Below are 137,387 nucleotides of genomic sequence, written 5' to 3' on the forward strand. Positions count from 1 at the left end.
CTAGTGCTGGATGCTGAGTGGGCTTACCTCCAGCTTCCTAATTATCGAGGCACTGCTGCTGGTATTTTACTGCAGATGAGGAAATGAGGACATATGGCTTGTGTGATAAGAGATTTATGTGAGCTGTCTGTACAGCGGTGCTGCAACTTTCTATACGAGTCCCTTTTATAAAACAAAACATGTGTAAACAGTCGGGTTTTGATTGTTTCTGTGATTTCTTCCCCCTCGTGACAGATGTAAAGGAAAAAACTGTAAGTTTCCACTTGATGCATGCGGATAAGTTTATGGCTAATGGGATGGATCCCAACTGCAGTAAATCAGTCTCCACTTCCTCTGATCTCTGTCAGCTACAATCCAGCTCCGTGTGGGTAGATGGGAAGAAATACAAAGGAATTTGGGGCTCGATGGCTGCTCATACTTTATTCACCAGTACGCCTGAAGGGTTCTTGCTGGAGCTTCTTTTGTCAAGAATACAAAATACTGTTTGAATTGGCAGCTAGAATCCCATTATTATAATAGGTGGCTTTGAGTACGCCCCTGTAGATGGGTTGGTTACCTTTAAAATCAGGAGAGAGGCTAAAGAAATAAGAAACTTTCTGGGAAGTTGAGATGGAAAATGCAGGATGTCCCCTGTGATTTTTTGGCTTTCCTTCAGTTTGAACCACAAATGCCACATGAATGATATTTCTTGTGCTCCTTTCCATAGTCTTCAGGCACCAGACAAGCATGTATTCTGGGATAGTTCTGACCTTACCTGAGAAAGTCTAAATTGTGTCTGTCTGCAGACAGGCAGTATAAACTCACCAAGGCTTTCAGCCCCACATCTCTCAGCAGCAGCATCACCTTGCAAATACAGGTTGGAGGACACAAGTTTCAAGGTCCATACATACATTAAAAAGCATCACTGATAAATGCTTGCCTAATAACTGAAAAGCAGATCCTCTTCACTTTCACTTTGTAATTTTTGGAGATGTTTATCCCTTTGTTTGGGGCAGGGTAGGTGAGTCATGGAACAAAAACAGCATGGAATTCATGTCATTCAGCCGTGAAAGCACATGCAAAAACTACTAGGAAAAAAAAAATCATCCATACAACTTAATCTCGCTGCAGTCACACCCAGTTGGATGAATGAAGCATTAAAAACCTGTGCCTTCTGGTTGATTTTTCATTGCTGGCCACTGCATGCTGCTGTCACACTCAGCCTTCAGGGTTTGGTTTTCTTAACATCGTGTTTCTTATCATAATTCAGGGCTAGGCTGGCTGGGGGCCCCGGACAACCTGATCTAGTGGAAGGAGTCCCTGCCCACAGCAGGGGTTGGAACTGGATGGGCTTTGTATGATTTGTAAACTCTCTTCTTTTGGGTAGATAGACAAATGCAGCGCTGAAGCTTATGATCACAGTGAGGGCTGGGGGCTTTCCTTGTATCTGACCCCCATCCTAGTGCAATTCTCTCTCCTCCCCAAGATGAGATGTTTGCAGTATTTCCCATATGGTTAACAGGTACATGAAGTGTGCCGAAGAGTGCCAAAGCTCTGCTCTTGTGTCTTAACACTCAGCCCTGTCCTCTAGTACGAGGCCTGTGGATTTTATCTTCAAGTGCAAAACTCACCTTTTTCTCCTGAAGTACAGCTGCTGCTGCTACCACCTACCTTCTACACTGGGATGGAAGCTGGGAACATCCGTGCACCAAGTCTGTAAAGGAGCCCAAGATCTGCTCTATAACCTGAAGGGATATAAACCCAAACTTGTGGGAGTGCTTGGACAGGGGGTGAAATTTATGGTGTGGGCAGGAGACGTCAGCTCCACTTTGTTGGAAACACTCTTGAGCTAGGGCAGAGAAACATGTCAAAACCCATTGAGCCACAGAGATTTCTTGTTGCGAGGGCTTTCCTATTGCAGATCCCAACACCTGCCCTGCAGAGTGGATGGTTCTACCAGTCAGGGGGGATTTCATATAACAGGAGAGGTAAAAGAGAATGAGGAGGAGCTACTATGGGATGCTGCAGCCTTGCAGCTTGCATCTGTGTGCTGAAATTGCATGCAGGTCCATGAGCGGCTCCAGCATCCTGCTGTGAAGCAGTACCCATTTTCTGAGCAAAATACTTTCTTTACACTGAGACGGCATCACTCCTTTACAGTTTGCAAACTAAGTATAGGAATGATTTCATCCACCTTCAATACACAGCCATCACTATGGGAGAGAAAGCTTGACAGATGTCTCACAGCACTCACCAGCCTTATATTACAGTTTAGGGCAGGAAGCAAGAAAGGATATTAAATCAAACAGAAAGCATGGGAGAACTTCAGGTTAGACAGAGCTTACTTAGTCACACAAGAATTGGGTCAGCACTGGGGGATATGCGTTCACATCCTGCAGCAACCTTAGCACAGCCCAAAATAGCAGCAGTTAGGTAAAAGCCAAGTCTCTTCCCCTTTTTTCTCCCCACTGCAGACACTAATGCTTACATCATGAAAATAGGAACATAAATTGAACAGCCCTGGGCAATGATTTGCAAACTTGTTGTTCTGCAGATGAACTTTCTGTATATCTCATTAGTACCCACTGGTGGCATTGAGCTTTTCTCTGAACATATTTTTGGGATAATATAGTTCTTCATATCCTTCATATCACCCCACTATTTTTTACCAGCAACGAAGAATCAGAGCACACATTCATACATCTTCTGTGTGGCGTGGCTTTCATCTCACCAACTGCTATGGCTTGGGATAGCGTGCACCAAAAATTGTTTCCTAATGGCATTCGGGACACAGCTGTTCTGGAAGTAAAGGGAGAATTTGGCTGTACGGATATGAGGAACACCACGCCTGCTGTCTTTAGGGACACAACATAGCTTCATGTCTTTTTTGTCTCTGCATACAGAGCCACTACAACTGTCTGCAACACATTCATTGGTGCTCTCCATTGTGCACTCTTTACCTTATATACTTCAACCTCATGTCCTGGAGCCGTGTGCCTGGTTCCCAAGGTAAACGTTTCTGCTCCTCTCCACAAACATGCTGAGGGTTGCTAGACTGCATTTGCACCAGAACACATGGAAGTGCATGCAGAGCCACACACCTCCATTCGTTCTCCTGCCAGGCTTCATAAGTGCTTGCAGGAGCAACAAGAGGAGGCAGAATATAGGAGCAGGTCCTCAGCACACCCATCAGCAGAGAGCTTTTCCACGGAAAAAGGCTTTGCACACATGATGGTTGTTACATTGTTTGGGAACACCCTAGAATTGAAATCACTGTAGCCGGATTCCTGGAGCATCAAACAAATTCAGAAGAGAGAAGCTGCTTGGGAGGAGTTTTCAAAAGTAACTGGCACTTGCCTAACTGATTCCTGTTAAAACCAGGAGATATTAAAGGAGCTGCTTGTTCCTGAGTACCTTATATACTTCAACCTCATGTCCTGGAGCCGTGTGCCTGGTTCCCAAGGTAAACACACGTGATTTATTTCAGAAACACATCTGCAGCGCAAGAATTCATTGCACACATCCCTGAAGGGCAGGAGCCAAAACATTTCCAATGTGCCAAGTTACCGGATTGTTATTAAGCTGTCAGAGTTACAGGGAAGGTGCAGGGAAAGGCAACCTCCTTCCCCAGGCCAGGTGGCTTAGCATAGACTTAGGCTGCTTCCCAAAGTAATGAGGCAAGCGGGAGTCAGAGGTTCCTTCCAGCAACAGCTCGGTCCCCCTGGATGCCTCCCCATAAGCTGCACAAATATTCTGCGGAGGGAGAGGGAAAAGAGTGAAACCTATTCAGTTACATCAAGCTCACGACTGGCCTAGTAAAATCATTTATGGAGTGAGGGAACCCGGAGCGCTTTGGGCTGGAGCCATCTGCTGTTATTTGGTACACAGAATCGGTTTCTATGGATTTTATTAATAGGTCACGCGATTGTGTGCGAGGATGTGAGATGTGAATCTCTCCAGAGGGGTCCCTGCCTGGGGCTCCTATTGCCTTCACAGGCAGCAGCTCCAGCTTTCTGGCAGCCCTGAAAGCCTCAAGGGAAATGGCTCTGCTGCTAGGATTCTGCCTGCATTTTTGCTTGCACGTCTCTCTCGCCACCAAAATTTCAAGCTGACTTTCTTCCTGTTCTTCTCTGCAGCACGTTTACTCAATGTGGAAATAGGGAAATAATCAGAGAAGTGCTCCTGCTTCCTTTCTCCGCTGTCTGCAAAATTCTTTCTTTCTACCCAGTGGGATTCCTAGTGCAGACCTCAGGCCCCACTTGCACTGGCTTTGGAGTCCGCGTTGTGTGCTGGCCCTTACGGTGTGAATTTTGTTTTTAAGCCACTTTGGCCTCCCCTCAGATGGATCCAAAGGGATGCGCTGCACCAAGGATGCTCAAGGCAGGCACTTGTGGGTCACCGCATCCCAGAAGCTGCTCCACCTCCCACAGGGGCTACCAAGGAAGCTCTGAGCTGCTCTGTGACAACAGGTGACATCCCAGAAACAACCGAGAGCCACCCCAAAACCCCACGCCGCAATAGGGCCCGGCCCTCCCTCATCCGCTAACGCGATCCCCAGCCACCACACAAGCCCTCAGCGGGGCCACGCGTTATGGCGCCCCCCGGCGGGCTGGCGCTGCTCTCGGCGCCGCTCCTCACCGCTTCCCCATTGGCGGCGGCGGCTCCGCGCGTCATCGCTTCCTCCCGCTTTTGTGCACCGCCCCGCGTCCCGCTGCCGCCGCCGCTCCGGATCCCGCCGTGCCGCGTCCAGTCGAGCCTTGCCGAGCCGAGTCCCCGCGCATGGCCCCCCGCGGGTAGCCGCTCTCCGGACGGGTAAGGCTCTCCGGGCGCCTTTCCGCGGGCAGTGGGTGCGTGCAGCCGGGCTGCGGGCTCGGTTTTCTTTGGCTCTTTCATTTTTATATTATTTTTTCCCCTCGGTGCCGATTTGGAGTTTCGCTTGTCTTCGTTGTTCTTTCCCCATCCGCTTTCCCCGAAGGTCAGCCCGCTTCTGAAGGTCGCTGGCGGGTTGCGGGGTTCCGCTCCGCGGCTCGGGCTCCGTGCGGGGCCGATCGCTGCGGGACGGCCGCGTTACGGGCGCTCGTGTCGTCGGGATGCTCCCGACTCGTGCCGGACCCAGCGCTGGGTCTCTACCGTCCGTCTTGGCACCGCAAGCCGCAGTACCGGAGAACCGTGCATACGATCGTTTTCTCGCCTGACGTGGCCGAATGCCGCTTGGGAAGTGGATTCCCCCTCTCCGGCTGCTTTTTGCCTCCTCCCCAATTCCCGTTGGCTTCTCTTAGCCTCTCGCACACCGACCCGCTGCGGGTTTGGCTGCACACAGAGAGCCCAAACCCTGAGCTCCATCCTTTGTGGCTGTGCTGGGGATGCTGAGGGTAGCCGGCTCGGATGGGGCCCTGGGCAACTTGATCTGCTGGGTGGCGACCAGCCTACAGCAGGGGCTCGGAGCTGTGGGGTCTTTGAGGTCCCTTTCCACCCAAACCGTTCTGTGATTCAATGACTCTTTGTAGGTTGGGGTTTGTGCAGAGTTTGGGGGTTTCGGGAGTCAAACGGCAGTTCTGTGCTAGCTGAGGGTCTGCTGCCCATCCATTACAATGGAAGGGCTTTGAGGTTTCTCCTGCTCTTTAGTGCTTTCCTCCCCAGCTCTGTGCCTCAGGAGGGTTTCCCGGCCCATGGAAGCTCCTCTGTTGCAAGCCAGGGCTGGATGGGCTGCCAGCCTGCTGGTGTGTGAGCATAGGGGCTCTTTTGCATCTTCCCTCCCTGAATGGTTTCTGGTGCTGCAGTTTTATCCATCAGTCTCATTGCAAAGAGATGCAGTCTGGCTTTTCATACAGAACAGAACCTGCAAGCTGATGGACAGAGCAGCATGGAAACTCTTCTCTTCCCTCCATCCCTTCCCAGACATTGCTGTGGACTGGCGATGCAACCTGGTGTGAGCATGCAGCTTGGACTTGCTTTGTTTTCTGAGTTCTGCTGTTGGTAAGGGCCCAATGGGGATGGCAAGGATTGCAATGGTGCTGGCAGAGCTTGGTGCTGCGCGTCTGTCCCTCCTGTTGCAGAGCTGCTGCTGGAGGGAAGTGAATCAGGGAGGTGAGAGGGTCATTAGCTGCAGTGGGAAAGGAATTAAAGACTTTCAATGACAGCTCATCTGCTCCGAGGAAATATGTTTTTTTTCTCTACAAATCTCTGCATTTCTGTGTATCTCCAGGTCCAGCTCAGGAAGGGGCTGCGTGTCCCTGGAGGCAGCAGAGCCCTCAGCTTCTGCAGTGGGCCGTGGGCTGCTGTCTGCCAGCTGCAGGCAATGTGTTCTGGGTTCGGTCCTTCCCACTCCCCTCTGCACATATCCCGGCCAAGTGCAGCGTGCGCAGCAATGTGCAGAATGTCAGCTGTGCACCGGGGAGATGGAAAATGCATTATAGAGCCATAAGAAGGGGAATATGGAATTTTATTCTTTTTTCCCACTTGGAGCCCTCAGGCGCTCCTCAGTCTTTGCAGAAGAGTTCTAAATGGCCCACTGATCCCTAATCTGGCGGAATACCCTGAATCCCCAGACTGTATTTATTTTCCCATTTAAGCTCTGTGAGGCAAAGTGGGCGATGGGACGTTTTTCCAGGAACCCTTCCAGGAAAGCATCCGTGGCTCCGGCCAGGCTCTCTCTGTTCTCCCTCTGCTGCCTCCTTGGCTCTCTGCACATTCCTTCCAGGTGCCTTTTCTGCCTTTGTCAGGTGGGATGCAGGGATGCTCCACGTCATCTCGCTTGTGCCTGACCGTGCTGCCTTTGTGTGATGCGTGGGCATCGGGTTGGCATCTGCCATGCTGCTTTTCCGCAGGAGAGATGAGTTCCATCTGTGAAGGGATGTGTGAGCACATATGCACGTGGTTGTGTTGGCATTTTGGTTTGTTTTCAGTCTGTCCTCACACTTTTGATCCAGTCTGGCCAAGTAGTCTTCTTCTTAGTCACTGAAATGGCAACCGATGGCCAACCCGATCACTGTCCCATCTCATCTTTAATAACAGAAGAATAAAAAATAGAATCATAAAATCACTAAGGTTGGAAAAGATCTCAAAGTCCAGCCATCAGCCCACCCCTGCCATGCCCATTGACCACGTCCGTCAGTGCCACATGGTTCTGGAGCACCTCTGGGGGCGGTGACCCCACCACCTCTCTGGGCAGCTGTGCCACTGCATCACCACTCTTTCTGAGAAGAAATTATTCCTTATATCCAGCCTGAAATTGCTGCCTTCTGCTCCAGAGCCACTGGGGAATGATTCCCTGCTGAAGATGGATTGCTCAGGAAAGCAGAATGAGAGTGTTGAGCCTTCCCTGTGACGCTGTGCCAGGAGCTGTGGTGTCCCATATTGGTGACATAGGAAGGAATTTGGTCCCTCAGTGCTGCAGCAGCTGGGGGGAAAGCATTTGGCCAGGCGGGCTGCAAGGGCTCGGGGTCGAGCCTTGTGTCTTTGTGGTTGGGGCAGGGTGTGCTGCTGGTGTTGGCTCCAGGTGTTCCCAGAGCACCAGGAGTGCCCTGGAAGGCTGAGAATTGGATCTAGACTTGCTGAGGCTTGTAGGAGAGGTGGCAGGTGCATGTACCACCAAAAGAGGAGGATTCAGCTCCAAAATGCATTCCCCAAACACTTTTTCCATGGAAGATCCTTATATCTGTATTAGTGGAGACCAAGTGGCTCTGGGTCTCTCATAGAACCTGTCCTCTCCCAAGTTAAAACTCACTCTGGCTACTATTTAATCAGCAATTTTGGCAAAAACGGCCCTGGTTTTATGCTCCTCACTCTGCAAAACGATCTGGGCAGATGAGCCAGCGCCGTACTGAAACCCAGGGAGGAGCTGAGCTGGAGCTTGGCCTGGTGCCGGAGGAGCAGCACAGGACAAAGTCCGGGCAGCGACGTGCATGGGCCAGGTCCTGGAAGGAGCTGCCTGCTGCGTGAGATGCTGTGCAAACAGTGTGTGCTGGCCAGGCCCTTGGGTGACCTGAACTCTCAGGTAGTGATTAAACACCACTCCTGCACTACTAGGGCTGTCCTGGAGTGTTGGTGTTAATCTGGTCTGTTTAAAGGCTTTCTGTGATTCTGGAGCCTTGCGAGTGCCTGAAGATCCCTAAAGGACTTTGGAAGTTTTGTACATAACGAGGCTTGGCTGGGGAAAACAGCTTAGGGACAAGGTGCAGGGTGAAGTCTTGTAGCTGGTGGTCGAGGTAAATGGATTGGAATATGTGTGTGGACAGGAACTCTATTTTAAGTGCTTTTTCCTTATTGGCCTCTAGCCTGAGAGTGCCCTCAGGGGGACTGTCCCTTTTCTGCATGCTGGGTCATTGCAAAGGCCAACTGATAATGTTATCTGTGGGTGATGCTGGTGTGTTGACAGCTCAACTTGATGTCTGAAGAGATGATGCAGTCAGTGTGGAAATGGGTGGCTGGAAGGAGGTGTGGGCTGGGACCGTGCAGCAAAGCAGTCTAGCAGCTCTGTGAGTGATGATTGTGTGGTACTTGGAGGTGGGAGGTTTGGGGTTGCTTCTGCTGATGTGGATCAATCACAGAGTGGTTTGGGTTGGAGACCCAAAGACCATCCAGTTCCATCCATGGGCAGGAATCCACCAGACCAGGTTGCCTAATGTGCATCCCTCCATACAGGCACCAGGCTGGGTTGAGCTCCTGGAAGGCTTTCCTTGCTAGTACTGGGTGCTCTCACTGAAGCCTCAATGCCTTCTGTTTGCCTTTCAGCATGGAAACACAGTCCAATCCTGATTGTAGTCCTCCTGGCTCCCAGCTTGGCGAGCAGCTTTTGGGAAACCTGAGCACCCAGTTAATAAACTGATGGAATGCTTTTGCTGCTCCTTGGTCTTAATCCTTCCTTGCTGGTGTAACAGAGTAGCCAGAGTCATTAGAGAAACATGCAAAATATTTCAGTTATTTCTATTTGGATGTTGCTGGTGGCAAATAAGAGATAAATGGAGTCTGTATTGAGCTGTGCTTAGTTTGTTGCATCATTGGTTTTATTGGAGGGTTCAAGGTCCAGCTCTGAATTGCTGCTGTCTGGGTTCAGCCCAGCTTCAGGGTGCATTGGAGCTGCGTTGTGCCTAATGAAGGGGTGGGCAGATGGAGAAGCGAGGGGAAGGGCTGCATGTGTGTGCTTCTTTAAAATGCTGGGTTCTCATTCTCCATCACTGCCTTCCCCAATCTCCTGAGTGGCCGTGGTTGGATGGGTTTGCTTTAGTGTCTGTCCCATGAGCTGACTTGCAGTGCCTCAGAAGCTTCCCCACTAGCCATGGGCAGATGCCCGTATGTGACACCAGTACTTCTGGATGTGCTCCTGGATGCTGCCTTGAGTCCTGACTGGCTCTGATGGAAGGGCAGCTTTGTTGTTTGTCTGCATACCGTAAGGGTGGCCTCTGTGTGCAGACCAGCTTGGCTTCATCTCTCTTGGCTGAAATGACCTCGTAGGCATGAAGGGTTTGAGGAATAGTGCCTGCCCTTCCCTATGTTTGCTTGTGTTGGGGATGGAGATGAAATGCTTTGCTTGCTGGGGCTCTCCCCAAAGTGCTGAGATATTGAAGATAAAGACAATATGTGTGTCATTCACTATGCTACCTGGCTGATGACTCAAGAGAAAGGGAAAATACTTAAATCATCACAATATATCAGCGTGTTCACATACAGCATTACCAGTATGACTAATAACATGGTGCAAGCCTGCTTGGCTTCTGGATGGGACAGGCTGGGGAGAGGGTGTCTTACACTTGTGAGTTGTGTCACAGAAGACAAGCTCAAACAATCAGCTTTGGTACTGGTGTAGAATGTGCTGTAACTGTCTTCATCTGGGATGAAATCTGGGGATCAGCTCGTTGCAGTGTTGGTCTGCGTCCAGGAGCATCGCTGAAGGCTTTGAATGGTGCCCTTACAGCATCGTGCCTTAACCAGGGAGTACAGTGGGGGAAATTGTGTATATAACTATTTAAAAGACAGCTATTCCCTTTGCAGAGCTTGGAAAAAATTGCCTGTACATCTATTGCATGAGTCTTGAGGTGTTAGCAGACGCAGCTGTGTTCCGCTTAACTGCATGCTGGCATCGTTTTGGCTGTTCTTGCAGTTCTTGAGAAATGAGAAGAGGAAACCATTTGGTTAGAGACCGAGGAAAGCTGAAGGATGTCTTCAATGCATCTGTGTGCACTGAGTTGTACAGATGTATGTGCTGTGTAGTCCCTAGTTGTAAGGGGTCTGTGGGGGGGGACGAAGCTCTGTTGGCGGGGACGAAGCAACCTGTGCACCTTACAAGCCTGCAGTGTTGGCTTTTGGGCTGGTGGGCAGCTGGTTGGCTGTATGCTCTGGCTTGTGAGAGGGCACTATCCCCTCCATTTGTAGTTTGTGATGAGGACCACAGAACGTGTCTGCACATCCTATAAAACAAGGCAGCCGTGCTGCAAGGCTCTGTTTGGGGCCGTTTCTGACATAATCCATCAAGAAGCAGTCTGTTCTCTGACTTACTGCTGGAAGTGTGTGGTTGTGGATGGATGAGCAACTGCTTACCTAGCATTACCAAAGCAACGAGTTGTTGCTTTCCATGACTCATGAAAATGCACTGTAGGTTCTCTTAAGAATGGCTGAGATCATTTTTTGGCCAGGGCTGAGGATCTGGTTTCCTTAGCAAATAGCAGTGGAGGTGGAGGGATGGGGATTTCCAAACTCATTTCTTTGTATGGGTGAGTTGGATTTTTGAGCTTGCTTAATGAGGTACTTATTTCATTTGAAAAGAAGGGGAAAAAGAAAAAGACCTGTAAGTTCCACATCTGTTTGGCTTTCGTGGCATGTCCCGTTTTGTTGTGTTTTGCCTTACAGAGGGGAAAGGTACCAATAACACTGCAGGGCTGCATGCTGTATTTTTCCGCTTTAACAGGCATAGAAACAGGGGTGGCATTTTTCTTCTAATGCAAATCGTAGAGTGGTTGGAGTTGGAAGGGACTCTGAAAGGTCATCCAGTCCAACTGCCCTGCAGTGTACAGGGATACTCACAGCTCCATCAGGTGCTCAGAGTCCCATCCAGCCTGACCTTGGCTGTTAGCAAGTTGTGTTTTAGTGTTTGGTCAACCTTCTGTCTTTTTATTTTATTTTTATTAAATAATTATTTGCATCACTTTCTGGTTTGGGCTGTTCGCTCTGTAAGGAGCAACACTCGCATCCTTGAGAACCAAGTGGTGCGAGAGGAGCATCAGGTGGAGGGGAATGGGAGCTGTAGGATAATGGGAGGTCCCCAAGTGCTTGGTGACCACTGCACCCAGCTTGCAGCATCCTCTGCACACCTGTCAGGGGGAGCAGCTGTACCTTAGCACCTTGGAGCACGCAGAGAGGGTATTGGCCCCCTGGGGCTGCACAGGGGCAGCACATCTGTCCTGGGAACAGCAGGAATGCAGCAGTGTAATTGCAGCAGCGTAACTGCCTGGCTGAAAGCCAAGGCTGAATGGGAACAATGTGACTGAACAGGTTTGTGCTCGCTTCCTCTAATCTCAAAGGTGAGGTAAAGCAGAAACTCAGAGGAGTTTGCTCTCCTCCTGCTTCCCACTGCTGTGCATCTTGTTTAACTCGCTAGCTTTGGGCATCAAGGGCAAAGACCACTGGTTTTATCAGAAGCATCGCCTTACCTCCCTTTTCACAGCACACCGTACGTGGAAGCCTTCTGGATCGTAATGATTTATTTCTATGCAGAAAAGGAAATAACTGTGATCTGCAGTCTTCTGTTCTCAGGGTTTGCGGATATGTGGATGTAGGGACAAAGTTCATGACTTCATGCCATGATTAGCTGCAGCCTACATGCCTGTAACATGGCAGCACTGAGCCCAGCACGGCTGCAGCAGGCTCTGTAGGATCTAAAGAAGGCTTTACCAGCAGGACTAGTCCTCAAGATGGGAAGTTTAGGTTAGATATTAGGAGGAAGTTTTTCACATGGAGGGTGGTGAAGCACTGGCACAGGTTGCCCAAGGAGGCTGTGGATGCCCCATCCCTGCAGGCATTCAAGGCCAGGCTGGATGTGGCTCTGGGCAGCCTGGGCTACTGGTTGGCAACACTGCACATAGCAGGGGGCTGAAACTAGATGAGGATTGTGGTCCTTTTCAACCCAGGCCATTCTATGACTCTGTGATTTCCAGGTGGGTTATTGCTACGCAGGGCCAAGACCCAGCAGCAGTTGTAGAGCTGGCAGTTCTGGGGAGTGGAGGATGCCAGCAATGAGCTGGTGCTGCTGGGCTTCCAGGGCTTTGCACTGCTGTATGCTGGAGAAAAGAGGTGGAAGCAAGATTTGGCAAGCTGTTCTGCTGCGTTTTTTGAACAGTCGTGCCTTCAGATTGCCGCCAATGCATGGGGTTCTTTTGAGTGGAGAGGTACGTCAGAGGGCTTTAGTGGTTTCTGGGAAAGTGTTGCTCTGAAAGCTGTGCTTTCTCATCTGTAAATTACAGGTGGGGGTGTTGAAGCCCACCCAGGTTAAGTCATTCCCTCCAGTGTAAGATTTCCAGAGTATAACAGAGGGGAAAGAGTCCTAAATCCCGTTCCTTCCTCCAAAAAAGAAATAATAAAGTTTAAAAGAGTGAACTTGTGATTTTTTTTCCTTTTAGTTTAAACATTCCAGTCTTCATGACTTACCTTTCTTTCTTCAGCTTTGACATCTGCAAGTACCTCTTTTTAACTGAAAATAAGGAAGCGTGGATTCTGATGTAATCATGTGATTCCAGGAAACTGGCTACTAATGAAAAACACCAAATCGTGTGAGAATTTGCAATGCTCGGGGTCAGCCCATGGCCCAGCATCTGAACTAGAAACCGAAGCAGAACCTTCTATTTTCAGCATTCTTTTCAGTGTTGTGACCAGCAAGCATTGCTTCATCATCCATTGACGCCCATCCAGTTGCAAGAGGAGATGTAGGGTTCCCCAAACCCTTTGGTTCCTTATATTGTTCTCTTCTCTGTGCTGGACAGGATTGTGCTTGAGTGCTCAGAGACGCACAGGTTCTCCAGTAATACTAAAATGAGGTTCTTGCACTGCTTGTGGCTGCTGAGAGAGAAATTAATGGACTGACTTGGGTGCCTTGGAGCTCATTGAAGCTGAAAGACCACGTGCGAGTCCTCCTTGGCTTAATTCACAGAATCACAGAATCACAGAATTGTAGGGGTTGGAAGGGACCTCCAGAGATCATCGAGTCCAACCCCCATTTCTCCTTGGGCAAGTCTTGTGAGCATGAAGGAAATAACAGCAGGAAGGGAGATGTCTTCAAAGGGCAGTGCTCTCCCACTGTGAGCAGGCGAGCAAAGCCAGCACGTTTCTTCACACCACGGGAGATATTTATTCTGTGACTAAGCATAAAAGTTAAGAGATGGAAAAGGTCCTATGAGATCATATCATCCACCTCCCTGCTGGCGCGCGGTTTCCTCCCTGGGGTGTATTTTTGAATGGGCTGTCAAGCAGATGGGACTCATTTACTGGAGGTACCATGGGGCAGCCCGTGCAGGTGTGGGATTCCATGCACATGTGACTCCACTTGCATGTGCACGAGTTGCTTGCAGCAAGAGGATTTGATAGTAAATCAGACTCAGCATTCTTTGCATTCTCGAGCCTTCCCGTTGACTTGCTGCAGCTCAGTTTCTGCAGGCGTCAGCCTGTCTATTTTGGAATGTTCTAGGGATAAGCTAATTTTGCTTGATGTTTATGATGGAGTAGGTGGTTTGAAAACTAATAATAATAAGAAAAAAAAAATAGAATCTTTTTGGTAAGGAGAGGTCAGCCAGCTAGACATCTGCACAGCTGGCCCAGGCTCTACTTGCTGTGGTCTGTGATGGCGTCGAGTGAAGACTCCCGGAGGAGACATCAGAAAGGTGCAGGTGGAAATGCTATTGCTATGACAAACAGATCCGTGCTGGAGTTTCAGACCGGAGCTTTGGGACCATCAGCTCTGCTTCGTTTATTGCTCCTCAGAACGTGTAACCATAGCACAGCCTCATGCATACGTACTTCTGCTGTTTTTTTATTTCACACACCCCAGTTTCATTTGTGGCTGAGAACACTTAGCAACTCACAGAGTGCACACACTGAGTGTTGGGTAGAAAGGGACGGATTCTGTCCTTACCTAATTCAGGGAAGATTTGGAGCATATGTAGAATGTAGGTGGGGGCTTGGAGCAGAAATTTCTTATCAAGGCATGTGCTGCCTTGCTGTGTTGGGATTGTGTTGGCTTTTGCATCCAGGATACTTTGCTGCTTTCAAGAGCGCCTCCTGGTCAACAGGGATGTGAGATCAACATTTGGGATTGGAAACCAGGACTGCTGTATGATACAGGTGAGCAGCCAAGCTCGCTTCACCACTGATGAGAAGTTTTTGCTGGAGGTGGCCCCATGTTGGGCCCCTGGGGCTGTGTGTTGGCCTTGTGGTCGGTATCCCAACACCATGCTGCATTTTGTGTAGTTTTCTGTAGGTGTTGTGGGACATCCCTTGGTGCACCACTCTCTCTGCTGAATCAGGAGAAGTTTTCCCCTAAATCCAAGGAGGGCAGGGGCTGGGTGTTTCATGGCACACACCATGTCCCTGGCACCGATGGTCTTTTTCTTGGCATGTTGCATGGAAGTGACAGTATCGCAGATGACGTTTTCTAGGAAAGTTTCCAACACTTGTAAATGAGCCCTGAGATGTGCTTCACCTCCCTTCCTCCAGCAGACGTCTTCTGAGGAGGGGGAACTTACTGTAGGGCACAGCACATGCAGAGAGAAAGTCTGCCTTATTATTACTTGATTTGGAGAAATCTTGGTCTAAAGATTTAAAAAGCAACTGCACGTAATGCCTGGACACCACCTCTCATCATCAATTAACAGCATTAAATACTCAGCAGAGAGTTAATGAGAAAACTGAAGTCTTTCCATCAGGATAGCCTTCTGGTTTCCATTGAAATACAGCTGAAGAACTGGAAAGGCTCCTGTATTTTGTTTTGATATGCAGGCATATGTTCCTTTCCATCCTGGAAATTAATTCTGTCTGTCTGAAACTGGGCCGTGGGAATCATTATTGAGTTGCTCAATGTTTCTCAGAGCTCTCTTGGAAGAGGAGCTGACTGTTTCCCTGCTGTGTCTAATAAATGACCTGGTTTTGGAGCAGCTGAGCAACTGCTGCTCTGACAGTCTTTGCATTTGAAGGTGTTGCTTGGCTGCCCTGGCAGTCCAGGATTGGTCGGTGGTCTCTTGAAGCTGATGGGCTCCTCTCTTCTGAAGGTCTTCAGGTCATATTTCCTCCAAGGTGCCTTCTGCTGCTCCTGATTTTCCTTTGCACCACACCAGGCTGGAAGCCATAGGAGAGGCACTGGCACAGGAGAAGCTGTGGGTGCCCCATCCCAATGAGTGTTCAAGGCCAAGTTGGATGGGGCTGTAGGCAGCCTGGTCTGCTGGGAGGTGTCTCTGCCTGTGGTGCAGGGTTGGAAGCAGATTTCTTTAAGGTCCTTTCCAACCCAAGTCTCTTCTGATGTCAGTGGGCTGTGATGCCCAGCTTCAAGCAGCACAATGCCCTCAACTAAATTTAGCTGCATGACCTGCCTTCTCAGTTTTCCTATCTTTTTTACCCCTACTTATGTTTGGGGAATGAAGGGGAGCCAGCACAGAAATCACAATAATAAAGTCACAGAATAGTTTGGGTTACAAGGGACCAATGTATATGCTCTATATACATATCATATGTATATGTCTCTATATACAATATTATGCTGCTCAAACATAAGGCCATGTGCTACCTGCTCTGGTTCCTGCACTGTTGATGGCTCATGTTGTATCATGTGTAGACAGTCACACACACAAACACAAGCACATTTGAGTTCATGTGATGCTGTAGGTCAGGAGGACAAGGAGAATAAAACTTATGTGAAAACTGACCCACGTGTTCCTGTTTCATAATCTCCTCACCATCCCATCAGTGTGTGCACAAACTGGAGACGGCAGTGTCCTGGGGCTATGCAGGAATGCATTCCTTTCACCCAGAAACACAGCATGCATTTTAATCTTCCCTTGCCACTAAGTGCTTGTTGAGCTTGGCTTTCCCTGCTCTCATCTAGATTCAGAATTACGCAACAGAAGTGGCGTGAGCAAGAAAATAATCAGAGAATAATAGAACATTGGGAGTTGGAAGGAGCCCACAAGGATCATCAAGTCCAACACCTGGCTTTTGCACAGGACCACCCAAAAATCAGACTGTGTATCTGAGAGATATGTCCAAACCTTTCTGGAGCTTGGAAAGGATCTTGAGGTGACTCTATGGGCTGATCCTCTGGTCCTGGTCTCCCCATGTGCCATGGGTTTTCTTGCTGATAGGAACCACAGAATCATAGAATGGCCTGGGTTGAAAAGGACTATGATGCTCATCTAGTTTCAACCCCCTGCTGTGTGCAGGGTCACCAACCAGCAGACCAGGCTGCCCAGAGCCACATCCAGCCTGGCCTTCAATGCCTGCAGGGATGGGGCATCCACAGCCTCCTTGGGCAACCTGTTCCAGTGCATCACCACCCTCTGAGTGAAAAACTTCCTCCTAATATCTAACCTAAACCTCCCCCGTCTCAGATTAAGACCATTCCCCCTTGTCCTATCACCATCTACTCTCATAGTCACAGGCAGGCTACAATGACCAGGTAGCTGCTGAGAGAGCAGAAAGTAGTCAGTAATTCTGAGCCCTCAGCTTCTCTGTGAATCAGAAAGTTGTGTTTTGATCAATCAAATGCAGATGGGCTGCAGGGGTGAGGCTGCAGCTTGTTAGGGCAGACAGCTGGGAGGCTATCGATCGCAGCCAGTAGAGGCTAATGGTGGCATATGAGGGCTGGTAGGGCAGACTGTAGGAGAGTTGAGGTGTCAGTGGGAAGCTGGGAATGAGGGAAAGTGGGTCTGTTAGCAAGTAGGTTGCCTTGGGGGATGGCAGAGCAGCTTCCATGCTTAAATCAGGATAGGCTGTGAGGTCTGGCAGCCTATCTGAGAGATAGCTGGGCCTCCTCCTGCCTGCTCCAGAGCCTGTTGTGGAGATAGGGTTGGTTCTAAGCTGCTGTTATCCTCAGGGAGAACTGGGCATCCCAGGCAATGGACTCTCAGGTCAGGTTCTCCATTGTGTGACATTGGCTTGGCAGCTCTTTGGAGCAAGGTTTCATGTGTCTGAGGATGTGATTTGACCCTGGATAAGGGGAAATGGTACATGACAGTGTTCTTCTGAATGCAAACAAACCATCGTCATTAGCAGAGGGGGCTGTCTGTCAGGATGATACATTCATCCTGACTTGATGTTCTCTGCTTTTTTGGTTTTTGTTGTTGTTGTTGTTGGGTTTTTTTGCTGATGGAGGAGTACTTTTCAATACTTGTGATTGCTTCCTAGTTTTATGGTTTTCTGGCAGCTGGTGATTTCTGTGCAAAATCAACACTTTTTTTTTTTTTTTTTTTTTTTTTTTTTAATGTACCAGTGTAAATTACTGATTATTCCACTGAATTTGGTAAAGGGATTATTACTAGATAGCAGAAAAATGAAACCGACTGAGAAAAGCTTACTGGAACGCGTTGGATGGGTTATTGCATTTACAGACTCACTTGCAGGAAGAGGAGGAGTTGATAAGGGAAGGAATCTTAAAATCTTAGTGACTCTTAAAAGGCTGTGGGGGAAGTTAACAGCTATCTGCCATGCAGGTTTTAAAGCTCATGTTCTACACCTGATGGAACCAACAGAATGGCTTAGGAGAGACTTCTTGAGCACAGCTGCACTGGTTTTGTCACTTATGATGAAAGGTATGCTCCGTTTTGCACGATGGCTCTTAAGAATCTATGGAGTATCTCTTCTTCTAGCAGCGTATTGCTGTGCAAGAGATTCTTAAGCAGTTTTAAGTTGCTGTGTTCCAAAATGGGGAGAAAAATCCTTGGCTGATACGTGTTCGTATCAAATTCCTTGTTGGCTTTTGTGCAGTGTCTTCCAGAGCGCTGGGCTCCTCATGTGAGCTGTGGGCATGCACGCGTGTCACTCCTTGCTTTGCAGCTTGATGAGTGCATGCTCAGGAAAGGTTTTTTTTCCTCCTCTTGGCTCATGCAGTCTGTCCATTAAGGTCATTTGCGAGATAAACATGCAAACCTGGGCCCTGGTTACACACATTTGCAGAAAGCCTGTCCCTGTTGCATGCTTGTAAAGATAGGATTGTAAGCTTGAATGGCTTCTTTTTGACCACGCCTGTGTGTTGCGTGGTTCAGATGAGCAGAAGATGCCATATGAATTGGGAATGTCTCAATTGTCCCCAAAATCTAACAATTCTAGTGCCTGATTTAGTGGTTGCCAGCCCTGTATGCAGCAAGGGATTGGAGCTACGTGATCTTTGGGATCCCTTCCAACACAAGCCATTCTATGACTATGATAATCCAAGGAAATCTTTGATATTTTAACCACTCATTGAGTTTGAATCTCTCTTGGCCAAGCCTGCAGGCTGTTTGACCAAGCTATCCGCGTGCCTACGCTTGTATTCTCCCAGCTAAAACAATCTCATTTGCTTTGCTGTTGTTTTTAATGCTACCCCAGCCCTGGCCTCTAAGCTTTTTGAAAATAACATTTACAATAATATTTTTAACAGTTCCGTAGTATACAAAACTCCAGCGCCCTGGCAGGACTCCCGGAAACTTGCTGAAAGTTAATGTGGTCAACTCTTAAAAAGGAGAGATTTTTTCCGCTTGACTCTTGCTTGTTAAACGCTGTGAGCCCAACATGTTGTTCCCTGCTGCTTGAAAAAAACAAGGAAAGTCCCAATTTTAGCAATGCTAGTTTGAGTAGCTTTCCAGCTGAGCCGCATTTCAGGGGCAACTGTGGCTTGTTATTATTGTTTTACAGTGATGTGTCCATACACCTTCAAACCAACACATGATGTGGTGCTTGGGCTGGGAGTAGGTACTGCTTTCTCATTTTGGTCTCATTTGGGTACTCATACCCTGTGCCCATGTAGCTGCAGTGATGTTGAGCCACTTGAGCTGTAGAAACGAATTCAGCTCAATCAAATCAAAGTTGCTTTTATTCCAGGTCACAGAATTGCAGGGGTTGTAAGGGATCTCAAGAGACCATTGAATCCATTGCCCCACCAAAGCAAGTCCCCTGCAATAGGTTACACAGGTAGGCATTCAGCTGGGTCTTGAATATCCCTATAGAAGGAGATTCCACAGCCTCTAGGTGAGAGCATCTGTTTGGAGGTTTCCCCTGGCAGTTTCCCAAGCAGATTGGAGCAGCCCGAGTCTCTTGCATGCACAGCTCATACCTGGAATGTGAGCACTGCATTGCCTCAGCATCCCTGGGAGCTGATTGCAAAACACAGAATCATAGAATGGCTTGGGTATGAAGGGACCTTGATAGTGTTGGGTTGGAAGGGACCATCTAGTTTCACCTCCTGCTGTGAGCTGGTTGCCCCCCACCAGATCAGGCTGCCCAGGGCCCCTCCGATCCGGCTTTCAGCACATGGAGGTCAGAGATCTTGGTGGGAGGAGAGATGGGATGCTGCTTCAAAGTGCTTCCGAGCAGAAAAAGGATTTTTCCTTTCCTCTCGCTTCCCTGTTTTCGAAAGGAGATCGTAAAAAGGCAGAATTTATACTAGAAACAGGAATGTGTCCTTCTGTAACAGGAAGCTGCTGGTATGTATTTTTGCAAAGCCACGGAAATCAACAGTGTTTGCAGCCCAATGTGAAGGCTGGCTGTCCTCAGGATTTAGGAGATCTGAGACAACAGAAAACATTTTTATCTCATGTATCTGTGAGATTTCCTGCGCTGAGTGAGCTGTGTGCTCAGTGGGGTCTCTGGCGCCCGCTGGGGCAGCGATGATGAAGAAGAGCACACAGCTCAGCCCATGGGAAATTCACCTGTCTTTCCAGTGTTTGTTTGCCTGGTTTCTGTAGGTGTGTGCTTTTGTGATAGAATCAGATTGCAAAGGTCTGAAAGTTCTCCAAAAAGCCATTAGAAAAATCTGACCATGCTGCTGATGGCGGAGTTAAGCTGGGCTGGCTCGGAATGTAGGGTTAAATCCAGGCTATCTGCACATGGCCCCAGAGCAAACCCTGAGTGCAGCTCAATTGCTGGAAGTGTTGCATCAATTTTGGAAGCAAAAGCAGTGAGGATTTGAGCTGTTTCCTGTTCTTGTTACAATCAGCCAGAGTTTTTACATTGATTTTTGGTGCACTTCTGTTCTCTCAGTCCACTTTGGCGTGAACTATCCTCCTCAAGATAAGACTTTAAACCCATCTGAGCCCGTTTTCTTCCTTGCCTCATCCTTGTCTTGGAAATAGGCAGAGTAGAGCTCAGTGTGAGCGGTGCTGTCTCAGAGGAAGCTGCAGCAGCAAAAGGAGCAATGTTCTCTGTGACGTTCACTTCTCTGCCTTCACCACTGTCTTATCGCTTTCCCTTCCTGCTTGTCTCTCTCAAAATAGGTTGGATAAATATCCTCCTGCTTGCCAGCACTGAGGCACCGTGGTTGCAGAAGACCCTTTCAATCCCTGCTTGCAGCCATTCCTTCAGAGTGAACTTCTCACATTTGTCGTTTGCATGTTGTGCCTTCATTCAGACTGAAGTGAGTTTTTCCACTGGTGTCCTCTTACACAAGGAGACTCGTAGCAGAAGTTTAAGCTCGTTACTCCAAGATTAATTATGTATATGTATATATTTTGGAAAGGGTAGCAGGTTTGTAGTGTACTCAGTGCATAACCTTTGGGCTGTGCAGAGGAGGATGGGCTCCGGCTCTCAATTCCTTGCCCCTTCTTCCTCCAGCCCAGAGGATGATGGGGAGGTGCTCTGTGAAGAATGGCTGTGTTCAGTCTCTGTCCTGTTTGCCGTGCCAAAATCCATCTATAAATTCTGTGTATGTTTGTTGTTACAGGGTGGATGCTTGAAAGTGGAGGATAAGGTACAAGTGCCTGGGACCGGTGGAATGGAGGCCTGATGTAGATGGAAAGATGGGTAAGAACTGGATTCCCCTGAAGCACTTAATTCTCTGCAGCCTATTAATTTTGGGTCTACTCTTGACAGTAGAGCGGGAGACATTGCCAAGATGGCCTACTTAAATATCACAGAATGTTTTCTTTACTTTTTTTTTTTTCTGCTTTCCAGTGGTGCTGAAATGGGATAAATTCTCTTCTTACCACCAGTGTAGTCAGTGGGTTGTGTTCTAGGTGGAGCCTCTTGCCAAGTCTGCCTTGTATTCTAGGCACAGCACCTTCACTCTGTATTTCTTCACCCAAGGAAGCTTCATTCAAATAGTGGTGGTAGGTGGATGGTTGGACTGTGTATCTTGGAGGTCTTTTCTGACCTTGATAATTCTGAGATTTGCTTTCAAGTGGAGCCTGGTGATATTTGCACCTTCCTGTGATGCTGAGGGAGAGTTATTTCTTCATTTAGATGAAGAGTATTTGTAACTCTGGAGAAACACAGTGATTCAAATCTTATTGCAGTTGCCAAAGACTGTTTTAACAGACATAGGGAAGTGCTGAACTGTTCCTGTTTTAGCATGTGAGTAATTGGATGGGAGGTATTGACCCATACTAGCAGGTGATACCTTACCTGGTGTAGGGAACCTGCTTTGGCAGGGGGGTTGGACTTGATGATCTCTGGAGGTCCTTTCCAACCCCTATGATCCTGTGATAAGTGGCAAGGGCCCCAGCTTCTTCAGCTTTTATGCTGTTGGCCATCCAGCTTCACCATGTTACTCTTACTCTTCCCAATCCTAGGAGTTAATTGCTGCTCAGATGGCTTTGTTGGTGACACATGCCTTACTGAGAGCTGTATGCTTCTAGTTTTGGGATTCAGCTGGAATCTTATGCATTTTTGAGTGTGACACTGCTCTCTGCAGAATAAATATTGACCTCAAAACTACTTCCAAAGTGGTCTGTACACCATTTTGCCAGCAAGTGGTAGTCCTAGCAATTGTAGGGATTTCTGCTTAATTTCTTTAGTTTTGAAAGGAGGATGGTGGCTGAAGGATAACAGCAGGTTCTGCCTCACGTAGCTCTTAGAATGTAATTAAAACATGGAGCTTGGATGGCTTCCTGACCTGTTGGCCCTCAAGGAAGGAGAAAGCAAAGATCTCAGAGGAATCTTTATGTTGGTTGGCACTTCACTTTTACGTTTGCATAATTTACAGGCATTCGTCCAAAATGTTTGAGGGCGTATTGAAATAGTGGGGGGGAAGAGAAAAGAAAGGGGGGGGGGGGGGGGGGGGGGCAATCCCAGTGAATTTAGCTCTCTAGAGCTGGTGGGAGAATGATATGCAGTTTGGTAGTGATTTCAATTTACAAACTGGAAAACGTGAAGCCACAGCTAAGCTGTTTGTCCTCCTAATGGAGAAAGGAGGACAGGAGGTTTTCCCTCATCCTGCCCTCACCTTCCTGTGTTCAGTTGTTTGTTTGTTTTCTTGTTTTAACTCTCTATTAACTGGAAGAGAGATTTGGGGGTAAAAGAACTCATCTAAAGTCAAGTAAAGAAGGGAGAAAAAAAAAAAAAGATAGGGAAGAGAAAGTCCAGACCTGGTTCTGGGTATAAAGAATGACAAATTTCACTTTAAAATCCCTGATGAAAAACCCCAGAACTTTCTAGGAGAAATTTTCATTTTGAAGATGAAAACCACTTCAATTCAATGCAATTTTATTTCAAAAAGAAGGAAAGCTAAGCCTTGTTCCCAGGACAGCCAGAGTTGCTTTACTGAGGTCAGTATGAGTTTTGTGTAGACTTGCAATTCTGCTTATTCAGATAACAGCAGTAGGTAACAGCAGGGCAAGGGGAAATGGTTTTAAGTTGAGGGAGAGAAGATTTAGGTTGGATGTCAGGGGAAGTTCTTTACAGAGAGAGTGGTGAGGTGCTGGAACAGCTGCCCAGAGAGGTTGTGGATGCCCTGTCCATCCCTGGAGGTGTTCAAGGCCAGGTTGGATGGGGCTCTGGACAGCCTGGTCTGGTATTGAATGTGGAGGTTGGTGGCCCTGCCTGTGGCAGGGGGTTGGAGATTCCTGATCCTTCAGGTCCCTTCCAACCCTGGCCATTCTGTGATTATTCCTGTGCATGGACAGAAGGTGCTGTGCCTGTCCCCTCCCAAATGTCATTGCTTGGAGCTCATCACCACTGACACCCCACCCCATGTACATGTGCTTGTTTCCCCCATGTATTGAGATGTGGAAACGTTTGCAAGGGACAAGCAGAGAATTTGCAGTCATTTCATTGATTCCCTTCTGGTGAACCACAGAGAGGGTGTGTTGGACAAACTGATCTCTAGAGGTCCCTTCCAGATCTGCCTTTCTTCCCAGGATCCTATTTATAGCGTGCCCAATGTCTCAGAGTTCAGTGTGGCACCGTTCCTGGATGCGTTGTAGGGAAGCTGTGTGATCTTGCACAGAGACCACAAGATGGGAAGCGGGGACTTGTGGCACCTCTGTGGGCAGCACCTCTGACATAGCAGCCAGCACCAGAGCTCAGTGCTGCACACAAGTTGCTTTGCTCTTGCAGGACCAACACAGCATGCCTGCATGTGCCAGCTTAGGGCTAGCCCAGGGGTCCTTGGAACTGTGGGCTCTGTTGTGCAGATATGGCCATAACCACATCTCTGAGCACCTATACCTGTTCCCTTCTGTCTGTGAAGGACCTGGAGGTCTTTGTGTAGGATAGGACACAGGGCTCATGTTCTGAGGGAAGAGGAATTGAATGCAGCCTAAGAGCTTGGGGCAGAATTATTTTCATTTTTCTTCATGCTTTGGTGTTGGAACAATCGCTTGGGCTCCTGTTCAGTATTGCCCCAGGACAAATATGTAACTGTTGTATTTATACTGAAGCATTCGACTTTTTCTTTCTACAAAAAAATGGGGCGGTGAGAACTTCAGGGTAGTTTGTAGCTGGAAATGGCTTTTGAAGGAGAAAGTGATTTGTATGGGGAGATACATGGTCACAGTATAGGTGTGGAGAAGCTGCATGTGTGCTTCCCAAGTGCATCACATCTTAGGTCTAGAGATGCAGTACTTTGAAAAGACTGAGCGTAGATCCAGGAGAGACTCCTTTGTGGAGATGACGCCCTCACTGGATGCTGATCTTCCAAAATTGTGCAGTATCCTGCATTTGGATACTGCAATTCCTGCTGGTTGGAGGAATAATGAAGTTGTTTTTAATGTGATTGTTGGGTTGCCACATGCCTCTTATTTTGATTTCCTGAACCTCATTAATGGGAGAAAATTGGAGTGGAGAACACGCGTCCCAGTGTCTCACCTCTCACTCCTGGCACAGAGCTCACGCTCCATTTCCATCTGTCACCCCTCCACGTGGGTTCATGGCCTCTTCATCATTTGATCAAAATTGTGCTGGGAGCCAACGAGTGAATATGACACTTCCAGAAATATCCACGCTATGCAGTGCAGTGAGAGGAGCATAGCCAATGGCAGTTACGAAATGCTGTGCTGAAACATGGCAGCGTGGTAAATTGCAGAAATTCACAGAATTGTAGAATGGCCTGGGTTACAAAGGACCACAATGCTCATCCAGTTCCAACCCCCTGCTGTGTGCAGGTCACCAACCAGCAGACCAGGCTGCCCAGAGCCACATCCAGCCTGGCCTTCAATGCCTGCAGGGATGGGGCATCCACAGCCTCCTTGGGCAACCTGTTCCAGTGCATCACCACCCTCTGGGGGAAAAACTTCCTCCTAATATCTAACCTAAACCTCCCCTCTTTCAACTTAAAACCATTCCCCCTTGTCCTATCACTATCCACCCTCATAAACAGCCATTTCCCCTCGTTTATATGCTCCGTTTGAGTACTGGAAGGCCACAAGGAGGTCTCCCCAGGGTCTTCTCCAAGCTAAAAAAGTCCAGTTGCCTCAACCTTGCTTCATAGGACTGCTCCAGCCCTCTGGTCATTTTAGTGGCCCTTTTCTGGACCTGTTACAAGAGCTCTGTATTTTTCTTTTGCTTATTACCCAACATTTTTCTTTTTGAAAATCGGGTTGAATTGCAGCAGTTTGGGTGCATTATTTTCTAGAGATGTCCAAGTTCAGATCCTTCTCCCTTTCCTAGTGATGTTGTGCCCTGGAGCTGCTTCAGATCATGCCAGTCTCTTTGGGATCCTGGGGAGTAGAGGTTCAGCCCCCACGTTGCTGTAATTGAGATGCTGCAGCCATTGCTGCAGCAGCAACAGATGAGGAGTTCACAGGTTCAGGGCTGTGACTCTGAGCACTGGAAGTAGCTGAGCTGGGACAGAGAAAGAGGTCTTTATGAGCCTGCAAATAACCTGCACAAGTATCAGAGGCCGTCAGGGGAAATAACTTGCCAACCATGTTTCTTACTGGATAAATGTTTTCTTCCTTTCAAGTGCGCTCAAGAGATGTACAGGTTGTGGGGAGAGGTGATATCTTTTATTAGACCAAACTGATAGAGGTGGAAAAAAACAGGCTGGCTTTTAGGTACATAAGCCCTTCTTCAGAAGCGGCAGAATTTAAGCGAAGCTGGAAAAATGGCTGGAAAAACTGCTCTAGGTTCAGTTTAATTATGTTAATCCATGACAGGAAAAGGTAAGTAGTGTCTTTGGAGCCAAGGGAGTGGGTTAGCAAAAAAAGCTGTGAAAGGCAGTTGTGGATGGAGGGAGAGAAAGCAGGACCTTTGAAGTGGTGAGGAGTTCTGCAGGCAGATGCTAAAGGAGAAAATGCATCATACCATAAAACCAGACAGCTCCCGAATTTTCTTTTTTCCTCTCAGTGGAACTGTGGGCTTAAAAGAATTTCTGAAAATGTGGTTATTTTGGTTTTGTAACTGTTGAGTCCTTGCTTGCATGTCTCCTAGAGGCCTCGTGAGAGTAATCTGCGATAACAAATGAGGGTCAGTCGGTTTGTCCAAGAGGCAGAGATTTAGCGTGGTTTATCTCAAAGCAGCTCTGTGCCTTTACAGGAAAGCCCTAAATCTTGCTGCTGCATTCCTGTCCCTTCCTCCAGTCTTCCTGAGGGCTGCAACTGGGAGCTGCCCAGTGCAGGAGCCAGTTCATGGCTAGGAAGCATTCGGCAGCTGGAGTGGTCAAGGTTGGGTTAAGTTTCACTTTAGTGGGATAAATGCTTGCTCTTTGCTAACAGCAATAGGCTTATTTAATCTTTGCCGTGCTTTCGATTGCTTTATGGGCTTTGATAACAAGCTGTTCAATAGTCGAGCGCTACGTGAGGGCTTTGGTCATTCTGGCTGCACTACCTGTGTGTGTCAAGTTGCTTAACGTGGAAGGTTTGCGTTATGGCCCTGTTCCAGGGAGAAGTAGGGAGGCACTTAGAGGTAAATGTAGCAGGGGGCAATTAGCTTAGGAAGGTGATGGGGTAGGGATTGGGTGATGGTAGAGAGTGGGTGGTGATGGCACCATGGGGTCCTCTCCAGTCCTCCATGGCTGAGGGATGTGTCCAAGCCTAAGTGGTCCCTGCAGCCCAGGGTAGCCATGGTGGCTGTGCCTCCGATTGCTTGGTGTTTAGGAGCATCACTCTCACCTCTCCTAGACTGAAGTGAATTCCCTGTAGCATCACTACAGTTCTTTGCTTCCCCTGAGGAAATTCAGAGGGTGGTTGAGTTCTTCGTTACCTCACAGTGTACCTAAAATACATGGTGATGTCCATGTTCATCAGCTGATTCTTTCCCTTTTGCTGTTTTTTGATGGCTCTTGTCAGTATGCTGAACACATCGACAAGACACTAAACACTGCATTAGAGGGGTTTGCTTATTTGCGCTGATGAGTATTTTGGGAGCTGGTTGGATTCTGTCTTTGTGGTCATTAGAATCAGTGATATATGTGATAGACAGTTGTATTAATGACCTCTTAAAATAATTACTAATGTAGCTTTTTAAAACAGATTCCTGTCTTTCCTCTGAGCCCATTCCTGGCTAAGCTAATGTAGAATCATAGAATTGACTTGAAAGTGGCCCCTGAAGGCCATCTGGTTCAACTCCACTGCAGTGAACAGAGGCACCTACAGCTCCATCAGGTGCCCAAAGCCCCAACCAGTCTGACCTTGAGTGGCTACAACAGCTGTCCACTTTTGCAAGGGAATGTAAAAAGAAGAAGTTTTGATCCAAATAAGTTCTGTGACCTGTTGCCTATGCGATATAGGTCACCTGAGGGATAGCTTATGAGGGAAAATAGGATGCAGGAACTCTCAAAATGGATTTTACCCCTGAGAAGAGCATCTGTGAGATAGCACGGAGGTGCCGTAAACCTACGGATGTTTTATTGTGCGTTTTATGCCAATTATGTCTTGTGTGAAGAACAAGTGTTTGTCAGGTAGAATGTTAATAACAGTCAGTACAGATCAGATTATGTAGCTTATCCTAACTGAGGAATGATGGTGCTAAAAGTGTTTTCAAGAAAGCCCTCACAGTGTTAATCTGAGTGAGTGTGTCCCGAGCTTAAGACGTCAGCAAGCAAACTCCTGCCAAGAAATCCTGCGTATCAGAAGGGTCTTTCCTCATTTCCTCCTGTATAATTGCTCTGTTTGACCTGCTGAGCTGTGCCCTGCCCTGGAGGAGAACACGGGGTGACTTTGCCGTCCCTTGGGTGGGGTTGCAGGAGAGTGAACGACAGCAGGATCCAGCTGCTGGCCAGAGTGTGCTGACTTGCAAAAGGAAGGTGCTCCACTGGTGTCTGTTACCATGTACAGCAATCTGGGCTGGGAGAGGGTAACTGGATAGTTTTTCTCTACATCAGATGCCAAATGCTGCACCAGACAGTAGCAGAATGGTTTGTGCATGCAGGTTAAGTTTAAATAGAAGATAATCTGCATCTCTGTCACTGGGTGATGCTCACAGCAGGCTGTTTTGCTGCAGGTCATTTACAGAGATCCCATTCATGGAGGATGAGCTGCAACATAGTATTTGTAGCCACCTGTGTGTGTCTGGTCCTGTACTTCCTTGCTTAGGGGCTTTAGTTGTGCTTCAAGTCATGGCACTGAGCTTGTGCTTCTGGATCAGATCACTGATAGACTTCCTAGTTTTGACTGGAGCAGTCACTGTAATGATGTTTTCTTACTAATTGATCCCTCCTGCTCTTTGCTGTCTTGATTCCTCAGTAGCTTGTATTTTCTGCATGACCTGAATCCTGGTGGCAGGACATATCCGTTGATGGTGTTTGTAGGCACTGAAGAAAGCTGATGATCTGAGTCCTTTGCAAGCTAGAAAGCTTAGCAAGTTTCATATCAAGCTCAGTTTCCCTGCTGGCTTTTGGAGGAAAGGCTGCATTTGTCTTCAAGAAGGTTCTCTGATACCTGCTTCGTATAGGTTTGTGCTGTTTCCTTGTTAAGATAGGAGTGATGCAGCCTTCACCTTTTCAAGAAAAGGGCAGATGTGCACTGATGTATGTGTTCAGTGGGCATGGTGGTCGTGTGTTGATGTTTGCACTCGATGATCCTAGAGGTCTTTTCCAACCTTAATGATTCTATGGTTCTCTGACCTTCTGATAAAGGCGATGGGCAGCCCCACTTGCTGTTGGTCCAGTAGGTGTGAACTTCTGCTGTGGTGCATGGGCTGCCATGGAAGTGTGGTTTTACCACTGAATGTGTGTCCTACTCTTGTGTTTGCTGAGATTTGTTATGTTCTTGAAATTTGGAAGGTTTTGGAATTACCAAAATACTCTTTGAACTGAGACTTTCTGGAGAGCTTCCTGGAAAAGACTGTTCTGTTTAATTCCAGGTCAGGACCTGATGAGTAGACTGCTAAGTGAATTTCTGGGGTCTTTGTATACATCAAGGAAGGCCAGATCGAGTTAAGTGCTAACCAAATTTAAGCTTCTATTAATGTATTTAGCTCTGTCTGCAGACTTGTGCAGTCTTGGAAAGGCTTTTGTCTCTCACAGAGTCCTGTCCATAAAACGAGGCATAGACAGCAGCTCCTATCTCTTCCCATCTTGACATTTCAGCTGGACATCCGTTCAGGCAAGAGCTGCACTGAATGATGCTGAGGTGCTGAGTTTTGGCTTTCAGCTGAAGGTTCTCTTTGGTAATTGGGAAATGTCATTATTCCCCCCTTCCAAAAAAAAAAAAAAAAAAAATGTTTTCTAAAAACATGAGAAAATGAAGAGAAAACTGAAGGCTGATGTCCTTTGCAGACCAAAGTGAAGACTACTCATGGTATAGTCATGCAGATTGGTATTTCTTTTCACTATATTCTATGGCACTTCAGTATTTTTCCACAATGTGTTCAAAGCCTGTGTTTTGACAGGGCTGCCTCTGAAGGTGTGACAGTGCTTCTGTGAGGCTTCCCATTCTCTGTTCGACCCCCGTAACCCTTCACAGCACTGTTCTCTCTGCCTGGGGATATCCCCCGTGGTTGCATCACCGTACTGAGAGATGGCTTCGAGCAATGGCTGGAATTTACACGGGCACGATGGCTGGGCTGGGCTGGGCCATCACCACCACAGCTGTGTAAAGCACAGTGGGATCTTTAGTGACCACAAATGGTCACAGCTGTGGTTTTACACTGGATCCATGCAGAAGTGTGCATGGCTGTGTGCAGCCCCAGAGCCACCGCTCCAGCCTTGCTCAGGAGTGACTCAAAGCACTTCTGTTCCCCTTCTGCAACACCCAGGATTTTTCCCCAACTTTTCCCAGGCTCAAGCCTGGCGTGCGAGAGGCCGATATCAGAACTTGTGCTGTTCCACAAGGCTCTGCCTTCTTTCTGCAGGCTGTTCTCTGTGCTTCATACAGCTGGTGCTTTTTTTTTTTTTTCTTTTCACTGTTGATGGAAGGAGCTTCATGGAACTACCGTAAGCTGCCTCTTAGTAATGACCTATTAGCAAAGCCAACAATAACAGCACTGTCTAGACCATCTGAATGCAGCTAAATTATTCCTTTGTCCCTTCTTCATTTGCTTTCTCTCCTGACGGCTGAATTGTTTTGGGTGGTCCCTGTTGACCTTCAGGCTCACTCTTTCTCCTTTGCTTATTTTTGTTGTTATTCACCAGTAAAGCTGCAGTACTAAGACTGAAACTCCAGGTTCCTCTCTGCTGCACGCACAGCAGAACTGAGGCGCTGTAGCAGCACCAGGAACTCGTCTCTGCAGGAGATGTGTCATGTTGTGGCTTTCTGATTTTACTTTGTAGCAGATTTTGCAAGTGCTGAGTACTCTAGATTCGCATCGGTAGTGCCTGGGACCTGTGAGTCTTAGCGTCTTACAGAGCTGATTAGAGAAAGAAGTACTCCAGTTTAATGTAAGAACCTGCCAAAATGGATCAGCACTGTGACCCTATGGCTTTTATTAAAGTCTAAAGTCAACCTCCCCGTGTCCATCACAGCTCTGTAGTCACTGCTTCCTGAGCGTGCTCCTGTCTGACCTCTTCTTACCTCTCCTAAGCTCTTGGTGCTTCCCTGCAGGCCAAAGCTTTGGGAAATCATTGAGACCTTTTGGCTGTGGTCCTTGATCGGGTGGACGTGATTGATTGAGCTTCATCACAGGAAGCTGATTAAGAAGCACAAAATTGGGGTGTAAATGGGGAAGCAGAGAGCAAAGCAATGAATTCACTCTAAGGGAGATGGCTGAAAGTCGATGAGGAACCAAGGGTGAAAGAAGAGAGACTGTTATTCCTGTTTACATGTGGTGCTGGGTAGAGTGAAGGATTTGTTTTACAAGGGTTTCATCTCATCAGCCTGCAGCACCGCTCAGTGAGTTTATACAGAATGGTGCCAACTGGGCTGGGATGTTGTTCAGGATGAAGGCTCGTGCTGTGCAAGTTCAGAGGGTGGCTTGAGTCCCCAAGTCCATCTGGGCCCTGCAGAATGCTTCACTGGTGTTGTGCAACTTGCCGTTGTTTTGCTCTGGAGCAGCGGCAAAGCCTGGGAAGATGCCTGCTGTGTAGCCTCCAAGGTGCCTTCTCATGAGGCCAGGTGCTAGATCAGGAGAAGCTGATCTTTTGTGTCCCTCAGTGTGGGATTCCCTTTGTTTCCCTGGTATTTTTCCTTGGGGAAAGCCATCCATCCTGCACCCTCTGCTTGCTTGAACCAAACCAGGCTGTCAGCAAGCAGCCTGTGACGCTCCTTTTGCTGTAGAGGCTTGGGAGTGGCATTTGGATTTAATTATCCAGTGAGCTTCAGTGCTGGTTTGAATTTTGACTGAACTGGCTGAGCTGGCTGCTCGTTTCCACGGAACAGAGTTCTCCACCCTTCCAGGGAGTCAACTGGGAGACCCCAGGAGCAGTAACAAGGATGGGCAAGAGGCTCTGTCTGGAAAGCATCAGTCCCTGTGCAAAGCTGACATCAAGAGGACTGGGAAGCATTGGTTTTGCAACTGATTATGCAAATGGTGTCCTGCTCCGAGCATGCTGTGGGGTTTTTTCCACTTTGTTTTGGGCACTTGAGCCCTCAGCCATAATCCCTCTGATTGTGCTGAAGCCGTGTGCTCTGATAGGCAGATGTTTCATGATTTGGTGGTGGAAAACAGCCTTTCCTGTTTCAGCCCCATGTGATGGGATAAGCAGTGAGAGCATGGACGTTTTCAATACATCTCCAGAGAGATGTTTTTGTGGTTTTTTTTAGGCTCAATCCATTTGCATTTTGCAGAGTGATGGGGTTCACCTCTGCTTAAGGATCCCATTGTTGCGATGGATTAATTGGTGCCACGGGTTCATCCTGGACATCCCCTCTAAAATGTAATTCATGCTGTCACTCTCTTCTGCGCTCTTAATCCCCAGCGGTTGGAACTCTTTAGGACATGGTCTGTGGGCTAGCAGGGTTTGGGGCAGCTCCTGGGGCTGCCAGGTCCTTTGCTGGGTGTCTGGGAGGCGGGCAGCTGGGACACTCACTTGGAAGTTCTTATGTCCTCACGTTTTAGAGTACTGTTATTATTATCAACACTATTATAGATATTATGGTCGTCTCCAGCAAATCCTGCTGTGTTTCCTCTTTAGGACGGGCACTGCTGACTTGAGTAAGTCCTAAAACATCTCTGCAGGGCACTGATGGATTAACCAGAGGTGCATCTTCTTGCAGAGGTGAGCAGTGTGGTTGTGCCAGCAGAAGCCTGGCTCTGCCACTGCCTGCTTTAGCTCTGTTGCCCCGTGGCATTGGAGGCTGCATTCAGTTTCAGCAAGTTCAGGAAACTTTTGTTGTCATTCTGATTGGAAAAAAGAAAGAGGCGAGGAGCGTTGCAGAGATACAGTTTAGGTGGAAAATTCCTACAGGGTGGTATATGTGGGGGGTTGTGTGTATTTGTTTTATTTTTTTATTTTTGCTTTTTTTTTTTTTTTTTTTTTTTTTTTTTTTTTTTAACTTGTCCCTCCCTCTTTCCTTTCCCCTTCCACAAAAAAAGAGGCTTTTTTTTTTGTGTGTGTGTGTGTGTTGGTTTTTTTCCTACTACAAAATCCGTGTGGAAAATCAGGCTTGTCCCCAGAGGTCCCTCTTACAGCCCCCCTCCCCCCAAAAAATAAAAGTAAATATGGGAAAATTGCAGCATTATTATTGCAGCAGTTCAGGTTGTGCTTCCTACCACCTCCCTTATTCTCAGGGGTCAGGGAGGTAGGGAAGGGGGGGGGGGAAATTTATATATAAGCATTAAACCTATAATTAATAGAACAATAAATAATATTAAGCTTATCATATACTGTGTATTGTTGACAAAAGAAAAAGTTTTTCTGTACTTTAAAAGAAAAGCTGGTTTTTAGACATCTTTCCTTTCTTTTTTCCCCTTATTTCTTAACCCAGCGATGGCCCTGGGGTACACAGCGCACATGACAAGTCTTCAACCCTTTTTGTCACAGCTTCACTCTTTAATAGCTGCCCCTTTTGACCAAGTTCTCACTGCCTCCTAGCAGACATGCCCTGCCCTAGCTCCTGGTACATCTTTCTGTGCCCATGCTGGGTACCTTGCATGCAGAGCTTGATAGCTGATTTCAGAGTCCACGTGCACCAAAGGAGAAGTGTTGAAAAGGGAGGAGATTGGTTTCGTATCCAGTGGGTCTGTCAAGTCTCTTTGGTTATCATAGAATCATAGAATGGCCTGGGTTGAAAAGGACCACAATGCTCATCTGGTTTCAGCCCCCTGCTGTGTGCAGGGTCACCAACCAGCAGAGCAGGCTGCCCAGAGCCACATCCAGCCTGGCTTTGAATGCCTGCAGGGATGGGGCATCTGCAGCCTTCTTGGGCAACCTGTTCCGGTGCACATCACTGGAACACTGGTTACTGCACTGGTTACTGCAGAAATCTGAAATATCACGTGCCCTTCCAGCCTTTCTTCTATCCTGGATGGTTGAATTTGTTGCTTGTTCTGGTGAGTTTCTTGTCTTGTCCTGTGATTGCTCACTGGCTCTGGCTTTGAAAGTCAGTTGTGTCTCTTGAGCATCTTTAATGAAGAGGAGGGAAGGAGGGCACGAAGAGCTGGGTTATGCTCCATCACTTGCTGCAAGAGCTTTTTGGGTTCTGAAAGATTTGCTGCACAAAGCACCGTCTTCAACCTAACAAACTGATCCAGCCCTCTGAACACTGCATCTAGCCTATAGGCCCCACCTTAAATGACCTCTGAAGGGCATAGGCAGAAAACTTGGCTCTTCAGAGGATCTTTGTCTCTACTGATGAAGAGACTTTCATATACACAGTGGGCTGGGAGGGACTGTGGTGTGCAGTCTTGCAATGCCTCTCTTAATGGCAAAGCTGGATATCATGACTTTCAACACATTTGGGTTGAATGATTACATATGTGATGCTGTATTTTTTGCTTTGCACTGCCAGGGGTGAGGTTAACTTCTGTGCTTCAGTTGTCTGTCCTTCTTTTGCAGATGAAGAAGAAGCTCTGAACTCTATTATGAAGGATTTGGCAGCATTGGGCAAATGTGGGGGATTGCTGGACAACAACAGGAATAAAAACTGTGTCTACTCCAGCAAACAGGTAAGGCATTGTTTGAAATGCCAAACTCCAGTAGGCTGAAGAGGCAGGTAGGAATGGTGCTCACCAGGCTGTGAAAGCAGAGTTTAAATCATGGAACTGTGAAGTATCACAAGTTGGAAAGGACATACAAATATCATGTAGTCCAACTTCTGTTAGATGTTAAGTGTTAGAGTAGATGTTAGTTGAGTGTTAAAGACCCACTCAACAAGTGTTGTGTGGGCTCATAACATAGGAACAAATGTTATCAACGTACAAGCTTTAGAACTTCTTTTTGAAGAGCTGCAAAGAAATTGCAGTGATCCCCGTATCACAGAGGGGCAATGGAGGAGCAGGGGTTAAAAATGATACCCCAAATAATTCCTAAAGGTAATAAAAGAGCCTGAAACTGTTGTATAGCTCAAATCCCACCATAAGGCACTTCTTTCTTTTAGCACTGAATCTAGTTGAACTTGCTACAAGCTCTACAGCTTTAAGGCTTGGATTAGTCAAGTGTTTTCTACTGACAGTGTTGATGAAATATAATATTTATCGTGTGCACATTCTACTTCAGATATGTGAAAGATGGATTGCCAACTTTGAGCCGTAGACACCCAGGCTCTTTTGGGAGGAATAATGTCATTCTTATATAAAGCATTTAAACACTAATTACTATTGTTTATCTTTATGCTCCCAAAACCAAACGTTTTGGCTGTGTTGAACATTCAGAGTTGCTTTGGTGAGCAAAAAAGTTGTCCCTTGAGCAATATTAGGAGTTACTTGCTGACACTGATATAATAGCTAAAGTGAATTTAATAGCTTAGTTGAGTATGGAATGAATACGTTACTGAACTAAATGGGTGAAGAAAAGATTCACTTGTCAAAATACCAAGGGGAGAAAACAAAAAATGGAGGGGGGGGAGGGGGGGATAATTAGGAGTACCAGGAAACTTCTGAAGAAGCATGCAAGAAGCATTCCAATACTTGGAATATTATTTCTAGTGCTGTGACTTAGAATAAGCTTGCACTCAATGTCATAATTACTGATTGCCTAGCAAGGAAGGAACCGCATTGTCATTTAAAATTGTCATGTGTGTTTTAATGGCATTTGTGCTACTAACAAACGTGGGATGAGAGGCAAAAAGTCCTCTTCCCAAATCATAGATTCCCTCCAGGCTTCCTCGACACGTGCAGACGAAAGCACATGCGCACGTAGCGTGTCTGTTTCAGAGTGTGCCCTGGTGGTAGCAGCTGTCCAAGTTGAATCACTGGAGTTGTGTTCAGCTCACGCTGAAAGAAATCCAAGATGTTTGCAGAACTGACCGGAGAAAGTCGGAGCTGGCTCTGTGCAGCTGCAGGCGAAGCAGACACAATCCAGCACAGCCCTGGCTGGCTCCAAGGGTAGCATGTTCTGCAAGTTGGTGGGTGGGGACCATCCCGAGCCATTTCAGGATGCTTTCGGGGCAGCAAAACTTCTTAAACTTCTCTTAAATGACATTTTTGTTTCCTCACAGCGGGAGAAAATTCCCGCTGTCATTCTTGAAAACTAGCTCTAGACACTGCAGTGATGCAGCTAACCAGCTATTGAGTCAAAATAAGAAGAACAGTTTTCATTGGCTGAATCATTAACCGCAGGAGTTTTATAGAATTGAACTTTTTATTCACAGCCCAGCCTCTCTATACCTTCACTTACAAATTGCCGGTGGGGTCCTGTTGTGCTTTGCAATCAGTTTTAGAATTGTTAGCTGCCTCCTGCATTTTGTTTTACTGTGTTAGGAACAGTCCTTCCAAATTACAACACTGATGCTTAGGGAAGCCTTCCTTCCTTTCTGGTTTTTCTTTTTGTCCACGAGCGGACCGGCTGTACCTACGCACTCAGAGTTACTCAGAGCTCTGTGATGGAGGAGGCACAAGTAGTCAGCATCCCGTTTCACTTGTGCATCCGGGGCTGAGGACTCAGACCAACAGGCCCCACGGGATGAAGGGCGTTGGAGCATGTTGAGTTGTTGCTTCATTTAATCTGACTAGCTGGAAGAATTCTCGCTTGCGGGACGATGGGAGTCTAGTCTGCGAGGAGGGGAGTGGCCATAGTAAGTGGAATTAGTGGGGATTTGGTTCATGTTTGAATCTCAGAAGCGTTAATCAACTTGTTTGGGTCTCTTTTAGGCTATTTTTTCTTTCTAAGCAGAGAAATTGTGGCGGGGGCAGGGGAAACATTGCTTTAGAAATGCTGTTGTCATGCCTGTGAGCTGTTGTTCCTTTGGTACTTGGTGTTCCTGTTATTTTTCTGTGATGAGGTTGGCTGGTTGGGCTGAAGGATGTCCTTTCTTGGAGAGGGAGTGTGAGGCATGGGGCACTTGGATGCTCAGTTCTCCTCTTGGAAGTGCAGGTGTCTCCCATGAGGCCCTGCAACAGTATGCTCACATTGTAATGCTTGGGTTTGAACGTTCAGTTCTTAGATTTAAAAAAAAAAAATAAAAAAAATTAAAAAAAAAGGCAGTATTTTGCTACGGAAAAAATGCTTCACTGAAGCATGGGAATCCTTCAGTCAGCATTCCAAATTTCTGCTGAAAAACATTTTAGACAAGAATGTGTTGCCCAACCATCCTGTTCCTTTGTGACTTGGCTGCAGTCTTTTGGTCCGCACAGAAACGCAACCAAAATGCTGCCTCATCCCCGGCTCCTGGTGGGTTCTGAAGTGCTCTCTTGACAGAAGATGAAATCTGAAATCTGGAGCATGCCAGACAGTGCTGCTAGTAGGACTGGGCCACACAAGAGCCTGGTCTGTGATGCTATGGGCTATGCAGTATTTCTTTCCAAAGATATCGGTGGTTTTGTTTCAGATTGTTTTATAGAACAAACTTTTCCTTAGGCAAATGGCATGAAAATCTTTCTTTTTTTTTTAATTTGCTTTCCTTACAAACGAGTTTCAGACTAAGGCTGAGATTCTGAATGTCTAATGCTACATAGCAGAAAACAGGAGAAATGAGAGCTGTAATACCTGGTACGTGATGTGGATGAGTTTTGTGGCATAGGTTGCCCATGAAGTTGGCAGCAGATGAGATGGCTGAGCTTGAGCCTCCCAAGACCTGGTCAGGTCTGTGGGTCACCATGTTACGCTGCCTTTTTGGCTTGTGGGAGAGTGATGGATGCCTTTTTCTTTCTGCATATGAGCCGCAGTCTTTAAAAGGGAGTTGCTTTCTGGGAACACGGAGCACCTTGACATTATTCTTAGTTCATCCTCTGCTTTATTATTCCTCCATTATTTTCTTTTGTCATTTCTTTACTCCCATTGTTTTCTTTGGTATGGCTGGAAAGAGTCCTTCCAGGCAGGCTCCTCTGTTCTCCAGTCACCAGAGAAAGGGGAAGGAGGAAACAGCAAAACAAAGATATGCGTTATGGTCACTAATGAGATAGATGAGTGGGATAAGAACGGAAACCACAAAGAATTAGAGATCCCAAACAAAAGCGTGGAGGAGAAAGAAGCAATTATATTAACTTACTTTGCATCTGTCTGTTTATATGCACATCCATTTAACTCTATAAATAGCACTTGGCTGCTAGCAGAATGAGGATAGTTGTCAGTGCTGTGTTCAGTCTAATGACAAGGTATTGGCATGGGCCTCTGTCACAGCTGGTGACAGCTAGCAATTCCTCTGCCATGTTAATTTTGATTGCAAGTTCTCTTATGGCAATAAAGTCCAATATTTGTGAAGAATGTTTTCCTCTGTGCAGCAAATGTCAGACTGACCTAAAAGTTGTTCTTTTAGTAAATTACTCGGTACTCTCTTTTCTTTGGCAAGCTGGGAGCGGGGCACGGCTTGCTCATTATGAGAATAAAACACAGCTCGTGTTCTAGGGCTCTCTGTAGGTCTTCGTGCAGCCTAAAAAAGTAATTTGGCTTTAACACCTCTGTTTTACCACTGGGAAGTGTGAGGAACTGTAAATACTGCCTTGAAGAAGGGAGTTGCTGTGAGGAGAGCTGCAGGATTTTCCTCACTTTGGGAGCAGAAGCAAGAGATCAAGAGGGGAGAGAAAGGCTTGGCTGGGGCTGGCAACAGCTGCAGAGTCCCAAGGATTGGGGATGGGGGGGAAGTTTCACCTTGCCTGTTTTGGCACTGACTTGCATGCCACAAGGTAACACCCGGTGGAAATCCAACTGGGGAAAAGCTGTGTGCGCCAGGTAGGTGGTTTGAGATGAACGTCCTGAAGTCCTTGATCTGTGGCATTGAGGGATGTGGTTGGTGGGCATGGTAGTAATGGGTTGATGGTTGGACTAGATGATCTTAGAGATCTTTTCCAACCTTTTCTGTGATTTTATGATTTTTTTTTTGCTGCTGTGTAAAGCAAAAATGTCTGTAACTGAGAGCTGTGAGCCCTCTAGACATCATCTATCTTCCCACTGGCCACTGAGCTGCTCACTTATGGCGCTTTCTTCTTCAGATGAAAAGAGCTTGTAAGGATCCGGGGGGACCGGGGTATCTCGTCACTCCCACCCACCAGGAGGACAATCCCAGACAGAACTCCTTCTGTTGGATTATTCTGAATAACCCAAAGCGCGTGGGGGTTCTGTGTGGATAATTCCTAATGACGTGAATTAGTCATCTCCTATTGTGGTTTAGGGACACGGTCCAGATGTCTGGCTTGTAACGAACGTCCCGTTGCTAAAAGCGAGGTTAAGCACAGGACTAATCCAAACAACATGCATGTCGGGGAGGTGGAGAAGGGCCCCTTGGCCTAGCCCTGTGGTGCTGATTTCTCTCGACCAAAGCCAGAAATTGAGAAAACCCACCATTTTGTGGCTTTACTGAAAAGTAAGTGGGGCTCTGATGCTCGAATGCCACAGTGCTCTGTGGGGTTTTCTCATTGTTTCCTAAGCCAGCAAGTAGAAAATGAAATAGGTGGAAAATAACCACTCTTCCAACCCTCCAGCATGCAGGAATGAGTCTTTTTTTATTGTCCTTATTTTACCCAGAAGGGACCCTGAGGCAAAGTAGGTGCCCCAAGGTGTCACGGGAAAGAGCAAAACTAGAATGACTCTCTTGTTTCATTGTTGGGTCAGAGCAGAGCAGCATTTCTAATGGCAGCCATATGGCCCTGCATGATGGATGCCCTCATCCACCAGCATGGCATTGGACGCCATCCCAGCTCGGACTCATGTTCCCTATGTGGTCTCCTGTCTGGGTGGGAAGGGGCTGAGGGTGCTCAGCACAGCCTGCTCCTCCAAAACCATTTCCATTTTAGGCTTCTGTGCGTGTTTTGCCGCGCTATGCGTGCTTTTATTACAAACAGCAGTCAGCTCTTCGGGGATCTCTGCAGCGGATCATGATTCACTTCGTTTGGAAGCACTTTTTCCATTTTTCCTACATCTCATTTCATCCCGTCCAGCTCACTCCGGTTTTCCGGAGGGTTCTGCGGCCGCTCTCATCTCATGTCTCCCACTGGACCCCTTCATGAAGGCCGTGCACAGGAGGCTTTCCCTTGCTGCCATGATGCCTCCCATCGCCACGGGCCCAGCGTGCGGCTGCAGCCCCCTTAGTGCTTCTCAGGGGCCGTGAGCTTTTTCTCTTTGTGAAATTGAAAGTTTTAAGGAAAGAGCTAAAAAATACTTTCTGGAAAGCCTGGGAAGATGGTGATGTGTTTGCTGCCGCTGCAGTGGCTTTGCTTTTCCTTTCCTTTCCTAGGCAGATGACAAGAAAGAGTGAAAGGCCAGCAGCCATTTGTTAGCCAGGCTGGAGGAAATGCCAGCACAAGGGTGTCGGGGAAGAAATTATTCTAGAAACGAAAGGAATGGCTGTGGTATTTCCTCTCAGGGTCATCCCTGGTGTTGTTTGTCACAGCAGGGCCTCGAGGTGCCTTTTGAGTGCTCCCCTGGGCCACGTGTCGCACGGAAACATGGCACCCACAGGAGAGCAAAGCTTTACATGTTGGGTCTGGCACTGCTGTGCTTCACCATGGTGTCCCCTGGTGCTCCTTTATCTCTCTGAGCTTTCCAAGTTCTCCCTGAAGCCATAGCTGGCACCTTCTGTCGTGGCTTGGTGTTGAGGGCCACTGCCTTACATTACAAGCTTACCTTTACCACTGTCAATAACCCAGGTTCTTCTCAGACATCTCTGCCTGCACTGCTCCAACTGATGGCCTCGATCTCAGGTGGATGGAGGCCACCATTAACCACTATGTGGCCATCTGGAGGCCATCATTTGACACTGGGTGGCAGAGAGGCCTAGGCTGGGCCAGCAGCGTGGCTTGAGTTCTGCAAGTTGCTGTTGTCCCAATTCCTTATGAAATTGCAAAAATACTTGTGTGCTGTGTTGAGATCCTTATGGAAAGATGCTACTTCTGCCTTCTTCTTCATCCCCCATTTGATGTGCATGCAGTTTTGCCCCAGCACTTGGCACTGCTCCACGCTCCCTGCGAGATCTAAAATGAGTTGCTCCGAACCAGATTTCCATGGGTGTGAAAAATCACAGCCTGCTCCAGCGTTTAGGAAGTGCTTTGCATCCTCTTGGGACTCTGTAGCTCTTTGGGCACTGCCCTCTTTTTTTATTATTATTTTTTAAAGGAAAAAAGTACTTGGTGGTGGTGGTGATGAATTCAGATTTAGCAATGAGTCAGAAACATGAGCAAGCCGTGGAAAGACTGCAAAATAAAACTGTAACCAACTTCTCAGAATATATATATTTGCACATATATATTAATTTATGCTCTGTGTAATGTCTTTGTCCCTCCCCTATCCACATTTACATGCCTAAGATCTGGGTTTCTTGGAGGGAGGTGAGAGGTTAATGGTTTTTATATTAGCCCAAAGAATTGTAATCCTATTAACAAATGCAGTGTTTTTCATTCCCTTGGTGCAGCCTGTGTGTTTGCTGCAGGGCTCAGACCCAGAGCAGAGCAACGTGGGGCAGCTGGCTTACTTTGTTGGCTTTGAGCCACAACACATCAGCCCTGTTGTTGATGTAGAAGAATAGGATGCAGCAGGGTCGTGGCTCTTTATTTTCCCCCTTTTTCTTCTCTCTCTGGAGCTTTAAACAAGTGTTTTGATATTTTCCAGCCACAAGCTGTTTTTAAAAAACTTATTTGTCTGCAAAATTTGTTTTGCTCAGCATAAGCACACAGTGTGCACTACCTCGATGTTCGGCGCAGCTTTCAGGTCTGTGCTGAAAGTGAAACCTGTGTTTGCAAGGGTTTCCTGCAGCGAGGCTGGAGCTGCGTGAGCTTTTCCCCTTGCACATCCTGCTCTTTTGTAAGGAGAAACCTCGAAAGTTCCTCGCCCTGATTTCTCTCTTCGTTTAGAGAAGGACTCTGCAGAACTGCATGCTGTGAATCCATGCTGGCTGATTGCTTTCCAGCATCCAGGAGAGCTGAATTAGCCAAGTCCTTCAGATAAAATATATGAATGTTTTATTATTAAATAAAAAATGGCATATCCCTCATGGCCTATCTCTTTTTCTTTCCCTCTTCCTAAGAGATAATCAAAATTGGAATCCCACCCATGTTTGGCTGTCTCTACAGCCGAAGATCCGAGTCTGTAGTGACTTGGATCTTCAGCAGTGGTCTGTTATGATCTTCTCTTCTTTTGAATTTTGGATTCTTTTAGACTTGCTGTGGTATTTTTTATGGTTTGGGCCCGGTGGTTGTAGAAGAAAACCTGGAGTTTGTCCAAATATTGTGGGTCTGGGGAGCTGGCTGCAAGTGCTGAAGTGCTGTAAGTGCATATAGCACTGCTGAAACGTCCCATTTCGTGACATGGGTTCTTAAAGCTCTGCATGGGAACGCAGCAAAGGCCACAAGCGGTGCTCTAAAGGATGTGTTTCAAGTGATGCAATGGGCTACCCTGCATCTGCCAGGGTTTTTAAGCTTTATTGACTGAGTTGCCTCTAGGCTCAACTTCCTGAACTTCAGTGGTTGTTTAAAAATAAACCTAAGAACACCCAGCCAGCTCATTTTCTTCATAAGAGACAAAGCTGTTTCGCTGCAGCTCTGCTTTCCCTCTGAGAAGATGGAAAGTGTGCCTTCATGCACTGGAAATCCAGGGCTGGAGATAAGGCCCTTTCTCAGGAAGGGCTGTCACCCACCCAGACAGGGATTATCCGTGGCACTGAGGGACCCAGTCCTCCTTGGGGTCACTCCTCTGAAGGAGATGGCGAGTGCTTTTTTCTCCATGGGAGGAAAGCCACGGTTTGAGGCGGCTCGTGTGGGTTAGTGGGGCAGAGACCTGGGTAACTGAGGTGACTAAATGTGGTCTAGAATGTAAAGGGGCTTTTTATCTGCTTTGGATGCCATTGGAAAGTCACGGCACGAGCCAGAGGATCCTAAGGTATGCTTGGCCCAGGCTCAGTCTGAGAAGCTGAAGGAAAGAAAAAGCTCCTTGTGGTCTTAGAATAGCTGCTAAATACACACGGAGAAGATGGGAGAAGTGGCTTTTGCTAGTGACTGCATGGTTGCGTTCCCAGTCTGCCCACAGATCTTTGGAATTTCTTTGGATGAATCTAATGGTTTCTTTAGGGGTGAGCAGTAGGTCAGTTCAGGGTGCACGCTCACTTTGTAGGAAGCAGTGATGCCTGATACACTTTGCATTTTGCATGACCTAACAAAATAAGAATAGCAGCCATCAGCCCCAGCGCTGCTGGGTTTTAAAAGCCAAGGCTGTCTCTCTACTGCCATCAAAAGTTGCTTGCTTTTACTTTGTTCTCATTTCTTTGTCCTAAGTGTTGATGTGTTCTGTAAGATATCACCTGAGCTTTGCCTTTTGGATTTTCAACAGAAAGCACTGGGCTAAACAAAGCCTCAGGGAGCACCAGTGTGGGACAGACTGTCATATCAGACACTTATCTTGTTTATCCCTTGGATAATAGTGCCTCATTCTCAAATGAGCTCACAGCATTTGAAATTTCCCCGTTGTATTACTGTAGTTTATTAAAGTTACACAGATGAGAAAGTGTCATTTTCTTTTTAGAAGACCTTTTTGGGCAAGTTCACCTATTAGCAAAGCAATAGTTTTCCTATATATACAAGGCACCTAGCAGAGTTAGGGGAACTTCCCTGAGAATTACTGTGAGCTTTAGATGTGTCTGGGACCTGACTGTTTCCTGTTTTTTCTTTCAGCAGCGAAATGTCAGGATCAAGTTTGAATATGAAGGAGAGAAAAGGTATGTACCCAGCCCTGTCCCCATCTGTGTACAGGGACAAATTGCCCTTTTTACCCAGCATCATCCTACTGATTTCTGCCAGCTGCAGATGAGCTCACAGCAGGATTAAGTCCTGAAATCGATTACAAGTTTATATGCAAGAGCCTTGCCTCGTCACCCTGCTCACCAGAAGGACCTCTGGGGTTTGCATGCACTGAAAGTGGTTCCAAGTTTGAAGTCATTAAATGCCCCTTACCAAGGACACAGGGTGCATGGTTGAATCCTTTTCTCTTTTCAGTTCTTGAGCCCTACTGAACCAGAGCTGAGCTGCAAGCCTACAGAATTGTGTCCTTTTAGTAGCAGCCTGTGACACTTACTTACGATAACCAGATTTTGGGCATGGGTCCCATAAAAATAGAGCTGGGAGTTAAAGCTTGCACACCCTTCCCTGCTTGACATTTTCATGGAATCACCTCTGCTTGATGCTTAGTGACCGTGGCAGGGCAGGATACAGAGCTGGGAACTCATAGGCTGATGGTCAAGGTTGTATTTGAAATAAAATAAATAGTGTTAGTGTAGGGCTAAACTATACCTGCTGATATGTACCTGTGATGGTACAGGAGAGGCAGATTCACAGGATGCCAAATTGCATCGCTGTCTTTTCCATTCCCGTTCCCTCTTCAGGATCACTTGCTGAAAGTGGAGGTGATAAATCACCCACTAGTGCATGGCCCAGGGGATTCTTCAGTGAAAAGCTGCTGGGCTTTCTTCTTTTCAACATGCAAACACAACAGGGGGAGAAACAGAGGAGTTACACTAGAATTTTTGATAGAGTTCTTCGGCATAACAGATGAACAGCATTTGTGTGAATGTAAAAGCAAGGAGCAAGTTCTGTGCTTCATGGTAGAAGAGTACTAGTCCTTATTTCTGAATTGTCTGTGCAGTGCTGAATCCCACTGTGGTTTTACTAAACTGAAACTACTGTTCTGTTTATCTGCAAATGCAGGATCATCCAGTTTCCAAGACCAGTCAAATTCAAAGAAGTGGTGCAGAAAGTCACGGATGCTTTTGGACAGACGATGGACTTAGTCTGCATGAGCAATGAGGTATTCTTCCCTTTATGGTTACAGGAGCATTTTAGGGTACCTGGCAGAGCTGAACAGTAATTCTTCTTAAGGCCATGATTTAGTGTTTCACAAGTACGTGATGAAAAGCAATCTTACTTTGTGGCTTCCAACTACTAGGCGAACAAGAGCTGTTGCCCAGACGTAGCTCAGTTGTATTCTCTGACTCCAAACCAGGCTTTTGCTTTCTTAAAATGATTTCAGTCAAGGCTTATTAAATGATGACCTACATACATTGTCCTTTCCTCCAGAAAAAAAAAACAAAACCAACCTCAAAACAGGGAGGAACGAAATAACTGAGATGATGGAGACATTGTCAATTCAGCTGCACAGCTGGAGATGTTTCTCCACGAACAGTTTGGGCAGTGAGACCAACTTTCAGAGCACTTCTGGCTGGTGAGAGCGCACATGGGGCAGAGAAGAGAGCAGCTGAGACCAGATGACTTTCATGAGAGCCACACAGAGCGATTCTAGACCATGTTGTTTGGGTTGGATGTGAAGCCTCCTCATCCTGGGAGCAGTTTAAGGAGCATGCTGAAGTCTGGAGTGTGAGGGACAGCACTACTAAACCAGCATACTTTCATCCAGCACTGATTTTATTTCACCTAGAAAAGGCAGAACTATCTGCAGTTTGTTTCTGTGGTTAGGTCAGCGGTGAAATCACTGCTGGTTTCTCTAGCAGGTTCTGTCACTGCATACTAGTGGCCAAGAAACCTTCCTTCTGCAATCTGCTTTAAAACTTTAAAACTGCTTTAAGTTGAAGGAGGGAAGGTGTAGGTTGGATGTCAGGGGGAAATTCTTTACAGAGAGAGTGGTGAAGAGCTGGAACAGCTGCCCAGAGAGGCTGTGTATTCCCCATCCATCCCTGGAGGTGTTCAGGGCCAGGTTGGATGGGGCCCTGGGCAGCCTGGTCTGGTATTAAATGTGGAGGTTGGTGGCCCTGCGTGTGGCAGAGGGTTGGAGATTCCTGATCCTTGAGGTTCCTTCCAACCTGAGCCATTCTATGATTCATATGACAGATAGGCACCATTCCTTCTGGATCTGTCTCGATAGCTCACTTCTTGAAGAATTAATTGCAAATGCATAAGAACCTTTCATTGAAATACAAGGGAGGCTGTGAAGAGAGCTTTTTCTTTCCTTTTCTTTTTCCTTTTTTTTTTTCTTTTTTTTTTTTCTGGGAGATTAGAGCCAGTGAAAGTTCCTATTCTGTATTAATAGATACCTCACGATACCAAAGCGTCCTTTGGGCTTTAGCTTTGAATGTAGTCTGGTTTCTAATCGTGGGCATTCTCTGCCAGCCCTCCTGGGAAAAGCCTGCCATTGAATTCTTCAGGAATGACTCACTTCATTCCAGGTTTCTTTCCATTGGAAGAGGAATTTTTTTCCAACAATAGCAAATAGAAGCTGAAATAATGCATTTTATTCCACGTCAGAGACTATTCTTGGGTTTGTGGTGAGCACATAACAGGACCATGAGCTTGGGGTACTCCTTCATAGGGATGAGGAAGAACTTTAGTGTTGTTGTTTTATATACATAAGAATTCCTCTTTTTGAGGACCTACACCTTTGGGAGCAGTAGCAATTTAGGGTTGTTGTACAAACTACCAACAGACAAAAATGACCTTTGGGGAGATGAGCTGTATGTCCACATGGTGCCCCCCAGGATCTGGCTCACAACATGCTCTGGGCCATGATTTTAATTGCATGACTGCAAGTCTGTGAGGTAGCTCGATCACAGACATATTTCAGTGACATTTCACTCTTTTCTCAGCAACTCTTCATTGCCATTTAATGTTTCTCCTGCCACAGAACCTTGCAGAGTGTAATTACACTGAAGGCAGCACTCCCCTTCAGAAGCCCAGTAAGTGGCAGTCGGTGTCCTAGGGAAGCCAAGATTGGTGAGATGAGCATGCCAGAAGGGTGGAGCAGGGGCACACATGAATCACATCCTGGTGGGACCACGGAATCAACGAGTTTGGGCTGGCAGAGATAAGAGCAGGGCCTGGCTGTGGGTGTACTGCATCGGGCATGTCTGCATGTTAGCGGTAGGCTGGGCTTGTCTTTCTGATGGGCAGGACAGCAAAGTCTTGCCTGTGGGCAGCATGGTGCAGTGAAAGCTGGCTGTGTTGTAGCTTGAAGGAGTGTCTTCTACAGCAAATTCTGTCTGAATTTCATCTGCATGCACTGCTGTCCAGTTGCTCCAAGTGTAACTAAGTCATCTGCCCCACGTCCATCACTAGCTTGGGAAGTGGCCTTGGGCACTGAACCTTGGTGAGTCACCAGTTTCCCCCTGACCTCCCTTTGCGTGTCACTTCTGAGGCAGAGGCAATTTCACATCATCATTTCAGGAGGTTAAGGAGAGTTAAAGCCTAGGGAAATGGTAGAAGCTCTGTTATGGGGAAGGAGGATTGTTTTAAAGTGTATTTAACAAACATTTGTCAAGAATTGTTGATGCCAGTTGGTCTGGCACTGGGCAGGAAGATGAACTAATTGACCTCTCAGATTTTTTCCCAGCCCCATTTCCTACTATTCTTTGGCTCTCTGCAGTGTCTTAGCAGTGAGTTCTCGCAATGCAGCTGCAGTTGGTGAAAATTCACCCTTTGAACTCACTTTCTTAGACTGCAAGGGATTGACCACCAAGCCCTATACTGTAACATTGGGTTCCAGTGGAACCAACTGTTTATAAGCAAGAAAAAACTCTAAAAGCTGCATTAGGAATTTTGTGTAGGTGAATTTTGCTGTCTGTGGCTGCTCTTTCTATAGGCAAAATAAATCCAGTTAGGTTTGCTCTGGTTCTTGCTTCCATGGTTCTGTGTGGATCTGTATTTAGTTTCATGCCTAGTAGGTATCTGCTCCTGTTATCCGTATGTGCCACAATCTGGAAGCCAAATGGAGAAAAATCTGCTTGCCAGATATGGGCAATAGGTAAAGCCAAGCTAAATACTGGCCCCAGTCCCTGTTCCAGGAGGGCACTTTCTGCCTGATACTTTTGGCTTCTCTCAAGCAGGCATGCAAATGTGTTAATGTTGTGATACTGTAGTGAGATGGAGTGACCTGCAGAACATTTTGTTCAGAGCAGCAGCTGAGGGATTGCAGTTCTGAACTCTTGTGAGCAGCTCATTAAAGGGATGGGTGAGAATTGGGACTATACTTACAGTTCAGAGCTGAATTCTGCTTGTGTATAAAATGAGGGGAAGCAGGTCTCCAACATTTTCATTTCTGTTTGGGCAAGTAGAGAAGCTTTTCTGCTTGATGCATCTATGGAACCTTTGTGAGCTTCAAGAGGATTAAGCAGAATACTGAGAGAATATCCTTTAGGTTCTGCTGCATAAGGAAACAGGCTGTCTCAGGACACCTGTGTGGAATTCGGAGGCACATTCAGTACCATTTCTGCCTATGGTCTGCTGTGACCATAAGTGATTCGTAAGGATCTCCAAGTTCTACCATGGTCTAACCATTTATCCACTGGACCTTCTGAAAGCGCTGAATGGTTGATATCTATCACAGATTCAATTTGAGTTGGAAGGGACCCCTAAAGGTCATTTAGTCCAACCTCCCTGCAATGTGCATCAGGTGCTCAGCCCTGTCTGGCCTGACCTGGGGTGTCTCCAGGGTTGGGGCATCCACTGCCTCCCCGGACAGCAGGTGCCAGTGCTGGTGGGCAATTCCTTTCATTCACATCCCAGTCTGGCAATGTGTTTCCAGGCTGGTTTATTCGTTCCAGCCCAGACAAAGACTTGCTCTCTGTTAGCCCCCCAGTTGGCTAGTTGCTTGCTCAACAAATAAGGATCATCTTCTCTTCCTGAACTTTGCCCCATCTGGTTTGATTGAGACCTCAAGTCTCATTCTACATCCAAAGCATTTTCAAGAGTTCCTCTTAGAGTCCTTTCCTGACAAATAACATAATAGTTTTTACAGACAAAAGCTGCATAGCCTGATTATCCATCTCCCTGGATGAATGTTCTCAGAGCTTTGCTTTAAGGTCTCCTCTGACTTTTTGTAGAAATGTGTCAACCACGTTTGCATACCTTACACCAGAACAGCACTCCTGGCTCAGCCTGACATTTGTTGCTTAGATAGCTTTTGGAAACTGGTCTTGTCTCTCCTCAGCAATGATCATTGCTGCCATTACCTTGGAACTGACAGCTTCTTCTTCTACTCTGAATCCAATTTCTGCCTATCTGACTCTTTCGTGCATGCTGTAGGGTTCCTGAACATTTGATTTGGGACCGAAAACTGCACTGGCAGATTGCATAAAACTAAGGTATTGCATTGCCACAGCCCCTTTCCAGATCTTGATTTTGCCATCTTGAGGATGAGTGCCTAAGCTCAGGAACCAGTCCGGTCCACAGCTGCTGCAGCTTGACTCTGTTGGTGGAAGGACAACCTTAAGCCTAATGTTCAGCATCAAAAACACGGGGCTTGTATATGGTCCTGTTCCTTAACTGCAACGTGGAGATGAAAGAGGATGTTCATTTCACACAGGAGAAATCTGATCTAAATCATGAGGTGTTCACACACGACACACACCGAAAATGAAGTTTGGCAGGCTCAGGTTGTGGTCCCTGGGTGGAGAAGGTAACTGTAGCAGTTTCCTGAGATGAAACCTTGTCTCCTTTGGCCAGGGCCCTTCACTTGACCTGGTCATCCCCACAGCCCAGTGCACACAGTCTGAGGTGTATTTACCTACAGGCTGACAGCCAAACCCCTGGTGACACCCTGGGATCAAAAAGGCAGACACAGGCAGCTTTTGAGTGCCTTTCTCTTGGGCAGTTGATCCAAGGAGTGTTTGTGGTGTGAACTCTTATCACCCGGAGAGCTTTTTGAAGTGGGGGGCCATAGCTCCCAGTCAGGCCAGTGAGGCTTTACTGGGATCTGTGGCCGCTCGGTCCCTTTGGTAGGCAGAACTGCTGTGTACATTGGCACAGGCAAGAGTATCCCATGCTCTGCTGGCTGGAGATGGTGCCAGTGCCCTAGGCAACCTATAGAGGCTGAGGCTTGGTTTTTACGATCTTAGGCAGAGTGCCCCAGAAAGGAGGGCAAATAGTTGTGTTTTTCATCTCAGCCCAAGGCAGCAGGAGGCTGCAAAACCCCCTCTGAAGTGCAGCTGTGGTGGGTGCTGGACGCTTTGCAGTCCATCTGCAGGACATGGTACACCACACAGCAGTGTCAGGGGGCCGTGTGACCTCTGGAGATGAGAGGGTGGTAGCCTGCCCCATACCAAGCAAACAGCAGGACTTTTGGCTGCTGTATAGACAGGGCACTGTCTGGCTCTCTACTCTGCTTACTTTGTCAAGAAATTGCCCTGCTGGATGTCCATGTGGCTCTTGCAGTGAAGGCAACACTCCCCTTTCGTACTGGAGGAGCTGAGGCTCTGATTTGGGAATGATCTGATTTCACAGTCTGCGGCAGGAGGGAGGCTGCTGGGATCTCCCACAAGAGATGCAATGATTATAGCTCACTGCTTTCCTGGAGCACCATTGCACGGCTGTCTTCCAGGGAGGAAACCCAGGCTCTTCAAAGCCTGGAACACACGGGGCTGATCTGGCGTGGGGTAGCTGCAGGCCTTGCCTCAAATTCCAGGTCAGAGCAGCCCCGGAATAGCAGGCAGCAAGCCTAAGGATTCAGCTCAGCCCACTCCCCTGACCACTAGCTGAATTTGTGATGTGACCTTTAACCTTTCTCTTCGCAGATGTTTTTTGTTGTGATTTTTTGCGTCCGTTCCATAATAGATGAGAACTTGGAAGAACAAGCAGAGCTCAGCAAGCTGGGGGTGTGGGGGCCCTTGTTTTCCATCCGCTTTCTCAGGTCCCTCCCTCACCCCCCGATTCCCAAGCTGCTCACCGTGAGGATCTGCCTTCCTTTGTTTAGCCAGTTGTGTGACACTGCTGTGCTCCGGTGTTTGTTCAATCCCTTCCAGCTCCTGATCCCACTGAAATCCCAGGAAGACTTGGACAAAGCGATGGAACAGTTGGAGCTGAGCCCTTCCCTGAAGAGCCTGCGGATCCTTGTGAGCGCTCCAAAGAAAGCGAATGTGAGCTGTTCACCTTCTCTGCTCTTTTGTGTCCAGACTTAGCTGCCTTGTTGTTGAGCTGGAGAGTGGAAATGAGTCTCCTGATGGTTCAGGAGGATCAGGGGGTCTGCCCTGCTCTGGCTCAGCTGCTCTGAAATCCTCCCACAGCAGCAGCCTGAGGCAGTACTCAGCCCTTCCTGCTCCTCCTGCAATCTGTGATGGGTTAAATACTGTCCTGACCATCCTCAAACAAGGTTAACCTCTGGGTCACCTCCTGTGCTTTCCACATAAGGATGCTGCACCATCCCTCTGCATCCCCTCCTTGTATATGCTCACCATTGCCAAGCTGGGTGACAGCATGGGGACCGTTCCCTTTGTGTGATGCTGAAGTACTAAAGACTAGGAAAGACAAGCTAGAGAATCCTTCAGTGTCGTGCAGGACTGTCTCTTTTATTTATTTTTATTTATTTTATTTTTTTTTTCTCTTGAGCTCAGTGGTTTTGCAGTTAAGCCTGTTAGCTTGACCTCGCCTGCATGGAGCTCCTTGCCAAAGCACATGTCGTTCTGCCCCAAGCACAGCCTGTAAAACAAGGGATTTGCAGATGTTGCAACTCTTTCTTCCTTATATTTCCTAGAAGTACCGGAGAGGCTGAGTGTCTTGAAACTCATAGTGCTTGTCCTCACGCTGCTGCTGCTGCTGCTTACAGCTCCTGGGTCTTCTCTGCTCCTTCTGGGAGGTTCTGAGAAGGTGCAGGGACCAGAGTGTCAGGGCAAAACTGAGCCATTGCTTGAGGTTTCCTATGTCCTGTTGTTCCTATCGGCTGCAGGAAAATTGGAGCATTACAATACAGCTACTAAGAGCAGGGCAGTCCAGGTAGATTTGTGTACAGCTTTGAGGTTGGTCCAGCTTCTCCTAAAGCATGTAAATATTCTTCTGCATGTAAAGAAATGCAGTTTCGAGGTCATAAATAAAGCAATCACAAAATCACAGTGCATATCACATTATGTTAGTAAGGCTCTGCCACTACCAAGTCTTATCAATGTAACTCAAGCTGTATTGAAGTTACCAGCTGGATACACAATCCTTGGCTCTCCCTCTTTTCTGTACTCCCTAGAAAAGCCTCGTTGTCCACTCTGCTCTGTTACAGAGTCACTTCTGCAGTGCTTAGGCTGCCACTGAAATACAGGGAGCATGGAGGAGAGGCTTTCATTTGGGTTTGCAAACTTTGAGGACAAGGATCAGCCTCTGTATTGATCCTGAAATAATGCAGTACCAGAACAGTCTTTTATGTTGTATGTCTGCATCATAATTAACTTGGACTCGGTTTTATTGTTTTAGACTATTATGCTAACGGATGTAATTTGTTTGTGAACGATTTTTGGATCATTCCAAGTTAAATGCATGTCTGCTTTTTAATGGTTCTTGGAAAGTGTGGTCATGGGGATCCCAGTGCAGGATTTCACACGGTGTGTCCACGAGGGGCCTGACTTCTGGCAAGGTCTGATGGTTCCTTTTGTGTGATTCACAGCTCCTCCAGCCAAACAACAGCAAGCAGCATGAAATGAGAATCTCCAGATCCATGGGAGATATCATGGGATCCCTGTACAAGGACTCTGAGAGGACACGAAAGTATTCTACAGGTAAGTGAAACGCAGTGCTCTGTGGGGTGTATGTGCTGTTACAGGTGGAGCCACCATCCCCTTTCCTGTCACAGTCATGGACATATTATGGTCTGGTGTCCATCCTGATGTCACCCACCAGTATCTTAGTGCAGTCACAACTTGGCTTGAGGAGGAAACCATGAACTGCACAGGTTGTAGTGATTAGAATCGTGTCACGCATGAAAGCTGAGAGGATCTAAGGTGTAATGTGAGGGGAAAACCTCTCATTTAATGGTAAAAACCTACAGTGAATTGATCTTCCTCAAAGTGAAGAGTGAGGGTCTATAGAAAGACAAGGCTATTCCAAACCTTGGCGTCCTTATTCCCTTAACCATCTGCCATACATTTTCTCTGTATCCCTCTCCTTTTACTGCTTAGCACAATAATGTAGCACACTGGGCTTGGGTTTGCTATGTCCTGAGGACCAAACGTGTATCTCAGTGCCCGTGGTCTGTTCTGGGTGGTGAAGTCTGTGGTAGCTGCTTTTATGGTTTCTCAGGAGGGCGTGCAGTGTTTTGCACTGGCAGCATTTCAAATGAAGGGAAACATCCCTTTCCATTTGAGGCACTGGGAGCAGGTACTTGTTTGGAAAACCGTATAGGATCTTACAGAGAACAATACTTCATGCAGCATTGGTAAAAGCAGCCTTTTGGGGTATTGTTCTCCACATTACAACCTACTGAAGCCAGATGTGGCTGCTACCTGACCCAGAGTTCTCTTTGGTCCTGTTGTTGGGATGTGCCAAGGATGTCTCTTTCTGTTGTACTATTTTCTACCCTTCATGGCTCTTGAGAGTTTGCCCAGAATCTTCTGAATGAAATGCAGGCACAATTATATAGCAAAGCAGAGACACTGCAGAAACTGCTTGGGCAAAACATCTCTGGTGCTCTTTCTGTTTTGGCCCTTGTTTGGCTGTTAATGTTGAGCTGTCACTGATGTGTGAACCAGGCGTAATGGGCAGAATTGATTCTGCTTATTGCTGTGCTAGTGAGAAGATTGATTCTTAGGATCATAGAATCATTGAATCTATAGCCTGGGCTCACTGGTTTATACAGCAGGCTTTGGTCTTTTCCTACTGTTTACTTCTTACTGTATGTCTTGCTGTCAGTTTGAGCAGGGTTTGCACCGAGCCCTCTGCATGGTAGGAGCACACCAGACCTCTCTGGAGCTATGCAGGCTCTATGAGGCTACTGCAGCCCATTGTAGGAGCTGTTTGCAGTCCTGCAGATTCCATTTTTGACCACTTGAATCAGAGATGGGTTATCCAGTAGTTGGGCAGAAACTTCAATGAGCTGAAAGGGGGGAGGGTGGCTGTCCAGGTGGAGTGTAAAGCTGAAGATCTGGCTTTAGACAGGCAGAGATGAGCCTACGTTGTGAGCATGGACAGGGGATTTCACTGAGCTTAGTGGGTAGTGAAAAGGCATCCTAAAAGACTGAGGCTCCTGTAGGATTAACTTCTCTTGCAGTTGCAAGCTATGTCCTTGTGTTTGCTTCTGCTGTCATCAGCGCAGCTGCTATCAAGAGAAGATCTTAACTCATCTCAGCTTCTCTCTTAAGACGGCGTTTAAAAAGAGATTTAAAGTGATGTTGTAGAAAAAGGTGGTTCAGGGTCACGTTCTCCTGTTTCTGAGATGGCTCATGGTTTTCTGCTGACTCTGCCATGATAGCAGCAGTGAAAACTCATAAAACTGCATGTCGTTGGCACAAGCACATGAGAAGGGGGTAGATGTTCTGTGGAAGATATTTGGCTATTTTTGCTTCAGCTGGACAGAAAATATCTTCGTTCCCTGTCCCTAAAAAACCTTATGCAAAGTCAATATTATTTTTTTCATAAACATTTTCAGTGAAACGCCCCCAATGCACACAGTTTTTTTTTATTGGAAGAGGAAAATGTTCCAGTCTCATGGTGACCAGCATCTGAAAATGTTCAGCTGAGTGCCAGAAAACTTGGTTTAAAATCTACTGGGGTTCTGAATTTTTGGATATCTGAGGGCAGCTTTCACAACATTATCCACCAATTATTCATGAGCTCCATTCTGGAATCAACACTTGATTGGAAACATTTGCCAAAGGCTTGATTCTTTATTCCCATGCTGGCAAACCACGACCTCTGGGAAGAGATGGTGTAGAGCAAGGCATCCTTTTTCTCTTCGTTTTGGGGCATTTGACGGCAGGGAACATGGAATCATAGAATGGCTTGGGTCATGCTCAGCAAGGAATGCAGTGCAGAAAACAGCACAAGGGTATTGTAGGGGAAGTAGGCTTTGGTGGTGTACGGGCTGGATGGGTGACTGAAAAACATGAGCATGGTGGCAGTACCTGTGCCATTAAACTCATGGGGCCAGGGCATGAGCACTGGCTGGCAACTGATGTCCTTGACCAGCCCTGAACTGCCCTCCCAGCTGTGCCCAGGTACCAGCTGGGTTAGCATGGGTGGAAATCATGGTGGTTGAACCTCCTCCCTGTTTTGAGAGGAAGAGGAGACTGTGCCTGTGGGCAGCATGTCAGTTACCTGACGTGAGTTAGAAAAACGTTCCCTATAATTTGTTACATGTACCCTAAAGTTTGCCTTAAGCTGAGATGTAGGAATTCATCCTCAAAGGGTCAGCATGGAGAGGAGGAAGACTTGGAAGCATCCCACTAAAAAGAAGTGGAGGGAGATTTGATCGATGTGCTCACACCTCCCCATGTCAGCCACAGCTTGTTGGTGAGGAATTTCCTGCAGGTTTCTATCTGCTTATTGTGCCACTGTGTCCTGAGCCCCATGTTCCCACCACGGCTTGGAAGAACAACACATCTTGGTGTCACGTCCTTCATTTGGCTCTGTGGCAACATCATTCAGGGCTGGGCTCTCTGTGACTGCAGCTGTGAGCACAGGCAGCTGTCAACAAGCCCTGCCCGGCCCTTGCTTTTATGGGGCTTCTCTTCTCCATCAGGACTACTGCTTGATGCTGGTCAGTGATGGATGAAGTTTTGGGAAGGATCTGCCAGGGCAGGGAAGGGGTGAGGCCAGGGAACAAGGTGGCTGAAGGAAGCCAAGCCTGGCACAGGGGAGCTGCTTGTACGTGCAGCACCAAGAACTCTGCACATACAGCATGAAAGGCACTTCTTAAATAAAAATAACAGAAAGGAACATGAAAAAAAAAACAGTAGATGCCAGCAGTGACTGTAAGGCTCCATGCTGGCCTGGTTCACCCTGCCTGGGACATGCTGTGCTCTAACCTCAAATACAGGGCTTTACATTAGTGTGTGAAACATGGAGCAGGAATCCCACTGCAAAGCACCTTGCTACAAAGGGTAACTGAGGTCAGATGCTCAGCTGCTGCCAATCTGCAGAGTTTCTCTGAGTTCAGGAATTCTGAATAGAGCTGCTAAGATCTGGCCAGCATCTGGCTTACAAGTAATGCCTCAGAGCTTACCCCTTCCCTGCTGGCTCTGGAGCTGCCATGTAATCCTATGGGCTCCAGGAGGACAGTCTAGGAGGTCTTTTCTCTCTGCCTGATGCCGCTGATGTTTTGTGAGCATCAGTTCAAGGCAAAGACCATTTGTGATGTGTTGGGCTCATCTGAGCTTGGCTGACCATTCCTTTCTCTGTCTCTAGGTGGATAAAGCAGCAATATCTAATGCATCCAGTATGTATCATGTTGAATTACTATGAATTAAGCCTGCACATTAAAGATCAGAGTTGTCTTCTCTCCCCAGCCACTGCTTTCTGTTTCTGACCCCACTGGCACTGCTGAGAATGCCTGAGGTGTCATTAGTGGGGTCAGACAGGGCTGCCATGTGCTTTGAAAGGGGAAATCAGCTCTTGGCTCTGAAGCTGTGCTCCCATTCCTCTTGGGCAGGTAGGCATGCACAGAGATGTGCACCAGCAGCACCACCAGTGCTCAGCAACCAGTGCTCCTGGAGGTGTGAAACAGCAGAAAATACTTCGAGCAGCTTTTCTTCCTGAACTGCTTGGCTGAAAGGGATCTGCTTCAATCCAGCAGTTCCCAGGCATGCAAATGCCTGAGCATTTTGCCTAACTTCCTTGCCTGCTGAGAAGTGGTTACTGTCCTACCCCCTCTGCAGTTTTAGCAGGAAATGTGACACTGGAAGGTCAAACATAACTGACCTGATGACTGGGAGCAGTTACTCCAGGCAAAAGCTTAATGTGAGATCATGCCAAGTCTTTACACTTGTGGTAAATGTCACTCAGCTCTCCGGGTCCAAAGTCACACAGAGTGTGTTCAGCTCCTTGTTGACCCTGACTCGAAGACCTGGGCTGTGGGTGGGTTGTGGCAGGGAGGGATGCACGAGCAGACCCAACCTTGGGAGCAGCAGGAGTAGAGTTGCTCAGCAGAGCTAAGGCACAGCAGTAACACCATGTCAGACCAGTGAGAGGCTTTTTGGAGCAAGAGCCCCCCGATGTCTTTATGCAGCACAGATGAGATGATAACACAGTGATTTCTCTAGTGTACCCAAACTCTTAATGGTTAAGCATTTGTTTATTTATCTTCAAGGGGAGGATGCCATGCTTCCCAACTGGTTTTGTTTTTTTGGGCTGGTGGAAAGCCAGCTCATTATGTGCATTGCAGCGCTCAGGAGATTCTCCCTCCTTGATCTTGGCCTTACTTCAGTTGGACTTTGATTCGCTGTGCTCTTATCCTGCAGGAAATCTGCAAAGGAGAAAATAGGAAGGAGAAAAAAAGCATCTCAAAGGCCTTTATTTTTAAAACTTGAGCGAGGAGCCTGGAGGGAGATGTACTGTAGGACAGATATCTCTGTGTTTGGTGTAAATCCAGCAAGCCTGATTGAATGGTCTTTTATATTGGAGTGATGCTGTTGATGTTAGCAGCTCCTGATGCGCATTGGCTTAAGTGAGAGGTCTGTGGTGTTGATCACGGTGATGGATTTATGCCAGAGATCAATCTGGCACAGTAACTGTGCTGCAGAAGAGCAGCAGCAGAGGTGGAAGTGTTGCATTGACTTGTCATTACAGAATAGACCCCTTTCCCATACCTTTCCCTTGCAGTATGGAGCTCAGCATGGACACCTCATTACCAAATGGTAGTGATGAACCAAAAAGTTTGCAGGAGTGCTGCAGAGGGGGGTAAGAACTGTGGGGCAGGACACGTGCTTTTTAGAAGCCTGTTGAAAAACTAGTTTTTGTGTGAAAGGTCCTATTGCACAATGCAGACCCAGTTAAAGCTCCAGCACAGAGCAGTGCAGATCTCCATCAGCAATTCCTCACACTGAAGTGATTGCAGATTGAGAGGGGACTGCAGAAAGACAAGCAAAGCCAAGCCTGTGCATCTGGGTTAAGCAAGGGCAGCGCTTCCTATGTCCTGCAAAGGCTGAAGGAATCGGTTTGGGTGGATTTGGAGCCTCCAGGGATGCAGGCAGGGGAGGTAACCCATGTGGCAGGAGGGCCAACCCCATGAGTCTTTCCTCTCCCTTTGGCTCTTTGAGTGCTGTTTTTCCTTATTCTTAGGGAGAGAAGATGGATATTTGGTTGTAAATTGTTTTCCATCTATATGAAACGTTTGAGTGACGTTACACAGAGTTCACTCAAGATGAGCAGCCAGGCTTGTTTCCCACTTTGCTGAACGAGACAGCATTTCCAGGGAGGAAATGTCATGAGGTCAAAGATGAGAGGTGGGATTGGGGTTTGGCTTGACTGCACAACAACAGAGCTCTAGGAGCTTTTTTACTTTCTGGTATTGACAAAGTATCCAGACACAGGGCACAGCTCTTAGGAGCCAGGGTAGGCTGAAAGCTGAAGTCTGCTGGGTGTTGTGTGGCTTTGCAGAAAGCAACTGTCCCGGATACAAAAGCTTTGTAGGTGCTCATGAACAGTATTGGCTCTCTAGTTCTTCCATTCTCTTCCAAAAAGTTCAAACTCAGCAGCACCTCTGGAAGATCATAGAATAACACAGTTGTTTGAGTTCAAAGAGACCTTCAGCTCCCCTGCTGTGAACGGGGACATCTACAGCTCAGTCAGGTCTGTGACCACGGTCTCTGGCAGGACTTCAATGCAGTGAGTCCTTGTCTTGTTGATCAATGACTTCCCCATCTCCTAGGCTCTCTGCACACTGGCCGGAGCTCTCCACCCCCAGGGAGTGTTCCTGAGGAGCAGCAGCAGATCGCTCGCCAGGGCTCCTACACCAGCATCAACAGCGAGGGCGAGTTCATCCCCGAGACCATGGATCAAAATGTAAGTGGGGCTCATGGGTTAAATGCATGTGGGTTGAAGTGGGCATGCTGCATTCTGCACCGCGAGCGTCGTTCTTGCTTCTAAATTGCCTGTGGCCCTCAGGACAGATTTTTCCTCTGGGCTTAACATGCTCCAGAAACGTGATTTCTAGGAACCCTGCAAGCTAGCTGTGGCGATGACTGCAGCACGCTCTGACTCTCCAGGTAGCACACATGCACACCAGCTGCCAGGCCCTCATGGCCACGGCCTTCCCGGATCCTGGGATGACAAGGGAGTGTGCCAAGCAAATGATTGCCCGCGATTGCAACAGCCTGGGGATGTCAGCAGCTCTCACTGCTTCCCATGTGCTGTTTCTGCCTGAGCTCTGGCTACAGTCCTTGGCTCTGTCTGAAGTGTCTCTGTGTACTTTTTTTGTCTCTCTCCTCCCCCCGTTTGTTGTTTTTTTTTTTTCTTTTCCCTTATTAAGCAGTTTGTACGTCTCAATCCCTCGGTAATAAAAGAGTTGCTAGATTTAATGCAGAGTGATGAGCAGAACCACTGTCTCAAATCAGTTCCCTCCATAAAGGGGTGAACTTAGAGTGGTCACTGACCAGGAAGAGCATGTACCTCCCTCTCCGTTTGCATCTCTGCTCAAGCTGTAGCTCCAAAGAACTTAGGATGAGTGGCATCCTGCACTCTGTGGGCTATCTGGTTGCAAGGTTCAGTTTTGCAGTGCTCTTGGAAAGTGAGCATCAACTCGCAAGAGGGATCTGGAGGGACTTGAGGAAGGCACTGAGCAGGGTTGCTCACTTCAGTGGGCTGCTGTGACATCTCTCAAGTTCTTCCCTGGGGGAATGTGTGCCTCCTGCATTCAAGGAGCACTCGCTGGCTCTGTTCTTGAGTGTGGGTGGTGCCAGTGTTTCCATGGCAAAGCTGTGTTTTCGACAGTTTATTCTACAGCCATTAATAAAATGAGAAGTCACTCCGGGTGAGCCTTGGCAGCGTCGGAGTGCAGATGTATCTCGTGCTGCTTGCAGCCAAAAGCTGGCTTTCTATTGCTTCCACATGACTTCCAAACACATTTAGGAGGATTAAGACAAAGTGTGCATGTGCAGGAGGAGGGCCTGCTTGAACCCCCTGGGGTGTAAGTCAGCACAGTTGTGTTGATTGTTAATGGTGCTCCATCAGCTCTGCTCCTGATGAAGGTTCCCAGATGCTCCCCCAGCATCGCGCCATGGGTGGCCCACTGTCTTTTCCGAGAGGTGGATGGATGTGTGCACTGACAAATTAAAGGCAGGAAAAAGAACTTGTTTCTTTCCTTCATTTCTCTCCTCATTGAACAGCCGTAGTTTTTCCTGTGGATTGCCCTCAGAATGTTCTCGGAGTGCAGCTTTGAAACATACCTGCTGTAAAACCACTTGCAAGGAGATGCTTCCTGCCTTTTGGGGGCGCCTCTCTGCAGGTGATGTAACTGAGGTCTACATAGAATCATAGAGTCATTAAGGTTGGAAAAGACCTCAAAGATCACCTAATCCAACCATTGACACACCACACCGTGCCCACTGACCACGTCCCTCAGTGCCACATCTCCACAGTTCTGGAACACCTTCAGGGACAGTGACTCCACTACCTCCAAAGGCAGCCTGTGCTCAGATTTCTAGTTCTGTTGCCAGGCTTTTAAAGAATGCTGAGTCTGCGTCATCACTCAGCATCTCTGCTGGGAGAGAGCTGGCGTGGTTGGCAGAGATGGGATGGGGGCTAAGCAGGGACCTTGCTCCTCTTTGGCTGCTGTGCTTCGAAGTATGAGGCTTTGGAGTAAGATCTTGGGAAGCAGAGGAAAATCAGACTTTCCAATTGGGACTGCCAAAACAATAAGAGCTGTTATGACAACCGCTCAAGGAGGTGTAGCACAGAAACAGCACATGGAAATGGAGAGGCTGTCCTGTACATGGGGAAGGAGGAGTGGCTGGATTCGGGAGCCAGGAAGGGATAACTCCACGTGGTGCTCAGCCATCCTCTGCTCTGCTTTCCCGGCAGCAAGCTGGACCCTAGGCTGGCTCTGCGTGGAAGTGCTCGTAGCCCTTAGGTTTACCACTCAACACAAAACCTCTATTGTTATTAGCCAGCTATAAATAATCCCGTCCAGTACAATGTCTCATCCAGGAAGCAACACAAATGTAGCTTTTGACTCACTGAGCTAGTGAGAGCCAAGCCGGTTCCTCCAGCCAACAGCCCTAATGATGCTTTGCTTATCACTGGAGGTGGAGGCTGGTGTCGTGTGCCAGAGGGAGGCAGGAGTCCATGGCCACAGTCTTGGCTGTGCGCAAAACATCCACTTGGCCTTGGGCACACTGTTTGTGTCCTGATTTCATTTTTTTCCTTATGAATACTTTGAGCACTTTGGCTCTCATTGATTTCTCAACATGCTTAGAACATCAGGGTGCCTATTAGCTCTACCTCAGCTTCCCTGCTAGCAAGTAGAACAAGGAGCAATGGTTTCAAACTAGAGGAGGGGAGATTTAGCCTGATAAAAGGAAAAGGTTTTTATTATAAGGGCGGTGAGGCACTGGCACAGGTTGCCCAGAGACGTGGTGGTGCCCCATCCCTGGAGACACTCAAGGTCAGGCTGGATGGGGCTCTGAACACCTGATGGAGCTACAGGCATCCCTGTTCATTGCAGGGGACTTGGAGGGTCTTTGGGGCCTTTCAGGGTCCCTTCCAACTCAAGCGATTCTATCATTCTGTCAAATGCAATTGATGATAATAATAATCCAAGGGAAACATCTTCATAGATGAACTTCTTGTGCAAAGAAAGCTTGTTAGTCTGCATGTCTTGTCTTATGGGACCAGGATCAGATGGTGAAAATCAGCTGGCTTCAGTGGAGAAACAGCGGATGTTTATTAGTAGTGGAACTTGAAGAGTTGTATTCTCATCTGTTACTTTACTGGTTTTCCCTTTCCTTTCTCATCAGATGCTTGAAGCTTTCATCAGCCCCGATGGGTCGATGTCTGGGAGCTGCCAGTCTCTGGACAGGTCTGTGGACAGGTGAGTTGCATACCACCATGCTCACGGGTGCTTCATTATGATTTAAACTGCAGTAATCTTAGCTGGACAGAGTAGCTGGGGATTTGCAGACAGCCTGCCTCTTTGTGCCTCAGCCAGACCCCTCTTTCACCCCTCTGTCTTTCTGCAGTCACTGGGTCAACACTGCCTTATCCTCTCTCTGCCCGTCTCTGGGCATGCTGTCTGCTCTCCATTGACTGCTCATACATTTGGCAGCCCCTGGGTGCTGCCAGCAGCCACAGATATGTCAGTCAAGGCGCTGAGGACACCAGACGAGCAGTGGCTAAGTTTAGCTTCTCTGCAGGAAGCAACTGGGACACATTGTACTGAGACAGGCGGCAGTTCAATACTTAGCGTGGCTGGTCCAAGCTCACACGTGCACAGCGACTCTACATTTGCGGCTGTGCATGGCAGGCTGTATATAAGACACAGTGTCCTTTTGGGAAGCAATACATTTATTTTTTTTAATCCATATCAAAGGTTTTCTTTTTTTTTTATTGTATTTTCCTCCTTTTTTTTTTTTTCCATTGCTTTTGCCATGCAGCACCAAGGCTGTGTTCCAGCAGGTCTGCGTTGTGTTGATTTGATTGTGTGGCGTGCTTTGGGTTTATGACTGTGCACTTTGGATGTGTCTCAGCATTAAGGTCCATTTCCTTTTTGTGGCTTTTAATATTTTCCTCTGATGTATTTGCTCATTGTTACAGATGCATCAAATCTGATTTCTTTGTGTTCTCAGTCTCTATGCCCCAGCTTTGCTTTTTGCATAGACTTTGCTGCAGAACAACAGAAGCACAGCTTGGTTGTAATGCCTTTTTTGTGAACTGAGAGAAGAGCATTAGGCATGTTGGCAAGAGAGTCATGTGTGCATAGCTGTGTTCAGTCATTGGGTCTGGAGAGCTGGAAAGGGCATGAGGAGGGCTGTATTCTTCAAAGGTAGGAAAAGGAGTAAGCGTGAATATTTAGCACACGTTGCCTTGTTTGGAATCAGGAGGTAAGCTTGATGATCCTTTTGGGTTCCTTCCAGCTCAGGATGTGCTGTGATTCTGGAAAAAGCATAGCTGAGTCCTTGCTGCTAACTGTGTGAGATGGCATTAGCCTCCAGAGGGCAGAGCTAGTCACCAGGCATGGAGACCAGTCTGATGCTAAGAGAGAACACAGTTAATGCCTCCTTCTTGCAGCAAAGCTGCTGCAATCAGATTTGGCACGGATAGATTTCAGTTTCTATTACTATGTCCATTTATTAAGAGGAAAGAAGGCAGAGTGGAAAAGCTGCCTGTCCAGGTCAATTCCCTGACCCTCACAGAATCTGGAATGAAGTCAAGATGATCATATCATAGAGTCATAGAATGGCTTGGGTTGGAAGGGACCTCAAAGATAATCATTCCAACCACGGGCAGGGTTGCCAACCACTAAATCAAGCAGTAGATCAGGTTGCCCAGTGCCTTCTCCATTCCATCCTTATGCAGTGTTTTCCCAATATCATTTGCTTAACATATTTGAAGAACTTACCTGGGATCAATGAGCCTGCTCCCTCCCTCCTGGTGCGCTCAGAGAATGTGTGTGCACAGTGGTAGTGCAGACTTGCTTGCATGAGGAATTTGGGTATGATGATGGTACAGAAAAGAGGAGACATGCATGAATCAAACACTGTGGAAAACCACTCATCCACAGCAAATAAGCAGTGTTCACACAAATGAGTGTGTTCACAGCGAGGCAAGAGGAATGTGCAGCTTTCCTTCTGTGCCATCTGGTGTGTAGGTGTTAGAAAAAGCCTTCAGTCTTGTGGAGACTGAGGGTGAGAACTCAGTTTGGTGGGCAGGGCTGACCAGTCATCAGTGCACCTTACTGTGTAGTCTGGGCTTTCTGCATATAATCACTCCTTAACTAATTTCACAGCCTTTCTGATACAATAGAACATATGTATTTTTTTCCCCATGCAGCCCTCCCTTTACACAAACCCCTGTTCCTGGAAGGAAGAGTCATCCCAAAGACGGTCTTGATTGCATGGGTAAGTGTGGTTGGAGGTTTGGGTTTGTTGGAAGCCAGTAGTTAAGAAAGAGAGATGCTACTGCACAAAAAGTAACTAAAAACAATCAAGCAAATCATCTCTGCTGCTTAGGTTACACTTCAGAAATGACCCAGCAGTGGTCACACGAATGTTTTGTCAAAGACCCAGAAGACCCAGAGCATCAGACACAGACAGGGTTCTCCTTGCCATCGTTAACTCTTGTTGGCTCTGCAGTAGTGGTAGCACTGAAGGACCTTCAGGTCTCGTTCATAATCAATTTACAGCAACAGCTGTTTAAACTGTGTACTCAAGCCCCTGAAATCAGTAGATGTAAGGAAATAAAGCTGTTGCAAGACCAAAGATGAGCTCTGTGTTGGAGGAAGGTGCTGGGTGGGTCTTGCTCTTGGTTTTGGAGACAGCTGTGAGGTGCTGAGGAGCTGGAAATAGCCATGTGGCATCACGTTTTGTTTCTGAAATCAGGATACTTACTTAATACACAGCAAACCAGGGCCCAGACCCTCTTGGGAGTCATAGCTCTTCCACTTGGATTCATAAGAGGCAGAATCTGTAACACTACATTGGGTAACTTGCAAGGATCATGGATTACTGCTTAATCCCCAGCAAACATCCACCTGGTTAAGTCATGGAAACTGTGACATTGTCATGGCTTTCACCATTTCAAATGAACAAATGGCAGCCAGCCTCAGCACGGTCACACACTGCTGGCCAGGGGCAGCATTTTGAGGCTGAGCTGTAGAGATGAAGCAGTCTGTCTGCATCGCCAAAGTTTAATACACCCCAGTGGTGTGGGAGGCACTGTGCTTTGAGATGTCACTCGGCGTTGTTGCTCACATGTGGCTCGCTGAGAACCTCTTGACCCGTCCTTGCTGCTCTTCTTGCTGACCATATTTCAGCCATTATGTGCTGCTGTCATGGGGAAATAATGCTGCAGGAGGCCGAGGCCAGGCCTGCTCTCCCAGGAGCGGCTGCTGGCCCCAGGCTAAGACAAACAAACCATCAGCACGGGTTGTGTCATTCCAGTCGGATGGAGGAAAAACAGGAGGTGAAAGATGGGGGAAATGACAGATATTTTCATCTCAAGTTATTCAGTGCTACCAGCAGTGGCTTCCCGTGATGCTTTTATTTAATTAAAATTAAAAAATACATTCTTATCTTGTGTGTCTATCCACCTCTTATGGTCTCGTGTCTAATCTGTACGGCCATGCTGTTTTACTTTCTATATGTACTGAAGGCCCAGTAAGGAAGAAAGCTTGGAGGGTACAAATTGATCTCCATCTTTGAGTCACATCTGGGAAGAAATACCAGGCAGAGATACCTGCCCGAATGCTAGATACCTGCATTTCTCTATAAGCAGCTGATACAGAGCAGAGATTTTGGTGTTGGGTCTGACCCTGTCTGGAAGTTCTGTTTCCATGCTCATTTTTATGTTTTCCATGTGCAAAATAAGACGTTTAACACTCTGTCTTGGAAACCAGACATGTTTTGTGTTAATCCCCTGCCTTGTATTTGAACAGTGTGGGCCAGAGTCCATAAAGTCAGTGGTTAACCTCGGTTCCTTTATGGGGACCAGGAGTGGGGTGTCTGGCCCTTATTTTCCACTCACACTATGTGACTGTGGTCAGATCTCAGCGAGCCATGGGGAACTCCTGGCTCTGCAAATAGACGTTTTGTTACCTTGTGTATCCCCACAGTTCAGCATGAAGATCCAAACACTTTCCTTTAAGAAACACTCCGGGCATTTGGTGTGAGCTGATCTAAGAAACATCTGTTCTTTCCTCCTGCCAGATTTTGACATCCCAATCTGTGAGAGGTTTGGGAAGGGGGGGACCTTCCCGAGGCAATACCACCTCTCCCAAAGTCGCAAGGACTACAGCGATGGTAAGAAAATGATGGAGGGCTGGAGAGAGAGGTGCTCAGACCAGGATCTCAGTAGGGATGGGAAGTGCAGGATGCTTGTACCAGTGCCTGGGGGTGGAGAGATTTAGGAGGGAGAAGAAGGAGAACAGAGTAATTTAGGATTTGTTTGTGTATTCTAAAAGGTGAAGAGCTTGTGGTATGTTCTTAGGAAGCACTGAGTGTCTACAGTGTCAGTGCTCAGCATCTCTTGTGCTTATGCCTGGTGTTTTAACTTAGCCACATAGGTGAACAGCTTTTCTTGTTGCTGGCGATACCACCCTTTCTGTTCCCCTAAATTGATTGCTTTTGAGGATGCTGCTTTGTTACTTTTGATAGGGTTTCTCCTGGCAAATGCAGGGTAGCAGTGTCTGCTCGTGGCTGTTTGAAGCTGATGAGCTCTGAGCTTTGGGATCCACTCCATCACCTCTCTGCTGCCCCTCCTTTCATTGTGTGAGACTGCAAGTGGTGGGAAACAAAACTGAATACAGATCAAATTCCCATGGAAAAAAAAAAACAAAACACCAAAATCCATTAAAAACCATTAAAGCTATCCTTGTGCAAGCAGTCATCACAAGATCCACTTGTGTGGCCATTTGTCTTGTGGTCTTAGGGGATGCCTGGGATAATTTGAAGCGTAAATCTCTGCCCAATCAGAGTTTAATTGTGATGAAGAACTAACAAAACCTTACGTATTTAAACTGTTGCAAACCTCTCTGGAAACATTCTGTGTTATATGCAATCCTGGCTGCTGATAACAGCTCTTAAATTGAATTAGAAGTGTTCACAGGGCTTCGCTTCAGTTTCATTAAACTGGTCTTGTTTAGTTTGAAGAGGTGCATCATATGAGCAGCAATGTGAGGAGATGGCAGTAGACAGATCCATGCTGGTGTGAAGATTTTTGCCATAACTCTCCCTCTTTTCTCCTGCAGGCCGGAGGACTTTCCCCAGGAGTTACTTCCCGCAGGAAAACCTTTTCCAGCTTGTCCCTTCCAGCCGGACCAAGAGCTTTACTGGGGACAGCAAGCTCAGCACTTTGCAGTACGATGAGTACAGGCCTAAATGGTGGAACAATTGTGAAAAGGGTCTGCAGGTCTTTAGCACCTCCCCTACCAAAGCTCGGAACTGTAAGTGAACCAAAGCTTCTACTGTCTCAGTACATTTCAGTCTCAACACAAATTGAGACCTACTGAGTTACCAGGCATCAGCTGAGCTAACCCTGTTGAGGTTAACCAGGCTGGATGTGGCTCTGGGCAGCCTGGTGTGCTGGCTGGCAGCCCTGCACATAGCAGGGGGTTGAAACCAGATGAGCATTGTGGTCCTTTTCAACCCAGGCCATTCCATGATTCTGTGATTCTATGAATGCACTCTTACGCCATCCTCAGCAAGAGGCACGTTGCACTGCCTTGCTTTTCAGTGGGGAAGATGAAGTCTTCATCACTGTACCTTACCTTTGCCTGGAGTAGAGTGCCTGCAGGATCAGCTGGATTTCATAGCTGGCCAAGTTGCAGAAAACTGCTTGTGCATTTCACTCTTACTCTGTTCGTACAGCAGAATCGTCCAGCAGATTTGGGATATGGGAACAAATGGCTCTGGAGGCCACCCCTTCCTTGTCTTCCTTTGCTCGCAGCACCCAAAAATGTTGCAGGCACTGCTGGTGTTGCAGGATCAATGTGATTAAAACTGATTGGTCTCAGTGCCCCTGGGAATGGATGGCTTGCTGTCCTCCAGGACAAGTTGATGGTACAGCTGCCCTGTTGAGAACATTGCAGACCTGATAAATGGACCCTGATGCTGAAGTCTCCCTGCTGTGCTCTTTTCTCATTCCTCTCCTCTCTGCTCTAGCCCTGCAGGCACCTGTGAACTGGAGGCTGGGGAAACTGCTTGGAAGAGGAGCTTTTGGGGAAGTTTATCTCTGCTATGATGCTGACACTGGTCGTGAGCTGTCGGTGAAGCAAGTGCCATTTGATCCTGACAGTCAGGAGACAAGTAAGGTGAGTATGAGGGCAGCACTGTGTTTTGTAGCATGTTGCAGGATTGTGGCTGGAGGATGGAGGTAGAGGTGGCAGAGGAGTCTGTGACACTGACAGAAGGCAATGTGTGCACACTGTGTTGGGTTTGCTGTCTTTGGTGTGATCCCTGATAGCATGTGGTGCCAGTCACTTTGTCTGCCTCCCTGTTTCTTGGTCACGTTGGCTTGCTATCCCAGATGCCATCTCTCAGAGATCTGCCTGCTTTGTTTCAGCCTTTTTGCTCCACTCACCTTCTTCCCACCTGGGGTGCTGTATTAGCTTTGTTGCTGGCTTTGTTCACACCTTCCCACAAAAATCTCCTTGAGAGCAGTTAAATGAATCCACCTCTCTCAGAGCCATGTGCTTGTGTCTCCCATCCATCTCTCTGCCGGTTCCTCAGAGCAACACTCGTTTCTGAGCCTTAAATGGCTGTTGCCTGATTAGGAAGCTTCATATGTGCCATGAAAAGTGTTGAGTTCTGAGCAACGTTTGGGTAATGCTCCTGTTGCTGACAGGTGTGTGTACCCATTCCCTTTCCCCATGGAGCCTGTCTGTTTTGTTGCAGGAGGTGAATGCCTTGGAGTGTGAGATTCAGCTGCTGAAGACGCTCCGTCATGACAGGATAGTGCAGTACTACGGGTGTCTGCGGGATCCAGAGGAGAGGAAGCTGTCGATCTTTGTTGAATACATGCCAGGGGTGAGTGCAGTGCTAAAGATTGTCCTGAGCTATGGAGAACAGATCTGGACTGCCTTGAGTTGGGTGACATTTGGATCTGGAGTTAAATTTGACGGCTGAGATGCGCTACTATAGCTGATAAAGCAAACAGCAAACCAAAACAGTGCATCTCAGCATCCCTAGGGCTTGACAAAGCGTAGATCGAGTCAGACATCGTGGTCAAGACCCTCAACTTGTGATGGGCCAAATCTAAAACCCCAAAGGCAGGTCTTAGGTTTGAGTCCTGGAGCTGGGTGTGTTCACAGTCTGGAATCTGATCTTGGTGAATGTGGGATGTGCTCCAGATCTGGTTCCAAACACTGGCCTGAGCCCATCCTTAAGCATTTATTACAAATCCCTGCAGGACAAGTTATTAGTACACTGTCCACCCACAGCTGTCACCAATTATTTATGGCTTTCAGCACGTGTGTGTTATAAACAGTGTTATTTGCTTGCAAGTCTTCTCCTGTTCAGAACAGAACCTTGTGTTGGTAGCATTATCCAGCTGAGCAGGAGTGGATTACATTTGTGTTTTTGCTGACGTTGGATTAAACAGCCATAGGGAAATGGAAGATTAGGAATCTTTGAGGGAATCTGAGCATGGGCTCTAGAATGCATGCAGATGAGTTGAACATCTCTGTTTGCAAGCATGCAAGTTACATCAGCCATGCAGACAAAGCCATTGGCTGGTATAAACCAGTGTTACTGTTTACACTGCTGGAGTATCTGCTCTCCGCAGTCCTGCCTGTCCAGCTGGATTCATTCTCCAGACTGTGGGAGAATAAACCCTTGTTTATACAGGCCTTGTTTGTAAGGTCAGAAGGAACTATGAAGTCATCTGGTCACAAAGGATTTTGGTAGTTTGTAAATGTGCTAGAAGCCCTCCTAGCACATCTTGAACACGAGCGATCGCGTGGATGTCCATGTGTTTGAGCACCTTCCAAGAGCCGTCCCCTGTCTCTCCATAGGGGCTGGTGTCTCACTTTCAGGCCTTAAAATGAGGCTTGGACCCGGAAGAGTAAAGCTCCAGAGCTTCAGCAGTACCCTTGCTGCTTATTCTGCACATGCTGGTGTTTGTTAGCAGCCAGGAAACCAACACTGGATGCTGGGGCAGTGTCCAGCAAGGCTGGAAGTTGAATGTTTGTTTTTTTTGTGATAAACCAGAGCTCTGACCAAATACAGATTGACTTTAGTGCCACAGTGACGACTTATTTCACAAAAGCAGCTCAGGGCTTTGCTTTCCAACGGCAGTGGAAATAGATTGAGTTCCCAAACCTTGCAGGTCAGCAGCTCTGTTTCTGGCTGGGTTTCTGATGATACACAGCTACCTTGGTAAAATCTTTAGGAGGTGAAGCTTTAATGCACTGTTAACCTGGCATTCTTACAGTCACTGCTGTTAGGTAGCTGACTGTATTTTGTGTTGTGCTCTGTAGAGTGCAGGAAGGGGTAATTTCACAGCATCACTTCAGCAGTGCTATGAAAGGGATATTAGAGGCCCATCCACAGGATTGCAGCCAGCCTCCACAGAAAACCAGAATAGTAGCTGGGCAGAGCAACAGCAGAGATGGGTGAATGTTGAAGAGCCGAGACAGTCTGAGTGACGTGGAGCACAGCATCCTGCTGTTCCCACAAGAGGAAGACTTTGGCAGCCTTGGATCAACTGTGCTGCAGGACAGGTAGAAGTGAGGATGAGTTTCCCTTTGCACTTTCTGCTCAGCCTGAATGCTGGAGGTGGATTTAGGTGCAACCTCTGGTACTGAACCCCAAATTTGCTCCAATTGTGACACAGTGAGAAATATCCATTTTAAGTCAACAGCAAATACAGCTAAAACCAAGGGGAGGATCTCCTGGGGAGGATGGATGTCTGCACCCATGCTTCTTTCCCTTTTTCATCAATAAAATCAAACCAGTAAGAGCCTGCATGCCTAGATCAGAAACTCGAGGCAGGGTGCACATTGTCTGATCGTGTTTCCCATGAGGCTGCCCTCCTTACAGCAGTGCTCCAGTGATCTTTGCTGTAAGGAGCCAGAGAAAGGCTTCGCAGGAGACTTGGCCCTGAGGTTGTCCTTCTCCATGAGCTATTGGTGGAGTCTAGCCACTAGAGGGAGGAAAAGATCTGTGCTTTGTGTTGGCAGAGAGTAGCACTCTTGGCCATCAGAGGCCCTACCACTTTTTCCATTGGAATGTGGGACACTGAGGACAAATCTTAGCTGTGTTCAGCACGTTGTGAATTTTTATCTTAATGTTTCTACAGCTGAGTGTTTTTTTCAAGCTGAGAAATGTAGCGGTGAGGCAATTTCAAAAAGTCCCTGTGACTTGATGCACCTGGCTCTGCTGGACTTCATGGCTGCTGCGTGTTGTTTCCTTGTGCAGGGCTCCATAAAGGACCAGCTCAAAGCATACGGTGCTCTGACTGAGAACGTCACTCGGAAGTACACCAGGCAGATCCTGCAGGGAGTCTTCTACTTACACAGCAATATGATTGTCCACCGGGACATTAAAGGTGAGCAGATCATGCCAGGAGGCTTCTTGATGCTTGCTTCACCCTAGCATCCCTCCGGCCCAACATCATTCTTGTGCAAAATACAGTGCTGGGATCTGGTATTTTTGCCCCAGCTTTGCCTCTTGCCTTCAACAGTTTGAACCATGAGAATCTTGCACAAGCAGCTGAAACCAAATTCTTGTTCTGTCTTTCTGCCTGGGATCTCACATTAAATACTCTTACTGTTAGCTGTCCGTGCAGCCATCAGATCTCTACACTTCTAAAAATCTGGTGCAACATACCCAAGAATTGAGAGACCCTGGCAATCAGAGGGATCTGAGGCTCTGTTCTGTTGTCAGGGCATGGGGAGGATAATTCATCATCTCACTGCTCACTTTTGGGGAATCTGCTGACTGAGGGCCGGTTGGAATCAGCTCTGCTGGACCGCATCTGCCTTAGCAGAGTGGAATTTTGTGTACCACTGAATGCAGCCCCAGCCCTGGGGGCTCTCTCTTGTGCTTTTTGCCTGTGCCCTTCCTGCTGTCCTCACTGTTGCTGCTCAGCTAGCTTGCTGCTTCATCTCTTGGAGTTTTTGTTGTTGCTTTGTATCCCTAGGTGCCAATATTTTGAGAGACTCTGCTGGAAATGTGAAACTTGGAGATTTTGGGGCCAGCAAACGCATCCAGACCATCTGCATGTCTGGGACTGGGATTAAATCTGTCACAGGAACACCATACTGGATGAGCCCAGAGGTTATCAGTGGAGAAGGATATGGAAGGAAAGCTGATGTGTGGTAAGGAGTACACTACAAACCCCACTACTACCATTTAAACAATCCTTTTGGGAAACTGCAGCAGGAACAACAGGCATAGCTAAGTGTTTGGAAGACAGAGCAATGCAAAGGATGAAAATGGGAGTTGAATGTTAGGATTGACTGTGGGATGTGAGTCGTAGCTGAAGGTCTCCAAAGGAGAGCACTCAAAACCACAGCTTGCCTGATAGGAAGGCCTGATACGTTAGGGCCATATGTGGCTCCAGCCCGTAGCTGTTGTTTCAGTCTGAAAAACAGACTGATTACAGAGTTTGTCAGAAGAGCTGTTGTGTTTTGGTTGCCCTGATTTTAAGTTAGCTGGATGCAGCCTCTCAAAGTCAGCTATCAGCTGTAGGATGAGACGTGCGAATCCTCTCTCACTGTGGGAGCAGTGAGCCCTGTACATAGTGCTGCCTCAGGCCCCTGTCTGCTGTCTCACCCCTGCCTGTCGTTGTTGTTGCAGGAGCGTGGCCTGCACCGTGGTGGAGATGCTAACAGAGAAGCCGCCGTGGGCAGAGTTCGAAGCCATGGCAGCTATTTTTAAGATCGCCACCCAGCCGACCAACCCCCAGCTCCCCGACGGCGTCTCCAGCTCCTGCCGCAACTTCCTCAAGCAGATCTTTGTGGAGGAAAAGCGAAGGCCGACGGCTGAGGACCTGCTGAGGCACCCCTTCGTCAACTGCGGGCTCTGAGCCCTGGCTGGAAAGTACTGATGGGAGGGGGGATGGCCGCCAGATCCACGGCCCTTTTGCACTCTGCATTCAGACCTCAGCACTGGGCCATCCTGGTGGTGGCCCTACAGGTCACTTCTTGCTCGTCACCACCTTGGTGGCCGCTGCCTTGTTGAATTTTGAAGCCACACACGGGACGGTCAGAGGCTGGGGATGGTGGCCACCACCGGGAGTGCAGAACAAGAAACTTCCCGGACATCCCATTTGTGACAGCCTCAGAGAGAGCAACTTCCTGCCATCAGCAGTGCTGCGGGGCATCCCCGCTCACCATGTCACTTATCTCTTGGGAAAAGTGCATTGGATTCATCTGTCCCCCTACCAGCAACCGCAGGACCAGCGCAGAAAGCAGATGTGCATCACTGCTCCCCACAGAGAAACACACCAGGCTTCTGCCAGGCTAGAGGAGATGATCCTCAGACTGCAGAGTTGGGGGACCCAGGTGTCACAAGGGGGAGGGAACCCGTCTGGAAGCGGCAGCATCTCCAGCGGTGCGGCGTTCAATACTGATCTGTGCCTTAAGCGGTTACAATCAAGGAGTGATTTGTGCTCGACTCGGCACAAAGTATGGAGTCGGGCACAATTAGCAGCAGCCATGTTGCCAGTGTGTGTGTGTGTGTGTGTGTGTGTGTGTATGTGTGTGTGTGGAGCTGCAGGAGGGACCCCTAAAATTAGACAGAGAGGAGCTGCTGGGTGCCCACCACTCCAAGTGGCATCAGCCCTGCAGGAGAAAGTTTAAGCCACAGTTGGGTTCCGGTCTCTTTGACCAACACTAGTCTGCTGGAAAACCTTCGGGGGGTAAACACAGGGTCCCTGGAAGCCAATGAGTGTCTCAAGTTCTTGATAGGACAAGGGGGAATGGTTTTAAACTAAAGAGGGGAGATTTAGATTAGATATTATGGGGGAATTCTGCATGATGAGGGCGGTGAGGCCCTGGCACAGCTACCTGGAGAGCTGTGGGCGCCCCATCCTTGATGATGCTCAAGGCGTGGTTGGATGGGGCCCTGGGCCGCCTGATGTGCTGGGGAGGCTCATGGCTGGGGACTGGATGGGCTTTAATGTCCCTTCCAATCCTTCTATGATTGCATGATGCCACAACTCTACGAAATCTGCCCCCTTTGGAAGGCCTGGTCCCCTGGCTCGTGTGTATGTATGTGTGTGTGTGTCTGTGTATGTACACATGTACATGTATACATGCACGTGAGTGTGACTCGCTCCTCAGGTGCCTTTGCCTTTTAATTTTTTAAAACCCTCGCAGTGTTCTGATGTACAAACTAGGAAAAGAGAATGTAATATTATGCCATGTAAATTTCTTTTATATATATATATTTTATTTCGGCCATAGCGTGTGAGAGCTCTCCGCGCTGTCTCACCGTGTAGCGTAGAGAAACGTTTTCCTTTCGTCGGGAAAAGGCTCCAGTGTGATATTGTATATCATCTTTACCATGTAGCCTATACATCTGTATAATTCCTTCTTATTGGGCCAGTTATCAGTAGGCAACCACTGTACATAGGGAGAGCTGTGCCAGGGCATGACGGGGCCTGCAGAGCCCAGAGTGATCGCCCTGAGCATCCAGGGCTGGCGGCTGTACCCCAATAATGAACCCGTGCGGCTCGGATCCCTCGGCTCTGTGTGGCTTCGTGTTGTGGCTGTGCCTTGTGGGAGCCTGGGGACCTTAGGGGGTGGGTGGGCAGAAATTCGTGCAGTCATTAAGGTTGGAAAAGATCACTGAGATCACCAAGTCACCCCAGCCTAACCCTCCATGCCCACACCCCTCAGTGCCACATCTCCATGGCTCTGGAACACCTCCAGGGACACCTCCACCGCCTCCCTGGGCAGCCTGTGCCACCGCATTACCACTATTTCTGAGAAGAAATTGTGCTTAATATCCAACCTGAGCCTACACTGGCACAACTTAATGCCATCACATCTGATTTTATCACTGTTACCTGGGAGCAGAGGCCAGCCCCCTCAGCACAGTCTCCTCTCAGTTGTAAACAGCACTGAGGTCACCCTGAGCCTCTTCTCCACACTGAACAACCCCGGCTCCCTCAGCGGCTCCCATCACACTTGTGCTCCAGATCCCTCATAGCTCCTGCTGACACAACCAGGATGCCGCTGACTTTCTCGGCCACCTGGGCACACCGCTGGCTCAGCTAACACCCACAGGTCCTTCACTCTGCGCCAAGCCCGCAGCGATGCATGGGGCTGTTGTGACCGGCGTGCAGGACCCGGCACTTAGCCGTGCCGAGCCACACACAGCAGCCCGCAGCCCAGCATCGACCCCTCTGTAGCGCCCCCGACCCTCGGACTTTGTTGTCAGCACGGCGCCCGCCCCCCTCTGCGCAGTGCAGCGCAGCGCAGCCCGGCGCTGGGGGAGGACGAGGGCGGGAGCGCGGGGCGGGGCAGTGCAGGCGGACAAGATGGCGGTGGCGCAGCCGGGCGGCGGGGCGATGAGGCGAATGCGAGCGGTGCTGGGGCACCTGTCGGGCACGGTCGACGTGAGGGCCGTCCCGTGTGGGAGCCGCGCCGCGGCATCCGGTCCCGAAGATGTGGTGGTGGTGCACGGACGGAGGACGGCCATCGGCCGGGCCAAGCGAGGAGGCTTCAAGGTACGGCAGGGATCCCCCAGCTCGAGGGGCGGCGTTCGGGGTCACCTCACGCTGCGACCCCGTGGGTCGAGGAGGAGAAGCGATGGCGGGTCGGTTATCAGCGCTCGCTGCTTGCTGTTAATCCCGTGTGCTTGTAGGACACCACGCCCGACGAGCTGCTGTCTGCCGTCATGACAGCTGTCCTGCAGGATGTCAGTCTGCGGCCTGAGGCGCTGGGAGATATCTGCGTTGGTGAGCGATGGGTGCTGTGTGGGGATGGCTTTTGGGATGCCGCTGCCTGCTGGGTACTTGGGGGCACGAAGGGGTGAACGTGTAGTGTTACAAAATCAGGACATCTGTCTGTCCCATCGAGGGGTTGGGCTCCGTCCTGCTGCACCTTGGCCCCGACCACCGGCTTGGTGATGTTAACATCCCTTCAGCATCCTGCCGTGTGGCAGGGCAGTGCAACCACTGACCGGGCCCATGTCTTTGCACCCAGGAAACGTGCTGCAGCCGGGAGCTGGAGCTTTGATTGCGAGAGTTGCACAGTTCCTAAGGTAAACTCTCACCTCGTCGAGGTTCCTTGTCGGGTCTTGGCTACAGAGCAGCACTGGGTCACAGGCTGCGATGAGGCAAATCACCTTTTGCCCACAAATCAGACTTTTATCGAGCGTTTGGAGAGCACTGTGCAAAGAGGCATTCCCTTGCATGCATACATTGCTAACCTGTCAGGAGCAGCAGTGACTGAGCTGGTATGGGGAGCAGGACCTGCTTACAGAGAGATTTCTGAAGGTAGACCTTGGGGGAATTGACACAGAGCTGCTTGCAAATCAAGTTTGGAAATCATCGATGAACTTTGCTTTCTCTTGGTGCAGGACCAAATAGGTCAACGAATGCATAATGGGATCTGTCTTGAGCATGAGGGTTAAAGTTTAATCAGGTGGCTTAATGTTCTCTCGAGGGGTTTGCTTTGTTGCGTGCTTCTCGGTGCTGAGTCTTTATCTTGTGTTCTAGTGGTATCCCAGAGACGGTGCCTTGCTCGAGTGTGAACCGGCAGTGCTCCTCTGGGTTACAGGCCATTATCAATATAGCTGGTAAGTGCATGGAGTATTATGGGCCCTCAGGCTAGAGTCCCACCCCAAGTGCTTATGTATCCCGTTGATTTGTCCTCCAATCTCTCCAAGCAGTAAAAACAGCCATAATGTCTTCTGCTGTTAGGAGTTATCAGTGGATTGTTGATGGAATGCTTTTATATTCCTGCAAAGCTGAGTTTACCCTTCCAGATGTGACTTGGTCTCCTGAAGATGAGATCTGCCATACATTCCGCATCTAGAAGGGTCAGTCCTGGCCTCACCACAGTATCATAGAAGCAGTGAAGGGACCTTTAAAGACCGTCTAGTCTAGCTCCCCTGCAATGAACAGAGACTTCTGCAGCTCCATCAGGGACATCTACAGCTAGATGCAGGCCAGGCTGTAGTTGGTCTTCAGCCATACCACCTCTTGACATGGCAGCCAGGAACATGGAGGGAATGCCCCATTCAGGTGTAGGGGATGTCAGCTTTTCCAGATCCACAGCCAAACTCAAAGTGCTTTTGCTCTTGATGATAATAAGAGTGTTTGTGCACTTCTGTTACAGGTGGCATCCGAAATGGGTCATATGACATTGGCATGGCCTGTGGGTAAGCATATCTTTTTATGGCACTTGCTTAGGCTTCCTGAAGGTAGTGCTATGTCCTTCTGCTTGTGTATGAGGAGTTAGAGATCCCTTCCAAGCAGATCTATGTTCCTCCCAAGAAAGAGATGCTATCATTCAGAGAATGGATCTCTGAAAGTCACCTAGTCCAACCTCTGATCAAGGATATCTTGCATTTTCCAGGGATATTTTCTTCACAGCTTGCTCTTTATTAATGTATTTATGTGGCATAGAGTAGAATTCAAACTCTCTTCCCATCTTAGGCTTCATGATCTGGGTTGACTGTACAGGAGCTCACTAGTCTAAGCGGTGGCTTTATATTTAGATGGTAATATTGGGTGTTTTCAATCTGCTCACTCACTTGTAGGTCAAAGACCATGGGATCCATATCTGAAATACTTTGTGTTGTGAAATGCAAATGGCACAACTCGTTCATGTCTCTTTGTCATGGGTTGCTTAATACTTACATTGTTATGCTGCCAGTGGGTTTTTAAGCTGTACCTGGCTATCATAGAATCACTGACTCACTAAAATTGGAAAAGACCTCTAAAGTAATCTAGACCAACCATCCATCTACCAACTACCAATATTGCCCACTAAACCATGTCTGAAGTCCCACATTTCCATGTTTCTTGAACACCTCTGGGGGTGGTGACTCAGGCACCTCCCTGGGCAGCCTGTACCAGTGCCTGACCACTCCTTTGGGTGAGATTTTTCTAACACCCAACCTAAAGCTCACCTGGCATATCTTAGGGCCGTTCCTTCTCATCCTATTGCTGTTATGTGGGAGAAGAGGCCAACCCTTACCTCACCACAGTCTCCTTTCAGGCAGTTATAGAACGTTGGGTTTCTCATCACATCTGAAGACAAGTGCCAGGATGGTCAGCAATTCCTTCCTTGGTATAGAACGTGAGAAATTAACTGTTGACATTGATATGGTATTGTATAGCAAAACAAAGACCAATTTAGTCTGTTTCAGTTTTGTGCTAATTGTATATTGATGCTTGAAGAGCTCCTGCCTTGGGCAGTTTTTACCTACTGGTTGTGTTTCTGTAGGGAGATAGGGAGGAATGCTGTTGAGTAACTGAGTTTTGATGGGTCACAAATGGACAAACGTTAGAAATGGAAGCAGCAGTAGTAACTTCAGCTCTTTCCTGTGTTTAGTGTGGAAACAATGTCCCTCAGAAGTGGAAATAATCCTGGTGATATCAGCTCCAGCATGATGGAAAACAGCAAAGCTCGTGATTGCCTTATTCCCATGGGGTAGGTGCCAAGCAGTTCCATGTTGAGAAGTCTGCAGCTAGCTTCAAGATTGAAGCCACTGCCTGTAGCTTGGGTTGTTCTGGCAGAAGCCAACTGCAGCATCACTGGTTGTGTCATTGGATTCTTTTTGCTGATGTTGTTTTCCCCAGAATAACCTCAGAAAATGTGGCAGAGAAGTTTGGAATTTCCCGAAAGAAGCAGGATGCCTTTGCCTTGGCTTCCCAACAAAAGTAAGTGCCTTCTATTTTATCTTTTTAACTTTTGGTTAAGGAACAGAGATAGTAAAACAGATTAAAAAAACCCAACAACAACAAAACATTGCTCCTCCCATAAGCAGTTAAGTATAGACTTCATCTTGGCTTTCAAAACTTGATGCCATGGAATCATTAGGGTTGGGAAAGACCACTGAGATCATCAAGTCCAACCATCGTGTCCAGAGTGGTGTGCTAAGGAAGCCAAAGCTGCACTGGGAGGTGTGTGTTCTTGCAGACACATCACTAGACATACAAGTTTGAGCACTGAGTGCACCTGTATTTATTAGAATTTAAAGGATACAGCTGTCATGGGGTTTCATAGTATTTTCATAGTGGCTTTGGCTCAGTGTCATTTTAAACTGAACATGAGTGCTGCAGCAGAAGGAATCTTTCCTAAGAGGAAATATTTGAAAGCAGCTGTTTGTAGAGAAGTGCTGAGCTGATATGAGTGGCTTCACTGTGCTGCAGGTGTTTGGCTTCAAGTGAGCCCAATTCTGCCTCCAGTAACCTTTCTCTTAGGTTAAACCATTGCCAAAGTAAGCAGACTCCTGGAGTCCCTGGGGCTTGTGGTGGTGGGTGAGACGTTAAAGCTAGTGGCATCAAAGAGTTAATCTGACTTTCAGAATCCTGTTTGAGCATCACCCCGGTCCAATTATTTATCTAATACAGGAAACCACTGCTCAGGCCAGTTAACCTTTAAATTCTGGCCGTGCTTCTAAGGAACTTGGCATGCCAGGCGTTCTCATTGACGTTGAACTGATAGCACAAAAGGGTATGTGAACATGATCCTCACCTCTCACCTGAGGAAGGAGCAATTTTCTGGCCTTTGGCTCAGGATGTCTGTGGGCTTACTGAGCTGTCCTTCAGCTCTTACTCCACCTTATTTGGAAATATTAAATATTTACATTTTATGAATTCAAATTGAAAGGGGATCTCGCTCAGAAGTTATTTTAACCTTCTGTGCTTTTCTTTTAACAGAGCAGCAAAAGCTCAGCAGATGGGACTGTTTAAAGCTGAGATTGTCCCAGTGAAGACCACTGTTCTAGATAACGAGGGCAACCAAAAGACAATCACTGTGCACCAAGATGAAGGGGTCAGGCCCTCCACGACCCTGGAAGGTTTAGCAAAGCTGAAGCCTGCCTTCAAGGAGGATGGCAGCACTACAGCAGGTCAGCTCTGTTGTTACATTGCTGTCATTCCCCTGGCTTGCCTGCCTTCCCATACAGCGTGCAGGCAGAGGAGGTGCTCATAGATGTCTTCCAACAGGTAACGCCAGCCAGGTCAGCGATGGAGCGGCTGCCGTCCTGCTGGCAAAGCGCTCCAGAGCCACGCAGCTGGGACTGCCCATCCTGGGAGTGCTCAGGTCCTTTGCTGTGGTTGGAGTCCCCCCAGATGTGATGGGCATAGGGCCAGCCTACGCCATCCCTGTTGCCGTGCAGAAGGCGGGTAAGGAACAGGCCATCACTCGCACAGTGTTCAGCACGGGGCTGAGCCACACTCTGACTGAAATCTGAGGGGATTTTGCTAGCAGCCAGAGAAACAGCTTACATTCAGAACCTTCAAAGAGGTCCTAGGATCATTCTAATACTATTAACTTCTGAGTTATTGTCATTTGCTCACCTTTGAGAAGCTCAGGATTAAAGCCCTGCACACTCACAATGAACTGTTAACATGTGGCACGTGACTTAGTGTTCACATAGTGCTATTTTCACTTAGTGCTTTTTTCACTTAGCATACCTACAGTGTGTGTGTGTGGTTTGCTTGTTTGTGTTCTGGTTTTCTTTATAGTTTTGGCATCTGACCCATGGAACAGGCTTTCCTCAGGTTTTTACCATACTCACAGGGTTAAATAGCTCATGATTATTCTTGTATCTCCCTGTCATCACTGTGGTCATAGGCTTGGCTGTACTGTCATCTTTCTGTCTCAAAATACTCTTCAATCCTTAACATCTGTGCAAAGAAATCAAATTTAATTGATGTCTTTTCAAACTCAGTGATAGGATACCAAGGGCTGTGATGTTTTGCAGTCTTTAGATACTGTTATACATAAACATGCATGTGAACATAGACACCCCACAGGGAGCCAGGGTCCTCTCCTATTGCTGCTAGTGGAGTAGAAGTAGAATTCATAAATGAAGACTTCAAGTTATTCCCTTTGATGCAAGTGATAAGGCAAAAATATCTTCTAAATCTTTACTTTTCTGAACTGTAGGTCTGACTCTGAATGACATTGATATATACGAAATTAATGAAGCCTTTGCAAGCCAGGTGAGTGATCATCATCACTTCGAGCCATTATGTTGTTTTGAAACATTACCTTTCACTTTGGTCTCAAAATTAAGATTTGAACTTGTTCCATGGATTACATTTCTCTGGCCAAATGTTAAGAACACGTACAGGTTACTTTCATTTTCTTTAAGTAGAAATAAGCAGGGCATTGTCTACGTAGCTTAGGATTGATTAAAAAAAATAATCAGACGACTCTCCACCAAGTATAGAGAATGTGAACCTTACGGTTGTATCCTAACACCAACTTGGGAAGTTGCTGTTTCACAAGGGCTGTGATTTGTAACTGGGTGATGTCAGCGTGTTGCAATTTCAGCATCCTTAATGAAATGAAGAAACTTTGCTCGTGTCTTCCACAAATATGTGCCTTGCCTGTTGAAAGTCTGTGGGCTCATTTGAGATGAAGGTTGATAGGTTTAGCTTGCTTCATGTGTTTTGGCTTTGTAACGTAGTTCCCTGCTTTCCAGGGTCTAGCTGATGCCAGGCTGCTAAAACCTAACTGCTTAATACTAAAATCCTTTCAAAGCAGCTGACACAACAGCATGGGTTTTATGTCAAAGAAAACATAATCGAGCTAAGTTAATTTTGAGCACAGATCTTTGGAAGCACCTAGACCTGCCTAGGACTGTCAGCCCAGCTCTTTGTGTATGGAGGAGATCACCAGTCTGCTCTGCAGCCCTCTGAGCTCTTTGCTGCAGGAGAGCTGAGAACTAACAGGCGAGAGCATCTCTATGAAACAATCCCCTGTCTTTACAGGCTGTGTACTGCGTTGAGAAGCTGGGCATTCCCCTGGAGAAGGTCAACCCCCTGGGAGGAGCAATAGCACTGGGGCACCCGCTGGGCTGCACTGGCGCTCGTCAAGTTGTCACTTTGCTCAATGAATTGAAGCGTAGAGGGAAAAGGTGAGCACCAAACAACAGTACTGGCCTTCAGTGTATCCAGAGGTAATTTAGGCATGGCATTGGTTTGGGTTTTGCCCTTCTCCCATTCCTTTGATAGCTTTGAACATGGAGTTAGAATTTTATGGTGACACTGGAGAGTGGTGGATAGCTGGAAGTTATTGGATTTCTTTTCTTGCCAGGTAGTACAAGCTTGATGTTTATCCTAATTCTCTGTATTCTTTCATTTCAGAGCATATGGTGTTGTATCAATGTGCATTGGAACCGGCATGGGAGCTGCAGCAGTATTTGAGTATCCAGGGAACTGAACTCCAGCATACTGACAGCCCAACACAGCAGCTCATTCTCTGCCTTCTACAGTACTAGCAAATGATTTGCACTCTGAAATCAAGTGGATTCAGGTTTTTGTTGCTAGATCTACAAATTTCAGGCACAAAGTGTGAAGTAGAATGAATCATACAGGGCTGATGTGCAGGTGGGAGAATGAAAACCAGCACCTGCTTCAGAGCTGAAAAGCAACCTAACGAGAGAAGGAATGAGTTCAGCTGAAGTTCAAATATAGGCCCTACAGTGATGATTATTAACGGATACTTTTAATCTAATTCATCTCTTTATTCTGTGAATATTATCAGTGTAGTTCATTGTACCCTTTCCTTGTATGACAAATCTAAAACTGCTTCCCAAAATGAAAATGTCATTGCAGAGGAAATGGCCTTCCTAGTGTTTTCTTGAAGAATTCACCATCTTGCAGGAGGTCTGGCAAGGCTTGTTTTGAAAGACTTCACGTTTCCTTGATAACCTAAGTGCACCTGCCCACTGTGTCATAACTTGGCTAATGTCTTAAAGCCTCCATATGCTGCAAGATGTACTTCAGCTTTGTATATTTTTCTCTTAAAGCACGCTGCTCTCAGACTTCCAGTGGGGCAAAATGGAAAGGGCAGAAAGTCATTTACCCAGGAGCAAGGTACAAACAAGCTGTTGGAGTGCCTGAATACAAAGGTGCTGAAGAATTGAATAGAAACCAGGAGTTTGAAAGTGGCCATTCCAGCTGGTCCAACGTATTTCTGTGAGCTTTTATGACTAACTTAGAAGACAAGTTTAGGCCTAATGAGTTATTCTTTATATGAAGCAGATTTCAGCACTACATGAACTTCGGCAACATCTCAGTACATCAGTGCTAATACTGATTTCGTCTTGTAAAATCTTAAATTATCTGTTCTCCTTCTTGGGAACAAAAAGATCAGTGAAATTCTCAGCTAATAGACTGAAAAAGAAATGCTGTAATCACCTTTGACACATTAGAACGTTTAAACTTGTAACAGACTGAGGATCTTTGTCCTGGATCTTGTCTTTGCACTTAATAATACAATTGCTCTCCTGCACTATGTTTGCATTCTTTTTATTTTGATTGTTATTTGAAGGTCAGGACTAGCTAGAGCCATCTGATGTTCTTACATTCCGTTCTTGCATCCAGTCTCACCCAACAGCTTCATATGTATTCACAGCTCAAAGATGGAATTATCTGGGGGGGTAGAGAGGCAGTAGTAGCTTCCAGGGTCTTTTGTGCACACTAAGGTTACTTCCTACGTACAAAGTAAGTTCTGCTTTAAAGCAGGCAGAAGGGAGATACCATCTTCTGTTCTCTTCCAGTGTAGATTGCAGCCCCTTCCTCCCCTCACTCAACGGGAGTAGAAAGCAACCTGAGAAGTGGGAGTTTCAGTGACCTTTAGCTAAAGTAATACTAAAAACATCTGAAGAGATGTCTATGGGAACCATAGGGGAGGAAGGAATTAAAAGGCAGAAGGGTTTCTCTTTCCAATAGCTGAAGGGGCTCTTCTCAGTACCCAAGCATGATGAAACATACAGGAGGCCATGGGAAGTTAAGTTGGCTCTGTGGCTTTGCTCATATTCATGGAAGGTGCTGAGAAAACAGCCCAGGAATGCTGTCCTGTTTCCTAATTCTTGTCAAACAATGTTCCCTCCCCCCAAAAAAGGGCAAAACAAAAACTTTTTTAAAGCAGTAGTTTCAACTGTAATTTGCAGCATAGTTTGCTGGGCAACACTGCTTTGGCCTAACAGTTACCATGGCTGGCTTGCAATTTAAAACATCATTTTGAAGAGCCTGGCTCTGCTGGTAATGATAAGCTTATCACAGCAATACAAGTCATAGCACAGAATAGGATTACGACTTTTCAAAGTACCATGAGTGGGTATTTTTCTCCTCATAACTTTTTATTCTGCTAAAATCAGTCCATGTGTAGCAGCTGAAATGAATGAAAGTACAGGCTCAGCTTACGCTGTTTTTGCAGCTGATTTTTTCCTTGGCATTTGTCCCTCGTTGTCTTGCTTCAGTCAATACGTCTTCATACTTCCCATCGTATGTTCCTTGTCCCCTGATCTGTAGCTTGCAAGGCTTCTCTCCCAGGATCCCAGTAACTGTCAGGATTGTTTCATATTCAGTGTCACTCCTAAAATGGAGAGGGGAAAGCCATAAACCGCTACAGCTGGACCCATCTCTGTTTCAGGATGAGATCAGTTTCCTTACAGAAGAAAAAGGAGAGACTAAGGAATGAGCTGTTCCTCATCACTAACACTTTCCAACAACAGTGTGGGATAGGGACCTGGCTTCAGGTTCATGTCCTCTGGCTACATAGGGAGTGTTTTAAACAATGCTAGTCTCTACCTCACAAAGACTGTGGGTTATTGCTTTCATCAGTGAAAGAGGAACTTGACTGCATTCCTAGCTGTGGAAGTCAATTTGAGTTAAAGAAATAACACGAAGCTCTCCTGAGGGAGCAAATTGTTGGGGAGCAAATGCATGCACTGCTTTGATGTGATGATGCCTCCCTGTGACAGACAAGTTAGATAAGTTGGTAAGTTTATCCCTCGTCTTACTGCAGTTGACAGTCTACCAAGTCCAGGTTGTAAATGAACATCAAAAAGCTCCCAGCAAGTGTACTTTTAGCACTTGTGCCAAGTAGAAATCTTGCAGCATAGTCTTCTTAAGGCTAGTGTTAACCAACCACACAGAGATAATCCATCTGAAGTAGTTCTTGTCTTCTGAGAGATGGCTGTAGTAAAGGCCTGCCTCTGTCCTGCCAGTACAAAATTCCCTTGCAGGAAGACCACTCGTTATAATCTCCTCACATGTAATTATTTCCTGATGTCATGCTAATTCTGAGCTCTTCTGTGCCTGTTATTATGGTCCAGAGCCAAGCAGGTGGGCTGGCTGCTATACAGTAAGGTCTGTGCTCTCTGGTAGGTGCAGCAGAATGCCTGAAATAATCTGTTGGCAGGCAAAATTAAGTGCTTCAGGAAGACAAAAAGGAACTGCCAAACAATTTAAGTAGTAGAGAATCTGAGGAAGTCTCTGGTCCAAGACATTCTCAGAGCAAGGACAGCTTAACAGCAGCTGCTCCACTCCTCATCCCAGAGATTCCAATAGCTGCAGCAGTGTAGGGCTCAGAGCACAACCCAGGGCACCTGCTTACAAAAATAACTCACCTGTAATTTGCTTTGTCTAACATCACTGTCAGCAGCATTCAGAGTTCACCGACAACATTCCAATAAGATGTCCATAAATGTAATTAGAACAATATCAGATGTTTACAGGAGAGTTATTTGCATCTACTCTCTTCTGCCCTTTGCTGTTATCTGCCTGCAGCTCACGTTATCTTTGTTGTAAGGAAAACCTTTGCACTACAGACAACGGCATTGCATTGATACATTTTTCCACCAGACATCAACGTGATTTGGTCTATTCAGCCCAAGCATTGCACCAGGCTAAACAAGACTAAAATGAAGTGTATCTTTCCAGGAGAATTTGCATTTTGAGCTGTTTGCTCATTAGGAGCTATTTGGAAGTGCAGGAATTGAAAAAGTTACTTTTAGAGTGCCTAAACTGAAATGAAGGATCCTTGAGAGTGGCTGCAAGACTTTACTCCTTCAAGCAAAACAAGGAGGTTTTTGTGTTATGGACAATGTGTCCAATGTTACTGGACACATTTCTCCCTTTGTCCTTGCAAGGGGCTGGATGCATACAGGAGTTAACTGTTCTATCAGCCTCTGCACTGAACTGCAGGCCTGAGATTTGCTCTCCGTTGAAGATATTACCCTACAGGTAGGGATTTAATGCAGTCATACAGTATGTTATACCAACTGTTGTCACAGCATGTCTGAAATTTGGGGTGAGAAGTCTAAAAGAAATCCTGCATGCGGAAGCAGCACAGGGAATGAGGTTATATGGATAAAGCACCAGCTGGAAGCACAGGATTAGCATCAGAAGCTGGTAACACAAGCACAGAGCAGCACTCCTCTCTGCTCTCAGTGACTTCTCACAGCGTAAGAATGGGCTTCTCAGGGAGTAAGGGCAGGGTTTCAGTTTTGCTAACTGTACCTTGCAGTAAAGGTGATCTGCAACATGTCTTTGGTAGGTTGCTCCCCTTCACGTGCCTCCAGGATGCCGTTAGCAGGGGAAACAGAAAATACTTCCAGGTCATTGTGCCTTTCTTGTTGATCTGCAGTGACAAAGGCAAGTAGCAAACAGTGCAACACAAAAGCTCTTATGTAGGTTTGTAGAGCACATAGCACTAAAAACAATACACCTCCTGGCCTGCCAACTGATCAATACATCACTTCTTGCACTGTCACAGGTTTTCTACGCAAGTGGCCAGTTTCAATTTTCATCCTTTAATCAAGGGCAGTGATCAACGTCCTCTGTGTCTGACTAATCAGGCCCTGCTCTTCTCTCCTCTGAAGTCCATCTGTTGTTAATCCCATTAGGCACACATTCAAACAGCTCTCATGAGGTTTCTTTTTCATGAGGTCTCACTGCTGCTCCTTGTTGCCTCCTGGGATTGTATTATAAATGAACGTGTCCCACTGACAGTGAGGGCTGTGATTTGATCTATTGGTTAAATCTGGAGTAAAGGCTGAAATCAGCAGGGATATGCTCGTGTAAAAACAACAACAGTCCCACATACGGGAGAACAGAAGTGAACACGGTCATCTCATATCAGCTATTGATATTGCAAAACACAAATATATGCAATACCTAGCAAAGCAGTCCAGTAAATTCTACAGCCACTCCTGTTACACAGGAAGACATGTTTAGTCTTGGTCTGTGCAACAAAGCAGGTCTTGAAATCAACCATGTTGCAAGACAGCTCCAGAACTGGAACAGTAAGGTATGCAGTCACTGGGATCAGCTACAAAAGAGAGAAAAGGGAAAGAAAACAACAGGACATCTTATTTTTGTATCATAGAATCATAGAATATCCCAAGTTGGAAGGATCCTAAGGATCATTGTGTGTTTACTACAGCTGGGTTGTTTTACTTCAAGCACTACATCAGCAGTACTTACCTTCTGTGCTCTTTTGCCACTGAGTTTATTCCCCATTCTACAGCTTTGAGTGAATTAAGTTGTTGCTGGTTTTACTATTTTGGGGCAGGTTTTCAAACGAGATGCTGTGGTCTTAACAAAGTAACACAGAGTGAACATTGTGATTTGTTTTTTAGGTTAGATTATCTTAGATATGGTGCTTGGATCTTACAGCTCAGTTCTCAGAAGTACGTGGTGTGAAAAACAGTGCCTGCAGATGATGGTTTTGGGGGCTTTATGGCTTTGCATCTAGAAGAGATCAGTCTTTAAACACAGGTGGGCTGTGACTGCACCGCATGAGCTGGACAGATAGGATTTTCAAGGACTAGGGTGCTGCAGGAGGCAGCTCTTGGTGACTCAAAGATGCTGATGAAACACAGCCCCTTCTGAAGGTCCACAGCAGTCAGCCTCATCACAGAATCACAGAATGGCCTGGGTTGAAAAGGACCACAATGCTCATCTAGTTTCAACTCCCCTGCTGTGTGCAGGGTAGCCAACCAGCAGACCAGGCTGCCCAGAGCCACATCCAGCCTGGCCTTGGCCTGGCTGCAGGGTGCTTACCTGGGTGCTGTGGTTACTGTATTCGATGATCAGATTCTGACTGAACTTCAGCTTTCTCTCTCCACTCTCAAACTCGAGCACTTCAAATCCAGGAAATACTTGGGTGTCTGGCAAGTGCTGATACGTCAGCAACTCCAGGGTCGTGTGGAATGACACTTTCACCTGTGGGAAGAGGAATTCAGATGGCTGTCATATAAGACAGCACCACGTGCAGGAAATCCAAAGTAAACAGCGCCCAAAGGCCTGAATGCACGTTTTCCCATGGGAACACAAAGGTGTCATGCCAGCAACCAAACTCCCACAGGAATAAAGCACATAAAAAGTGGACATTATAGAAAAAAGAAACACAACTATTTCCTATGAAAATAGTACAGAGTGTAAAGCTAGAAGTTGAACAGCTAATTGTTGAATCATGATGGAGAAACATTCTCTAGCAAGACAAAGGTGTTCAATTCCTGAGCTTACAAATACCACATTCCCAAAGATGTCTTAAAAATGCTACATCTTCTTTCTTCTGACATATGCAGAATTAAGACCGGTGTGCCTCTAAGTCAGGGTGAGCTCTGGAAATGAGAACCATGCTTCCAAATGCAGCTGAGGGTTCATTCCTTGCACCGTAGGTAATTCTTGAATCCAGGACTTTGCTTCCGTTAATGTCACCATGTACACCCCGAGCTAATCTTTTTTTTTTTTTCTCCCTCTCTTTGCACTGTCTGCATCTAATTTAAGGAAATGAGAGAATGTAGGTTTGGAAGTATTTTAATTAGTTCAGCATGCATTTGGCTATTGATTTAGGTGAGGTTCAGAAACCACGCAGGGTTTTCCGCAACACAACAGGGTCAGAATTGATGAGAAAAGCACAGCAAGGCCACAGTGGAAAAATATTGTGTACCTGCAATATAGCAGGCTAAATTGCCATAATTAGCATTTGCTAACACCACTATTTCCCCTGACACTGAAAGATTTCTAGACTGGTTGTTTTTCTTGCGGTTCATCTGGGCAACGCTAACACACCAATTACTAAGCTATCTATTCTGGCAGGGGTTTATTATTTTTGAGCCTACCAGCATGTTTTGCTGTGGGTAAAGCACAAGTTGTGGTTGCTGTTCTGTTTCTTCCTTCTCGCTGTGGGATGTTTTGGTGCCCTTCTTGAGATCTGTGCTGGTCAGGCTGAAGGGAGCAGACAGCAGGAGCCTGAAGTACAGAGGAACCTTAGTGCAATTGGTGAGCTTCAGACTCTGAGTCAGTACTGAAGCTGTCAAAACCTGGTAGAGACATGATTCAGACGGGTTAGTTTCAGTTCCCTTGAGAGCTCTGTGCTTTCAGCAGCACCAGGAATCTGAAGGACTCTGCCCCAAAGAAGCCCAATGTTTTCAAAATTGAGGAAGTATCCCAAATACAAATAACTTCATAAGGTGAAAGTCTACAGATGGCAAAGGGTGCAGGAACTGACCATGCTGCTCTAAGTTTCATTCTCCTATCAGATCTTTAAGTCTTAAAAATAATAAAAAAATAAAAAAGGGAAAAAGAGAGAAGGACAGGAGATAGGAATTGTCTGAGCTCAGCTTTGCTTATTCCTGGCTGGTAAGTACTCATACTCCTTTTGGTTTACATATGTGCAGCACTGAAGACTGCAGCATGCAAATAATGGTGATAAAGATGCATTTTAAAAAGCATGTGGGTATAGCTGTGCATATTCCCAGCAGTACAAAGCAGCTGAACACATCTGTGCATGACATACTTACTCCTAACAGAGGCGGGTCAGGTATGAGGTCGCTCGCCATAGAATAAAACACCATTCCTCCGTCATGATCCATGTCTACTTTTAACCTGAGTGAAAAGAATGGGAGCTGGTCAGAGCCCTTCCCTCCAGGCTGGTTTATTCTGTGAGTGCCCCTGCTGTCAGTGTGATGGCACTTACAGAGCTTGCCTTACAGAAGCTCGCACGTCGATCCGTAACGGTGCAGCATCGTAACCATGTCTGCGATGGACTCTGCCAGGAACTGTCTTTGCAAGCTGACAACACAATGGAAACAGAAATGATGTATAAATGACAGCACTAAAATATGAAAGCTTACTTTCAGCCTAAGGAGGCGTTACCCAAAATGGGATTCTGCTTGGTAAGGCATTGTCTGTTTGTAAGACATGCCAGCAACATGCAAGGAATAGCAAAAATGCAGCAATAATTGGACACAATGACTGCACTTAATACACATACAGGCAATACTTTCTCCAGGAGAAAGGAATGTTAGGGATGTTTTTATTAAATATTCAGATACAATTCATTCATCATACCTTGCACTGTTGCAGTGATTCGTGTCAGAGAATCTGAGGGCAATTCATAAAGCACTGTTCAAGCCTCACATCAGCCTGCAAGCTGCATTTGCATGTTTGCAAAGAGGAAGTTTCCCAGAGGAGAGCTGTGCTGTCTGGATTCACACAGGAATGAAGACACAGAGCCAGGAATGGAACCCTACAGCCCTGAGTCTCAGTCCCACTGTTCACTTTTGTAATCAATAAAACCTGATGCTGTGATAGCAATTCAGATCCTGGGCTTTTGTCTGGGAGCTGCTGCAGCAGCCAGTGTAAGAAGACAGTGACATTCCCACCCCAGAATGCTTCCAAACTAAAAGGCAAATGCAGCAAACAAACCCTAATTAAGGAAGGATGCATGGGGCTGCAGGTGCAGGACTGTTTTACACTATGGCCAGGTATACACAGCCTGGACCCAAAATTACAGGAAGGGAAATTATTACTTTGGAGTCATCTTAAGCCTTGCTGCAGCACTCGGCTTACCTTGTCATCCAGGCTCATGAATCCCAGCACAAACCCTTCACACCGCACTTCAGCCACGGGCTCCGGGAGGACATGAGGGGTGAAGGAGATGCAAACGGAGCTGCTGCCACCTCCCGGAACCACCTGCAACGAGAGCTGCCTGTTTTGCAGTGCAGGCAGCTGCCTGGGATTGCACAAGCATCCCAGTGCTCCTCTGCTCCAGCTGAGTTGTACGAGCAGCTGGAAATCTCCTGGGGATGCTCAGGGCACGCACTGAGATGTCAGCATGCGGCAACAAAATAGGTTTAGTTATTTCAGCTGCAAGTATCAGTGCAGGCACTCTTTAACATCAACAGAGTTAAAGTACAGCCAGAGAACATCTCCCCTAAGCACGCAGATGTGGATACACACCTGTTTTTGGAAACACTTCTGCCCAGTTCTTCCCACTCTCACCCCATGGCTAACTGAGCTGACTCTCACATAGCTGAAGGCATTCACACACCTGTTCTGAATGTTTACAAGCTGGACTTAGTATTTTACAGTGCTGTTTGCTCCCTCCTGGCCATTTTTTCCTTCACATGGCAGCACAGAATGTAACCAAATGCATTAACCACCTACAGTAGATTTTTAGTGATGTATGGGTTGCAGAGGTTCTGCTTCCTTTAGGTGCATTAGGCAGGTAATGACTAAAACCTGGTTTAAGTGCTGTGCAGAAGCACTTATTTCATGTTTGGCCCTGCTGGACCTGGATTCTAAAGAAACAGCACAAGGATTGCTGAGCTGACTTCATTTGCCTGCTCAGAGCACTGAGGAGCAGAAGAAAGTTCTGCCTGAGTCCCAGCAGAGACAGAGCAAAGCTGGAGCTGGTATTTCTGCCACATCTACAGCACTGCAGGTCTGTGCACAGTGGTCAGATGTGGTCTGACACGGACCTGAGCCAAGCTTGGGCACCTGCACTGCTCAGCACCTGAGCTAACAGGCCTTCCTGGAGCAACAGTGGAAAGGGGGAGAGTATCCCTCCACAGCTTTATCTTATTTCTAAGGAAGAGAGGCCCCTATTTGCGGTGGTTACTTCTGATGTATGGTGTGTTGCAGCTGTTTATCCAGAAGAGCAAAGCATCCTCCTTCTCCTTTGCCCCTCCTATCCGCCAAGAAACAAACTAAGTCTAAGCACAAAGAAAATGTATGGCTTACTATCTGTCTTGGAGTGATGGAGTAGGGGTTGTCAGCAGGAACCCCTTCATGAGGCCGTAGAAGCACGGAGACAATTTTCTGCATTGTGGGTTCTTGAGTGATTATTCCTTCCTCTTCATACTCTGTGTTTGAAGACTGCAGGGACAAAAGGGTGGGGAATAGTTAAAACCATTACGTTGCAAAGGAGGAATGTAAGCGATGTGTACAGGAATGTAAGTGATGTGTACAGAGAACTAACTGTCCATAAGTATGGCCAGCTTAGTTTCATTCTTTCTGGCATGAAAACTGACCACATGGATGTGTCCTGGACACAAATTTTTTCATGCATAGGTTTGCTCTCCTAAATCTGTCCCCAGACTACTGGGAAAACATGCATGCTTGGGTCCTGTTCAGCAAAGAGAAACACTCAACCACAACATCTTGGGTCCATTACATAAACCAGCGCTTTAGGACAACAACTCTCCCTTGTTGCATGTGGAAGACAGGAGGTGTATTCAAAACAACTATGCTTTCTGAGCTGAAAAAGAGAAAAGATGCTTTTCACATGTTTTCTGTAAAGCTTTTGCTGGATCCTGCATACCACCTTCCCCATCACTCCCAGTCCTTTGAGGCATTAAGTCTCCATATTATAACCAAATTTTACATGTAATAATCTGTTATAACATGGTGACACCTGACAGTACCAGAGCTAGTCTGGCACTAGGACAAATACCTCCAAACAACAGCTGTCATTTGAACTTCTCAGGTTATATTCTGCTCCCTGACTACAGCACATAAAGCACCCATGAGAAAAGTAGACCCAATTCAAGAGTTTTGGCTATCTTAACAATTCTATGCAAACAAAACAAAACATTAGTTATCAGTGACAGCCTTTAAAAAGTATCTGACCAACTTCTCTAACAACTTTAAGAGAAGCTGAAGTCCTGTTTGCTTATAGCTCATTCTGGAAACCAATTGCTGATACCTTCAGCCACCTACTGATGTGTTGCTTTTTGACTCTGAGAGAAGCTGACATATCATAATGCAGCTCTTAGTTAAATGTTGTCTGTTATTGTTTTCAACCTTTCGTGCCAAGAAACCCATCATGTATCTCAGCAGCAGTATAAAAAACAGACTAACAGCTGACCTCATCTGTGGTTTGCAAAGCTGGATGAATGCTTCCACAGGGAATGGGGGGCTGATCCAATCCTAACACGATCTCTGAGTTGCTACCAGTTGATGCAGGCTCGTTTTTTGCCATGTCCTTAGGAGGAAAAGGGTCTCCAAAGAACATCAGCAGGTCCACCAGCTTTTTATCATCTTCCTCTTGGTTGTAAGTTTCCCAGTCCAGGCGAATGTCTGAATGGAAAAGCAGAAAGGGCAGTTACTGCTGCTCATTCAGAGGACTCACAGCTTAATTCTTGGAGAGAATTGGTCTTGGAGACCAAGACTTGTGGTCTTGGAGGACCACATCAAGTAAAGAATTTGTTGTCTTGCAACTGGATTTGTATTAGAGCTCATCTTGAGCTTTGTCATGTTTGCTATAAACCAACTAAATGGAAAACATGCATGCATGTATGCCATGCATGTGGGTAATAAAGTACTTCTCTAGGTCCCAAACAATACTTCCATTAACATTAAAATTAATGATGGGCATTTTGTTAAGTAAATGTCTTTGTGGCATTCAGGAAAAAACAACCAGAACACTGGTTGTTCTATTCTTATTGCTACAAGGAGTGCAATGCAAGCATTGGTGCTTGCTGTACCAAAATTATTATTACCAAAGGGAGTTGGATTGTTGAGTCGGACACTGCGAAAGACAGGACACCCTCCAGAGACATGAGTGCCAAACCTGAGGGAGAAACCCACTGTTAGAACGTGCAGAAAACAAGTGAATATCTGAAAAAACTTTAATTAAAGATTCATCTGTAAGTGGGAAGTATACAGCTGTGGTGGCAGCCTGTTAAGAGTGGCTGTTGGGTGAAGTGTGGCTGAAAACTGCCAAATGCAATGTTATATTCTTTAATCAGTCTCTTTCTTCCAATGTTCTTAGTTGTCTCAGACATTTCATGGTGAACACGTGAAGTCAGCTTTTGTGAAAAACGTTGCTAGCAGCAGCAAGGGTTTCAACCCTACTTTGCCCTCATTTAGCTGAGGCTGCATTTGTCCATGGACAAATGGACAGGGAGAAATGTACAGTGGACAATTAGGAAAAGTGCCACTGGGTAGCAATTTCCATCCCCACTGAATCAATAATGCTGGCACAAATAAACTTTCATGACTGGAAGTCCAGAACAGTGATTGATGGTAAGCCTGGATGCAGATTCTTTTCTAATTATTCTGACAGAGACAAATGCATTGGTGTTACAGAAGCAGATACTGTCCTTTGACAGTCACTGTGCTGACTTCCTCATTACACCACAAGAAGGAAGTTCCAACCCCTACAATACTGTGATTCGGTGAAGATGGGAACAGGAGTAAATGTTGGCTATGGTCCAGTGCTATTTAATGGTCCAACTTCTGTGTCAGTAGTTTGGGCTGTACCTGATTATGGGGCGCTGCGTTTGTGGTCCTGCCATCTGCAGGAAGATCGGGCAGCCCTTCACAGTCATTTGCATAGGAATTAACGTAGGTTGTAGGTCTCCCACCTATTAAAAATGATTATTGTTTTTGCCATTAGAATCAAGATGTAACTAGTATCTGGATTTCAAAATTACATTTTGAAAACTGTTTCTGATTTTCATATGTTTTGAATGATATCTTTTGAAAGCACCTAATTCACATTCTAAACAACAGCTTTTCTCAGCAGCAAAGTGCAATAGCTCACGTGTTAGTTAACTTCCATACAACATAATGTACTGTATTGGTAGAGCAAAGTAGCACACTGGTCAGTTACCAAGCAGATTTTATACATCAGACTGCTCCAGTCACTTCAAAGACACGTGGAGGCTGTGGATGCCCCATCCCTGCAGGCATTCAAGGCCAGGCTGGATGTGGCTCTGGGCAGCCTGGTCTGCTGGTTGGTTATGCTGCCCATGGCAGAGATGTTGAAATTAGATGAGCATTGTGGACCTTTTAAACCCAGGCCATTTTATGGTTCTATGGAAAACTCCCAAGGGATAGATATGTTACCCCAAAACCAAACCAAGCACTGCAACAGCAAGCTGTTCCTCCTTGCATGCTGTCGGAGCTGGCAGCATCTGCCCTGAATTCTTACAGAAATCCTAAATACTAAATGGAAAATGTGCTTTTCATGGAAAGGAATCTGAAATACAATTGGTGTCAAATCTGCCATAGCAGTATTTCACTTGAAACCAAGCCCCACCTACCTTACAGACAAGATCATCACTGTACTCTCCCCACATGTTGTTGTAGGCTGTTATTTCTATGATTAGCCGCTGGAAGGCTTGCAGAGTTCCTGAGGAAGGTTGTATATGGAAAGCTACTCCCTTCCCATGAGACAGCATCGCTGCTGCAAACTCTAAAAGGAGCACAGCAAAGAAGCATTTGATAAGTTCTGAGGAAATGGAACAACGTTAGTCCTTCAGAGAAAACACAGGAGCAGATTATTAGCTAGTGTCAATCAGGATAACTTCAATGGCTTCAGAAAAACTGGGATGGTTTACACAGCCCATGTTTATAACACTTCAGTTCCCTTTTGCAGTGGGTTTTAATCTCTTGGGTTTTGTTTTTTTTTCCTTTTGTTTTTATGAGTCAGTTCTCGCAGAGATTATTTCATAGATGGACCGCCTTCAGACAACCTGATCCAGGACACTTTGAGATGTGCAAGGCAGTGATTGGTTAAATGAAAACACACCCTCAACTTTAGAAAAATAAGCTGGAATTTCTCCTAACTGGTTATCATTCTATTGGCAGCTGCCCGTTTACATCTGTGTGCTGTTCAGGACAAAGAATGTGAATTATAAAGAGCAGAGAGGCTTTCCACATTCTGAATTATCCTGCCTTCCAAATCAATAGGCTTCCATGGAATCTGTCAGAACAACATTTTCCCAACCTTAAGGACTAATTCAACAGCTGAAAAGCTTTGTTTTTCTAACAGATGCTAAACACTATGGCAAGCTACCAATGTATCCAAGTTTTATTTTGGATACACAAGACACATCCACATTTCATGGCATTTTGCTCTCACTTCCCCCCCTTCCCGGGTCCCCTGTGGCTCTCAGTATCACTGCTTTCACTACAAAGCATCAAAAATGATGGATGTGCTGGGGGATAGTTTTTCTACACTGGGGAAATAATATATTAAGAGGTTTGAAGGAAGAAAGCCTGCTACAATGGTATCAGAAGACTGACCAGGAATGAAACAGCCAAATGTTACACATCCATACTCTGTGCTGGGAATGAACTATGAGCAGAACCACCCATCTTTTGGGGTGAAAAAAAGAAAGAAGAGTGACCTAATGCTTATGCAATGTGGAGTTTTGCACTCAAGAATGAAGTGAGGAGCTACATTATTTAATGGTGTCCATGTAGCCAAGTATTCCAACAACAAAATCATGTTCCTGACTGGCACTTTCAGTGCTGCACATGGAAGTCAGTTGATTTTTGCCTTCTCTCCACGGGGAGGGATTATCCTTGGTACCTGACTGTGCTCTTTTGGCTGCATGTTTCGTGGTGGGCCCTCTCCTTTTCACCAGGTAGCCCGATGAGCTTGAAAAGAAAAACATCAAAACATCGTAACGCTTCTGCGAAATGAGCATGTCTCTGCTAACATAACATCTCTAGCTGACTCCTACATTAGTGGCCACTAGAGCTTAAGGAAGGACTACCTACTCAGTATTTTTGGAAAGCAACATCCTTAAGAGTGAGTTAACTGCAGAGCTGCAAGGCTCTGTGTACAACCCAACACAACAGAGCCTTGGCAGGTGTAAACCAGCCTATATCCACAACAGTAGTGACAACAGTGGAGTTCTGCCACTTGCACTGCCTAAGTGAGAGAATCACCAAGATTGGAAAAGATCTCCAAGATGATCCAGTCCAACTGTCCATCTATCAGCAATAGTTCCCACTAAACCACGTCCCTCAGTACCACATCTAAACGTTTCTCCAACTTTTGTGTTTGCTTTCCAAGCTATCAGTTTCTGCAGGAAATCTTTTCAGCAAATTTCATCACCCCAATCAAAGAGCTTAAAAACAAGAACCAAAAAAACCCAAATGCTATAACATTGCAGAAAGTGCATCTTGTGGCAGAGGAAATAGCACGCTGTCCTGATTTCAGTTTTAATAAAGATCTCCATTAGTATTTGAGGCATTGGGCAGAAAGGCAAGACTTACAGGGAGATAGATTGCTCTGGAGTAGGTGAAGAGCCAGTAAAATACACAGCTTCTAGTCTGAACAGTGCACTGATTGCAGTGTGATTGGTAAGGATCAGCTGACGTTTCACTGTGTCTTTCAATGCAACTTCAGATCCAAAGTCCAAAAGAAGGTCACGTGGGCTTTGTAACACTTTTCTTTCATCACTGTCAGAAAAAAAAAGTAAGTATTACAGCATCAGTCCAGTTTTCTTATGCACAGATGACTTCAAGAGATTTAAAATGTACAATATACAATGTGGTTGTAGAAACCAGTGTAAAAAGACCAAGCAGTTGAGCTTTTGGCATCAGCACTTACTGCTTTACATTTTTTCACTTCTAACCTTGTAAGGATTTATTCAGGGTAGAAAGTTGATTGTGTATGATGTGTAAATCTACTAAATTAAAGCCATTTTTACTTATACTAAAACCTATAAAGATGAGCATATTCCAAAAGAGAGTAATCATGCCACATATAAAAAATAAATCACTCAGATATACGAAGTCAAAGAGAGGTCTACTGTCCTTTCTTTGATACTGTGTTTAACGGTGCAGTAAGAAAACAGAATGGCCCAACATACTGGATCTTGGTAATTCAGTAGGAACTGAACGTGCACGTTTTTGGCATCACAGAAGACAGTTGTTCCTTACATATTATGAGCTGTAGGGCCCCCATGCTTTGGTTAGTAGTGACAAAGGTAGTTTTCCTGCTCTTCACACAGCAAAAGAATCAGGACAACAGGAAGATTGCAAGACCCAGGAGCACAAGTGAGACCAGCCAAAACACAACCGTGACTTTTACTTGCATGCAGCTCATTTCACACCAATTCTCTATTCATCCATTCATTCAAAGTTGTTATTTAATTTGTTTCAGCTCATTGTTCAAGGCCAGGTTGGATGGCGTCCTGGGCAGCCTGGTCTGGTATTGAATGTGGAAGTTGGTAGCCCTGCCTGTGGTGGGAGGGTTGAAGCTTTATGATCCTTGAGGTGCCTCCCAGTCTGGGCCATTCTACAGTTCTATCTGATTTTTTTTTTCCAGTTAATCTGGAAGCCCAAGATATAAAAAGATGTTAAGTCTTATAGAGTGGGACTGCAAAACCACGTACTGCACTTGCAAGCTGGAACGTTTTGTTTGGAAATTGAGTTTGGCTGTGTCACTGTGACCTGCCTTAAGGCTTGGTGCTATGGAGATGTCATCCAGTTTCTGAGAAGACAGCACCCTGCCAAGAGGTATGTAAATTATAGAATTTAACATCTGCAGTCTACTCTTAATGACTGTTGTTTTTGGTGGTATAAGCTGAGCTACATTATATCTGGCTACAGTAAAACTGCAGAGGTAAACGTATCAAGCTTTGCACTTCTCATGACATTCTATAGATGTTTTTAATGCCATCACACACTTTGGTATACTTGAGTATTCTACAAATAGACTAGAGTATATACAAATATACAAATAGACTAGCTTTTTGTATCTATTAGAATTGTTCCACAAAAAGAAATAGAATCACAGAATGGTTCATCTTCCATGATTTTAATAATGCCTTGATTTACCTGGCATCTCCACCTTCACAGGGTACTGAGTAGGTGACATGCAATCCTTTCACTTCTCCAGAAATGCTCAGAAGGAGGGGTTCAGTCATGTCTTCTATGCTACAGGAAAGGGCAAGGCCTTTCAGCTCACCCTGATAGGAGAAGAATCAGATTTGCTTGTGAATGGAGTAGAGATCACAGAGGACAGGCAGCTTCATTAAGAAATCCAATTAGGGAATGCATTTAAACCTCACTGGAACAGATCTACAATAGAATACTGCAAAGTGTTACTGAATTGCTTTAAACGTACTACCTGCAAACAGATTTGCTAAGAAGGAAGAAACAAGGCACCATTTTGTGGCTGTTTCATCTCTTTACATCCATATCAGTCTGTAAGCCTAACATTGCTCCATTAGTGATTTCTGACATGCTTTCTGTATTGGAAATTTTGAAGCTCTAATCATAGTTACCTCTAAAGCAAAGCAATTTCAGATATATTGTATGCAAAAAAGAGCATCATATTGAGTACATGGAAACCGTTTCCCTTGTCAGATGGAGTTGAGGTGAGGATGACAACACCACTCTTTTGATAAGCACCAGTTTTCAAACTTACTGTGATGTTAGCTGTCAGCTCTATGCAGAATTCTTTTTCTTCATTTGGGGTTAAAATGCCACTGGCTGGAGTGATGGCGGCAGAGCAGAAAGCTGCCTGAGTTCCAATGAGCTGCTGAACAGATGGGACAAACAGTTAATCTGTTGTTTCAGTAACTCTTGAGTCTTTCAGATTTTCCTCTTCTGATGTTACAGATGCTATAAAAACAGTTATTCTAAGGCTCAGAACACTTTTCCTTAGCAATACACAGAGCTTGCTGAGATGAGGCTTGCTTTGCAATTCTCCTATGGCTGCTAAGATTCTTACCTAGAATCATTTCAAGTGACTTCAGGTGCTCCTCTGAGCAACCTGTACTGGGAGCAGAGTTGCTGTAGGCCCTTTCCCAGTCACAAGCCTTCCCAGGTCAGCTTACCTGATATTGGAACAAACTCCTCAAGGTGCCTCAGGTCTCTCCAGCTAACTACAGAGAAGGCCTATAGAGACAATTTTGCTTGTGTGACTGACTGACTTGAACTCAGAGGTTCACCTCAGTTGCTCAAACACAAACACCAGGTACTGTGCACAGTGCCAGGGTATCCTTCCAGGCTCCAGCTACTCCAAAGGGTTTTCCTGTGTGTCCTGCACCACCTGCATGCACTGGTAAGAGTTCCTCAGGCATGTGAGGACATCTCAGATGGCGCAGAATGCTTTTACATAGGCAACTGAGCTAAATCTCAAATGTCAGAGTGGATCTGAATGACCAAGGTGCTGATAATAGGACTTACAGGTTAAGCATATATGTAGTGGGTGTCAAAACTACCACTATAGCCAACATTCAGTACATTCTAGAGGTCATTCTGCATACTAAAGCAGGTGTCAATTTCAGAGTGAGCTGAATAGTTCTCTGGGTTCCACTGACAATATGAACACATTAGGATTCAGTTGCCTAAACACAGGTCCATAGAGCAGTCCGGCATGGCAGGACTTACAAGAGACCACATTTCCTAAGTGAAATGGAGGTCACAAAGAACATTCTGCAGCACTCAGAGCGACACTAAACAGCTATATTCTGATAACTGACCTCCTGCCCAGATTTTCTATCACTGAAAAGAAAGTTCAGACAGTAGCCCACCTACAGACATTAAATTTAGGAGTCCTAATCTGTGAGTTCAAACCCACCTGGAATACAGAATTCAAGTTTAGACACAATTCAAAAGCAATGCTGCTGCTTTGTTCTACTGAACTAAATGCAGAAACCTGAATATCTACGATACTTTGTTTAGTGCAGCTTTCATCCTGTTTTCCTCTCCCATTTGCCCACACCGCCCTCCAAGGAGTGATCAATAGTCAGTAACTACACATTAACATCAACGGGTAGATAATCTCTTCATAAAGTCTGATCTCAAGCCAAAGTCCTGCTCACAAGCCAGAAGACAGGAATCACGAGCCAAAGGACACATCAGAAAAGCTTTCAATTATTATTTGTATTCTGATGCAAATTCCAGCCCTGCTTTATTCTTCATCCATTAGAAACGCACTTACATTTCCCCATGAGTATTTTGCTGGCAGCCGTGTCTGGTTGAAAAGTTTGCTTGTTGCTTTGACAGGAATTCCAGTATACATTTCAGTGAGCACTAGATGACTAGATAACAGGCATGCCTGGGGGGTCTGAACTTCAACAGAAACAGGAAGGTAACTGGAAGTAAACACACAGATGGCCTATTGTTATCGTTAATGAGATGTGCTAGACATACAACAGCACGCTGGAAAGAATGCTGATGATGTTTACTTAGCAATATTAGTGATTAGCTAGCTCTTTGATAGGCTACACGAGCCCATTCTGAGTTTTTGCTATGTATTTTTGCTTTAGGAGACAAACCTGCCCATGCTGAAAATCACATGTGAACGTCAGGAAAAAATAAAGCAGAATGTGGCTTTTTCCCCTTACCTCTTTTCTCCATCTTCTACCTCTAGTTCTAAGACTGTATGGAGACGCTGGCACAGCAATGATGTGTACTGAACAGACACACTGCATGCGCCCAAAGGAGGCAATTCTTCAGCAGATGGCTGAATGGTAAAGGGAGACACCTGTGAGAGAAGAGAGGGAATAGAAACGCTTTTGATGCCCATTAAGGAAGTGTAAAATGCTGTACCTATACGCTCCCATTGAGATTCATGTGTGTCCAATTTCTCCTCACACATGTCATGTTTCTCTGCCCCTGGAGTCCCATCTGGGTAGATTTTACTACCTGCAGTGATAGCTTGGTGAAAACCTGGCTAAACAAGGAGAAGGAACTTGGCATCTGTGGGGACAGCTAGTGAAACAGCCATGAGTTCAGAGAAGGGCTGTCAAAGCCAAGGACTTAAAAGAGATGCCTGTGCGTTTGGCGAGGGGGGCTACAAAGCAGTCAGCACTAGTAGCAGTGGCTACTTCCAAAGAGGTTGAACAGCAGCTATGCAAGATACCAAGGGGAGATTCTTGGACAGAGAGTCAAAAAAGGAAGGTTGGAAGACCAGAAATAAGTTGAAAAAGCACCAGTGTGGGACAGGGGCTGGAGAGATTAAGGAAAAGGAAAGTGGCAGCTTTTATGCAGGAAGCAAGAAATTGATCTGTCATCTCCACTGCAATACGAATGGGCTCTGGGGTGATAAATTCAACAGATCTCTACAATCTCTGAGGTCCTAGGAAGTGTTGAGAATGCAGGAAACAAAGGAATAACAAAGTGAGAAAGAGGGCTTGAGGACTGTGAGGAGCATATCCTGATTCAGGCACTTCTGATTATAGTTGTTTTGGGAAAAAGGGGTAGACAAGCACACACTGAGCTGTTTTGCAAGGCTGCCATAGCCACCCCTCATAAATCCTTCTCTTTTTCCATCAAATTTCAACCAGAGTTGGTGACACATCTGCATCATATGTAAGAAAAAAAATAAATAATCCAAAGGTGAAGAAGTCATAAAATTAGAGAGCAGCCTCACACAGCCTTCCATCTCCTGAGATAACCAACAGAAAACTCCTCTTTCAGTGCAGAACTGACATAAGCTGTCCAGGAAAACAAAATATCCAAGCACTGTTTATACCATTTTTGCCACAATAAAAGCAAACAATTCCCTGAATGGTCAGTGATGTAAAGAGTACAAGCAAGCATAGTTTGGGTTTTATTATTAGAGAAAGCACTCATCCTAAAGTCCAGATATCCTCACTTCCTTTTGATGTCAGTGGTGTGGGAAGAGTGCTGAGCAGCCTCAGAATGAGAAGGTCTTACTCCACTACATACATTAGCAGTAGCCTAAATCCCTGACATAGAGGAAATACTCCATGGCTCTTTCAATCATGCTGAAATTAACAAAAGTTAAAAAAAAAAAAAACCCTCATATACATTTATTTTCTAAAAAACTTGTGCACTTCGTAGAATCATAGATTGGTTTGGGTTGGAAGGAACCTTTAAGATCATGTAGTTCCAACACCCTGCTGTAGACAGGGCCATCTCCCTCTAGACCAGGTTGCTCACAGCCCCATCCAAACTGGCCTTAAGTAACTGCAGAACCAGCTGCATAATGAACTGCAGAAATCAACTTTTCGTATCTGGGATGAACAGCACAGCTGCTAAGCCTGAGGAAGTAATAGCTGAAGAAAGAGCATGGCAAGCTGCAGCAGTTACTTACCTCTTCATTCCTTTCAGCTAGACAAACCTGGCTTTCTTGCATTCTCCACCGTGCTGGCAGCTGGCACAGATTTTGAATCTCAAAGGTTCCTACCACACTCTCACCTGGCTTAATCAAACCTAAGCGGAGTGAGGGAACACCAATATGAAGACGAGGACCCTAGAACACCAGAAAACAGATGGCAAAATGGACTTTTCTGCCAAAACTCCTTAATTAAAAAGCATACACTAGGCTAAGATTAATGTTCTACTTCACAGAGAAAAGCAGAAAGCAAATGCCTTCTGTGTAATAGAGAAACATCTTACTGTTGTGGGAATATCAGCATTTACACAGTTGTTACTAGACAGCAAAAAATGCTTTGTATTTGTAACTGCCCTAGATCTGTCAGGCATTCAAGAAGCAAAAAGCTTTAGAGAGCCAACAGCCTGGCCCTGCAACACCAGGCTGGCTCTTACCTTAAAAGCAGCCTCAATATGCAGCACAACTGGCTCTGCAGAATGTTCAATTTGACACTGCAGGTTATGGCTGACACATCCAGGTCTGATTCCAGTAATCATCAGTTCAAATTCACAGCATTTATTCATATCTAGAAAAGAAAAAAAATATAGAATCAAAGTCTCGCTTTCTTGAACAGAAACAAGCTGCTGTAAGGCTGGAACTGAAGCTCTTGGAACCAAATGAAGCCTCCTGCTGGGTCCAGCAGGCTGGGGATCAGCCCTGTCTGACACCTTGCAATATAAAGTTCTACAGCTTTTCTCATTCACTTGTACCAATTTAAATATTTCTCTCATTAACTGATACTCGTAAGTCACAGAAACTTTACCTATGACACCAGTAAGAGGTTCAACTTCCATAATGGCACAGTCTGTGATATTCTCCCATGTATACCTGATCAATGACTTGCTGTTATTCCACATCTGAAACAATTAAAATTAAAGTTAATTAACATACCAGAAGCTTGCACAGCAACAAGTCCATATGCTGAGAGCAGTGATGCATTGCAAACTAGGTATTGCAAGTCACACATCACATACGTATATTGCAAACTTTAATGATGTCCTGATCCCCAATAAATCATAGAATCATAGAATTGCAGGATCACAGAATGGCCTGGGTTACGAAGGACCACAATGCTCACCCAGTTCCAAACCCCTGCTGTGTGCAGGGTCACCAACCAGCAGCCCAGGCTGCCCAGAGCCACATCCAGCCTGGCCTTGAATGCCTGCAGGGATGGGGCATCCACAGCCTCCTTGGGCAACCTGTGCCAGTGCCTCACCACCCTCTGAGTGAAAAACTTCCTCCTAATATCCAACCTAAACCTCCCCTCTCTCAATTTAAAACTATTCTCCCTCATCCTATCACTATCCACCCTCATAAACAGCCGTTCCCCCTCCTGTTTATATGCTCTCTTCAAGTACTGGAAGGCCACAGTGAAGTCTCCCTGCAGCCTGCTCTTCTCTAAATGCTAGTGCCTACTAAAATAGTTTGAATCCAGCTCTAGCATACTGTATCTTCTCCTGAATCTTGACACAAACTGAACAAACACAAAGTGGAAAGGCATGGAACCCCTAACCTCTGACTTGAACACTACCAATCCGGTGCTGTGCTCTATTTTCACCACATCCTGTCACCTTCCCTCTGTCATGTAAAACCAAGTCAAGAAGTAGGATTCGGCTGACTGGATTTCAGATGTCTTCAAAGTGGCTGAGAGCTCCCTATCTGATCTCATCTTCTAGGGCTCTCTTTGTAGTCAGTATTGCCAATTAGACAGTGCTAGCAGCAATATCTTCACATTATTTTAGCCTGGGAGATGTTAGGAGACACCCCTTGGATGGCCAAGCACTATAAGGAAAGTTACAGCAGGTAGCTCGGAGGTGGAGATCTATGCCCAAAGCACCATATTTAACCAGATGAATTCACTGGCTACCTTTGCACTGGGATTTGGTATTTTCAGAAATCTGAACCAGGTTTCCTTTCCTTCCCCAGAACATCATTGCATTTGAACCTCTCTAAGAAAAAATATGAAGATCATTAACTAGGAAGTGTCTTCTTGCCTGGCTATTGCTAATAGACCTATTTTTCCCAGCTATAACTAGAATCAAAATGATCCTAGCCTATAGTGAAATGAACGCTGAGTGAGTGGATTGCAGCAGAATCTTATCCCATAATATTCAAGCTGAAATTAACAGAATCTGCAGCCACAGAAATAGGTCTAAGAAGCTTCAGCAGAAGGGATTTCTGTGGCTTTCCCGCTGCAGTCCTTTAAACAAGCAGTGTCTCTGTTACAAAGTAATTTAATCATCCATGGGTTAATTCCTCCCAGCTGGAAAAATCCTGCACTGCAGTGCTGGCAGATGGATAAGCACTGGTTTGTGACCCAGAAAAGCATTTACAAGCGTAATACTCTGCAATATCAAACCTCAGAGATGAAAACAGAGCAAAGCCTTCTGCTTGAGCACAGGGCTGAGGAGGCCTGCGAGGGCATTTCAGCATGGCCTCCTTTAGAAATATTTAAGAAAAATTAAAATCACACGGATCATCTGATGTCTTCTAACAGCACCTATGGCAGCCAGAGTCACAAAGCAACTGATATAAATGAAGTAAAGAGCAAACAAACCTTAAATGTCCTTCTGACATTTACACCAAGAAAGCTTTCTCCGGGGATGATAATGGCGTATGGTTCCAGAAGAAGCTGAAATGGCTCCGTGGATCCTTTCACTTCTATATCCAGTGCTATTACATCCTCTGCTAGGTATTCTGGGGTGTTTTGGAGCATTCTCTCCTTTACAAAACTTCAGAAGGAAATGTGGCAGAATTATTAACTGTTCAACTTGGCTCCATCTTTTAATTGCCAGATCAGAAGTGCAAATTAGCAAAAGCTTCTCCACTACACACTGCTGGAGTGCAGTAAACCCAGGTTGGAGCAATAAACAACAGGAAGACTTCCAGTAGTCTTTTAACATACTCTGTCCCAGAACATTCATGGATTAAATATGTAAGTCATAGACTGCTGACAAACAGCAATAACAAAAGCTGATGGAAAGCTCAGCACAAAGCATAGGAAACAAACAGACAAATGACAGTATCTTTCCAAGAGAAGGGCAGCCTCAGCTAGGGCTAAGGCACATGTTCAGAAACGAGGACAGGCTGAGATGAGCTATTTGTGCCACTGTTGGCTGTGCCTACAAAATCCTTTATAACTGCCAGTCCACCGTAAGTAGACAAATAGAGAACCCCAGTGGTGTAATGCAATAGCATAGCTAAAATGTGGCTGGAAAGCACTGACTCTCAGCTTACCCAGGTGATTCTGGGATGTCCCTCAGAACCAGCTGTATCACACTGTGGTAAATCTTCAGCTGTACAGATAAAGAGGGGATGTTACTCTCAAGTCATTGGCTACGTTGAGAATTCAAAAAACTGAGATGAAAACTGAGTTCACATTTAAATAATGAACAATCATCGCTGAGATCCTAAACTCCGATAAACCATATTCAAAATCTAGAAGTACTAAAAGAAAACACGTTTGACTGCAAAACATTAAGCCAAGATTCTGATCTCATAGCGTATGGTTCCAAGAAAAACATTCATTTTTGACATGCTAGTTATTATCTCCCTGGTATATTGCATACTACACACAAACATCTGTAAATACTCTGCAAATGAAGATTAGTATTGCTGTGCTAACAGAATTTGCTTTAGCCACTTTAGGACATTTAACTTACTTGGCCATCAATTTAATTTTGAACTAAAAAAACTGTTTTTGCCATGATGGGATAAAGAAGAAACCTCCTGTATTCAAACAGAAACACAACCACAGAGGCAGGCCTTAAATCTGAAGGGTTTTGCAGAGGATTTGTTTGTTTACCAAGAGATATTTATCTAAGTGTAGATGTAAACATCAAATATTTGTGTTAATAAACTAAAATCTTGAAAATATAATTAATATATTTTCATATTGACTCACTCAAGTGTTTTCTTACAAGCTAATTTCTCTTCCACACTTACTTGAGGCATTCCTATGTCTGTCCATCATCACAACATGGGATATTTGTACTCATGGGTTTAGTTTGGCTCGTGTTTCTTTAAATGCAGTGAGCTCATACTCCTCATTTACGAGGATGAGAGAACAGACATGAAGACAGACATCCATCAGTTCAGCTGCACTCGAACATCACTGCACCCTCTACCACAGCTGCATATCATCACTCCTCTGACAAAGGCTACTGCTAGAACTTCACCACAGAGCTGTTCTCTGGACCTTTCTCAGCCCAAATTCCTGTGGCTGGAATGAGTTGAGATCACCAGTTTGCTACCCAAGTCAGTTTGGGCTGCAGTAGGTATAGGGCAGATCCCCAAAGCAGACCCAAAGTATCAGGTCAGGGGATGGCAGTGCTACCAATGGCAGCTTTACCAGCCAGCACAGCTGCAGCTAAGAGGATGTGTCCACAGTCTCATCTAAAGTTAATGCTGTCCAATCAGTACCAAAAATCACATGAGATCAGAAGCTGCCTCATACTTAGCAGTCAAAATATGTTTTCTTTTAGTTCTGAATACTGTTTATTAGAGCACAGTACCAGCTAATTGCATTTAATTCACAAAGCTGCACAGCAAGGGTTTTATGACTTGCATAAAAACACACAGCTGGAGTTTGTAGATAGGAAGGAATCACAAACCATACCTCCTGTGGAGTGTAAGTGAGGGTAAAGTCATGATCAGCGTGGGGAAGCAGAACTCCCTGCTCAGGACTTAGGGAGAAAGCCAACTCCGTCTCTCGGTTGTATTCAAGTGTCACGGAGTGTGCAGTTTCTCCTGGCAATGTTGGGTGCAGATTGGGCTTTATTATCTGCCAGTAAAAAGGAAGTTCTACATGGCTACAAAGAGATCGACAAACAAGAGAATAAAGCTATCATTAAAGAAAAAATTAGATGCTGAGAGAATTTTGGCAGAAAACTTTTAGTTACTTTTGTTTTTTGTTTTTTTTTTCTTCATGTAGATAATTCCTCTCTTTAGAATTGCAGGGGATTACAGTTACCAGTCCTTGTGAGCTACCAAGCTGACAAGACAGCACAGGAGGAGTACCTAAATTCCACAGGAGAACATGCTAATATATTGAAGGAAGTTATGCACATATATTTATGCAAGAGATTTTTATGCTTTCTTATTTCAAGCTGAAGGAAGGAAGGTTTAAATTAGATGTCAGGGGGAAGTTCTTCACAGAGAGAGTGCCTGGAGAGGCTGTGGATGCCTCATCCCTGGAGGTGTTCAACATCAGGTTGGATGGGGCCCTGGGCAGCCTGGTATTAAATGTGGAGGTTGGTGGCCCTGCGTGTGGCAGGGGGTGGACATTCATGATCCTTGAGGTCCCTTCCAACCCTGGCCATTCTGTGATTCTGTGATTCTATGATTCATGCAATTCATCATGTAATGCAACTTTTAAGGAACGCTAAAACTCTTTTTTCAAGAATTTGAAATTAACAGGACCATTCCTTCTGATATCAGTATGTTTGCATTGGATCACTGCTAATGATCTACATAACACTCTGAATTTAATCCAAACACAAGGTCTGGTTTGTAACGTGTCAACAAACTGGGGCTCCAGCAAAGATTACAGCAGTAATCCAGAAAGTGTTGCTTAACTGGGTTGTTTCAGCAGAAGTATATCCCATGGGATGAGTTCATAGTTTTAAAACCTTGTTCATTTTGACCTCAAGAACTTAGCCTTAGAAAGTGGAGAAAGGACAGCGGAGTTTCAAAATGAAAATAATGACAAAAAACTGAACAACTCTTTGTATCACTTTCTATAGCATCATTAAGTTTTCTCTTTACTGAGTTCAGTCTAAGACTGTCCAGCTTTGTTTAACACAAATCTAACACCATGGCAAATGCTGTCATGCTGTCATGATCCTAAAGCAGAGAAAATTCTTTAGGAGATGGAAGTTGACAGAGTCACTTCCTTCTTTAGATACAGCATCTAGTTCACCAAGACATACTTATGCCCAAACAGCAGTGTTCTGGCACTATGCAGTTTGGCTTCCAGGCCAGGCAAAATCCCAGAAATGTACTGCAGCAAGTAGTGATTTACATGAGTGTATCTAGAAATAGCACTGAACTTCTCACTGCCCTTTTGGCTTGCAGCTTCTGGTTATCAGAATCATGCAAATTAGAGTATTATTATTGTTACAGTGATCAGTATTTTACCATGCTCAGTACAATGTAATTACAGAGGGACATATTCTTTGACTTCAAATAGAGCTTATATTTACATCTATTAGGGGACAACAGTTGGGATCATGAACATTTTAACCTGAGCTAATCACACTGGGTTCCTTTTTTAAACAGGAGATCTGGTGCAGTCCAGGATGCACTGTCTCATTCTATGGGAGGTGCCTACATTCAGTCCAGATTTGCATCCTGTTCCCCCGCTCTATGAAAGGACAGGTGTATAGCTGCTTAGCTAGACAGGCATGTATCACAGAATGGCCAGGGTTGGAAGGGATCTCAAGGATCATGAAGCTCCAATCCCCTGCCACAGGCAGGGCCACCAACCTCCCCATTTAATACCAGACCAGGCTGCCCAGGGCTCCATCCAACCTGGCTTTGAACACCTCTAGGGACAGGGTGTTTAATTCTACTGTACAAATACACATTGTAGGCACGCAAAGTTAGATGGGGTAAAACCTAGACGACCCTCTTAAATACTTCTGCAATCATCCTTGTCTTAGAACCATATCCTTGAACCTTAATTTCTAGACAACAAAGCAAAAAGCTTCCACACGAAGTTCAACAAGCACATGAAGACTTCTGCAGTCTGAGAGAGTATGGCATCACAAATGAGATCCATACCAGTACGCTCCAACTGCAGAACTTTATGCTATTAGTAGTGGTTACATACGTAGAGTTTCTTATAACCAAGTTCTTCTGTGTGGTGGTGTGTGGGTTCTGGGGGTCAAATCGTATGAGGTGCTGAGCTATTACATCAGTGACTTCACCAGGTTCAGGGCTGCTTTCTCCGCCAGTAACATGCAGAAGCTCCAGAGCTATCAGCTGTCCAACCCCTTGAAGAAATAAATAGGTATTATTGTTTACCATCTGGCTACTAACTTTACTATGTTACTCATGAACACCAAATGTCAGCAGTGGCCATTACTGATTATATCCTGACTGTGTATGGTGTTTCCTCAACTTTCAGAGCTCAGTACAGTGTTTTCCTGGTGTTGTTTTGATTATTGCCATCTACCAGTTGAGATCCTCACTTTATGATCTTAACAGATTGGGATTTCATGGCCACAGCTCATTTACATCAGCATTGTTTCATTGAAGACAGCAGAGCATTTGTAATGGTTGATCATGTGGCTCCCAATATAACAAGAATAAGCAGCAAAAGCATTATTAAAGTTTACTGAATGAAATACCTGTGGTGATTGTATGGATCTGAAGTTAAGCCTAACGCCACAGTACTCACAAGTACATCAGAGGACAAGCACTCACCATTTGCAATAATTTAAACTGGTTTCATTTGTCAACCAAAGACTGCCCATCTCTCCTTAACCCAAGATATGCCCCAAATTTGCTTCACACCCATATGGCCATTGATCACCACTCACATTATGAGGATCTGCAGTGTTAGAAGGACATTAGGAACAAACCTGTGACTGTGATATCATTGACCTGGCAGTTGTCACAAACAACGGTGTATGTTCGTTGTGAGACTTCTGGCAAAGAAGGGAAAAACACTACCTGAAAGAGAAAAGGGCAATAGTGATGTCCATACCTGGCTTTTCTCCGGGAAGTCATAAACTTAAATTTATAAGTGCTCAGTAACAGACAGTCCTTGTGATTAATGACTTCATAATCCTACATTTACAAGAAGCAGACAGAGCCAAGTTCCCTTAACACAGGCCCAAAAGAAATAGTTGCCTTCTGGGCAACTACACCTACATATGTGTATCTGGTCGGTCACCACAGGCTGCCTTTGTAGTCCCTGTAGTTGGAGGCAGCTTATTACATTAGTCATACAAACTGCACCCTCACAATCAGTTCTTCCTCCTTGAGCAAAGCCAATGCTGCCTGTAAAGCTCCAGCAGTGTGAGCAGGGCCAGCTGCTGTGTGCTCTTCCTGAGATTCACTTAAGAAAAAAGATTCAGGTCCCAAACTACACAACCTTTGGCTCTGGTACCGTGTGCCATGTCTTCTTCTGTTATCCATTACTGCCTACAAGTCTGTCGTGTTAAATCCACCTCCTCTTCCACATGTGTGGCCCTCCTGAAGCAATGCAGCTGGGAAGTGAGAAGAGGAAATAGCTCATCTCCTTTACCCACACCTGCATGACACGATGCTTTTAGCAGCAGCCAGGACTGGAGAAAGGCAGGGTTGGAGGCTGGCTGTGCTCCCTGTACCATTCATCCTCTCCCCACAGTGATGCAATGATGAAACGTGGCTGTTGGTGAAAGCAGATGTGGCAGCCTGCACAACTGCTGCAGGATCTTTTTCAGTAAACAGCAGAGCAGAAATGAAAGATTTGTACCTGCTGCTCTATGCTGAAATAATTTGTTTTCCAAAATATCTTTCCAAGAAAACTCTCAAAAGGAAAAGTTTCTTCAACTTAATGCTCCAGCTGGAGTAAAATAAGGACTCCTGTGTTCTTTAATACCTGTTTTCTCTAACGGGATTCTTTGGATGGGGAAAACCTGGCTGATCTCTGCGTAGGTAAGACTTAGAAGCTATCATGAAAGACCCTTCTGTAGGGCTCACAGCTGCAATTCTTCCAGAAGAATTCCACAAAAGGTCTTAAACATTTTTTGTTCATACAAACTCAAATTTGCAGGGTCCAGACCTCATAAAATTATGCTGTTTTCCTAACATATTATAAACTACAAATACTTTCCATAGCAGTATATACTAACCTTCACTATTGTACTCTGACCTGGAGCTAGCTCAAAAACAGCAGGATAGATCCCAAATGGATCCTGTATCACAGAACCAAGAGTGGCAACAGCCTAAGAGTTTCAGGGGGAAAAAAAAAAATAAGAAAAAAAGATAAAATTAAATCAGCTTGTTGTTTTCACAATAAAGGGTTACCTAAAATAGGAGGTATACATCACTGTTCTACCCCTTCCCATTTCACACATCTCTAAAGTATGTGGCTTAAGTACAGGACTTAGCTAGAATGAACACTCCATGTTTTCTAATTACCTTGATGAAAGCAAAAGGAAGAAAGGTGCTGTCTCCAGAGACAAATGTTCACGTCAGGAGCTCTAACACACTTCATCACAGAAGAAACCTATAGCTTTGGAGAGTGGAGCTTGATGATCTTTAAGATCCCTTGCACCCTAAGCCATTCTATGGAACAGTTATGCCTGAGCACAGGAGCTGTATCTGTTTCTGTGTGCATATGACTGTGAGCTGGATCTGCAGTATTTCAGGAGGGATAACCTGGCACATCAGGTATTCCAACAGCATTTACTTCCAACACATGAAAGGCCAATTCACTGGTCACATTTTATCTTTGTCCACACCATTAGACGCTGCTTTGTGATAGCAAGCTAAACAAAAAGCAGTACTGGAGAGGACTGCTAGGGCCTGGAAGTGCAGCCAGGTCAATAAGTGATATTTTTGATGGGCAGGGAAACAGCTCAAGCAATGCTAGAACTGACTGCATTTCTGTTCCCTTTATGAGTAACAAACTGACCACTCCTCCCAGACGTGAGTCAGAGTGCAAGCAGGAGGACAGACGGGGAGACTAGGCTGGAGAATAAATGTGAATCCCTGAAAGAATGCGACAGTACAGATGTATCCAGCAAGGCCTCAAGTCTTTGGTGCCATCATTACCATCATTATCTCAAAAGCCTTCACAGCAGGGCACCAATGCCATACCATGTCCAGGGACAACGGCCTCAAGTTGCGCCATGGGAGGTTTAGGTTGGATATCAGGAAAAAACTTCTTTACAGAAAGGGTTGTTGAGGAATAGGCTCCCCAGGGAGGTGGTTGAGTCACCATCCGTGTATGTGTTGAAAAACTGTTTGGATGTGGTGCTCAGGGACATGATTTAGCAGAGGGTTGTTAGAGCTACAGCAGTATGCTTAGGTTGTGGTTAGACTTGATGATCTTTAAGGTCTTTTCCAACCTGAGCAATTCTATGATTCTTTGATTTTCCTTCTCATCACTCACCCTGAAATTAGGAGGTGGCCAGGCCTCCTGTGGCATTATGCAGAACTTCCCAGTGCTAAATCCCTCATTTCTGCATGCAAACACTATTGCTTTTATTCCTCCAACAAGGCAGAAACCACAGTCTATAATACGAGGCACTGCAATGAGGAACACAGAAAATCATTTATACAGATAGTGAAAGGTAGCAAATGGCAAAGCCAGTTAGTTCTTAAACAACTTTTTAAAGACAATGATGCTACATATGAGCATGTCATCCTAAAAAGTCTTACGCTCTTTCAATTTGAAAGTTAAATGGTATGAGTTGTGTATTTCTGCATTCATCTTACATTTGAATGGTGCTTCGTACTAAAAAACTCCATTGCATGATGGCAGTAAGGTGATCTTTCAAGAAGATCAGTGTAACAGGATGGCTGTATTTAAACAAAAGCAGTGTTGTGGAACAGTTGTCTTGGTTGTTGCAGCTGAGGTTAAATATTTGGGAGATGAATAGAACAGGTCTGCCATATCAATATATACTGAATGCAACACAGAGTGAATATTAATGAATAACAGCAAATATTTATAACTAAAAAGTAATTCCTTAATGTTTACAGTTAGAAGTTTAGGATTGACACGATATGATCATAGAAGAGTTCCTTTCTCTAGTACAGTGAAAGAAATGAGCTCCACGTGGCATGCACAAATAATTGATGAAAAAATTGACAGGATTGCATTTTAATAGCGAAGAAATCTATTTGGAGTGAAAATGAGATGGATGGCAAAACATAGAAAAAGCATTGCCACATTTATCCACATTTGTTTTGCAACATAAAATGGAAACAATAAAATAAAATAAAATAAAAAAAAATTAAAATAAGAGAAACTTAAGAATTGGACATTACTGACGTGTTAGCACTGGAGGTGGTCTTTTAGCTTGAACTGGGATCAGGAGAGGTTCAGCTACTTGAGTCTCCACTAATATATGATCTTCATAATCTGCTAGACTGTCAGGAACAAATTGGACTGTATACTGGCAGGTCATCCCAGGAGCAATCATTCCTCCCTTTCCTGGAAATTTTCCTTGGAAAAAAAAATGCAAAGAAGTAAAAAATCACAACCTCCCAAAGTTGGCGCAGGTTTTCCTGATCACGAGTCTCTCTGGAAAGGTGCCTGTAACCTCTCCCCATGTATTGCCTAGGTCAAGCTGATGAAAACCACAAAGGGCCTGCCAGTGCAATCTGTGCATATGTCAATCTTCCACTGAACTCAGAAGAATTTTTTTTGGTCTGAAATATGCTTCTCATAAGTACAGAAATAAAATGGGGAGAAGCACGGACATGTTATTACCCAGTTTCCCTCTACCACAAAACAAAATTTACAGGTGTGCATTTAACTTTCAAACATTCCTACAATGCTTTGACCATGATAGCACAATCCCCTTAGTCTAATCTCATGCCTCTCACGTAGGAAGGATATTTTAATTGCTCTTCCTCAACCGAATCTTTCTTGCTGCAATTTATGCTGTTTCTTGACCTTTCTTCACACTAATTTCAATGGACGCTAAATCTGTTCCTAGATGAGTTTTGGCTAAGCTTCAGTCTAGATATTCCATCAGATGCATCTCATTTCAAAGATTTTAATGTTAATCTTCTCAAATAATTCATTAGGCCTTTTGAATCTGCTTTTGAGTTGCATGTGAATGGTCCCAGAAATGCAAAACAACATTAAGTTTCTAAAGAGCTGAGCAGATCACGGTACTATCCAGAGCAGTACAAAGCACAGAGTCTCTGAAAACCTTTTGTTGAAGCAGATACATTAGATCTTTTAAGTAAGTTTTATGATCTTAAAGGCAGTAAAAAGAACACTCACCTGGCCCAATGGCAAACACTGAAGTAGAGGGAGGAATAACTCTTACACGGTGACATGTTGAAGTGATGTTCTGTAGCTCTACAGTTATCTTCATTTAAAAAGAAAATACAATACTACATTGTGTTTACTGTCACTCATTATAAGGGTTGCAAATCCCTATTGCTTTGCAAGTAGTACCTCATTTATCATCAGGACAGGCCTTGAAATCAGGAATACTGCAAAAGCTGAAACGGATCATTTTTCTCAATTTATTCAATGAAGTCTCTATCAAACACTACCAAAACCAAGTAGAGATTGGAAAAGATTCTCTTTAGTTAGTGTTAGTTGCATGTGTGAAGGGATATCTTGAAGAAGATAAAGGCTCATTAAATCAATATAAAGAAGAAGCTCAGATTTCTGTTGAACTGAGGGATGCCAAAAGATTGGGTGAAATACGTAGATCGTGGCAGGACAAAATGCTTCCCAGTGACCAAACAAATTCCCTACAAAGAATTTCTTACCTCATAAACCTGGCCAACTTTATAATCAGAGAACAAAACAGTGGGTGGATTGGCAAGAAACACAGGAACAAATGAGGTATCACTGAAAAAGGAAAAAAAGAAAGAAAGAAAGAAAGAAAGAAAGAAAGAAAGAAAGAAAGAAAGAAAGAAAGAAAGAAAGAAAGAAAGAAAGAAAGAAAGAAAGAAAGAAAGAAAGAAAGAAAGAAAGAAAGAAAGAAAGAAAGAAAGAAAGAAAGAAAGAAAGAAAGAAAGAAAGAAAGAAAGAAAGAAAGAAAGAAAGAAAGAAAGAAAGAAAGAAAGAAAGAAAGAAAGAAAGAAAGAAAGAAAGAAAGAAAGAAAGAAAGAGAGAAAGAGAGAAAGAAAGAAAGAAAGAAAGAAGAAAGAAAGAAGAAAGAAAGAGAGAAAGAGAGAAAGAGAGAAAGAGAGAAAGAAAATGACATTATTTTACTGCTGGTTCTTTGAACATTGACAAAATTAACATTTTCAAAGTGTATACTTTAGGAAAAAAAATGTAAGAGGCCAGATATTTTAGCTTAAAAAACACATGTGTAAATCCAAAGTAATTCTATATGGAACTCCGTGAGTTCCTGCTCAGAAGCAATAAAATGTAGACACTGCTTACCCTGTGTTACATTCTGCTTCTCTGCTGCTTATGATCTGTTCCACCTGTCCTTGAGACATGACAAGAGATTTGCCTCCATGAAGAGCATTCGGTGGGAAAAAGCGGGGATTCTTCAGAAAATTCTGTCTTTTCTCAAGCTTGGCAAGGTAAGCACGCTCTTCTTCTCTCTCTGCTTTGCACTGACTGCCTTTCCAGTCTGCCTTCTGCCAGGCACTAGATTTCTTCAAAAAACAATGAGATCGTGATGCAAAATTTAACACCGAAACTCTGAGGATAATGGAAAAGATAACTGTACATGGCTTATGAAAGCATCGAAACTTGAAAGAAAAATATATTTCTATTTTCATAGAATTATGGAATGGCCTGGGTTGAAAAGGACCACAGTGCTCATCCAGTTCCAAACCCCTGCTGTGTGCAGGGTCACCAACCAGCAGACCAGGCTGCCCAGAGCCACATCCAGCCTGGCCTTGAATGCCTGCAGGGATGGGGCATGCACAGCCTCCTTGGGCAACCTGTTCCAGTGCCTCACCACCCTCTGAGTGAAAAACTTCCTCCTAATATCTAACCTAAACCTCCCCTGTTTCAGTTTAAAACCATTTCCCCTTGTCCTGTCACTATCCACCCTCGTAAACAGCCCTTCTGTTTATATGCTCCCTTTGAGTATTGGAAGGCCACAATGAGGTCTCCCCAGAGCCTTCTCTTCTCCAAGCTAAATAAGCTCAGTTCCCTCAACCTTTCTTCATAGGAGAGGTGCTCCAGACCAGTTCTTAGCAGACCAAAGAGAAAAAATTCTGGAGCCAAATCAGTAATGCAAGACATTCACTTTTTGTCCCAGGATCAGCAATAGTCCCTACAATTCTGACAGACTAAAAGCAATAAATCCATTAAATGTACCTTACTGGTCTTTTTGGTCTGGTGGTAAGAGTCTGGAGTTGAAGGTAGAGTTAATGTGGATAAAGAAACACTTGGTAGATGACCAGATATTTTCTGGAGGTGTGCAGACATCCGTTCACATGAATGTGAGGAAATGCGCTGCTTAAAACTGAATGTCTCCTTGACATAGCCAGGTTCTGGTTTTCCTGTAATTCACAGGAAAATGTAGTTTTGAAAGAGAAGAACATGAATGATAAGCATTTATTCTAAGCACAGGCATAGGAGTTTATTTTGGTCTTGTCAATGGTAAAATGATACCCTGTGAATCCTCTCAAATTTCATTTGTATTTATTGCTTATTTTGCACAAATGAAACAAAGTAATTTAATAACAAAACTTTTATAAGTATCAGATAAACAAGCTATGTAGAAAGAAAGCTATATTACTGTCAGAAAGCTGTTTTAATCTTACAAGTGAGACTTAAAGGAGCATCCTCTTGGGTTTACAGTAAGTTCTATATGATGATTGAATGATAGTCAGAAAATTGACATAAACAAGAGGGATCATTTCAATCCATGCTCTTATTCTTCAAGAGTGAAATTGAGGATACCTGTTTAGATTACTGACTTTGTTTTGAATTACAGTGGGTAAACAACCCAAATCTTGGAATTTCTGATTCAACAGTTTAGTCTGAAAGGTCTATGAAGAAATCTTGACATTGTTCCAAAGATTTCCATAATAGTCTTATGTATGGGAACTGCTGAGTCACGGCCTGAACCTCTGATTGATCACCTGAGGCGAGCCATGAGCCAGCCAGAGGAGCACAGCTGAAGGCAATTCACCTGTGCTGCCAGAAGGGCTGGAGCCAGGCTCCACCTCTCCTAGACCTATTTAAGAGCTGGCTACCAGGGGGGAAGGATCTCTTCTGGAGATTGCCTCTATTGGTGTTTTGTGGTGAGCCCAGCTGAAGGGTAAGCCTTCCATTTATTCTCTTTTGTTATCATTGCCCACTTTGCCTAACTCTCTTGTTTATATTGTGGTTGTAACATCTTGATATCTATTGATTATACACTCTTAATTTGAAAATTAAACTGAAATACTGACTAATCAGAAAATTTTAATCTCAACCTACAGAATACAGTTTTATCTCGTTGAAAATGTTTTTTGCCTTGATGTAACCACTTCTCTACTTCGTATTCAACATGTAGTTACATCTCTATGCAAATGAAATTGAATAGAGGCAGAGAAGTTACAATTAATACCGAACTGCAAACAAATGTGTGACCACCATTAAATTTAAACTCATGAACCCATTAATTCCAGAGGACAATAATTTTAATTTACCAATTCTGTTTTGACACTGTCCCTTTAATACCCCTTAGGCTGTTTTACACTCTTTTAAAGCAGAAGGAATTTTTATATTGGAATATATTGCTCTATAAAAATATACTCAGATCTTCTGTGTCCTCCAATGCTTCAGTTCTTGCAGGTTGTGCTAAAAAGTCCCAATTATTCTCTTCTGTAGAAGTTACCTTTTGGTGCTCTAGTAACAGGTAATTTATCAGTGATGTAATCATCAGGACAGGTTAAATGATTTTTTCTGAGAAGTTCATTATCCACAATCCACCTAAAAGAAGATGCCACTGCAACAGCAAAAGATGAAAACAAAGATAAGCACTGAAGCTTAGCCCCTGAAAGTCAACCCAAAATTCTGCTCTCTTTTTAACTCACTCTCAGGCAATATCTTTGGATAGATAAACAATCTATTATTTTAATCCCAGGATGTGGACATGCATCTCCACAATTTTAAATTCAGTTCAAACTCAGCTGTTCAGCCAACAGGGAAACATACGATTTTTGTTACTTGTTGATATATAGCAAGGTGTGTATGTTTGTTGTGAGTTAAGTGGGTAAGCCATTGACAGCAAGTTTAATACCCTGAAAACAACCTGGTCATTTAATTTCTAACAGTGTTAAGCAGATGTTACCTTCCTCGAATATCTGCTCAAAATCAAACTTGCTCTGTCGATGTAAAGCTAAACTAGAAGCACATGAGCCTTGTGACAGCCCCATCATTGATTTCAGACCAATGTTGTGTTCATCTCCTGGTACTACAGGCACATATAATGGGGAGAGAGAGCATTTCCAGAATCCTCACCTGGTGGTAATCCCATTTTGTGGAAGTCTTGCCCAGCATCTCCCTTAAGCACATTTAGGGCCCTTTCTTCTTCAGCTTTTGCTCGAGCCTGTGCCTGAATGATGTTCTCTTCTACTATATCAGCTTCTGTCAGTCGGCGGTTATACTCTGCTACAAGCTGTCATAAGCAAGGATCAACACGGAGAAATAACTGTAATTTAACCCGTCACAAATAAATATTAAATATCTCCTTACAGAGAAATGTTTTCTATTTGTCTGAGTGGTAGACAGAGCTTGGTAAAATATCATTAATTCACAAGAACAAATTGTCATGCTAAAACACCTTCACTACTTTCATTTAGCTTGAGCTAGTTTAAGCAGCAGTATCCAACTGCCCATGTATCAACAAGAATATGTGAAAGATGAGGAGAAATGTCTGTCATTTACCTCAGTTGGTGTCAGAGCACTTGTAGCCTATTTATGAGTTTTCCATGGAGCTTTTATGTCAGAAGATTTAACTATTTGACTGATTTACTTATTTTTAATAGAGCAGGGTCCGTTCAGCTAAAATTGCATGCTTCTTCCTGTCCTGCTTACTGTGAGTTCCCTCCACTGTCAATGAATCCAATGGATCAGACAGACTGTGCCCCATAAGGGCCCTATTTTTTTATTTTCTGACAATATAAGTGAGCCTTGGGTGACAGGTTCAGCTCTCACACAGAAGTGGGAGACGTACTGTCAGCTGAAATAAATCTTGGTCAGGCACACAGCATCAGAAATCAGTATTCACATCTATTACTGAAAACATGCTGTGAGCGCTCATGTGTTCATTTATTGATGCATTCAGATTTGTTCTCTCTTATGTTATAAAAGACCTTAAAATTAATAACAGAGTCTCAGAATCATTAAGGTTAAGGAAAAGTCATCTACGATCACCAAGTCCAACCATCACCCCAGCCCCACCATGCCCACTGACCACATCCCTCAGTGCCACATCTCCATGTTCCTAGGACACCTCCAGGGATGGTGACCCACCACCTCCCTGGGCAGCCTGTGCCAAAGTGTTACCAGTCCTTCTGAGAAATTCTTCCTCACATCCAACCTGAACCTTCCCTGGCACAACTTAAGGACATCCTGGCCACCTGAGCACACTGCTGGCTCATGTCCAGCTGGCTGTTAGCTAACACCTCCAGGTCCTTTGTCTCCATGCAGCCTTCCAGCCACTCTGCTGCAAGCCTGTAGCCATGCATGGGCTTGTTCTGTAGAGCAGGACCTGGCACTTGGTCTTGTTGAACCTCATACAACTGCCCTCAGCCCATCAATCCATCATTAATTTGCGTGTCATCATTGCACTGTATTGCCCCTATTTTAACATAGGCGAGGCTGAAGCCTTGCACAAAGTAACGAAAAGTAACCCGAACAGAGCTCCAAACTCTGCCTGGATGTTGCCTTGTACCTTCTGCAGCTCCTCTGTAAAGGCCTCGTGATAAGCATCATCTCCTCCTCGGGACTTGAGCCAGTTCGCCTCTATGTCCGCCCCTATAATATCTCCAGTGTACAGGTCCTTAAAGGTGCTGCTCAGCAAGTGGGAGATGTCCTGAGGAGAGAACGTGAGGAGATGAATGTTTAAAGCCCATATGTGTATGGAAGAAGAGCTCCGTGTGCCCGCCAGACATTACCTGTGAGCGGGTAGAGGGGCTGCACTGCTCCATGGCGGCCTCCGCTGCCCAGAGACCACTGCTGCCCGTTGCTGAGCGACCGCACGGGCGGCGAGAGCTGGCCCAGAATGAGATACAAGGGGTGAACCCCCCAGCTGTTCCTCACTGCTCACCCAACGCCCTTCTCACCACTGCAGCAGCTCCGTTGTTATCGACTGTCACTTTAAGCAGAGCGGTTGATCTAGCATCATAGCCTCCATGAGACGCTCATACAGCCTTTCTGCCCTCCGGGTTGTTTCTGCCTCCTTCATTATCAACCTGAAATATCATCACTCTTCCCCTCAGCCCGTGCTAACGTCATGGCTGTGTACGCTGGTTGCTAACAACAGCTGCTTGAGTGGGTGATATTTCCTTAGAAACCGGCCTTGCAGCGGCGCTTTGTGTTTGCCCTGCCTCCTCTCTCTGTTGTTGTTTTTCCTTCCCCTGCGTCGTGCTGGGAGTGAAAGAGGCCAATATTGCTGGGGCTTCTTCCTCGCTGACAGAGCAGCTGGGAGTTGGATGTGCTGGATTGCTGGGCTGGGGGCAGCCGTTTGAGGTTCAGCACAGCTAAATGCCAGGTCCTGCGTTTTGGTCATAACAATCCCATGCATCGCTGCAAGCTTGGGGCAGAGTGGCAGAAAGCTGCGTGGAGGTGGAAGACCTGTGGGTGTTAGCGGAGCCAGCGGTGCGCCCAGGTGGCCGAGAAAGTCAGCGGCATCCTGGTTGTGTCAGCAGGAGCTGTGAGGGATTTGGAGCACAAGTGTGATGGGAGCGGCTGAGGGAGCCGGGGTTGTTCAGTGTGGAGAAGAGGCTCAAGGAGACCTCAGTGCTGTTTACAACTGAGAGGAGACTGTGCTGGGGTGGGGGTCGGCCTCTGCCCCCAGGTAACAGTGATATGACAAGAGGTGATGGCCTGAAGTTGCACCAGGGGAGGTTCAGGTTGGATATTAGGAACATTTTCTTGTGTGAAAGACCAGTAATGCATTGGCACAGCTGCCCAGGGAGGTGGTGGTCACCGTTTCCGGAGGTATTCAAGAATCATGCAGATGTGGCACTGAGGGACATGGTCAGTGGGCATTGGGGTGGGGTTGACAGTTGGACTTGGTGGTCTCAGTGGTCTTCTTCAACCTTAATGATTCTAGGACTCTGATTCCTGCAAAGGGAATTTGCAGTTTTAATGGTGGCAGTGTGATAGGCAGTGTGCTGGTGTGCTATTGCCCTCTGATGGCCTTAACCTGCAAGTGGCCATCACGAAAACAATTTGCCAGCATTTGTTCATCCAAGAACAGATCTGCATGAGGCCTCGGGTGCAAGCCCCAGAATGGTGTTTGCAGGCATGTCACACGTGGCTTTGTGCCTGCACCTTATCACAAACCTTAGTTCCTCAGTGCAACAAAAGCTGTGTTTCACCATTCAAATACGACACCAGATTTGACTCTGAGGAATGTTGTGTTTTCAGTTCCCTGTGAAAACTGAAACTTTCCCAAGGGAAAGCTCAGCAAGTCTGCAATGTCCTTTTCCAAAGGTTACAGCAAGTCAGAGCAATTGCTGTCATCTGACAATGATAGGGCCGTGTTCATGTGTTTTCAAATGGGAAAGCTTCACTGTTTATTTCTGGCTCGTAGTTATAACCTTGACTTCCTAAGTAGGTTGGAACATCCCTATTTTGACTTGTTTCCATATCAGAATTCCAACTTTTCTCATCACGTGCTGTTATAATTAATCGCAACATCTGTTTGCTAGCTGTTAATAAAATCCAGCATTTTTTAAAGAACTAATTCCCAGCTTTTCAGAAAGCCACAGAGCAGTGGCAGATGTTTTTGGTTAAAATAGTATATAGATGTACATGAAATCTGACTATGGGAAAAGCTTTCTGTACTTTCACCTTCACTGTCTTTCAGTAAAACTGCCAAGCAAATCATCTCAGTTTTGAAGCTGGATGCTTTTTTTTCCAATTGCAATCCAGAAACCCACCATTGAATCTGGAAATGGAGATGAGGTCCTTCTGTCAAATGCTTGGGAGATCCTCAAGATCTGTTAAGGACTGTACGGTCATTTCCCGTATGACACTGGTTTACTTTTGGTTAGATCTCTGCTTTTATGCTGTCATCTCTTATTCATATAAAATTTAAAATTACATGCCACTGTTCCTTTGTAAAGCTATTTAATTCACTTATATATTCACTTTTCCATATCATAGAATCACAGAATCATAGAATGGCTTTGGTTAGAAGGGAGCTCAAGAATCATCAAGGTCCAAACCCCCTGCCACAGGCTGGGCTGCCAACCTCCATATCTGATACTAGACCATATGAATACTATAAAAATAAAGAACAATTTGCATATGCATCACCCACTTTACGACCATTACTTCAAAAGTCTGAAGAGGGTCTTGTGTGTGTAAGAAATGGTAAAACCCCAAACATAAACTTTGCATTTACACGTGTAATCTGTCCAAATAGAGACCTTTCTCTAACTGCAATGCATGACTTCTGCCCAACATTTCAATTGGAGGAACTGAAGTACTGCTGAAGTCTGGATTTTCCCACTCTTTCCATATCTTGCCACGTTCATATTACCTTCCTATATTTGTTTTTTTTCAGACTCTCCTGGTGGGATAACAAGGTCCATCCCACCAGAACCTTTAGATGATCAGCTGTTGTCCATGCTATCTTCTGGTAGTAATGTGTTGTCAAAGGCTCCTTCCTGATGTGACCTAACAGAATCACCTCACAGACATGTGGTGATTTGGTCAGGTGTCCAGGTCCCAAATGACACTATGGAGAAGACAAGCAAAGCTGGTTCTTTCTGCTTGTAAGCTTTGCAAGACTGAGAGTAAGAAAGCGTATCTGTCTATATAATAGCTGAATGTGACTTGAATGCAATCAAGCAGCTCAAGTACTTAATAAGTGATGATGTGTACATACCCATATTGCAGAGTGGAACTCTATCTCACACTTTTTTTAACAAGTTCCAACAGTTTTATTTGCCTTGCTCATACTTTATCAATATAACAGATGTTACGACCCAAGCCTGTATATCAGCCAGTATATTTTTTGTCTGCTTTAAAGCAGTGAGCAGCAGTGCTTGACCAACGATAATCTTAACTCGTTGCCGACAGGTATTCATTAAATATCTAAATATTGCTGGACTAATAACAATGGAATGATATCTTCTGCACAGGAAGGACTGCCCTGTTTTGCATATTTATCACCCAAGTAGCAAAAAACTATTTCCAATTATTTCTACTTTGTCATTAAGGCCTCATTTTGGGGTTTGGGTCTTCACAAAAAAATTCCGACCACCTCTTTGATGAATGATTTCCTTTGACATTGCTGCCCTCCAGCGGTTTTGTTAAGGCTTCCACATGTCCAGGAAAGTTTTTAAAAACATTGTACTAAATCTTTGTCCTGATCGGAGCAAGGAGAAGGCAAAAATACTTCTGTCATCTCAGTCTGACATATTCTCTTATCTGTACATTGGGTAAGGTGTATCTGTTCTCCACACTGGCAAAACTATGCTTTATCCCATAATTACTGCAGAACCAGATGCAATCAAAGAGGCATCACTGGAATGCAGGTCTCCATTGGATGCTACAGTGCACATCTGGAACTGAAACTAGGACCAACAGCCTGTCTTGAACAGTCAAGTTGGAGACGTGGAAGATGGGAAGCCAACCTCCCAGGTGAAAAATGCTGAACAGCTCACTTTCTTCCATTGCACTTCTTGTTCTGCCAAAGTTCTGGTTTTGCTTTTGGCTTTTTTTTTTTTTTTTTTCTTCTGATGTTCCAGTTAGTTTAAAGTTTCATTTCTTACTGATCTTGCCTTGCTTACCATTACTGAGGTCATCTCCAATTCTCTGTCAGGCAGTTAAAATTAACCTGTGACTGGCAGTTCCACCTGGATGTTCTATCCACCATTTTCTCCCAGAACATCTTGTGTGCTGTTATTTTGTGGCTGTCTCCTGATGTGAGTCAGCCCTTTCACTCGTTTCCTGTTTACACCTTCCTTGACTTTAAGCCTCACTCTGTTTCCCACACTTCTCTCCTGTATCTACACGTCTGTCCTTCACTAAAACATGTTGGTGAAGTACTGCTGTACTTCTGCTGCAATGCTTAAGCTGTAATTTCACTCAAGCCACATGGGATCCTACAAACAGACACACCCAACATGTAGGAGAAGCATGTGGAAAATGCATCCACAAAGGAGTCATTCCTTTCTGACAGTGTCTGGGCAGCCACGTCACTGTGTAATTAAGCTGGAGTGTGCAGGGCTGCTCTGGCACTGGACCCAGAACAAGGGGCTCGTACTCCATGTTCACCAACACATTCTCATGCTTCTGGGATCTGAGTGGATTATCGACTACAGGATTACTCCCTTTTGTCACAAGTTTTTACATTTAACTTCAAATACTTTACCCAGTTTCACAGTGCCAGTTTTGGTAAATAAATCCATTTCTTGGCACAGCATCTACAAGTTGACAGACCAGAGTTTCTCCCTCCAGATCTTAAAGACTTTGCAGTAACAACAAGATATAACTGATGCTTCATTGTGTTCCTCCACCCTTCAGGGGCATCACTCTGTCTGTACCCCACATTACACTGCAGATTCTGGGATTGCATTGGTTGTCAGAAAACCACGGCTTAGGCCTGTCTCTTGGTGTCCTAGGATCTTGGTACTTCACCCTGGTCGAGATGGAATGAGGTCTGAATCTTTTGGGGCAGAAGATGAAAAAGACCCACCATACACCTCCAGTATGTTAAGGTACAATGAGGAACTGCTGCCTGATTTAGAAAGAGAAGCAGCCCAAACAGCCCTACTTTAAGAATTTTTCATCTGAATTTGTCCTCAGCTCTTGGTTCTGTAATAGTAGTGTAAGTGAACTTGTGTTTGAAGCAGATGCTAATCCAGACAGGCCCATTCAAACGCATATAGTGTAAACTGACGAATGCAGTTTTCCCTCTTAGTAGACACACTGGGGGCTAGAAACAGCTTATGGAGATGTCAGGCCAAGTGAGAGGGAAATTTCTAAGGTGAAACTTTTAAAATATCATCTTATTATGAGTTATTTTCATCTCCCAGAAGACTATTAATTTAGACCAAACCCCAAACAGTCTCTCCTGGCTGTGGTGTTTCAGGGTGGTGAATGAAGTGGGATTAAATATATTTCTATCCATTTATCCTTTGGAACTCAGACATACACAAATGGCCCAGAAGGCCAGCTGAGTTTGGGCTGTGTAGCTGAGCAGGAACATCTCACCGGAGTCCCAAAAGATCTTGTCAAGAAGACCATTCACTTTGGGACATTATGAGTACAGAAGCACTAAAGCTATCTCCAAGGGCTGGATGGGGTGCAAGTGAACTGAAGATGGGCAACACAAAGGCTACTGCTTCAATGAGCTGGAGTGCAAGCAAAGAACATAGGCTAAGCTCTTCAAAGGAAGTCTGGCCACTGTCCTCTGGAGAAACAGCCTGAGGGCTCATGGCTGCTGCAGGCCAGCCCTGGCAGCAGAAATACAAGGGAAGTGGCTTGGATTTCTGGCCTCATTTTCTGTTCTTGCTTCCCAAGTTAGCTTCAGACTGTGCCTTGACTCCTGCAGACTGGGAGGAATCTCACTGGAAATAGAGTCTGTTAGAGTACAGTCAGGGGAACACATGATCAAAGCCAGAAAATCTGTCTCAGTGGGACAGGAAAGTGTGAGAGGTGGTGGTGTCCCAAAGGCACGAAGAGCCCGTCATCAGAAGAATGTACAGCTGTGTTATCACCTTACTTTCTCAGCATATTATCTCATTTTTCCTTGTAGGGGAAGATAGGACCAGCCCAGCCAAACCAGCAGGCTTGCATATGCTTTTCCATATGTGAGCCCTGCAGTGGATCAAAGAAAATGAGGAGGCAGCTGGCTCCAGCAGCCAGAAGAACTGTTACCTGCCTACAAATTCAGTACCTTATTTTCTGCCCAGGCTAGCAGGACTGGTTTAAGTGCCTCTCATGTAAGATGCCCAATGATACATGACCCATTTGCCAGGGACTGGCAGACACTGACACAGGATCCACTGGAATTGACAAATTGCTGGAGCAGAAGCAAAATGGAAATCCCACTGGACCTGAAATGACACTGAGTCTTCAGTTTTTAGGCAGCCAAATAGTGCTTTTAAAATTGTATGTTTCAAGAAGCACCGATTTTCCCCCCAGAAACACTGTTAGAATACCCAGCAAACTGTTAACAACCAAAATATGGGCTGGCTCTATGTCTTTGTGTGGAATTAAAGTGCTAATTTTGATCTGAAAGCACTCCGTTTCCTAACGCTTATATTTTGGAGACTTCACCTAAAAGCAAAGCCCAGAGTGAGCTTCAGGTTTTTCTTCTCCAGATTTAATGTGGACCATGAACTCTTAGCTTGGATCTCACTAGTGTGAGTATTAATAGCAATCTGATAGCTCCGTGTTCTCACTTCCGTGTATTGTTGCCACAGGCATGTCTGCGTGCATTTGCACAAACCAGGTCTCCTGCAGTTGGAGGGAACACGTGTCTGCAAAAGGCTTTTCTGCTCTGGGTGCCCTACAGCAGGAGCAGGAAGGAAATGAATCATTCAGGCCCTTTGCTTTGGCTGCACCAGGCTTGCAGAACTGATGAGGAGGCACCAAAAACCCAATAAATACTTCCTCAGAGGGCAGCTTTTATAGTTCTTCGTGTGCCCTCTTGGTGTTTGCTCCTCAAAAATCCAAATAACACCACCAGCCAGAAGAACTTGGCTGCATTTGATTCTGTCAGGGATGTAAATACATGATTTTGGAAACAGCAGTTGCACCTTTATGTATAAACTTGAGGTGGCACATAAAGCAAAGGTTCGTTATTCCTGTTGCAATAAAGACACAGCATGTGATCTTAGGCTTACAACACTATGTCCCTGATGGGTATTTACCCCACCTGTTTTGAGATACTCCAGCATCTTAATTTGCTCCTCTTCATCCTTTTCAAAGGCTCTTCTCTCTCTTCCCTAACAGTTTATTGAACTGTGCTCCTCGCTTTCATCTTACTGAAACAAGAGATTAAAAGTAGCTAAATGAGAAGTTGTGAATGCTCTTTCTGAATTAACTCAGTAAGGTTTTACAAGTTCATCCTTTTGTTTGTTTGGGAGGTAAGTTAATATGAAAATTAATCTAGCAATAAATTGTCACTTAGGCTGATCTACTCCCCCCATCCTCTCCCCCCAGAGATTCCAGAATGTGTCTTTCTCTTCATCTCATGTCTGGCTTTTGGAAAAAACAAAGCTGACTATAAATTAACAGCAGCAATGTTGGCTCTTCATTAGGACCCCAAGAGACACCGGAATTCCTTTTATACCTTCTGTATAAACATCTGCTCTAGAGATATTAGCGATTCATATTCAAGAACGTTTTCAAACTCTGTACGAATGCTTCAGACGGAGGTGGGGGGAAATCTGATGTCACTGAGCCTGTATGAACTGCAGCTTTAACTCTTTGGGATGAGGATCAAAGCGCCTTATTCGTAACATCACCAGTTATCTGTGTGGCACACTTTGGAATCACAAGGTCCTCGTGTGAGATTTAAACCTGTGGGGAAATCTTTTACACCTTTCTGAACTGTAGGTGTAACTCAGACTTTCCATATTTTCCATGCAGTTGAAATTCATATGACCTGGCTACACTGACAAGATCAGTAATTAGTTAATGATGCGAACAATTGCATCTAGTTATTGTGATTATCTCAGATACAGAGGATTAAGCTGATGGCTGAACTGCATTAAAAGGGATCATTAGGACAGTAATCATCAACCCTCCTCTGTACCTAACTTGTATACCCTGATGCTATTGGTTGAGAAGAGGCAACGGTGCAAGGTAGAAAAGACTTGCGTCAAGCATTCCTGGCAGCAGGTGACTTGGCCTAATGACTGTGGTATTTAAATGTAGAAATGTACTTTGTGACCTGGATGTTAGTGGCTCTGAAGCCCTGTTGTAATCTGGGATGTGTTTGAAGGGGCCATTAATGGATGAAAGTGGCAGGACCCTGGGAACAGCATCCCGCTGTTCTTTTTCTAGCAGTGATCGTCATGCCAAGTAACATTTTCATACCAGTACAACCAGTACGTTACCAGGTTCTCCAGTTATGTTATTGTTCCTCACTCATGCAACGTTAGCTTCATGTGAATGGTCAGACTCACTAAATGATTCAGACAGGTACACTGTAACTCAAGCATTGTGTGGTCTGTGCTGTTTACTGATGCACTGAACTGAGAAGCTGATGAAATGTATACATGACATTTTCTTTGAGCACCTCATTCATTGTTCATAAATGAGGTTTTAAAAAAGAAATCTCACTAAAAAGTGTAAGGACTAAATGTGCTTCTCTGTACAGCTCAGCAATAAAGATGTTTTCATTATAACTACAACTTCATTACATCCACAACTACCTGAAAGGTGGCAAGGTGGGGATTGGCCTCTTCTTCCAGGCAACAGCAATAGGATGGGAGGTGATGGCCTTAAGTTGGGCCAAGGGAGGTTCAGGTTAGATACTAGGAACAATTTCTTCTCAGGAAGAGTGTTGATGCAGTGGCACAGGCTGTCTAGGGAATGGTAGGGTCACCATCTCCAAAGGTGTTCAAGAACCATAAAGATGTGGCACTCAGGGACAGGGTCAGTGGGCATGGTGGGAGTGGGTTGGGGTTGGACTTGGGGATCTTAGTGGTCTTTCCAATCTTTATGATTCTGTGATTATAGAATAAAAATATTTGAAGTCTGAGAATTCAAGATTAGGGGGCTCACTTAATCCTAAATGTGTTAAAGCATAGAAATGCACAGTAGTGACCCTCCGACATTCACAAATCTATTCTGGAGTAACCAGAGAGAAACCCAGGTTGTAATCCCCAAATTTCATATACATTTTTATTTAGTCCTCCATTTTCATATCATTTTCTAGTCTGAAATCAGTGTAAGACATTGTAACTCTCAGTAACTCTTAAAAGTCTTTAACTGTAACCAACAGATTAATAGACAAATCCTTTCATTATTTCATTCATTGCTTTATTTGGTGGTTAGAGCTGGTTCTGATAACTTGTACGAAATGGGCAAAGGGTGTTGGAAACCTACCAAACACTTAAGATGTACAGTTTGATAGACATATTTCTGGCTTAGAAAGTAAAACTTCTGCTCAAGCAGAAGTACCTCATTAATTTTAATGGGACTTGTATGGAATTATGCCAGAGCAGATTCAACTTGACACATCCCAGCATCTGTAGCTTCATTTTCTCGTGGCCATGTTCTATTCTGCTGCAATAAATGGTTCAAATGCATCAACCTCCTTCAGTCTGAAGCTATTTTGGCACTGCTGCTTGTGGTGATAAACAAGGAACCTGGCTGCCCTACCCATTCTCTGAACTTCATGATACTGCATTGTGTTAATTACGTTTCAGTCTTATTTATAAATTGCAGTGGTTTACTTTGTCCAGTAAGTCCTTCACAAACCCAATAATCTCATTGTTCTTTCAGTGTCATAAATCCCATTTCTGATTTTTTTCCAGTTCATCTCCTACAGGAAGCTGATTTCCAAAGGGGCTGAGCTCTGCCAGCTCCTGTGGAGATGTGTGGCTGTTCTTCCCCACACTGCAGTGTGCTTCTCACGAGGTGAAAGACCAGCAGTTGCCAGAGATCTGGCAGTGTTGAGAAAAGGCCTAAGAGTAAATGTTTGGTGGAGCCAATGGAGCAGCAGGACCAGTCTTTTGAATCCCAGAATCCTGCACAGGCAGGGAATGCGACATATTATCAGCATGAAACACCAAAAGAAAAACAGTGGTGATAACAAAAGAATACCATGACAAAATGTGAGTCATCAGAGTGACTGGGGTTGGCCACCCTAATTGACACATAGACTATGTAATAAGAGCCCTGAGCAGCTCTTGAAATGTAAAAGGCATTTGAAAATTTTACATTTTTCTGTTCATCTGTTATTGTCTTGACATGTGACATGATGGTTGGATGTAGAGAGGTTGGTATGACACGCCATATAAGCTTCAGTGATGGCCTCAACCAGTAAGCAGATTGGGAAGAGATGGCAACAAACAGTTCAATGAACACCAGACCGTAATGGAAGTGTCTGAGAAATCCAGGTCCCACTTTGGCATTTACATGACCTCTGTCTAATATGACATTTTCTTTTGTCAGTAATTCTGCTGACAGAAAAACCCCACCTTGCACCCGAAGCTCACTGCTGGACATACGACCCCAAGTGGCTCTTACAGTCCTGACTTCTTGTGGTGGCAGAAATCTGGAATCCTTCTTGCAAAGCAAACAAAGCTTTTATCTTTGGGAGAGGCAGTTGGGAACATTTGTGAGATGTGAAGGGTGTGTGTGAGATCTGCAAGGCAGAGGGAGCCAGGAGGTATCTTCTCTGTAGGAAATACTTGGTGACCGGGTGGTGAGCATTCCTCTGAGATTATGAACTACTCTTTCCACTGTGTACAGCAAACACTTGAGTCATGCTTTCAGAGCAGAGTCAGGTGAAGTTCTGCCTTGTTTTGGGTTTGCTGTAGTTTACGGTTCACTGTTGAATCAAACCTCGTGAACATTTTTGGCTTTGAACTCTGCAGATGCTCTTTGCTGCCTGGACTGGGCTGTGTGCACAAAGAAGAGTAAAAAGGGTGTAGGTGTGCGCGAGGAAAGGAGCTCTCTTTGGCTGTGCAGAGCCCCACTTCAGTTGGCCATTTTAGCACAGCTGTGTGTGAACACATTGGAGGTGGGTTGGACATGGAGGCCCATTCCTCCAGCTCACATTCCTGCTGACGTTGAACTGTTCCACACTCACAACAACAGATCAAGTGGTTACATAAAGGTGTGCCCTGGGTTTAGGACTTGGCCCTCATTAAAAATATTACGGCCTCAACTTCGCTCTCCTTAAAAACTGGCGGTTCTACTTTGGGAAAGGCCTTGAAAAGCCCTGACTGCCTCTTGGTGAGTTCAGCAAATGATGGACAAGGAGAGCAGGGTGCTCACAGAAGGTTTTCCTATTCATTTGAGATGGAATTGCTTTTGTCTGTTGCTCTTCACTTTGGCGTTGAGTCTTTTTGGCTGGAAGAGGAATTGGTGTGAAGAAATGCCTGCCTTAAACATCCTCAGCTGAGAGCTGAGCGTGGCACAGTTCAGCTGTCTTTTCTGGACCTTCAGCCTGTCTGGGCTGTGGTAGAATCAAACTAGAGGTGCTGTGGAGGAAAATGGGCTTCATAAAGCCTTTGTGCCTCCTGCAATCAGGAGCTGTGGGATACCAGCATTGTCACTGGTGCAAGTCTTTGAACTTCAGGGGTTAGAAGAAGCTCTTCTTGATAGTCTGGGAAGATGGTGCATGTACTGAGATGGGTCCTCTACAGTCCTCCTCCTAGGAACCTCATCTCCAAAATCCCACTGAGGATCTCGCAGCAGCTCTGGTCTCTTCCTGCTCAGAGATTCCCTCTCAATAAACACATTCTCTCTGCACCCCTCTCTAGTGGACCTAAGAAATGAGCTTTGTGCTCCTTTCAGTCCTGACAGCCCTCGCCTGTGGCCAAGGGGAGGAGGTTGCAGAAGCTGTGCTCTCCCTCTTGGCTGACAGTCTCAAGAGAGTGTTTCTGTTGGCAGGAAGAAATGGAGTAGGGAACAAAAAATAGCTGGTTTCTTATTTCCTGAGTCATTGCTGTGTCTAGGTTTCTTTCTGCACTGATGATAAAATTGTGCAATGTAGGCTTTGGGTCCTTTCTTATCCTCTCCCTCTCCCTTGACATTTCTAGATACTCCCTTTAATGCATTATTCTGCATATGGTTCCCATCCACAGCTCAAACCCATGTGAATAAGGAGAACATACTCTGTGCACCCAGGCTGAGGAGCCCCTCCTCTCCTTGATTTACTTACCCTTATCCTATCATTTTAATTTCTATTGGTATTCCACTTTTTTTTTTAATTTTTTAGGGAAGGGAATATGGCAGCCACAGGCAGCCAGGATCCCAGCTCTGAGGAGGGCCAGAAAGAAGGAGGACAGGAGAAGCCTGCAATGATGGGGATTCTTCACATTCCTCTCCAGCCTGGTAGGACGATTTAGGGATTAAAATCCATGACAACAAAGACAGAGAAATAACGCAGCTTTCCAAGACTTGGAGAGCCATTAAATGTAATAACTGCAGCATGCAGAAAGCTGGGAGACACCAAGCTGGGCTCAGCAGTGAAATCACTGCTCATGGGTGATGCCCATTGGGGTCCGGAGAGAATAAATCCAGCCCTCATAATCTATCATGTATTTGAGGAACTCGGAAAAACAGGCTTTTCTGTTAGGTTTTGTCTTCACTGCTGAAAAAGGTGCGTTCCTCCTGTGAAACAATCCGTGCGTGTTAACTCACCTGTTGTGAAACCCTGGAGGAAGCAGTTTTATGAAGAGATATAGAAATAGGGCAGAAGGAAAGTATGCAACCACAGTAAATAAATGCATTACGGTCTCATTGTTACTTTCACTGTAAAGGTTAATTTTTAAAGCAGATTGAGAAGACAAACTTGTTAGGTCCATGCCTAACAAGGGCACTGAAGCGCCACTTTACAGATGCCATGATGGATCTGCTCAGAATAAATTGTGTTTATTCAACTCTGGCCCTTAGCAGCAGGATTGTGAGTGGAGACAACATACACAGAGAGGTGACGTTTAATTTTAGTAATACTGAACTCTGCCCTTCAAATCCTGGTTTGGTCTCAAAGATCAAGAGCCATGGAACTGGTCGGTGGACACAGCTTAGGAGGTGTATTCAGAATAGGAAAAAAACATTCAGAAATTCAGACAGCTTTTAAAAAGTAAACCAAAAGATATAACCATGCAGCTGTCGCCTATCTTATCTTTGCATTTTGTTACAAAGCAAATTGTTTTCTTAGGGCTTCCAGATGAACACTGACATTTTGCATTTTATCACCAATATTAAACTTGCCTCTCAGCCGTAATGTAGGTTTAACTGGGAAAAGGTCAATCCCCCTTAACACCCTGAGCCTCCTGGATCAGCCAAAACCCAAAACAGGAAGGCAAACAGTGAATGCTGTGATCTGAACAGGACATCAGGGACTTGAGTCTGATGGGAGTCTTATATTGCTCTTTTATTCTTAGAATATATTAGCAGGATTTCTGCAGCTTACACGACTCCAATAGCTCCTCATGCCACCTTGGTTTCATTGCTATTCTACATATATATTGGTTTCAGCAGTGCAAAGGAAAAGGAAATGAAGTGCACATGGCATGCATGCAGAAATGCACCAAAAGGAATGCTGCCTTGTGAAAGAAGGATCTGATGAGACCTGTGCTCTATGATCTCAGCCTCACTGTGTTTGCCGCAGGGTTTCACTGGCTCTGATGATGACTGCTGTACTTTCTGACGAATGCCAGGAATGCAAGGCTGTCTGCAAACACTTGAGCACAAGTAAAATATCTGCCAAGGAGTTAGGAGGGTGATGCCTTCGCTTAGGGTGGCAGAAAGGTGCTACAGTGCTGCACTGTTGTGAAGCAATGCTATCCAGGCTGTGGCGTGGGATACAAAGAAGGAAAAGGCTTTGGTGTAATTCTGTTTCCTGTCACCACCTTAAAACTGCCCTTCTCTACCTCTCCTCCCTTCTGACAGCTATCACCACCACTGCTTTACCGGAGTTTCCAGTCTGTCTGACTCATCTACAGGCCTCCCCTACAGTCCCTTCTGTACCTCTCCTCCCCATCAGCTGAAAGGGTAATGGGTTTTGGTGGTGTCCTGTGGAAATCCCCCTACTTTTAGGGCTTTTAAGGAAGGATTTATTTTTAAATATTCCAAAGGGAATCTTTAGGAGGCCTCCAGCTGCCTTCCGGCCCAAAGATTGACCCTGCTCTAGCCAACATTTCCTTGTCCATGTGTTTGCAAAAGGGGGGTATTCCTTCCTGGGTCCTTCTGAAAGTGTCTAAAGGGATGGTGGTGGCTGTAGGGTCGAGGGGAGAACTTTTGAAGGGCACAAAGCAAAATGTTCTCCACTTATTTGCTCTTGCACTTTGTGCCAGCACAGAGGAGTTCTGCTCTATTAGGGCAGCCCGTGTGTTGTAAAACTGGACTCTTGAAGCAGCAGCCTGACTCCTGGCAAGGAGAGACAAATAGTCCCAAAGGATTTATCACCATGTGCATCCCAGATCTGTCTCACTCAGAGAGGGGCTTTTTCCTTCTGTAAGTGGAGCTGCCAGGCTCACAGCTGCTGAGAAACAAGGGGTTAGAAGCTTCTGACAGCTGCATCAATTGCATAGAGATCACCTAAACAACCAGAAACAAAAATAAACAGTAACAAAACGATTGAAAACCTCCCTTTACCATTCAAGTAGAAGCTTTACTTTCCCCGCTGTGGATTCCATTTCTTTCTCCTTCCCGCTTTTCCCTGCATTATCCTTTCACCCTTTTAATACATCTAAATGAAGAGAGGGGGAAAGGGCAGAGGAAAACAGCTGTGTAAAAGCCTGAAGGCAGCGAGGAGGTTTTTCTGCTTCTGCTCCGTGGTATCAAATGAGAAGGCTGCAAATTTTCTTCTGCTTTAAGCTCCTGCTCTGCGAGTGTTTGTAGTTACAGCTCTGTGCTGGCGATTTCTGACCTGCTGTTTGGCTGCTGTGTTTGTCGTGTCGTGAAATAAGTCCCCAGCAGTGCACACAAACCCTTTCAACCCAGGCACTGCTTCCAGCTCTGGGCTCTTCCCTTGGACTTACAGACTGCGGGGTCTTTTTGGGCGCTTGGAGTCTTCTGGAAGGCATAAAGGAAAGGAGCAGAGCGTGTTGGAGACAGCAGCAGAACAGAGGCACAGCTTAGAGCTGCAGGAGCAGGAGGCTGGGCAGCGATGACGGCCAGATTTAATGGGGAGGAGCCAGGGCGAGCACGGCGCTGGGGCTCAGCGTTTGGCTTCAGTCAATGCACTGGGTGCGTGGATGCGGCAGAGAAATAAATGAGGAGTCATAGCGAAGACATCTTTGCAGCTAAGGGAAAGGGAACTGACGTTGGGGATCGCTGGAGCGGGGAGCAGAGGGAGCCTGCTGGGTCTGGCTTCCACCCGCAGCAAGCTAACATCTGGGCACAGCTGCTTCCCGGAGCCCTTTCTGCCGCTGCACGTCGCCTTTTTTGGCGGCCATGGAGTCGAATGGCAGTTTCCTCGGTTGCAACAGTAAGTCAGTAGACGTGTCCTTGCATTTCAGCCCTCCAAGAGCTTTCTTGTCTCCTCCTCTCTCTTCCCTCCTCATTTTGCTTCTGCAACTCTGTCGTTTGCAAGTCACGCAGTGTTCAGTTGTGTTACAGGAGACAACAGATTTTTCTCTGTTAATACAACTAGCTGTGCTGGTAGGATAAGTCTTGGCTGGTAAGTGTGTGTGAGTCCAGAAAAGTTGTTCCAAATCTCCTCCTCCTTTTTTTGTGAAATAGAAAGTGGGATGGATGCTCCCTGGATCAAGTCTCTAGGCTCTGGGGTAGGCAGCAGAGCTGGGATCAATCCCCTTGCTCTGAGCCTGCCCCCAAGGCTCTGTAAATGCTCAGTGAAATATAATGTTGCTACAAAAAGAAGAAATCCTCTCTGCACTGACAGCAAGTGAGGTTTGAAAAGTCTCAGTGCCAAAACTAGGAGGCTTGTCTAACAGACAGAGTAATGAAACATCTCTTATTCCCTGGGCTGAATTTAGTACATTGATTTGTTACATCTTTCTTGTGCTTCACTCATTCTGATGAGCAGCGACAGCTCAGGACTGTGCTAGCTGCAGCTTGAAATGGGAAAAATCTACAGTACTTATTTTTAGTTCATGAGATGGATGCTTTCTTTCTGCTGACTGCAGCTATAAATGAAAACAGATTAATAGAGCAATCAGTGATTGACCACCGTAAGGTAAAATAAGAGAAAACTCCTCCCAGGCTGAAGAAATCTTCCCTCTGATTATCCCAGATCCCAGAAATCAGACAGGAAGGTGAAACAGAGGTTAATGTTGAACTTTTTGTAGGTATCTCATTCATTATAGAACAGCTGGGGAAAGAAAGTTAAGGAACACATCTGGAACTATTAAAAGCTTTCTTATTCTGGTGTGTGGGTCATTTTTCAGTGAATATGACTTGCTTTCTGGGGTTAGGGACCAAGAAGAATTCAGTGTCTGTTCATCTGTTTTCTTGTCCTGGGCAGAAAAGTACACAAGTGGTGAATAAGCCAAGCTTTCAGAAATCTATTTACTGAAATTCCTTGACACGTATGTGCACAAGTGCCAAAGTCACTCTGTATGCCAGACTGCTTAAACAAGAAAAGTTGCTCACAGGTTGGTTTGCTAGCAGGATCACATCTGCGCTGTTCAGTGTGCTAGAAATGTTTCAGATGCTGTGAGTTATGCATATGTTTATCTATGGCCCTCTGCTGAAACTCCACTTCTTTCTGTCCAACAGAGATACAGTGATGACTGTGTTTGCTGTATCAGAATTAACCATGGACACACGGCTCTGTCTCAGTACAATATCTGGCAGTCAGAGCTGACATTTTTTCCAGTAGTGAAAGTGGACATTACTGTCAATGAGGGCTCTGAAAAGTTTGCGGAGTGCTGTTTGTGCTGTGTTTGGATGGAGATCTGAGTCCTGGAGCAGGAACTGAGCATGCTCCCCTTGTTCGTACTCCCAGCATAAAGCCACTGTGATTTTGTGGATTGTGCCTCTTATTTTGCCTCTTACTATGGGTTTAATTCAACTGTATGGGCTACTTGTTGCTTCTTTTCTAAAGGCTCATCTACATTTGTTACGCAGTGAGTCTCTGCTGGGCTCCATAGGCTATTAATAACTTTTGTTTTGCCTCATGAACCTGGCATGTTTCTGAACTGGGAGTCCTTGTGCTCACACAGAATCGTAGAATAGCTAATTTGTGCTATGTCTTATTCTTATACACTGACCTCTTCATACAAGACACTGTGCACATTGTGCCCAGAATGCCAGAGCCCCGTTACAGGGATGCCTTCTGCCACAACCCAGGGTGGGAGTCAGCAGGGCAGGGTTTGTAAAATCCTACAAAACAGGCCGTTTCCTTGTTTCTCCTGTCAGCTGGACTAACTGCTGGATGTAAATTGCCAAATGAATCATCTCCACCTGCCCTTCTTTAGCTGGGAGTGCTGAGCGGGCTCCTCCAGGGCTTCAGCCTCTGTGGGTGGAGGTGGTGCAGCCAGGGATCAGCTGGGATCTGCTCTGAAGCAGGTGGTGGCTTTGATCTGCTTTCCTACAAACAAAATGTGCCCAGCACACCCGGTTTGGTGTGAGTTACACCAGGTGCGTTATTCAGGAGCTTGTTAAGCTGTAACTTTGCTAGTAGTGCAGGAGAGTTCATCATGCTGGCGCTACTCAGTGCCTTGAACATGCAACTTTTTTCTGGATGAGTAAAAGTTGTCTTAAGAAGTTACGATTATTCTCACACAAAAGCTACTAAATTTCCAGTCTGAGAAATGTTATTTTTTTAGTAAAACTACTCCTTTGGGGATAGCCCTCTTCTCCCAGGTAGCAGTGATAGGATGAGAGGCCTTAAATTGTACCAGGAGATGTTCAAGTTGGATATTAGGAACAATTTTTTCTCAGAAAGAGAAGAGCACTGGCACAGGCTGCCCAGGGAGGTGGGACAGCGTGCCTGGAGGTGTTGCAGAACCATGGAGATGTGGCACTGAGGGACATGGTCAGTGGGCATGGTGGGGGTGGACTGGGGTTGGATTTGGGGATCGTGGAGGTCTTTTCCAACCTTAATTATTCTGTGATAGCCCACAGTCGGTTCTGAGACCATTGTGTGCAGCCCCAACATCAGATCCAAAAGAGGATGAGTAGAGATTTTAAAGAGGAAACAAAAAGAAGAGGAAGAAGGAAATGTAGTTATTTGGAACAGTGCTGCAGGTAGTAGAGATGAAAGGA

General features: G+C 45.7%; 3 protein-coding genes across 3 annotated transcripts; 2 read left to right on the plus strand and 1 right to left on the minus strand.

Annotated features, from left to right (window-relative positions):
- Positions 1 to 4,570: 4,570 nt before the first annotated feature.
- Positions 4,571 to 71,619, plus strand: LOC306948513 (mitogen-activated protein kinase kinase kinase 3-like; the record flags this gene model as incomplete). The annotated part of the gene is made up of 17 exons (XM_079538152.1): positions 4,571 to 4,772; positions 4,955 to 5,197; positions 33,731 to 33,840; positions 42,925 to 42,968; positions 43,954 to 44,053; positions 49,992 to 50,105; positions 51,614 to 51,725; positions 57,809 to 57,942; positions 60,894 to 60,967; positions 62,926 to 62,993; positions 64,800 to 64,892; positions 65,840 to 66,034; positions 66,753 to 66,901; positions 67,485 to 67,616; positions 70,008 to 70,137; positions 70,732 to 70,909; positions 71,391 to 71,619. 17 exons carry the CDS (start codon positions 4,571 to 4,573, stop codon positions 71,617 to 71,619), a joined length of 2,307 nt encoding a protein of 768 aa, XP_079394278.1.
- Positions 71,620 to 74,079: 2,460 nt separating this feature from the next.
- Positions 74,080 to 80,950, plus strand: ACAA1 (acetyl-CoA acyltransferase 1; the record flags this gene model as incomplete). The annotated part of the gene is made up of 12 exons (XM_079538500.1): positions 74,080 to 74,268; positions 74,406 to 74,499; positions 74,747 to 74,804; positions 75,262 to 75,341; positions 75,884 to 75,926; positions 77,105 to 77,203; positions 77,353 to 77,433; positions 78,436 to 78,626; positions 78,724 to 78,903; positions 79,670 to 79,725; positions 80,500 to 80,645; positions 80,875 to 80,950. The coding sequence occupies 12 exons, from the start codon at positions 74,080 to 74,082 to the stop codon at positions 80,948 to 80,950; spliced, it is 1,293 nt and encodes a 430-aa protein (XP_079394626.1).
- Positions 80,951 to 82,929: 1,979 nt separating this feature from the next.
- Positions 82,930 to 119,488, minus strand: DLEC1 (DLEC1 cilia and flagella associated protein; the record flags this gene model as incomplete). The annotated part of the gene is made up of 38 exons (XM_079538154.1): positions 82,930 to 83,110; positions 85,039 to 85,159; positions 85,696 to 85,849; positions 86,584 to 86,745; positions 87,648 to 87,848; positions 88,329 to 88,413; positions 88,505 to 88,599; positions 89,380 to 89,502; positions 90,553 to 90,687; positions 91,679 to 91,890; positions 92,313 to 92,383; positions 93,076 to 93,179; positions 93,861 to 94,012; positions 95,135 to 95,202; positions 95,827 to 96,012; positions 97,396 to 97,526; positions 97,988 to 98,098; positions 99,509 to 99,662; positions 99,915 to 100,054; positions 101,630 to 101,788; positions 102,085 to 102,215; positions 102,453 to 102,546; positions 104,247 to 104,421; positions 104,927 to 104,985; positions 106,308 to 106,500; positions 108,522 to 108,684; positions 109,276 to 109,362; positions 110,529 to 110,625; positions 111,798 to 111,934; positions 112,683 to 112,856; positions 113,646 to 113,733; positions 114,146 to 114,227; positions 114,768 to 114,988; positions 115,662 to 115,846; positions 117,172 to 117,282; positions 117,798 to 117,954; positions 119,233 to 119,373; positions 119,456 to 119,488. The coding sequence occupies 38 exons, from the start codon at positions 119,486 to 119,488 to the stop codon at positions 82,930 to 82,932; spliced, it is 5,073 nt and encodes a 1,690-aa protein (XP_079394280.1).
- Positions 119,489 to 137,387: the final 17,899 nt, after the last annotated feature.

Source organism: Tetrao urogallus, assembly GCF_951394365.1.
Source record: "Tetrao urogallus genome assembly, chromosome: 7".
Classification (NCBI taxonomy): Eukaryota; Metazoa; Chordata; class Aves; order Galliformes; family Phasianidae; genus Tetrao; species Tetrao urogallus.